The 144,179-nt window shown below is 39.5% G+C and overlaps 2 protein-coding genes across 6 annotated transcripts; one reads left to right on the top strand and one right to left on the bottom strand.

Moving 5' to 3' along the window:
- Positions 1-40,600: 40,600 nt before the first annotated feature.
- dusp1 (dual specificity phosphatase 1) lies at positions 40,601-42,951 on the bottom strand. Its single transcript, XM_052014792.1, has 4 exons — positions 42,482-42,951; positions 42,004-42,149; positions 41,624-41,843; positions 40,601-41,305 (listed from the first exon to the last, which is right to left on the bottom strand). The coding sequence occupies exons 1-4, from the start codon at positions 42,849-42,851 to the stop codon at positions 40,941-40,943; spliced, it is 1,101 nt and encodes a 366-aa protein (XP_051870752.1). The 5' UTR covers positions 42,852-42,951; the 3' UTR covers positions 40,601-40,940.
- A 528-nt stretch (positions 42,952-43,479) lies between these two features.
- Positions 43,480-120,319, top strand: ergic1 (endoplasmic reticulum-golgi intermediate compartment 1). Of its 5 annotated transcripts, XM_052013847.1 has the most exons (11): positions 54,794-54,912; positions 56,038-56,161; positions 78,985-79,046; positions 86,738-86,810; positions 88,539-88,633; positions 92,698-92,822; positions 97,428-97,532; positions 100,035-100,095; positions 103,159-103,259; positions 103,957-104,079; positions 111,079-120,319. In XM_052013847.1, exons 2-11 carry the CDS (start codon positions 56,082-56,084, stop codon positions 111,184-111,186), a joined length of 933 nt encoding a protein of 310 aa, XP_051869807.1. In that variant the 5' UTR covers positions 54,794-54,912; positions 56,038-56,081; the 3' UTR covers positions 111,187-120,319. The 5 variants fall into 5 exon arrangements, with proteins under 5 accessions (XP_051869806.1, XP_051869811.1, XP_051869808.1 ...); XM_052013846.1 differs by lacking the exons at positions 54,794-54,912; positions 56,038-56,161 and adding an exon at positions 43,480-44,037; XM_052013851.1 differs by lacking the exons at positions 54,794-54,912; positions 56,038-56,161 and adding an exon at positions 51,086-51,192.
- Positions 120,320-144,179: the final 23,860 nt, after the last annotated feature.

Raw genomic sequence — 144,179 nt, 5'->3', positions numbered from 1 at the left:
ATACCAATACATTTATAAGTGTGTGCTGAATTCATGTTCTCAAGGAACCTGCTCCTTTTTATTCTGATTCTGCTGTGAAATGATTTTTAACCTTGCACCCTGTTCATGAAAGCAACACAATTCACACTTCTACACTTGTGCTCATTAAGTGCACATAATTTTGGGAGTTGTATGTGAACTGTTAAGTAATCTGCTCCCTGTCCCACTAGGACTTGTGCTCTTAAAACAGTAGTTCTCGACTGGAGCCATTTCTGGGGTGAATTGCCATGAAGTGGTCCAAGGTGGATATGGGATCAGGCATCCTGCTTCCATGATAGTGCATTGGAGATCGTGAAGGACAACTGGAGAGAAAAATCAGAGTGTTTGGGAGATCCCCCTCCTCATTCTTCTGAATCCCAAGGAACTGTTCTCACCTGAAATCAAAAATCTGGCCCATTGTTGCATCTCATTTATCTCTCAAGAAAGGTGCAGATAAAATCCATCCTTTTAAATCACACAAGTTGCCTGCTCCTTTCTATTAGGGCTGTTCTTCTCATGTCCCACAATGTTTCTTTGTTGTATATCTGTGGTCCAATGCACCAGTAGCAAAGTCAAATTTACAAACTAGTACCATTTGCCCAGCGTCCTTTATGCACATTGACCCTACATGTATGTAAGCATGTATTGCAGCAAAAATGAGTACATTATGCAGGCAGTCAATCGATTTAACTCCATAATTCAATTCAATACCACAAAAAGAGAATGAGCTATATGCTTAAAAGTCAAGGCCATAGAATTTGCAAACCTTTACTTCCACTGGCCCAATAACGAAGATGTTGCTTATTATTACTACGCCACGGTAGCGTAGCAGTTAGCGCGATGCTATTACAGCACCAGCGATCAGGGTTCGATTCCCGTCACTGTCTGTAAGGAGTTTGGACGTTCTCCCGTGTCTGCGTGGGTTTCCTCCGGGTGCTCCGGTTTTCTCCCACATTCCAAAGACGTACAGGTAGGTTAATTTGGGTTTAAAATGGGCGGCACGGACTCGTTGGGCCGGAAGGGCCTGTTATCACGCTGTAAATAAAATTTTTTTAAAAATGTTTTAAAATTATTCATTACCTGCAGTTACAGCCATTAGATTTTACGAAAAATTCTTTACCAATTTTTAAAAATTATCTTTATAGGTATCCCCTGAAGCTGCATTGTTGACTTCATTGTGATGATCTCAGTCTTAAATGAATGCTAGAAACATTTGTTCAATTGGCGTTGACTGCATACCAGGCTGTATTAACAGACAGTAGGGTTGAGGATAAGGGTATCATTCTTCTAACATGCAGCTATCAACTTAATTCAAAGTATCGATAAGGTAGGACAGGAAAGTCCTTAAAATGGGAGGTATTACCCACATGTTAAAGTCATAGAACATGATAATTGGTTCAAGTAACCTATTCTTTTTAAAAAAAGAGTTCTACTTGGAATTTAAAGCTAAGTCATTCATTCTCATGATAGAAAGTTTGCATTCAAGCTGCAAACAGTGGTGAAGATCACTGTGGAACTTCTAAAAATTAAGATTTAATTTCCAGCATGCAGAAAAACTTTAAAGAATAAAAAATGAGGGAGGTGTCCCCTTCCTGTCTTTCTTCCCCCTCCTCAAGTTTGACAGCTCAGGTTTTCTTCAGCAGCCATTTCATTCACTATGAGTACATGTCTGGCAGTGTCCACAGTTGGCAGTGGTTAGATGGCCAGGCAGGGAAAACAGAGAGCCCTGGTCCCAACCCATGTTGGGATTGGCAAAAGTCAATCAGCTGAGATCCCTGTGATGATAATACGTTGTGGGGAAGAAGAATGGAAAGTTTCAAACTATGCTGGCAAAGAGGACAGGAGTCAGTGAGTGGGTTTTATTTCAGGTTTTGAAATGATTGTCCCTGTTCCATTTTTATAGTCCATTTCAAAATCCAGAGTTCTAAGTTGCGTGCTGGACAGTGATGTATTTTCAGACAAATGTTGCTTGGGAAAAAGAAGACCCTGCTGGAGAAATCATCTGGTTTTAACCAGGATCTTGGGATTTGCTGCTGAAGGTGATTTAAATTCCGAGGGACGTCCTGCTAACTTAGATATTTCAGCCCCATTGTAATGGTTATATTGTATAATGAGTAAACTATCATGCTGAGAAAAATAATGAGCATTTATTGTCATGACAGTATTTATATTGCTTCAGTGGCAGCCTTCTGCTCTCTGGGACAATGGCTTATGCCTTGCTGGTCAACTCAAGCCCTTTTCTGGTGTGGCAGTCTCTGCTGTATTTGTTGCTAATGAAAGCAGTCTGTTGATGAGGAGTAAAGTCTGGGTTTTTAAGCCTGTTGAGTTTTTTTGTTTCTTGTACAGTCATTGAGAGAAACAACACAGAAACAGGCCCTTCAGCCGACCTTGTCCACTCCAACCATCAACCACCCATTTATACTAATCCTACATTAATCCCAGTTTTTTTATTCTCCCCACATTCTCATCTATTCTCCCTAGATTCTGCTACTTACTTGAGCACTAAGGCAAGTTAAGGTCAATCAACCTGCATGTCTTTGGGATGTGAGAGCAAACTGGAGCACCTGGAGGAAACCTAAACAGTCACAGGGAGAATATGCAAGCTCCACACAGACAGGACTCAAAGTCAGAATTGAACCCAGGTGTCTGGCACTATGAGGCAGAGTTGTGCCACTGTACAGCCCACATGCTATTGTTTCTTCTCCCCTCTTCCAAAGCCATCCTGAATAGCAAGCCACTAGGGTTCCCGACCATTTCTACCTATATCTTTGCTATTCATATCGAAGCTGATGTTCTTCATACCCTGCTTGAGATAGCAGATTATAGGAGTTTTACAGTATTGAGAGTGCAATTTTGCAAGAGGCGTTTTGAATTATATTCCATTCCAGATCTTCCTTTCCAGGCAGGTAGTGTGGCTGATGTTGATGCAGGATGGTTTTTCTTTTTTGTGTAGAAAAACATCAAGGGTTGCATCCTGCTTTTGGAGTACACAGAGGGTTCTGTGTCACAGGCAATGCTGTGGCAATTGTGTGTTGAGGAGTCACGGCTAGTCATGACCAGAGCCAGCTTGTGCCGATGTCCAGGCCTTGGATATCTCCAGGACACCTCATGGCATGATTTGCTCTGAAAGTATATTAGTTACACAAAGCTTATGATGGTGACATAGCTCAAGTAGTTTCTGACTACTTTCATTCATTTCCAGTGCTGTGATGTCCGAGGCAATGGACAACCTGATATGGCCTATCCCTATTCTTACATTGAAGATACCCAGTAGATAAAGATGTTCTGTCTTAGGAAGTTCACCGATGATAGCAATGAGCTCCATGTAGAACTGATCTTTGGTCTCAGTAGCGGAGCGCAATATTGAAACATGGACATCCATGAAGTTAACGATGGGCCTATTTGAGGATACTATCAAGAGTATTATGTTTCTTTCAGCAAACTATGCTTTGCTTGCTTATTTTCTCTGAACTCTCCCCTACCAGATGGATATGCAATATTTTTCTTCTCCTGATAGTTTCTTTTCAGCAAATCTCCTTAGTGGACTATCTTGATGTTTAGCCTATCAATTTCCATATCAATCACAGCCATCTCATGGGTGTTGTTGACCAGTTGCAGTCATTCCTATGCCAGAGTCTTTTTAATATTATTACTACATTGGTATTTCTGCACCAAAAGAGACCATTCAGCCCATCAGCTCCCTGCTGGCTCTGAGTAGACCAGTCCCACCTGTCTCATTTCCCCATTATTTCCCTCTAACCCTGCAACTTTACACTGGCACATGCCCAGCAGCTCCCTTTGATTCTTTTCCTACTTATATACTAAGGATAATTATCAATCTGTTAATTGAGCTTCCAGCAAGTCTTTGGGCTATGGGAGGAAACCAGAGCACCCAGTGGAAACTGAAAGAACATGCAAAGTCCTGACATTCCAATGTTCCAATCAAAGACTGCCATCTTCTTTCTTTTTGCTTCTGTGCCTGGTGTAATGGATTTGGTCCATGTGTTGATCAAAAATTTTAAGCTCAGAGCATCCACTAAAAGTGGAACATGGCTTACTTTTCTCATCGCTGCTACCCAGGGGTATCTGAAAGAGGGAAGTGCATCTGTATACTGGCATGAAAAAACCAGCAGTGAGTTGCACACTAACTCCTTTCACCCACTGAATAGATACATCACATTACCTTCTGATACACTGAAACTGAGTGCTCCAGTGTTTAGACCACTTGTTCAAGATGTGTTTAAACCACAATAGAGGAATAAATTACGTTGTACTAAAACTAATAATGTAAAAACCAAAATGTTACCTTCATTAATGATTCATTCAGAGGAGTAGATGTCTCCTGTAAGGCCAACATTTATTGCCTGGCACTAATAGCTCCCCGAACTCAGTTGGTTGCTGAGTCATTTCAAAAGGAAATTAAGAATCAACTGCATTGATGGATCTGGAGTAAAGTATAGGCCAGACTGAATAGCAATGGAAGGCTTCCAATCCTGAAGGACAATTGTGAACCGGATGGGTTTTTACAAAGTGATGGTAGGTACATCACTAATGATACTATCTTATATTTGACTCCTTCTCATGGCAATTGAAGTCATGTCTCCAGATCTCTGGTTGCTAATACCCACTACTTTACCCCTCTGCATTTTTAAAGGACTCCAAACCATTATGGTCTTATAATAGGCTACACTTCACAATCCAAGTTGTTAAATTATGTAACAGTGTAACAGCCCAAAATTATTAAAGTGATGTCATTTCCTTGTATGTATATGGTTTGAATTACAGTTAAATAGCCAAACAGTGCAGCATAATGATTCCCCGGTGTGCTATTTTTGGGAATGTTCAGTCATGCATTTAAAGTCAGTGGGGGGGGTACTTGCCTTTGGTTGCTAGCATTAAACATGTGCAAGAATATCAGCTGCCAGTAGTGCTCATTGCCACACTGACGTCAACAGACCTGACCGTTGGGAAGCAAGGATAACCAGTAGCCGATACTCTAACACACATTTAGCACCACAAGCAGTAATGAATTTCTCTCCTTTATTGTATTTCCTGATATAGCTAGCAACACATTTTCGACCAGAACATAAAAGATATCGATATCCCGGTACCGAAGAAAAGCAAGGTAACATGCCTCAATGACTACCGACCAGTGGCTCTGACATCCACCATCATGAAGTGCTTTGAGAGGTTGGTCATGGCATGCATCAGCTCCAGCCTCCCAGACAACCTGGACCCATTGCAATTCGCCTATCATCGAAACAGGTCTACAGCGGATGCCATCTCCCTGGCCCTACACTCAGCTCTGGAGCATCTGGACAGTAAAGACACCTACGTTAGACTATTTTATATTGACAATAATCCCAAGAATGCTTGTCACTAAACTCCAAGACCTAGGACTCAACACCTCCTTCTGTAACTGGATCCTTGACTTTCTAACAAACAGACCGCAATCAGTGAGGATAGGCAGCAATACCTCCGTCACGGTTATTCTCAACACTGGTGCCCCACAAGGCTGTGTGCTCAGCCGTCTACTCTACTCCCTATACACTCATGACTGTGTGGCCAGATTCTGCTCTAACTCGATCTACAAGTTTGCAGATGATACCACCGTTGTAGGCCGTATCTCAAACAGCGATGAGTCAGAGTACAGGAAGGAAATAGAGAACTTAGTGGAATGGTGTCATGACAACAACCTTTCCCTCAATGTCAACAAAACAAAAGAGCTGGTCACTGACTTCAGGAGAGGGGGAAGTGTACATGCACCTGTCTACATCAATGGTGCTGAGGTCGAGAGGGTTGAGAGCTTCAAGTTCCTGGGAATGAACATCACCAACAGCCTGTCCTGGTCAAATCACGTAGATGCCACGGCCAAGAAAGCTCACCAGTGCCTCTACTTCCTCAGGAGGCTAAAGAAATTTGGTTTGTCCCCTTTGATGCTCACCAACTTTTACCGATGTACCATAGAAAGCATCCTATCTGGATGTATCACTGCTTGGTACGGCAACTGCTCTGCCCAGGACCGCAAGAAACTGCAGAGAGTTGTGCACACAGCCCAGCGCATCATGGACACCAGCCTCCCCTCCTTGGACTCTGTCTTTACCTCTCGTTGTCTTGGTGAAGCAGCCAGCATAATCAAAGACCCCACCCACCCGGGACATTCTCTCTTCTCTCCTCTTCCATCGGGTAGAAGATACAGGAGCCTGAGGGCACGTACCACCAGACTTAAGGCCAGCTTCTACCCCACTATGATAAGACTATTGAACGGTTCCTTTATACAATGAATGGACTATGACCTCACGATCTACCTTGTTGTGACCTTGCACCTCATTGCACTGCACTTTCCCTGTAGCTGTGACACTTTACTCTGTACTGTAATTGTTTTTACCTGTACTACATCTATGCACTCTGTACTAACTCAATATAACTGCACTGTGTAATGAACTGACCTGTACGATCGGTATACAAAACAAGTTTTTCACTGTACCTCGGTACAAGTGACAATAATAAACCAATACCAATACCAGGAGTGCCAGTTGGATAAATGGAGCATTTAACCAGATTGAAGATGAGGAGAATTGTGGGAGAAATGATGGGCCTTAAAAAAGGAGACAGAAGTCAGAGAAGCTTTTATGTGGAATTTCCAGGGAATATGCTCAATGCAGTTGCAGTTCTTGGTGGGCTGGATAGACGATGGGGATAGAAGCCAAATCTGAGAGAATGAAGGCAGCAAGAAAGAGGTATTTAACCTGTGCTAAAATAGATGCAAAGTGTCTGCAGTGCCAATCCAAAGTCATGGTTAGGATGCCTATTCCCTTACTCAGAATTGGACTTTATTTGAATTCAGCAGATAACAGAGGGACAATATATTGCAGCCTGATGTTTTGAAAGGCTGATAATTGGCTACTTTTATGTGGAGACAGCTAGCAGATAGAAGGGCTGGTGGGGATACAGGGAGCCGATCCCAGTAGTGAAAAGTATGGGTCAACATCTCCTGCAAGCCTCTTAAAAATGTTTTTTTTTAATTTACCTTAAGTAGCCTGCAATAGTCCATTTTAAAAAAATAGTTAAGCTTCTGAGAACTCAGCAGAATAAATGGAGGCAAATCCTCTGCCTATTTTTGCAATCAAATTGCAATTGAAACCTGCAACTGGCTGGAAATCCACTTTGCATTTTCACGAAACCTGTTGTCTGTTTTAGATTCAATAGAGTTCCAATAATTTTAACACCATATATCACATTAGTTGACCAGACTATTCTAACGGATTTGGACTTAAGTCCTATTACAGTGTAAGCAGACCAACATAATTTAGCCAATTTGTGTCTGCTTTTGCCTATCCTTTATACTGGATAATTTCCACGTACTTAATCAAAACATACATATACCTATGTTCTTAGTGTTAGGAATTAAAAAACTTCCACTGCTTGCTAAAGCCCAAACAGGTGGCATTATTAAGGTGCTATAAATAGTCAAGAATTAGCCAAAATAAAGGGGAGAATAAGAAATACAGGGACCGGGCTCTCAGCCTGCGTTAGCCACAATTAAGAAGGAACAGAAATTAGCTTGGCTGCTGTTCAAATAAACATGACTGTGTTGATGTTTGGTCGACAGAACCAAGGTCAGTCTGGTTCTTTGGAATGTGAAAACAGGAAATGAGGAGATGGTATCTTTGCAGATTAAGGCTTTTCACACGGATCATTTAACATTGATGATACTATCCCTCTCCAGGGTAGAGGCATGGGGCTGGAAATGTTTCAACAGTGTTTTCACACAGTGAAGAGGTGTTGCATGGGGTGCAAACCCTGGAATACCCACAATGCCAAAAGCATTATGTGCATTAGAACCGGCAGCTTATGGATCTTGCACTGATATTCATGTACAATATTTGTAATTGGGCTTCCCTCCACATCTCCTACCATGGCAAGAGGGGAGAGATTGGTGTGGGCCGGGGAAAAGCTGTGTGTGGTGCAGGTAGGAGAGGTGATGCCGAGCCCATGATTAGAAAAAGAGGAACAGAAAAATAGAGGCATGATCAATGGGGGGGGGGGGCAGTGGGGGAGATCGCAGGATGGGGAGGTAAAAAGATCAGAATGGGCCGCAGAAATGTTGTGCTAGATTAGATGATTGGGACCAGGGAGGGAGGAAATTAGAGAGGGTCAGGGAGGAGTTTGTGGAAAGGACAAGCAGAAAAGTTGGATTAATGAAGAGAAGATTGAGTGAGGGGCTGGGGGGGGGGGGGGGGAAGAGGGCTCATTGGTGGTTAGTATGGGAGATTTCCAAGGGAGCAAGGAGGACCTCTGAAGTCCAGTTGTGCAGCACCTCTTTAATTTATGAAGATACCAGCTGAAGAATTTCCAACCACATTCCCCTGCACTGGTGAGGCATAGTATCTTCTTGAGCTTAAGGCAACATCACAGTATATCCAACTAAAGAAAATATTACTTCATTTGCATCTTAGATCACAGTCTTACAAAATGCAGACCTGTATGGCTTAATTTACTACAGGCAACAGGACTGCCAAAAAAGAGGGGTGTGAGGATAACCACTGAAGAGCTTAAGAGAAAACAGGAACTTACCATAAGGAAAATCAACCCCTCCTGGAAGAATCCTAATTGCTGGACTGCCTGGCAATGGCCCAAACAGAAACAGGTCCTTCGTTTTGCTGCAGCAGGTCTTAGCTCTCCGATTAAGACCTTGGTCTGCCATTGATGTCTGTGCAATTTGTAATTGATGCTTGTTTGGTGAAACATCATAAAAGTAGCATTGATCATGTGCTGTACAGCGATTGATGCAACTTCATTTACTCACCAGCCTCTGTGCTTGTGCATGTCATATTGGTGAGGACGGCATGACAATGTACAAACGCACCCCACACTTGCGCAAAATATCAGATCATGTTTAGTAAATGGGCTTCTAATAAAATTCTATTGGTTTATGCATAAAATTGATGCATTACACAAAAGAATTTCAAGACTAAGGTTCTTTGTGTGACTATAGCTTCTCCAAAAGAATCTGGAAATGGCAGCCTGTAGTTGATTTTCCAAGGCAATATTTTGGAAAACATTCTGTACATGCAAGAGATTAGCAAAGCACTGAATTACCAGGCCCGAAACTAGATCTTTTCTTGTGTGAATGTCACTGTATGTTTGAACTGTGGGGTGGATGTAATTTAATTAATGATTCACATGAAGGTTCACCAACCCCTAACACACAATATAAAAACACATTTTAGTTTCTGCTGCTCAGAAGGTAGAAGGCAGATTAAGTCAACTTTGAGATAGGTGAGACGTAACCTCCAGTGACTGTTGAACCTTCTGTTAAGTAGAACAGCAATGTGTGCATGATCTGCCTGTGACCTTGTTGTTGTAACCACTCATGAAATATAATACTGTTAAAAGATTATTGGCTTGCCTTCGATTCAATACAGTTCACTGTTAACCAGAAAGGAATTGTAAGTTGAAACCAGAATTTAAAATCTTGCAAAGGATAAAGGAAAACTTGATCTTATAAAGCTATGTTACATCATTGCATGGGCATTTTAAAACTTGAATAAAAACACACTTAGTACCCTGGCTTATGATTTGGAAAACTTATCAAAGTCTCAGATTTTTCTGTTAAAGTCCAACATTAAACAAACAAAAACAGTGGTGACAATATCTCAAAATTCTAGTGCCTCCTAAACCATGCACTAGTTATCATTGAAGCACTGTGATAAAAACTATATTAGTCCTGGACCTGCCACTGCAATGTTCAGCTGAAGAAATATTGTGATTTCTGGCGACAGAAATGTGCTGCTCAGGGTGAGGGCAGGAAGGGAGAATTTCTGACAGCTGTTAACCCAAGTGAGGCTTGGTGCCTCAGATCAGGAGAGGTGATCATCTCGGTGCCCAGTGGAGGGGGTGGTGGCGAGTATGGTTGGAGCAATGTCAGATAAGTAGCTGGGGGCAACAGTGAGTTTGAAGCCTCCATCAAGATCTCAGCAGGCTGGAGGACCAGAGGATTAAGAGGGGGGGTTGGAGCCTTAGGTGTTTGGAGGTTTAGGAGATAGCGAAGGAGAGTGATGGGTGAAAGGGTTCAGGGCAGCAAGGAATCGGGCATCTAGGGATTATTGAGTGGACTGGGGATTTGGGGCATCAGGGAATCAGAAGGTTGGGAAGGGAGGTTGTTGGGTGGACAGCAGTATCACTTGAGCAGGTCGAGAACAGAATGTGTATGTGGGACTTGCTTTGGTGGGGTCGCAGTCTAAGAATATGAAGACCCACTTGACCCTGATTGACCAGCACCTCTGGGATAACACGTTCAATTTTCCACCACAATGCTCCAATAGGACTGCTGCAATTTGAAATGTGCTGGATGCAGCAATGTGATGCACATTGGGAAGGGCTCAGCTGAATTTCTGGAGTAGCACAAAATGACCTGGGAATGGTTATCATATTTCACTCACTGGTAAGTCCATTTGCAATTGAGTAGTACTGAAATAAACTGTGTTGTATGATGTAATTCCTTAGCACATTTCATTTGAACAAAACTGAAATTCCTGAATAGAACTAAAATAGATTCTGAAATATATCCTATTGTGATTAATTACCTGTACATTACACATGACAGCTGTGGATGTTCCTCTACAATTCAGCAGTTCAACTGCTTCTCAGTTGCAATACATTCTAATATTCAGTTCTTTTTCAATTAAATTTAATCTAATTTGTTCAGCAGAACTTACATTGTGTGAACTATCAAATTACAATACATTATCTTCCCATTATGTGGAGAGATCTTCAGGCACAAAGAAATCACACTGAAATTAATGTAAAATTGTCTTGAGCATGATGAGGACTTAAATATATTATTGTAGATGTGCATTTCTAATGACCATAAATTGAATATTAGCATACAAGCCTTACTCTGATATATATGCTGTATAAGAACAATTTTTAATCAACCAGTAAGGCAGCTGATTTACTTTGGGAATGGATAGCCTTTCAACTGTAAACAAAAATCACAACAGAATAACACTGACTTTCTTTCAGAAGCCATATTATTTAAATTATTAAAAATGATATCATTTGAGACATAATTAGTCTGCGAATGTAGCATATGAATATTATTTCTGAATTTGGATTTCATGTCTGATAATGCAAATGTCATCTGTGTTCAATAAATTGCATAATCCACTGTAATTCAGAAACATTACCAACTCATTGAAAACCAGCAAGCAAGTTGAAAACACAATGTTTATAGTGAAAATCCATTGGCATTACTTATGCCGTGGATAATCTGGATTTTACGATTCAATTTATTTTTTAAAGATTGAGCAGTATGGTTAATGTCACTAGTTCAGTAAATGAGTTGTAGGTAAGATAGAATAATGGAAAAATTCACAGCAAATGATCTATTTTACAGTAGAGGCTATTTACCCAGCAGAACTTATTTAAATAGTTTACAGCAGCAAATCATCCTCAGAACAAATTTGAAAAGAGCATCTAATAACTCAACAAACAGAACTCAGTCCTGAACCTTCATTATTAGCCCATAATAAAAAGAGGGTGATTTCTCCCATAGAATGCAGTGAGTGGAGGATAGCTACATAATAAAAATTGATTATTTCTTCCCAAGATTGCAGTGGTTGCATAAAAATGATGTGCATTAAATCAACTCCAATCACATCGTTGATCATTCATATGTATGTCATTGACAATGTCAGTATCTATTGACCAGCCTTAATTGCCCCTGAACAGAGAAGCAGTGCATAAGAGTTAACCACATTGATAGAAAGGGAGTGCATGCAGGCCAGACTGGGTAAAGAGGGCAGTTTTCCTTCTCTGGAGGCCATTCATGAACCAGATGGGTTTTTCTGTGATGACCCAGTAGTTTCATGCTTACTGTTCCCAGATTAGCTTTTATTTTAAATTCCAGATTTAATTACTTGATTTTAAATTCCCTAATTGCTGTGATGATATTCGATCTTGTTCTTGGGTCCAAAATTCTGGCTTCTTATCCAATACCTGACCCATAACACTACCTTCAATGCAGTTTCTAAGAGTGAATGATGTAAGAATTACCCATCATCTCTACTCTGGCCTGAAATACAGATGTCCTATGTGCATCGCAAAGTTCACAATGGTCCTCAAGTGGGGTAGAAGACTTTAAAATTATCTTTTAGGAAAAAGGACGGAATATTCAGGCTTTGTTCATGAAAAGAAAACATCTTTCAGAGCATCAGAACCATATGAAGCATTTCCCTGAAAAACTGCTGCAGAAAGTAGGAATGGATGTATTACATTTCACTTAAGAGGCCGAGTATCTATAGGAACTTGGCTTCCTGGTTGCACCTCCCTCATGCTTCTCCAGTAATTTTCATAAGGAATGAAAGTCCAAGGGATACATTATTTTTAAGGCTTTCATTTCATTTTGCAAAAGAATACACCGAAAGAAAGACTTCCATTTAAAGATTGAAGTCTCCAAAAAAAAAGCAAAACATTTCGACAAAAGCTAACCCAATTTAAGTTATGAGCCTTTATGTCATAACATTGGAATGGAGCAAATCACTTATTAGTTGTTAGCATCAGTCTTGCTCAGCTGCTGCTGTAATTCCTCTTTTGATGGGGCATAGACAAATGATTCTGGGGCTTCTGCCATTATCCTAACTTAAATTTAATTTTTGTATAGATGCAATGTACCAGGCATATCTTAATCTTCAGTTAGTTCCAATGGAATTTAGGACAGATCTTAAAAGTTGGCATATTCTAAAATCCAAAAACAGATATTCTCTGTTATTCTCAAACAAATGTTGAGAATTATGTCTTCAAAGAACTGAAAGAAACAAGACATCTATTACTATAAAAAATGTTAATCATTCTTAGTTCTGAGGGATTAGACCCCTCCCCCTTCATCCTCCTTTGATCTCAACTTTTCAAGTGCTCTCCTTCCCAGCCTTCCCTGCTCTAATGGCACAAAACATCACTCACCCACCCTGCCATTGCTGTAGTCTGTGTGTTTACCTTTTATCCTCGTCCTGCTGACCTCTGATGGTATCCTGCAAGCCAGAATACCCATTCTAATGACGTCATCCAACTTTTTATTTCCTTCTTCCTAGCCTATGTCACAGCTCACACTCTCTGGTCTTGTGTGTGGCACTAACCCCCATACATTTTACAACTGGTGTGGAGCTTTGGACTGCTCCAAATCGCCACTTCTCTCTCCAACCTGAAAAGCTTATTGAAGATCTATTTTCCCCAATAACTCCCTGCAACTCCTGCTCGGAGTCTATTCTCCAGCTATCTGAAGCATCTTGGGATGCAAGTCAGTCTTGTTTTACCTGGTAATATAAAGCAAACAAGTTTTGTGATGTTTTTGTTCACCCAATGGAAACTGGACAGATTCTTGTTGGAAGAAACATTGGTCATTATAGGCATTAACTTTTAGAGAAGGTTATGAAAAAATGCAGTTATTATTTTGGAAACTAAATTCAGGAAATGAGGATTCGGCCTTGGTAAAGCAGTAACACATAAAGCATAACAATCTTAGTAGATCCCAACAGTCTTTCTAATTCTATTAATACATGTATTCTTAATTTGTTTTGTTTAATGTTTACAGCATTGTACACAATTTATAAAGTCAGTATTATCTCCTTATTAAAATGTTGTGAGACCTGCTTATCATCATGTCTATCCTGCCAGATAGATGTACATAAATGTGCCCTATCGTATTAAGCTATCTGAAGGATAAAAACATAATGAAAAAAAGAGCAACTTACTGGAGCTTGAGAACCATTACACAGAGAGGAGAGAAACATTACAAAGTTCAATAGAGGTATCTGCCAAGAGCAGAAGTTTGTAAACTGAAAGAGCTAATTAAGTTTTAATTTATTGACCTCTGATTCATATTTAAGTAAAATGCTATCTGTAGGTGGATTGTTGGCAACATACAAATTAACCAGGAAAACTGCCAGAAAATTGGAATTCAGAAGCTGATAAGGATTTATAAAACACCCAATAATGAATAATTGGTCAGATGAACCTATTAACAAACACTGCGCAGCATCAGGGAGGGGGAGAGTTATGTAGATACTGTACATAAGGAGACGGTCACCCCCCTTAGAGCAGGTACTACTGGAGTCCAGGAAGTAGATAGAATGGTGACTGTCAGGGGAGGGAAAAGGAAAAGGAAAACGAACAGGCAGATAGAGCAGAGGACCCCGGAGGCTGTTCCCCTCAGTAACAGGTTTTCCGCTTTGGAGGTTGTTGAGGGAGATGACCTGCTGGGCCCTAGCAGCAGTAGCCAGGTCTATGGCACTGGGACCGGTCCTGCTGCTTAGAAGGGAAGGGAGGAGAAGAAAAAGGCAGTAGTGATAGGGGACTCGATAGTCAGGGAAACAGACAGGAGGTTCTGTGGCAGTGAGCATGAATCCCGGATGGTATGTTGCCTCCCAGGTGCCAGGGTCCGGGATGTCACTGATTGGGTCCACAGGATTCTAGAGTGGGAGGGAGAACAGCCAGAAGTCATGGTTCATGTTGGTACCAACGACATAGGTGGGAAGAGGGAAGAGTGAGTTTAGCGAGCTAGACAGAAGGCTGAAGAACAGGACCCCAAGGGTAGCGATCTCAGGATTGCTGCCAGTGCCACGTGATAGTGAAGGGAGGAATAGGAGGAGATGGCAAATAAATGCGTGGCTGAGACATTGGTGCAGGAGGGAGGGTTTTAGATTTTTGGATCATTGGGATCTCTTCTAGAGAAGGTGGGACCTGTACAGAGAGGACGGGTTACACCAGAACCTGAGGGGGGCCAATATCCTTGCGGCCAGGTTTGCTTGGGTGGCTCAGGAGGGTTTAAACTAGATTGCGAGGGGGAAGGGAACCGGAGGAGTAGGTCAGAGGAAGAAGGGGATGGGGAAAAGTCAGATCTGACAGGTAGAGAGGCTTTGAGGAAGGAGAAGCAGAGTACAGGCTATAAAAGTAGTAAGGTGGATGGGCTAAAGTGCATTTACTTAAATGCAAGAAGCATCAGGAATAAGGGAGATGAACTGAGAGCTTGGATTAGTACATGAGACTATGATATTGTGGCTATTACAGAGACATGGCTGACATCAGGGCAGGAATGGATATTGAATATTCCTGGTTTTCAGTGTTTTAAAAGGGATGGGGGGGGGTGGAGAAGAGGAGGAGAGGTGGCGATACTGGTCAGGGACACTGTTACAGCTGCAGAAAGGGTAGATAATGTAGAAAGATCCTCTCTAGAGTCAATATGGGTGGAAGTTAGGAACAAGAAAGGGGCAGTTACCCTCCTGGGAGTACTCTATAGGCCCCCTGGTAGCAGTAGGGATACGGAGGAGCAGATTGGGAGGCAGGTTTTGGAAAGATGCGAAAATAACAGAGTTATTATAATGGGAGACTTCAACTTTCCAAGTATTGATTGGCACCTACTTAGTGCCAAGGGTTTAGATGGGGCACGGTTTGTTAGGTGTGTCCAGGACAGATTCCTGACACAGTATGTTGACAGGCTGACTAGATGGAATGCCATATTAGATCTAGTTTTAGGTAATGAACCGGGACAGGTGACAGATCTATCGGTGGGTGAGCATTTGGGGGACAGTGACCATTGCTCCATAACCTTTAGAATAGTCATAGACAGGGATAGGAGCAAAGAGGACGGGAAGATATTTAATTGGGGAAAGGCGAATTATGAGGCTATAAGGCGAGAACTTGACAGTGTAAATTGGGATGACATTTTTGAAGGGAAATGTACTATGGAGATGTGGTCAATGTTCAGGGATCTTTTGCAGGATGTTAGGGATAAATTTGTCCCAGTGAGGCAGAGAAGGAATGGCAGGGTGAGGGAACCATGGGTGACGAGAGAGGTGGAACAACTAATTAGGAAGAAGGCGGCAGCATACATAAGGTGTAAGCAGCAAGGATCAGACAGGGCTCGTGAGGAATATAGAGTAGCAAGGAAGGAACTTAAGAAAGGGCTGAGGAAAGTGAGAAGAGGACATGAAAAGGCTTTGGCAAGTAGGGTTAAGGAGAATCCCAAGACATTTCTCTCGTACGTGAAGAGCAGAAGGATGGCTAGGGTAAAGGTAGGTCTGATTAAAGACAAAGGTGGGAAGATGTGCCTGGAAGCTGTGGAAGTGGGTGAGGTTCTCAATGAATACTTCTCTTCAGTATTCACCAAGGAGAGGGGTCTTGATGATGCTGAGGACAGTGTTGGTGAGGGTAATGTTCTAGAATATGTAGATATCAAGAGAGAGGATGTGTTGGAGTTGTTAGGAAATATTAGGACAGATAAGTCCCTGGGGCCTGATGGAATATTCCCCAGGCTGCTTCGTGAGGTGAGGGAGGAGATTGCTGAACCGTTGGTTAGGATCTTTGAGTTCTCGTTGTCCTCGGGGATGGTACTGGAGGATTGGAGGGTGGCGAATGTTGTCCCCTTATTCAAGAAAGGTAGTAGGGATAGTCCAGGGAATTACAGGCCGGTGAGCCTTATGTCTGTAGTGGATAAGCTGTTAGAAAGGATTCTAAGAGATAGGATCTATGAGCATTTAGAGAATCATGGACTGATTAGGGACAGCCAGTATGGCTTTGTGAAGGGAAGATCTTGCCTCACAAGCCTGATAGGGTTCTTTGAGGAGGTGACCAAGAAGATTGATGAGGGTAGTGCAGTGGATGTGGTCTACATGGATTTTAGTAAGGCGTTTGACAAGGTTCCGCATGGTAGGCTTCTTCAGAAGGTCAGAGGCCAAGGGATCCAGGGAGGCTTGGCCGTGTGGATTCAGAATTGGCTTGCCTGTAGAAAGCAGAGGGTTGTGGTGGAGGGAGTGCATTCAGATTGGAGGGCTGTGACTAATGGTGTCCCACAGGGATCAGTTCTGGGACCTCTACTTTTTGTGATATTTATTAACGACTTAGATGAGGAGGTGGAAGGCTGGGTTAGCAAGTTTACACATGACACAAAGATTGGGGGTGTTGTGGATAGTGTGGAGGGCTGTCGAAGCTTACAGAGGGATATTGATAGGATGCAGAGCTGGGCTGACAAGTGGCAGATGGAGTTCAATCCGGAGAAGTGTGAGGTCGTATACTTTGGAAGGACAAACTCCAAGGTGGAGTAGAAGGTAAATGGCAGGATTCTGGGCAGTGTGGAGGAGCAGAGGGATCTGGGGGTTCATATCCACAGATCACTGAAAGTCGCCTCACAGGTAGATAGGGTAGTTAAGAAAGCTTATGGGATGTTAGCTTTCATAAGTTGGGGAATGGAGTTTAAGAGCCGCAAAGTGATGATGCAGCTTTACAAAACTCTGGTTAGGCCACACTTAGAGTACTGTGTCCAGTTCTGGTTGCCTCATTATAGGAAGGATGTGGAGGCATTGGAAAGGGTGCAGAGGAGATTTACCAGGATGCTGCCTGGATTAGAGAGTATGGATTATGAGGAGAGACTAAAGGAGCTAGGGCTGTTCTCATTGGAGAGAAGGAGGATGAGGGGAGACATGATGGAGGTATACAAGATATTGAGAGGAATAGATAGAGTGGACAGCCAGCGCCTCTTTCCCAGGGCACCAATGCTCAAAACAAGAGGACATGGCTTTAAGGTAATGGGTGGGAAGTTCAAGGGAGATGTCAGAGGGAAGTTTTTCACCCAGAGAGTGGTTTGTGCATGGAATGCACTGCTTGGGGTGGTGGTGGAGACTGATACATTGGACAAGTTCAAGAGATTGTTAGATAAGCATATGGAGGAATTTAAGATAGAGGGATATGTGCGAGGAAGGGGTTAGATAGTCTTAAGTGTGGTTTGAAGGGCGGCACAACATGGTGGGCTGAAGGGCCTGTATTGTGCTGTATTGTTCTATGGTTCTGTGGTTCTATAAAGGAAGAGGTGAATGGATGTCCTAGAGTCAAAACAAACAAAATACTGCTGTTATTAAAGTCTGATGCTAAAAGAACATTTCAGTTATCTATTCTATTCGATTTCCATGAGCTATCCATTATTTGCTAAATAATATTTCATCCATTTGATGATTTAGATGAAAACCAACTTTTGAACTACTTGAAATTCATGGAAAGCTTGCTTGCGCCATCTGCTGCTGGCTTTGAAAAGGTATTATTTTGATACCGGAAAAATATCTAAAGGAATTTTATGCTTTATTGGCCTCAAGATATTTGGTCTCTGACATTCTCACCATTTACTTTTATCTTATGAGTGTTCCAGTCAAGTGCACTCTTGGCAGTCAGCCTTTTACTTTTGACATCCTAACCTGGTTTCCTGGAGATACTCAAGGACAATACATGTGCGAGGTTACATCTCAGTCTCCATTTAACGTCTTCATGCAACACTGTTGAAGGCATCACCAATCGAGATATGTGCCAGAGAAACAAAGGACTGCAGATGCTGGATTTTAAATCAAGGTTCCAAGATGGAAAATGAGGTGCTGTTCCTCCAGCTTGTGCTTGGAATTCTCCTGGCAGCGGAGGAGGCTGAGGACTGACATATCTGTGATGGTGTGGGAGAGGGAGTTGAAGTGACTGGCAACAGGGAGATGCAGATCGCAGTTATGGACAGAGCACGGGTGTTCTGCAAAATGATCACCTAGTTTGCATTTGGTTTCACCAATGTAGAGGAGGCCACACTTGGAGAAATGAATGCAGTAGATATGTGCCACACTGGTAAACTAACACAAGATAATGCAGCACTGACAAAGCTCACAGTACAAGAACAAATAATTTTCAAACAGCAAAAGAATGTGGATGTTGGAAATCTACAATAAGAACAGAAAATTCTGGAATACTCACCAGGTCAGACAGCATCTGTGGAGAGAGGAACAGAGTGATGTTCAGGTTAATTATCTTTCATCAAATAACTTTACTGAATCGCAATCATAACTGACACTTCAAAATATGATCATCTAAGCATCGTATTCTGCTGAATTTCCTGAGGATTGTTTGCTCTTCCAGCTTCAGTTGGTTTATCATGGATCTTTCTTATGTCCAAAGGAATGGTAAGACTTTATGTCAATGTATCCATAATATTTAACTATTTTCATAATTCCTCTTGCAATGAATCAGCCAACATTCATTTATTAGGGGACCTGGATAACATCCAGACTTTGGCTGCAAGTAATGGGTAACATTCATAACACAAGACAATCTCAGCAAAAGATTCTAACTGCCTTTCTCTACTGAGTCCTTGACTGCTCAACAGAGATTTGCCATCATCTTGAAGGAGAAGAGGAGAGATTTTTATTCAGCTGGTGACAGATTGATGGAACAATGTGATCTGTTCCAGATCCCAAAGCCAATTAATTAGATAGGGTATTGAAATGACACAAACCAAGAAACTGAGGAGTTAACTTGTTTTACTAAATAAGTCGTGGCGGCAAAAAAATTGTCCTGCTTGTTGTTCACATCAACTTTTCTAGTAAAATTATTAACAGCAGGGGACCTCTTCTGTAGTCTCTCCATGTCTGTGTTAATTATTTATGTAGTTCCACAAAGAATATACAGAATTAAATAAACTGAACTTCACAAAAATTCACATCACTTCCCATATTCCATAGTGAAGCAATCTCCTTTCCTTGAATATTGAGGGTTTACTTCACCTTGCTGGTCACACTTTCAATCAGAGTATCCAGTCTGCATCCTTTAAGAGGAACATTTTTATGCATTTTGATTTCCTTAGCTTGTTAATTTTTCTCAATTGGAGTCAAGTCACGAATACTTCATGAAAAATCAATTAAATATTTCTTGTAACTATAAATAAATATCCAATTCATTAATATTATTCATTTTGAAAAGTACACTAAATTATTCATTTTTTAAATCCTTCATATCAGAAAACAAAGCAGCATTGTAAAAAGTTATGATGCATTTCAATAAGACATACTTTGCCTCATGTGTTTGAATCATGATATACAATTTCTGACAACCATTTTTTAAAGAAATATTCAAAAATCTAACAAGATTTACATAAAAGTAAAACAAGCTTCTAGCAGCTGGATTTTTGCCAATTTTATGATATATTGGCTATTGTATATCTGATGTGGTAAGGAATTTTATATGAAAACCAAATGTCAGTCATGCCAATGACTTAAAATGTTAACACCAAGGGAGTATCACTCCAATGTTGCTTTAAACAGGTCACAGATTATGTTTCTGAAGCAAGTAACTTTGCCAAGTTCTCATGGATGCCCAGAAAACCTAGTGTGAAGCTTGTTTAGGCTCAGGAATGGTGCCATTCAGGTTCTTCATGGAAGAAGTTATGGGAAATATGTTGGAAATAGAAGAGGTCAAGAGTGAATAAGGTACTGAAAGAAATTTGCATTAGTAGAAAAAGTTAATGCAGAAATCAATGGAATTGAAAACCAATAAATCCCCAGGATCTGATGACCTGCAACCTCAGGTCTTGAAAGAGATGGCTATGGAGATAGTGGACATGCTTATTGTCATCTTCCAAAATACTGTGGAATCTAGAAAGGAAGGTTCAATGACCTTGGAGAGGAAAGGGAGACTAGATAAATTCTCCTAGGAGGGTGAGAGAAAACAGGGAACTATAGACCAGTTAGCCTGGCATCGGTAGTAGGAAAACCACTGGAATCTACTGTGAAGGAAATGGCAGCAGGGCACTTTGAAAGTAATAACAGGATTGCACAGCATTGCCATGTATTTATAAAATGAAAATAATATTTGACAAGTCTGAGTTTTTTGAGGTTATAACTTGCAGAATAAATAAAAGGGAGGTGGTGGGCGTGGTGTAATTGAACTTTAAGAGACCTTCTGTAAGGTGCCACAGAAAAGGTTATTAAACAAAATTAAAGCATTTGGAATTGGGGATAGTATACTGGTGTGGATGGAGGATTGACCAATGGATAAAAAACAGAGCAGGAATGAATGGGTCATTTTCAAGTTGGGAGGCTGTGACCACTGGGGGAGATCACAATGATCAATGCTGGGCCCCAGCTGTTTACAATCTATATCAATTATTAAGATGTGGGGACCAAGTGTAATAAACATATTTACTGATGATACACATCTAGGTAGCATTGTGGACGGCCAGGGGGATAGAAACAGATTAAGTGAACAGGCAGTTGGAATATAATGTGGGAAAAATGTAGGATCATCTACTTTGGATTTTTTTTTAAATGGCGAGAGATAGAAAGGTGATAATGTTCAAAGAGACATTGTATATGAATATCTGAATGATAATATCCAGCACACCAAGCAACTTGGAAGGCAAATTATATATTTTGAGCATATGGAGATAGTGGACATTGAAAATAGCACCAAGGTAAAAGATCAGCCACGAGCTTACTGACTGATAAAGCGGACACGAGAGGCTGAATGGCCTACTCCTGCTTATATTTAATTAACTATCCATCAGAATTTATTGAGATAACTAAACAAGGAGATTAGTGGCTTGAAACAGTACAGACTGAGAAAAGTCCATTTTTCCATCTGTTTACTTTCAATTGGATGGCTAAGTTAAGAGGTGTGCCTAAATCGATGATTAGATTGGGCATCTTCCTATCCTTATAATCAACTACAAAAGCAGGTAATGCAGTGCAGGCGCTGCAAGTATTTTTCAAGGTGGATCCTTTGTTAGCCTTGGTTTTATACTTTGATCAGATCAAGAAGATGACCAAGAAGGTGGAGGCCCCCACTGTGAGCTGCCAAGACTGATCTGCCCCATTGCTTGTTATCTACCTTGCTCCATCTGTTTCATCACCCTCTCCTCAAGAAAACAGACCTCTGACGTGCTCGAATTGCAAACAGCTTCCCCATATCCAGTCTCTCTTTCCTCCAAGATCATTGAATTGTATCCTCCAAAATTCATTCTTATCACTTCCAATCAGGTTTCAACTCCAGCAGAAGTGCCAAATGTTCTTATCAAAGTTACAATTGATGTCCTATGTGATTGGTGCAAGGATAACCTTGTTCTTTTGTTGCTCACTTTGGAAGGAAGAATGATAAAATAAATTGTTATTTAAATGGAGAAAGACAGCAGCAAGCTGCAACACAAGGGGATTGAGGGGGTCCTTGTTCAAGAAATACAGAAAGCTAGCATACTGGTGCAGCAGGTAATCACAGACATTAATGGAACGCTGGCTTCTATTTCAAGGGCATTGAAGGATAAAAGAAGTCTTCCTACAACTGTACAAGGCACTAATGACACTATATTTAGAGTACCTTGTACAGTGTTGGTCCTCTTATTTAAGGAAAGATATTTTATCATTGGAGGCAGTTCATGGAATTTTCACTTGGATGGGTATGGAGGGATTCTTATGAGGAAGAATTGAACATGTTGGGTCTGTATTCATGGAATTTAGAAGACCAAGAGGTGAACTTGCTGAACCATATGAGATTCTTATGGAGTTTGACCCCTCATGAGAGAGGCCAAAGTCCAGGAACAAGGGAATGTCCATTTAAACCCAAGATGAAGAAGAATTTCTTCTTTCAAAGGGTTGTGAATCATTGAAATTTCTATTCCCAGAAAGCAGTGAAAATTGAATCCCTGAACATATTCAAAGCTAAGATAGATTTTTAATCAGTAAGGGAATCAAGAATTGTGGACGTAAAGCAGGAAAATGGACTTGAGGAAAGTTGGATCAGCGATGATCTCACTGAATGGCAGATCAGGCTTTAGGGGCTGAGTTGTCTACTCCTGTTCTTATTTCTTATAATGGTCAAAGTGTGTATGATCTAACATGATCATTGAGGTTTGATCTAGCTTACTTTAACAATATTTTGAATAACAAGCAGACTACTGATTGCTTCAACAGTCATTGCATTGAAAGAGCCACTGAAATGAAAATGCCCTTTTGCCTCATCTCAGTATTGCAGCATCTCCTCAAGTAATTACAAAACCAAAGATCCTTATCACATGCCTGGTCCAAGTACAGTGCCAGTTCTACAGCCCAGTTGTGCCTGATTGAATTTCCAGAGTGATGCAAAACAACCAAGAAATGATTATTAACATCTTTCATTCCAGAAAAATTACTCTTCAATTGCATAACACTAAAAAAATACATAGAATATGGTGTGATATCTTTGGGCGTGTCATAATACATATTTTCATTTAAGGAATACATCAGGAAATTAGAGGGCCATGTAACAATACATACAATACAGTAACCATGGGGAACTTTAATCTACATGTAGACCGGGCAAGTCAAATTATTGGTAATAAGGTGGAGGAAAAGTTCATGGAATGCATACAAGATGGTTCATTAGATCAATATGTTGAGGAAACACCTGGAGGAAGTTATTTTGGATCTTGCTTTCTGCAATGAGAAAGGATTAATTGATAACCTTGTTGTTAAAGGGTCTTTAGAGAAGAAAGACCATAATAATGTAGAATTCTACATTGATTCTGAAAGTGGTCTAAAACTAGAGTCTAAAATGAAGACAAAGGAAACTATGAAGATATGAGGGGAGAGATGATTCTGGTTGATTGAAAGGTATGACAGCAGGCAGGCAATGGCTAATGCTTAAAGAAATAATGCATAATTTGCAGAAAAATAAATGTTCCTTTGAGGATGAAGACCTAACAAGAAAACTGGTCCTTCTGATTGATTAAAATCCAGCAGATGTAGAATCATAAAAAAATCATAAAATCATTAGGATCGTGGATATCCGTTGGCACAATTCACTGTGACACCTAAAGGGGAGATGATTTTAGAATTGTCTAATAGCTGCAACAGCGCTAAAGGGATTGCTTCTAATAACTCATCATAGTTCAAGCTAACACTCTTTGCACTCCGCTCCCTCCCCGTTACCCCCCTACCTGCACCCACCCTCACCACCATCCTTCTTAGTCATTCCATCCACTTCATACCAGATTTTTTTTCTCCAATCCCACTTCATTACTCCCCCAGCACCTTTCGTCCTTTCTACAAAGCCCATGTCAGTATCATTTCCAGCCATTAAGCATCATTGTATGCTACGGACAAAAGTTCCCAATGATTATTCTAAACAGCAGGGAATTTGTACCCAAAGCTTGCAGGAACACCTAAATCTCTAACATAGCTGCAGGCAGTTGCACTAATTTTCCTCTCAAAGCAGCTAAAAAGTAGTGACTTTCAGCACAACGTATGAAAAGAATTATATGGTAGACAGCTCTCACTTTTATTCTACTATGAATTAAATTTAATGAATATATAATTGGGATGAACTGGCCATTTCCTTTGCAGCATTCATAATGGCCAGCAGATGGTGTTCTCCACAACAAAATACTGCAGCATAGCCAACCCAGTCAAACTGCTGGGAACAAATTTCCTGTTACAGGAGGGTTCAGTCAAAGTTTTTCTGTGCTGGATTCTAATTGTAATAAACCAGGGACAGAATGGCACCCAGAAAGGGTATAGAATGCAACAGGATGTTCAGTAAAAAGAAAGGACTGAAATAAAACTGCACTTTGGAACCATTCAGATATTCAAAATCTCCTGGATGCGCATAAAGCTACTCCTAGAGATAGATGATTCAAAATAGGTAGCAAGGACAATCACACCAGCACTGCTATAGTTGCAACCATCTAAAGATGCACTGACATTGTCATTTGTAGTGTTGGTTTTCAGTGATTACAGGGGAATTTAGGAATCCCTTGACAAAAGACCCAAGTTGTTTGTCTTCTGTTATCCTGGTATATGAATGATAATAAGTGGTGAGGAACTTGTTGACTAACCATAACAATAACCTAACTCAAATAGTCTACAACAGATAAACAAGAGGTGAGGAAATTCCCAGGGGTAGAGAGTTTGGGGAACCATAGGTCAACAATCACCTGCTTTTCTCAAGCATGCTGCAGCATTGTGGCTGCACTGAATTCTGCAATAACTAGCACTTTCAAAGAGACTCTTGACTCTTCTGCCAAGATTTTAATAATGACCAGAAGATCAAGGAGCTTATTAATTACAAATATAAAGAGCATTCTGGATTGGAAGCTCCACCTTCCTCAAAGAAAAAGAAACAGCTCTATTGGCACCCAAGGCAGAGGCACAGCAGAAAACCCATGGCAAAGAATAGGTGGTGGATGAAAAGATTGCAGAAAGTCCAGCAATTCACTGACAACCATCACATGCATGTGTTCTTCGGCAAGGTCCAACAGGCAAGGTCCCACTTCACTGAAAGCCAAGAATAGAGATGAATTTACCAAGGACAGTAAGGTAGTTAATGCCTACTAGAAAGAACACTTCAAAGACCTCCTCAACCGCAACCCTGTCCTTGGTGTGAGCACCATGACTCTATCCCTGTACAATCCAGCCTTGGAGACATTCCTGACTTACAACACATGGAAAAGACCACATCCAACTAAAAGTGAGTGAAGCCTTGCGAGCAGATGGTATCCCTGCTGAAGTTCTAAAACTCAGCAGAGAAGAGCTTCTGTTATGAATACATTATCTCATCAGCTACATCCAGGAAAAGAATATACCAGGGAGCTTTAGAAATGATGTAATAATGACCAACTTCAAGAATGAAGACAAATCCAACTGTGGTAATGATAGAGGAGTCTCCTACTGTTTGCCGCAGGAAAAATCATTCTCCTCAACCATCTCCTGTCAGTGGCCAATGACCCTCTTAGAGTGGACTCTGTTCACCTAGAGCCAAATGGATGTGATCGACACAACATGACAACTTCAAGTGCATGGACCAGCTCTAACTCTTAGACATGGTCTTTACTGAGCTCACTAATGTCTGGCTCCATCAACTGGGATGGACTGTGGAGCATCCTCCTCAAATTCAGCTGCTCAAAGAAACTTATCTCCTTTGACAGGCAAAAAGGAAATGGAGGTGGAGTGGCGTTGTTAGTAAGTGAGGAAATCAGACCAATAGTGAGAAAGGATATTAGTTCAGAAAAATCAAGATTTCTGGGTAAAGCTTGGAAGCACCAAGAGATAGAAAACATGGGTGGGAGTTGTCTCTAGAGCTCCAAGCAGCCATGGAATCAAACAGGAAATTAGAGATACGTGTAACAAAGGTACTACAGTAATCATGGGTGAATATAACAGACTGGTCAAAACAAATTAGCAATAATAGTGTGGAGGATGAATTTCTAGAGTGTGGATGGAATGTTTTTTTAGACCAATATTTTGAGGAGCCAAATAGACACAGGTTATCCTAGATTAGGTACACTTCAATGAAGAGGGATTAGTTAATAATCTTATGTAGGGTAAAAGTGACCTAACCATGTCTATAACTTAAAGACAGTTTCAGATCCAAAGTTGCCAGACAACATAGCAAACTTGAGGATTGGTAGCGGTTTAGAATTCAGCAAAAAAGGTCAAAGAAATTGATTAAAAGCACAAAAACAGAGTAAGTGAATATACATCTTTCGTGAGAGAGTCTGCAGGTTCCACATAGGCCTTATCAGCCACCTCAAAGCCCATGAAACTGGATTTGAAGCAAGTCATCTTCAAGCCTGACAGACTGCCTGAGAAGAAGAGTTCCTCCACATTATGTCTGAAATTACTCAAATATCATATTTTAAAATGTTACTTCATGAAGGAATTTTTACTTCATACCAATATGGCAATGAGTCAGTGCCTAAATCCTGAGTCAGTGCCTCACCTTACACTACAACAAACTAAAGGAGGATTGCCTCAAAGAGGATGTCTTACTTTGCCTCACTTAATAATTACTTTGAATTTTGACACTGGATTTACAACTGTTTACCTGAAACTAGTAGGTTTCGATGCTTAAGTAGACGTTGCAAGGGATTTGTCAGCATTACACGACTAAAGTATGTCTTATTCAAACTTTATGGTTTCTCAATTTTACAAAAGACATTAATCGATATGATTTGGAGCCTTTTGACGAAGAGATACATTTAGATGAATTTTTTCACCTGTGAGCCTCTGAAAATCCTCAGAAATCTGCCCTCAAGAACACAATTCAAATGTAAGGATCATATAAAAAAGCCCATTTCATGATTCTGATACTTTGTCATTTCTCACCACTTAAATATGCTCACAGAGTGAACATAATACGTCATTTTTAAATTCCTCAAATGTCACCCTGCAATTTTTTTTTGGAAATTAATTACGTGTCTAAGCAGATGTGGAGTTTAGCAATTATGGAACAGCCACTTGCTATTTAAGCCATCCAAGCTATTTGTAAAATCCTAGACCTGCCACAACTATTGCAACATATAATGGCTACATTACTGCAACTTCTCACAAATTGCATAATTACAAAGACCCACATGTATTTTAATGTTCTTGTCACCATGGGCATAGTTCCCTCACAAGAAAATTCTAGCAATCTCATCTTAGCAATACATTGTTCTTATATCCAAGTACCCATCTAGGAGTCTCTTAAATGTCCCTATTGTATCAGCCTCTACCACCAACCCCAGCAGTGCGTTCCAGGCACCCACCACTCTCTGGGCAACAAACTTACCTCTGACATCTCCCCTAAACTTTCCTCCTCTGACCTTAAACTGATGTCCTCTGGTATTGGCCATTGCTGTCCTGGGGAAAAGGTGCTGGCTGTCCACTCTATCTATGCCCCTTATAATCTTACACACCTCTATCAAGTTACTTCTCATCCTGCATCACTTCAAAGAGAAAATCCCTAGCTTGTTCAACCTTTCCTCAGAAGACATGTTATCTAATCCAGGCAGCATCCTGGTAAATCTCCTCTGTATCCTCACTAAATCTTCCACATCCTTCTTATAATGAGGCGACCAGAACTGAACACAATACTCTAAGTGTGGTCTAATCAGAGTTTTATAGAGCTGCAACATTACCTTGCAGCTCTTGAACTCAATCCCCCTGACTAACGAAGGCCAGCACACCATACACCTTCTTAACCACCATATCAATTTGAGCAGAAACTTTGAGGGATCGATGGACTTGGACCCCAAGACCCCTCTGTTCCTCCACACTGCTAAGAATCCTGCCATTAACCTTGTACTCTGCCTTCAAGTTCATTCTTCCAAAGTGTACCACTTCACACTTTTCTGGATTGAACTGTCATTTCTCCACCCAACTCCGCATGCCATCTATATCCCGTTGTAACCTTCTACACCATCCACAACACCTCCAACCTTCGTGTCATCTGCAAACCTATTTACTAACCCATCCCTCTACTTCCTCATCCAAGTCATTTATAAAAATGTCTAGGGTCATGTATGTAACCCTAGACATATGTTGGTGTACTATTTGATTGCATGGACTGTAAAAACTAAGCTTGACTCATTCAACATCCAATATCCACACGTGTTTCCAAAAGAAGTTATTAGAAGTTGTTAGACAATAACCTCCCTTCTCTGGAGGGCCATAGCTCCCCTCTCTGTTTTTTTTGAAGGCAATTATGGTTGCCCATCAGCACTTTGTTGAGTTCTGTCAACTCAGCATGTGGCAAGGCATGCAGCCAGGATTTAGCGAAAATAGAACAGGAAGCACTGGCAATACTCAGCAGTTCAGACGCAAGAGAGAAACAAAGTTAATGTTTTAAGTCAATGGTCTTCCATCAAAACTGGGAAAAGTAGAGATAAAATAAAAGTCTTAAGATGCAGAGAAAAGGGAGGGGTGGAAAGAACTCCAAGAAATGCTTGTGATAGGATGGAGGGCTGGAGAGATCAAATGACAGAATGGTGACAAAGCAAGGTGAAAGGGAGGTGAAGGGAATAGCAGAATGTCGATCTGTAGGAACTGTAAACAGGTAAAGATAAAAAATTATCTGAGGTTACCTGAAATAAATTGTGACTGTGAATACTGAAAATATTCGATGCAAAGGGTGGCATTGTTGATTATCTGAAAGTGTTGAGAGTGGAGGGCTTTAAATTGCCAAGTCAGAAGATGAGGTGTTATTCCTTCATCTAACGTCAAGTTTCATGGAGCAGGGTAGGAAGCTGAAGACAGGTAAATCATTGTGAGAGCAGGATGGAAAATTAAAGTGATAGTGACAGCAAGAATCCACCTCTGGTGTCCGAGTAGTATAGGTGAGGTAGGTAGTAGGAAACATTTCCCCATGGCAGAGGTGTCTAAAACCAGGGGGCATAGGTTTAGGGTAATAGGTAAGAAGTTTAGAAGGAATCTGAGGAAGAACTTTTCCTTCCAGAGCACAGTTTGAAATGCTGGTGGAGGCAGGGATTCCTACAACATTTAAGAATTATCTGGACAAGCACTTGAATTGCCAAGGTATAGAAGGCTGTGTACCAAGTACCTGTAAATGGGATTAGTACTGATGTGTACTCAAAGGTCAGATGGACAAGATGAGATGAAGAGCCTGTTTCTGTGCTGTATAACTCTATGATTAGAATCCCTCATGTATCCAACCTATGCCTGTCCTTTTTACATGCGTGGAATGGTCCTATTCAGGTCCTTTCTCTCACTTCTTTTCTAATATATTGATGGCTGGTTAAGTGCCATCTCCTTGCACTAAACCACAAAAGCTGCTTCATCAACTCTGCTGCCGATTACTGCTGTCACTTACATAGAACAGTACAACACATAACAGGCCATTCGGCCTACAATGTTGTGCCAACATAACTATTCCCTCCTACCTACAGAATGCCCATATCTGTCTATTTTCCTCTCATTCATGTGCTCATCCAAGCCCCCAGTGAATTTGCCTCCACCACCTTATCAGGCAATGCATTCCAGGCATCCACCACTCTCTCAGTAGAAAATGTACCCCTCACGTCTGTTCTGAACCTACCCCTTCTCACCTTAAATGCATGCCCTGGACCATTTGGACCAGGTCGTCTGGACCATTTCCAACTCTTCCCTCCCTCAAGTTCTCTGTCTCTATTTTAGGGGATAGTAACCAGCATCTGCTACCAGACAAGGACTTCCCCACTACTACGACTGCATCTCCTCCCACCCTGCTTTCTGTAAGGATTCCATTCTCCCAATTTCTGAAACCCTTTTGTATCTGATCTGATGATGCCTCCTTCCACAACAGTGTTTCTGATATGTCTTCTTTTTCCCTCTTCACCATGGTCAACGGTGCCCTCAGCTCTGTTCATTCCATTGGTGAACTTTTAGTTCAAAGGGAGGTGTCAGAAAGTATCAGAGATATGGTGTTCGGCCTCTGCAGGGTAAGAGGCAGCACACTAAACAGCAAAACCCACCCTCGCATGCAAGTTTAATGATAACATGGTACTAGTCCTTAGTGAGCAGAGTGCTACAAGTTCAAAGGCTGTAATAGCTCCAGAACTTATCTGATTTGTGATGTCAGCTTCTCAACCAAACTACTGGGGAACTTTTTTTTATTAAATTAAACCAAGTCATCTCCTGGCTATCATTCAGTTTATGACAACAGAGAACAGTTAATGGTTCTGTCAACACTCACTCATTATCAGAAACCATATCACTCTTGGAGATTAGCAGCAGCTCTTCTGTGCGTGTGAAGTACCTTTATCAATTGCATTCCTCTCGTGTGTGATCATACCAGTGGCCAAATTTATGTAGTGCAATATTACAAAGAGGAATGTAATGAAAGTATCAACTTTGTCAAAGGGAAAGACAGTGGTAAAATGCCAAGAAAAAGAATTAATAAAAACACAAAATGCTGGAAAGGCAGTGTCAGTGGAGATGGAAACAGAATTAATGTTTCAGGTCAATGAACTTTCATCAGAATGAGGAAATGTTGGTGTCATTGAGCTATACAGCATGGAAACAGGCCCTTCAGCCCAACTTGTCCATGCCAATCAAGTTGCCTAACTGAACTAGTCCCATTTTCCTATGTTTGGCCCATACCCCTGTGAACTATTCCTATCCATGTAACTGTCCAAATCCCCTTTAAATGTCATAATTGTACCCACCTCTATCACTTTCTCTGGCAGCTCATTCCATATACTCATACCTTCTGTGTGTAAAAAACTGCCCCTTGGGTCCCTTTTAACCCTTTCCCCTCTCACTTTAAACCAATACCCTTTAGTTTTGGACACCCCTACCCCGGGGACAAGATGTTGGATATTCACCTTATCTATGCCCCTCATGATTTTATAAACCTCTGTAAGGTCACCCCTCAGCCTCCTACGCTCCAGGGATAACGTCCTTGCCTATCTAGCCTCTCTTTATAATCCAAGCCCTCCAGTCCTGGTAATATCCTCATAAATCTTTGGAAAATGAGCGTATTTTAGATTACGCAAAGGAGGAAGGATGGAGGGAATAAATGGAATGTCTCTGATGAACAGGTGGTGTTGATTCTAGCTGAGAGGGTACTGAAAGCTTGTTGAGTGTAGCTGGTCTGTTGAGGGTGTAAATGGGAGGTGATGAATGAGAAGAGAAGAGAGTGAAAAAGGACAAAGAAAACCTGCAAATATGAGATACAAAATACAATAGTTGCTGGAAACCTGACACGAAAGAGAATGCTAGAAATGCCCAACATATCAGGCAGCATCTGTGGAGAGAGAAAACCTGAACAAACAGTACAGGTTTTAGACATTATATCAGAATTGACACAAACTGGAAAGGCTGGTTATCTGAGTTTTAATGTTAAGTCCCGAGGCTATAGCACACACAGATAGAAGATAACATTATGTTCCTAGAGATCACACTGGGTTTTGTTGGAATAATGCAAGAGGCCAAAGACACGGCAGTGGGAATGAGACTGAGAGGGAGAATTATAGTGACAGGCAACTGGAAGCTTTGGATCATCCTTATGGAACAAATAGAAGTGATCTGCAAAGCAGTAAACCAATCCTTATCGTAACATCCACTAACTTCTGGACTGCAATCACTCATAGTGGAGAAGTATATGGAATGACATTGAAAACCTCGCATGCATGCCTTGGAAATGTACAGAAGCCCATCATAAATGGCAGAAGAAACAGACCAGTGCACAAACCATCCACCTTTCAAGCATCTCCTGCCACATTTGTGGAAGAGTTTGCAGTTATCGCATTGGCTCCATCAGTCACCTCTGAATCCACCGACTGAGAGTGGAAGAAATGCCCAAGGAAATAAACAATCACAATATTCTATTGAATTTCCACTATACAGTTTTCAATACCTTCACATTATACTTTTAATGGGGTGCCAAAGAATGTACAAAGTATTCCAAGTTTGTTCCAAGATCCTGTACAGGTTCAACATTACCTTCTTGTATTCCGTCTCTTTATGCAGACATAGTCCTTTCTAAATGCAACAACATAGTTAATGGCATCCACATCTGTAATTGATTCCAGAGTTTGTCCACTGCATTTACTATAATTCACTATATTTACTTCCAACATATATTAAATCAGACTGAATTTGTGACCTATCTTTCTGTCCTACTAGTAGAACCCATGTTCTCCTTCAATTTTTCCACTATGCTCATCAAAACCCACTACATCCTCCATTTAATGGGAATATACAACATCCAAAGGCTTGATACGAAAGCAAAATATTGCAGATGAAATTTTAAATAAAAGTGGAAAATGCTGAGAAAACTCACCAAGTCAGAGAGCATCTATGGAGAGACAAACAGAATGGTCTTCAACTCAATGGTCTTCAACTCAATGATCTTCAACAGAAATAAAACCCTTCAGTTTCTATTTCAAGGTCAAAATCAGAATGACCTTCAGCCAAGATATTTCTTCTCAAAATTCTGCATACCTTGCTATTCAATAATACGCCTAACCCTTGATGTTGCCATTTTCAGTGTATTTTGTAGATCTTTTCCAATTTGGACTTTCCAACTTCTCCTTCACTAAGACCTTCCCTTCTACCTGTTCACTCTCCTCCTTTTACAATGATACACAACCCTCTTCCATCCTTGAAGTTTCAACCACTAACCTATCATCATTACCTGCAACTCATCTCAACCTTGCACTTGCTATGCACTAACCAGTACCAACCTTTTTCTTAGTCAACACCATCAAAATGCCCTCTGTGATTACTCCTGCAAGTTATATTTGGTATATGATTATATATATTTGTACCTCCTCACCATTTACCACCAAATCTCCAACCTTTTTTTCTCTCTCCACTATGCATTAGACTTCACACTCACATAAATCATTGCAACACAACAGCATTCACCTTGAAAGCAAATATTCCACTGTAAACATTAAGGGGGAGGTTTCATTATTTCAAATTATTCCAAACTGTTATTGCTATGGTCATAAATGTCACAAGGCAGCATCCTAGTAAACCTCCTCTGCACCCTCTCTAAAGCCTTGACCTCCTTCCTGTAGTGAGGTGACCAGAACTGCACGCAATGTTCTAAATGCGGCCTAACCAGAGTTCTATAGAGATGCATCATAACTTCTTGAATCCTACACTCAATACCTTGATTAATGAAACCAAGCATTCCATAAGCCTTCTTAACCTACCTGGGTAGCCATTTTCAGTGAGCCATGGACTTGCATCCAAGGTCTCTCTGCTCTTCAACACTTGTTAAGGGTCTTGCTCTTAAGAGTGTACTGCCTCTTGACATTAGTCCTACCAAGGTGCAACACCTCACATTTATCCAGGTTAAACTCCATCTGCCATTTCTCTGTCCACATCTGCAACTCATCTATATTACACTGTATCCATCATCAGTCTTCTAAACTATTCACAACCCCACCAATCTTGGTATCATCTGCAAACTTACGTACTAACACACCCATCGACATACTCATCCAGGTCATTTACTGTATGTACATCACAAACAGCAGAGGTCCCAGTACGGATCCCTGAGGAACACCACTACTCACAGGCATTCAGCCCAAATAAGTCCCTTCAACCACCACTCTCTGTCTTCTACAGGCAAGCTAGTTCTGGATCCACACAGCCAATTCTCCACTGACGCCATGCATCCGAACCTTCTTGATTAACCTATTATGTGGGACCTTGTCAAATGCCTAACTGAAGTCCATATAGATGACATCCACAGCTCTACCTTCATCAATCTCTCTTGTCACCTTGTCGAAAGACTCAACCAGGTTAGTAAGTCACGACTTGCCCCACACAAAGCCATGCTGGCTTTCCCTAATCGAGCCATTGGATTCCAGGTACTCGTATATCCTATCTCTAAGAATTTTGTTCAGCAATTTCCCTACAACTGATGCGACCCAATGCCACCTTGGGGGAATGATGCTGGCTGTCCACTCTGTCTGTGCCCCTCATAATCTTATACACCTCTATCAAGTCTCCTTTCATCTTCCGTCGCTCCAAAGAGAAAAGCCTTAACTCATTCAACCTCTCCTCATAAGACACACTCTCCAACCCAGGTAGCATCCTTGAAAATCTCCTCTGTACCCTCTCCAAAGCTTCCATATCCTTCCTATAATGTGGTGACCAGAACTGAACACAATATTCCAAGTGTGGTCTAACCAGAATCTTATGGAGATGCAACATTACTTCTTCGCTCTTGAACTCAATCCCCCAGCTAATGAAGGTCAGCATACCGTACACCTTCTTAACTGCCCTATCCACTTGTGTGGCAACTTTGAAGGATCTATGGACTTGGACCCAAAGATCTCTCTGTTCCTCCACATTGCTAAGAATCCTGCCATTAATCATGTACTCAAGTTTGTTCTTCCAAAGTGTATCACTTCACACTTCTCTGGATTAAACTCCATCCGCCACTTCTCCAAATCATTTATAAAAAGCACAAAGAGCAGGGGTCCCAGAACAGTTCCCTGCGGAACACCACTAGTCATTGACCTCTAGATCGAATACTCCCTTTCTACAACCACCCTCTGCCTTCTGTGGGCAAGCCAATTTTGAATATACACAACCAATTTTCCATGGATCCCATACCTCATAACTTTCTGAATGAGCCTACCATGGGGAACCTTGTCAAACGCCTTGCTAAAATCCATAAATACCACATCCACCACACTACCTTCATCAACTTGTCATGTCACTTCCTCAAAAAACTCTATTTGCAGACTTGCATTTCACAAAGCCATGTTGACTATTCCTAATAAGACTATACTTCTCCAAATGCTCATAAATCCTGTCCCTAAGAATCCTCTCCAATAGCTTGCCCACTGTATGACTCACTGGTCTATAATTCCCAGGATTATCCCTTTTACCTTTCTTGAACAATGGAACAACATTTGCCATCCGCCAATCCTCTGGTACTACTCATGTGGCCAGGGAGGACTCAAAGATCATTGTTAACACTCCAGCAATCTCTTCCCTTGCTTCCCATAGTAACCTGGGGTATATCCTGTCCAACCCGGGGACTTATCTATTCTAATGCTTTTTAATATCTCCAACATTGCTTCTTTCTTAAACTTGGCATGCTCCTACACATTTGCCTGTTGTACTCTAAAGTCACATTCGTCTAAGTCCCTCTCCCTGGTGAACACCGAAGCAAAATATTCATTTAGTACTTCCCCTACCTCCTTTGCCTCCAGGCACATTTCCCCCCTTATCCCTGAGCAGTGCTACCCTCACCCTAGTCATCCTCTTGTTCCTCACATATGTGTAGAACGCCTTAGGGTTTTCCTTAATCCTACTTGCCAAGGCCTTCTCATGTCCCCTTCTAGCTCTCCTAAGTCCCTTCTTAAGCTCCTTCCTGGCTACATTACAACTCTCACGAGCCCTATCTGATTTTTGCTTCCTAAACTTTAAATATGCTTCCTTCTTCCTCTTGACTAAACCTTCCACCTCTCTTGTTAACTATGGTTCCTTCACCCTACCATCTTTTCCTTGTCTCAGTGGGACAAACCTTTCAAGAACCCCATGTAAGTGGTCGCTAAACAACCTCCAGATTTCTGCGGTGCATTTACCAGAAAACATCTGTTCCCAGTTTACGTTCCCAAGTTCTTGCCTAACACCATCATAATTTTCCCTCCCCCAATTAAATATTTTCCCATAACGGCTGCTCCTAACTTTGTCCATGGTATGTTAAAGGTCAAAGAATCATGGTCACTATCCCCGAAATGCTCACCCACCGAGAGGTCTTTCACCTGACCAGGTTCATTGCTAATACCAGATCCAGCATGGCCTCTTCTCTAATCAGCCTGTCTACATACTGTGTCATGAATCCTTCCTGTAAACACCTAACGAATTCTGCCCCCATCTAAACTTTTTGCACTAAGGAGGCGCCAACCAATATGAGGGAAGTTAAAGTCAGCTGTGACACCACCCCTGTTATTTTTGGACCTTTCCAAAATCTGCCTACTTATCTGCTCTTCAGTGTCCAGGTGGCAATATGGGGGCCTATAGAATACTCCCAATAGAGTGATTGCTCCCTTCCTGTTTCTGACTTCCACTCACACTGACTCAATAGACAATCCTTCTATGATGTCCTCCCTTCCTACAGCTGTGATACTATCCCTGGTTAGCGATGACACTCCCCACCCCTTCTACTCCCTTGCCTATTCCTTTTGAAACATCAAAAACTGGAACATCAAGCAGCCACTCCTGCCCTTGAGACAGCCAGGTCTCTGTAATGGCCACAACATTGTGATTCCATGTACTGATCCCCGCTCTACGTTCATCACCCTTATTCTTAAACACTTCTCGCATTAAGATAAACACAACCCATCTAACTGATTGCAATTATGTCCGTCCCCTGCCTATTCTTCCTCGCCTTCTCTGTACACATCGCATCCACATCTACATCGACTGATCCATCTTCTAATCTGACTCCTTTTCGAAAGATAAATTTGGAACTTCACCGAACTTCCTCTCCTTGAATGTTCCTCCTTCTTTGTGTTTTTCCGAAGTGTGACACAAAATTTTCAGCATAAGAATTTAAATGTGACTGTTAGGAAACGTATGGCAAATCTTTTTTGTAATGTTAATGGAAATAGACGTGCACATGTTACACACTGCACTGCATACATTTCGGGTGCATAGATTACAGTGGCACTTCGTTTTCTGAAGCTTTAACCAAGCACCTATCAACTGACCCATGATACTTTCATTTCATATTTTGAAAGCAGGTATATTTGTACAGAATATGCTTAAATGGTGGTCAGAGGTCAAGCTAGAAAAAGCTTTTGGAACCCGTTACAATAGTTTCCATACAGCTGGGGACCGACTAAATAACAGAATTGTTCATCCGGCGCCGTTCCGATTTCTAAGAACAGATTTATTTGGAACCATGATGTCCTGATTTGCAGTTAAACTTCATGTAATACATTGTTTTGTTTTAAATCCTGTGGTCCTTAACAGATCGTAAACACTAGCGCATCTTCCGTGTTCCTGGTATTTGATGTAATGATTAAAATTTACAATTACTTAATTGTCGAAAATAATGCGCTTTGAACAGATAGCTGACCCAATTTCAAGTATCTTAAATATATACTATGGTAACCCATAATACGCTTGAAAGCGAATAGAAGTGCTGTTTTGACAAAATAAGTCCAAATGGAATTAATATTTCTAATGGCGTTTAAACCAGATGCAAGTGATCTCTGCGGCAATACTTCGTACGACAGAAATATCGACCAGCTTTAAGGGGGAAAGAAGTACGAAAAAAATGCAGTTCCAGCATTTGTTTTAAACAGTATGTGCAAAGCGAGCTGGTTACGTTATCTGCCACACAAATGCTGGCGGAAGTCATAATGATCTATCTTCAGAAATGGACTGAGATATTCGGATACCAAGAACAGGATGTAAAATCCAACAGCTTGCAAAGCTATTTTCAGTTAGTAAAATTAAATGCAATTCGATCCATAAATGTTTCTAATTATAGTATTACAGTATATCCGGCGTGACCTCCAATGGGACATCTGGGATGTAAAACGTGCAGCACGCATCCTAAGGAATGAAGGGAACGCGACGTCCTTGGGTCTCGCTGTTCTTTAAGCTTCAACGTCAGTGCGCCCTTATACGCCCCAGACACTCGATTGCCGACTTGTAATGGAAAGTAACTGAGTGACAGCGCCACTGGCCATACACGTCCTTCAGCCTGAATGCAGTGATTTTCCATAATAGAACAACATAAACTGCAAGGGCGCCCAATAAAAATAGGACTTGGCTGGCGCCTTGGAGGGAGTTATTTCCTAAGGTGACCCTCAAGAGAATCATTCAGGATCACTTATTGCACCAATTATCTGAAAAGCGAAAGGATGCTGTCCAGCTGATGAACAGTTCCTAACAGATCCCGTTCATCGTGTGCTCTTTTTAATCCATTAGCAGCCTACATGCTTGTAGTGCCTGACTGGCGATGTATTTCATTGTTGTCAGATTTGACATTTGTTGAATGGCATTACACATGATTCTACTTCTGTTTCAAATGAATATCAAATATGATGTGATTAAATGTTATCCAATGATCTAATCGGAGATTAGATTAAAGTACATTGCGAATGTAATCAACCGGGGTATAAATCCATGCGTTTCTTGCTTGTCTACAGATATTTGATCACATTTTATTGTTAGACCCTTGGTGTTAAAGTGACTGCAGATGCTGGAATCTGGAGCAAGAAACAAACTGCAGGAGGAACTCAGCGGGCCGAGCAACATCTGTGGTGGGAAATGAATCGATGAAGGGCCTCCACCGACCAATCGACTGTCCATTTCCCACTGCAGATACTGCCTGGCCCGCTGAGTTCCTCCAGCAGCGTTTTTTTTCGGTCTTCGTGTTAAAAGTGCATAGTTACTTGTCACCTCACTTGAGCAAATGAATACTAATGTTGTTGCAAACTATTCCTTTCGAGCATTTGTGAAATTAACTATCCCACAAATATTTGATTGCAAAAATTTAGCAGAAATGGATGGTACCAAAGGGCCATTTGGTTAGTACAGGAAAGTAGCCCTGAAGTAAAGGATAAACCATATTAAATGACAGAGCAGATGCGAGGGAGCGAATACCTCTGGTTCTATTTCTTAGGGGTTTGTTTATCTTTATTATAGCAAGAAAACAATATTAACAGGAGAATTTTGATTGGAGACATACACATGGATGCGCAGTGTAAATAATCCTTAGAACCAAGGAATTTTAGACGTATACATTAGTGTTCAAGGAAATGGAAATACTGTTTTACGCGCTGCTTCCCGGAGGATATGTTAGTATAAAGCAGGATTTGGGTGCTAGACTTGGAGACCATTCACATAAACAGAGCTTGATCAGAGTCTGGGCTGGTGGCCAAGATCAAGATGTGACGCACGGCTTCCTTGTGTGACTGAGGAAACTCCCCGTGGTTTCCATGGAGACGCAATCACTCGTACACTTCTGAGGAACAGCTCCTTCATGTAACTTAGCAACGCTATTGAACTACGATTAAACTAACGCCAAGCAAATAACTTGGTTAATCTCTACTTTTGACCTAAGCGTCCCGTAACTTTAAACATTTTAGAGAGGTTCTAGGTGGAAATTTCGTCTCAATTTATTAACTTCACTTTAGTTTCAAAACTTTAGAGTCTATGTATAAACACACTGTACATGTAATATATATAATTAGAAAGAGAGTTCCATGTGCTCCCAAACTATTTCAGCTGAATGGAATTGAAACTGCAACAAAACCAAAGCAGTTTACCGCCTTTTATAGTTTCCAGTTGCAGTTTTTTGAACGCCATAGCATTAGAAATATTTCCAATAAATTTCATAATTATGTCTAAATGTCATCAGGAAGGTCTCGGCCCGAAACGTCGACTGTTAATTTCCCTCCATGGATGCTGCCCGACCTGCTGGGTTCCTCCAGCACTTTTTGTGTATTGTTCCAGATTCCAGCATCTGCAGAATTTTTTGTGTCTGGGTGATTTTGTAGTCGCTTTGCAGAAAACTTAGAATGTTAAAGCTAAATTGAAATTCTTAAAATGCCAAGATGGGACTTGAGCCGACGTGCCCTGGTTTAGCGGTATACACCTCTGGATTACTACTCGAATAACCACTACAGTATTTTACCATACCCACAGGTGGGTGGGATTTTCAGGAATAGTGGCTAACAATACAATAATATGGTCTTCCATACAGTTGCATTTTCAGTTATAGTAAATGCTCAGAACAGTTAGTTCGAGATAGGATAAACTCAAAATCAATGATTTTGGACTATAATTATGTGCATTTTTTAAAAAGGTTCTTAGAAAACAACTTGAGAAATTCCAGGATACAGGATTTTCAAAAATAGACTAAATGACCAGATGTGATAGAAACAGCTCAGTTTTTCGATAATCCCAACGAAATGATAGGTGACTTTGAAATTATAAGTGAGTGTAGTCAGCAGCAAGTTATTCGCAGTGGAATTTGAGCACTTGACTCTAAAGCACATTCATCTTGAGATCATTTCTAACATAATTTGTGCATCTTTTATCCAAACCGAGTTCCAGTTCCTTTGGAATGTTACTAAAGGGATTAGAGGGACTAATCAGAAACACAAGACTCCCGACCCACTTTAGTAGTTATATTCAGTGCCCATTTCTAAATTAATTTCTTTGGAAAAACAGGGTTAATAATGCATTAGCCTCAATAAATCTACACACTGAAGTTAATACATTATTTTCTGAAATGGATTTGTATTTACCCAATTGACCAACTCCAAGTGACCCATAGTGACATATACATACCACCAATCTATACCACCTGACCCCAAGCCAAGTTTGCACAGTATTGAAGGGAAATAATGTTTGAAATGGTAGCTAAAGGCTGTGCAAGGTGGAGTGTTGGAATACAATCTGGGATAAACACTCCGGTGGTTTGTAGTGTTAAATTACGTGCGTTGTATTAATGAACAGAGCAAGGTAGTAATATAGCACCGCCTCATGTTCAACACCAAAAGTTATGTAAAAAAAGTGTTTTATTGAACTCGTACAAAATATCTATACAACAAACAAAATGGCCAGTGTAAATAAATATTTGTATAAATTATCAAACTGAAGTCAGTACAAACTTCAATTTTAAAAAGGGTATAAAAAGTGCTAAAATGCCGATTGTATTTTCGCCAGACATTTTCAGAATTGGACACAGTGCAATGGTCTGGTTGAGATATTTCAGTTTCTTTTTAACTTCTGGTCTGGAGACCATAGCAGATGAATCTCTGTCCATTGAGGAAAGGCGTGGACACGACCTCTTAGCTTATTGTGCTTTGTTTAGTCCGGAAAAAAAGTCTTTTCCGCACGTCAATATGTAGGGGAGGTGGTGATAGGACTCTGGAGATAACCCAAGGAATTAGCTGGTGAACGCACAGGCATGGTGACGGGAAAATTAAAGACAAATCGAGTTGAAGTACTGGAGGGGTTATGCGAGGGACTGGCAGCCTCCGTCGAACACGAAGGGGTGAATACTTGAGATTCAAACTGCAAAAGTTGTCCCATAAAACTGAAGTTGGGGGAGATGACGCTCCTGCGTTGTTTAACGAACTCGAAAGCTTCGTCCAGTTTCACCCGGTTGGCCCTCATGAGATAAGCCAGGCAAATGGTAGCGGATCGAGAGATTCCAGCTTGACAATGAACAAACACCCTGCCACCAGTATTCTTCACAGAGTCTAGAGAGAAAGGAAAAAAAACGCTTGATTAAGTACCAAAAACCGGATATATATATACACACACACAAACTTGAACTGTAAAGATTTTATTTAAAAAGTTCTATCCATTTGTACAACTAGTAAGTGAACATAAACAAAAATGTGTTAAGGTAGAGAAGCAATCATAAAACTAATGTTAACAATTGAAGTCAAATTCACTTCCGTGTATTCAAATACTACATACCTTAACACATTATGACTTTATGCTGAAAGAATCTAATAAAGTTTCCATTTGTTGAATAAACTGCTTATTATAGGAATAAAAGCATAAGCCCTTACCAATGAATTCAATGGCCTCCAGGAACCAGGAGCTGATGTCTGCTTTGTGACTGTCCTCCACCGGAATACTTTTATATTGATAATGTTCCTCAAAGTGGTTTGGGCAGTTAGCAGAGACATTAATCAGGGCCGTAATTCCAAGGGCGTCCAGCATGTCCTTCCTTGACGCATGATAGGCACTTCCGAGGTAGAGGAAAGGGAGGATTTCTACAGGTCCACCCTGCGGGAAAAAAAAACTTGTCAGTTTCCCAAACTTCCCATCATTTAATTTTGTGAAAATTGGCTGGTTAATAAGTAATCGTTCTTATCTATATTAAGTCATTTAGCTTAAGTGGGGGATAATAAATGTTGCCCAATAGTGAGGTTTAGCAATGACTAACCTGATCGTAGAGTGGAGTGTCGCAGGAACTGCAGCTTGGTTCCGCACTGTTGGGGCGGCTGTTGGCGCTCAGAGGTAGAGACAATGGAGGGGGTGAAGGTTTAGTGCAAAATTCTGGATATTCCGAGGAAAATGTATCATAGCCTCCTGAAATTAAACAAACACCAAACTAGTTAATTCGCTGTAACCTTAAAACAGTTTCAAATTTACTGAAGCTATTTAGAAGCACACACGAGCCACCAAAATATAACCCGTCGTATGTTTAATTTTATACATTTTTAATTCGTTTTAAGTTATTAATTCTTTACACGGAACTATTTGATCGCCGGACAGGTACACGTTCTGGTTCTGTTACACGGGCCATAAGGTTTAGTGATATATCCAACGTTAAAAAGTGATCCAAGTTGAAAAGTGGTATGGACGTATTTTTTTGTGTTATTACTGAAACAAAACGAAGTTTGTGCGCTTAGTTTACTTACCTCGGAGAAAGGCAATGCTCGCTCCATAGGATTCTCTGCACAACGTATTGACTGCTAGGTGTACCGTGCTGTCTTTCTTGAGCATGTTAAACTCCGAAGTCTTTTCATCAAAAATGACAACGAATGAATAGTGGCCGGAGATTAAACTATTACGATACTCTTCGTTAGGTACAATGTGTTCAAGCCCCATCGCTCCTTTGGCCCTTCGCTTAACTATGGTACTAAAACGGACGTTGAGAGAATTCAATATATGCGATGCGTTAAAGGCGAAGAAAGATCGACAGTCCAGCAGCAAACATTTAGAGGCATCTTCTTTCAGAAGCTGTCCAAGAGTTTCATTATTAACACTTGAGATTTCCATCATGACCATAATTGCTGCTTTAACACAGCTGATTCTCAAGAAGCCTCGCTTCTGCTGGTGGCAAAGCTGCTTCTTGAACTGTCTTCACGCTTTGGTTCCGAACTGAAGCTTTGCTCTGGCCCCAGCTGCCTTTTTATGGAGGATTTTGTGAATGAAATTGACGCGTTGTCTGTCACGTGACACAATGTCGTGACGCACTCGGCGCCTGGTGGATTTGACACGCCTTGTCCTTGACGTGTGCCAAGGAGCACGTCACGCCTGTTTCAATGTTTAATTGGAACCAAACAATGTGATGTAACTTCAAACCAGCTGACCCGAGACCCGCAGTGCCTGCATTGCAACTAACAAAGTACAGCGAACTTAATGCATTCCCATAGTATGTACAATAATTAGCAATTAATTATTTACAAAGTTGTAGAAATTTAAACCTATCCATTTAGTTCAAGCGTCCTTAAACCTCTGTAACGATTAACTGCAGTTATCCTATTTGCGTAATCATCTGGGGAAGTAAATATTCGTTTATTGATTAGTTTACTAATTGATTTTGGTGTAGGTTATGCACTATTTTAACCTTTAATCCGGAGTGAGATTCAAATTGAGGGATTTAAGGTATTGGATACGTACCATCCCGTCAACGCTAATTTACTCAGAGCACTGAAGGAATGAGGTAATGCAGTACTCGCAGTACCAGTATGGATTTACCTGCCAATTCCCCAGATTTCCAAGGAAATAATTTATGCACTCGTATTCAAATAAATCCAACTTTTGTTTTTAAAATTCTGGAAACCACAGCGTATATAGTTTTCAATCTCCACAAAACTGACTGGGCTATCTTCATTTATGATCTACAAATTTGATATAGATTAGAGTTACATTTCGTGCGTAACCTAAAGTACAACGCGTTCTGAATGGATAGTTCGATCACGTAATGAAAGTTCTTTTGAATGGAGAACAACCCAAAAACATTGTCGCGGAGAATCATCGCTAAAAAAGAAACATATAAAACAAGAAACATGAAATGAGTTATATTTTAAATGTGTCCATTACTCTTCATAATAAATTATGCAACTGCGCCGCGAGTTGCACCATGCGGGCTTGTTATCAAGAAAGCAATTGATTTGTGTGCTCAGAACCAAGTTACGAAGCACTGCTACAAAAAGGATGTCGCCAATAACGTTAACAATTCTAAACGAACGTGAGTATCTTGGAGCTTTACTAACGATAATGCCAGATTAAAATTAATTAATGCGCATTAAGAAGTAAAATACTTTGTTCTTAAAGCTTCAATACATAACTAATTTTATGTTTTACGCATTTTAACTGTCAAAATCGCACCAATTTTAGCATCCATGGTCTTTGCAAAAGAGTTTAATCCAGAGTTTGTGTCTGATATGACTTCTGACAATTACTTTACCTGATGCAATCTTATATTATGGCATGGATGTTTGTGTGTGTGTGTGTGTGTGGGGCGGGGGAGTAAAGGAATTTGCAAATTCCAAATATGTAAATAATAGCAAAAAGGCGAGAATGTTTGAGTATTCAATTTGGTTAAAATCTGAATTGCATTCTCTGAGTTATGGCTCACATACCACAAGGGTGTAAAAGCAATAAAGTTCCAGTAGCAGGGGATTTTAACCTTTTCAATATTGACCGGGATTGCCTTAATGCAAGGAGCTTGAATGGGGAGCAATAAGTAAAATGCATTCAAGAAGGTTCCTGAAGCAATATGTAGGGAGTCCTACAAGGGAAGGGAATGTACTTGATCTTATCTTAGGGAATGAGGACAGGCAAGTGATTGAAGTGTCAATGTAGAAACCCTTTGGGAACAGTTTGCTGAGCTTCAAAGTAGTCATGGAAATAGGTAAAGTGTGTCCTCGAACGAGGACCTTAAACTTGGGGAAGGCAGATTTCAGTAGTGTAACAGAAGACCTGGGAGAGGTAGATTGGGAGCAGCTGCTCGGGGAAAACAACATCTGATAAGTGGGAGGCGTTTCAATGCAAGATAGTAAGCGTTCAGAGTCAGCATGTTCCTGTAAGAGGCAAAGGTGGTAAGTTTGGGGAACCCTGATTAATGAAGATTTGAACAGGGAAAAGAAGAAAGCACATGTCAGATACAGGGAATTGGTATCAAGGAGACATAGGAGAAAACTTAAAAAAAAAGAAACGAGGACAAAAAGGGGTCATGAAATGTCCTTCATAAGTATGGTAAAGGAGAATCCTAAAATGTTTTATATACATATTAGGAATAAAAGGGTAGCCAAGGAAGGAATGGGTCCTCTCAGGGACCAGAGGGGTAATCAATGTGTGGAACCAGAGGATATGAGTGAAATTCCAAATGAATATTTCTCATCAGTATTCACCAGAGAGAAGGATGTGCAGGCTGGAGAGTTAAGGGTGGGGTATGCTGATATTCTGGAGCATGTTTGTATCAGGAAGGAGGAAGTGCTAGAAATATTGGAGCGCATTAGGGTGGATAAATCCCCAGCGCCAGATGGGATCTCTCCCATGATGTTAAGGGGAGCAAGGGAAGAGATTGCTGTGGATTTGACAGAGATTTTCATACCTTTGTTAGCCACAAGTGAGGTACCAGAAAACTGAAGGACAGTTAATGTTATCCCCTTGTTCAAAAAGGGCAGTAGGAATAAGCCTGGAAACTATAAGCTGGTGAGCCTTACGTCAGTGGTAGAGAAATTGTTTGAGAATATTCTGAGGGACAGAATTTATGTTCACTTGGAAAGGCAGGGGCTGACTAGGAGGAATCAGCATGGTTTTATTTAAAGGAGGTGATGTCTCACAAATCTGATTTGAGTTTTTTAAGGAGATAACTCAGAAAATGGATGAGGGCAGCTGTAGTTTACATGAACTTTTGTAAGGCTTTTGACAAAGTTTTGCATGGTAGGCTGGCCCAGAAGAGTCTGGCACAAGGGATCCGAGGCATATTGACAAACTGGATCCAAACTTGACTTAGTGACAGGAGGCTGGATGGGTGATCTTCTGACTGGAAATCGGTGCTGGGACCTTTATTTGTAAAATATATAAATGGCTTGGATGAGAATGTAGGGAGCATGATTAGTAAGTTTGGGGATGACTCACAAACTGGTGAAGTCATAGATAGTGAAGAAGGTTGTCTGAGGATACAGTGAGACATTAGGTCAGCTGGAAATTTGGGCAGAACTGAGGCAGATGGGATTTAATCCATTCAAGTGTGAAGTAATGCATTTTGGAAAGTCAAATTCTAGTAGGATATATAGAATAAATGGCAGGGACCTTAGGAGTGTTGAGGGACAATGGGGCCAAGGTCCATAGCTCCCTGAAAGTGGCAACACAGGTGGATAGGGTAGTGAAAAAGGTATTTGGTATACTTGCCTTCATAGACCGTGAAGTTGAGCATAAGATTGGTTAGGCTTCACTTCGAGTATTGTGTACAGAGCTGGTTGTCTCACTACTGAAAGGACATGGTAGCAATAGAGACCGTGCAGGAGAAATTCACCAGGATCTTGCCTGGACTGGAGGACTGTGGTTATAAGGAGAGATTGGAGAGGTTGGGGTTATTCTCAGCGGAACATTACAGGATCAGGCATGACTTTATAGAGGCTTATAAAATTATGAGAGGCATAGAAAGACAGATGGTCAGAGCCCTTTTCCCAGGGCAGGCAAGTCTAGAACTAGAGGACACAGGTTTAAGGTAAGAGGGGAGAAATTTAAATGTGATCTGAGGGATAAGTTTTTCAGACAGATGGGTTAAATACAGGTCCACCCCAGCTGATGAACACTCGATTTATGTACAGCCTTTACATACAAACAAATGATTTTCACACAGAGGGTGGTGAAATGTGGAATTAGCTGCCAGGGAAGATGGTGGAGACAGATACAATTGCAATATTTACAAGGTGTTTGGACAGATACTTGGATAGGAAAGGTATAGAGGGATCTGGGCTACATGAGTATCGTGGTTAGTATGGATGAGGTGGGCCGAAAGTATCTGTTTCTGTGCTGTATGACTCTATGCCACTGATATTAGTTTATTATTGAACCCATGGGAGTTTTTAAAGGATATCCGAGAGAAGAAGCAGAACAGGCTGTGGTATTGCATGTCCAATAATTGAACTGAAGTACTATTTGTTACTATTTTCATAAGTGAATCTAAGTCTTTTAACTGTACCCTTAGGAAAGAATAGTTTGTAAAGTGTAACCAATCCAAATGAAGAAAAAGTTGAAGTAGTGCCCTTTTTTTAGAGGATCACAACAATAGGTATGTAAACTATACAAAGGAAAAAGATAAATGAATCATTCTTTTCTATATTATCTATACACTCCCTTCCTAGGAGGCCTCAGTTGCAGCAGAGTCTCCTTATTGAGGGTTACCCAAGCATAAAAACTTGGTGGGGGAGGGAGGGTGGGGGTAATTCAAAGAAACCTGCTGCTTGTTAATTGGCTCATGATGAATTTGACAGGCTGAAACCTAATAATATGCACTTCTCTCATATTGTTTTCCTTACTGTCTTTCCTATCACATAAGAGAAACCATTTAGTATTTCAAGCCCTTAAGGCTTGAACCCTTTCAGTTCTTATGCTTTTTACTGGTAAAATATTGTGGCCTGTGTTTTTTTTTGTACAGCAACAATCCATGTTGTCCATAAAACTGGTGTATTTACTTTATTTTTATGTGCCAAGCCACTTATATTATTATTCTTGTGATGTAGAAGGAGGCCATTCAGCCCGTTGAGTCTATGCCAACTCTTGGAATAGTCCCATCAATTTCATACCTCCCTGCCCATTTATTTCTTTGTAACCGGTTTTCTGTCACATATCCATCAAATTTCCCCTGATTATCCTGAAACAATCTACATTTAACAGGACATTTTTAATAGCTGAATAACTTACCAGCATATCTTTGGGATGTGGGAGGTATCCTGAGCAGCCCAAGGGAAGATCAAATGGAGAAGAACATGTAAACTCCACAGACAACAGTGCAGATCAGGATCAAACCTAGGTAACTGGAGCTGTGAGGCAGCAACACCAACAGCTACACTGTCGTGTATGGACTCATTTGCTAGAACTGGATATTTTTTGTTCAGCGAAGGAAGAAAATCAGAACTCTGCCTTGTGAACCATCACTCATCAGTGTCGGAAAGATTAAAACTGTAAAGTGGAGAACATGTGCTTTAGTTACATGACTACTCTTTAAAAACAGAGATTGGATATTTCTGATATCTTAACCTTGTCAAATATTTTGCCGTATTTTTGCTTATTGTGAATATTGCTGAGAATACTGACATTTATTGGCCATTCCCCCCTGAACTGAGTTGAAGACTCAACTATATTTTATGCAATAAAAGTGGTGAAACATGGTATGAAGTCCAGAATATTTTTATTTTATATGTAAAACATATTTTCAAGCATAGATGTAACAAAACATAATTGAATACAGGAAATCAAAATGGAAATTAAAGAGCTATGCAGAAATATCAAAAGTGCACTCGAACATTGGTTGTATATACCTCTACAATTCTGAATAGCTGATTGCTGTTGTAAATGCTGGTGCCAGGCCAATAACATTCATAGTTTATAATATAATTATGAATTATAAATGTTATTAACATGAACAATGCTGGAGAGGTACCACCAATGGCGTCTCCACAAAATTGTACAAATCCACTGGATGGTAAGCAAATGACAGTGTCCATTCCCACGCCCACATCACCAGTACTAATGCTCTGATTATAAACATTTTGCTCTGTTTGGCGGGCTGCAGATATGCCCAATAGCAGATTCCTGAAAGAGATACTCAACTCTGGCAAATGATCCCCAAGTGGATAGAAGAAGTGATTCAGGGATGTTCTCTAAGCTTCCTTGAAAAAGTGTAATGTCCCCACTGATTTGTGGAAATCCCTAACCCATAACATCTCAAAGTAGAGAACGAGTACTGGTAACTTTGAGACCGTTGATGAGGAACAGGTAAAAGCCCATCATAGTTGGTGGAAGGAGTGCACCATAACCTGTAATACCCACACACCTGCTGTCAGACATCTGCTGCTCCACCTATGGTAGAGTCTGTGGGTCCCACTTTGGCCTCATCTGCCAGCTCAGAACCAAAAGAGCTGGAGTGCAACCAATCATCCATATTTCCAAGTGATTGCCTGAGGAAGAGAAGAAGTGCACCTGATGCTCAAGCATTCTTTTTGATCCTGAATATGAATACTTGCTTTCTGCAGAGAATTAAAAACTCCATCAAACTACGGCAAAAGCAGGTTGAATTATGGCAACTTCAGAACATCTTGGAGCCCTGTTAGTAGAATGTTGATTCCATGTACATCAGAATTTTCAATACAGTGCTCTTGCACTGAATAAGGTAAGTGTGGGCAACATGTGTCTGTGCCTTAAGTCTGCAGAGCAGACACATTATGATGCCAATTGTCATGTTTTGCTGATTTCTTGACAGTGTTGCCATATTATACTTTGATGATCCAACTAATGTCTGGTGCTTGGCACACATAGGACCGAAATGTTCAACAGAAGCAAGAACCATCCCCCTCACACATACTGCAAATCCAGATATATGGATGACCTGTGCAGGATCAAAGGCACATTAATTAATCACACATTACAGTCATTTTTCAGTCTTATGTACGTTGCCCCCATTTTAACAGCTGAAAATAAAACACACAACTCAAATTCTGACACTGGAATTAACATCCTGTGTTAGTATGTGCAAAAGTACAAGTCATATTGCACAGGTAGGCTTGAAAATCCATGTTAAGTCTCCATTCACTTGTAATACATCATGAATGCCATTAATAACAGCCAATTGTTTCAAGGAACTCAGCAGGCCAGGCAGCATCCATGGAGAAAAGTAGGCAGTGAAGGGTTCTGCCCGGCCAGGCCTGCTGAGTTCCTCTAGCATCATTGCGTTTTTCATCTAGATTCCAGCATCTGCTGTCCTTTGTTTCTCTTCTCCGACTGTTTCAACGTAGCTTTCATTTCATACAAATTTTTGAACAAATAATGAAGTGTTATTTCAAGAGAGATGAACTAAATTTCTAGATTACTTGTACCTAGTTTTTATTGCATAGATGTTTGAGCAACTCTTAATATACCAAAGAGAGTTTTCAATATTAGACAAGGCATTGAGTTTCAATTGCTAACATTTTTTTAAAACCTAGGCAAGAATGCACACTAATTACTTCCACTACACTGATTCGTCTATAAATACCTTTGCGAAATGTCTAAAGGCATTAGAAATTCTGAACATTTTAATGCAAATTTGGAACTTAATTGAAACCTCTAGCTAAGTGGAAAGAGATAATTCTATATTAATTCTTTTGTAATTAGCAGTTTTATTATATCCTCTTACTTAAGCATACTTGCCAAGGTGCTGCCAACTTATAGGATGGGTCATTAAGATTACTCTTCTCTACTAATTAGAAAAAAATCAGTTCATTGAACTTTTGTTGGGCATATACTGAATACATTCAATTTGGTTCACCTGTTTTAAGCATGAGTGAAATGAAACATCAATGACAGGCAATGTATAAACAGTGCTGGGAGGTAAATGTTTACCAAACTATGGTCACTTTCCTGAATACATGTAGGTAGTTTAAAAAAAAAGATAAAAAATTTGAACTAATTCACATTATTTTAAGTTTGTTTTATTGGACACCCTGTGTGTCAGTAATTTACATAAGAAAAGTGGCAAATAGTATGGAATGTTATGAAATCTTCATATAATAGTATAAGAACATAGGCATTTGGAGCAGGAAAAGGCAACCTGGTCCCTTGAAGTCTGCTCCACCATTTATCAAGATAATGGATAGTCTTCTGCCTTGATTCCATTTCTCTAAACTATTCCCATATCTCTCAATTCTCTTAATATTGAGAAATCTATCAATCTCTATTTTGAAGGAACCCAGTAACTAAACCTCCCTAGCCATCTGGGTAGAGAATTCCATTGATTCGCCATCCTCTGAGACAAGAAATTTGTCCCAATCTTAATGGCCAACTCCTTATTCTGAGACTGTGACCACTGGTTCTATGCTGCTCACCTATGGGAATCTTTTTCCCAACTTCCACCTTGTTGAGTCCTGTTTGAATTTTTGTGTATTTCAATGAGGTCCCTAGAGAATGAAGACCTGGTTTACTCAGTCCTGATGCAGGATCCTGACTTGAAACATTGACTAACCCTTTGCTTCCACAGATGCTGCTTGACCTGCTGTGTTTCTCTAGCAGTTTATTTTTTTCTGCAGCTTCCAGCGTCAGCATTCTCATGTCTCCTGGTTTACTCAATCTCTCATGTGGCAAACCCACTATCTCAGGAATCAGTCCAGTAAATGTTCACAGAACGTTCTCTATGGTAAGTAAATTATTTTTCAGGTAAGACCAAAACTGTGTATTTTACTATATACACCATACAAACTAGGTGCTTTATTTAGTTTAACAGGTAGCATTAGGAAACCCAATATCATTGTATTTCTAATCACCTGGCATATTTGTCTGAAGATGATGTTGAGATATTCCTCTTGGATATAGGTAAAGAAAAATCACCTAAAATTAAATTGCATATCAATCCTGTATATAGGAAAACAAAGTGGAATGTATTTGAAGGAAGTATTTTTATCTTTTAGATATTTATTTATTCATCACATGTACATCAAAACACACAGTGAAATACATCTTTTTGCGTTGCTAAGAATGTGCTGGGGGCAGCCCGCTAGTGTTGCCACTCTTCCGGCACCAACATAGTATGCCCACAGCTCCTAACCTGTACATCTTTGGAACGTGGGAGGAAACTGGAGCATCCGGAGGAAACCCACGCAGACACGGGGAGAACGTACAAACTCCTTACAGGCAGCAGCGGGAATTGAACCTGGGTTGCTGGCGCTGTAGTAGTGTTATGTAACCTCTATACTACCATGCTATTCGAATAACAATATTCTTAAAAATCACTTTGATTTAATTATTCATCGTTTTTCAATTAATTGGTAGTAATTAATTATAACCACTGGTGTTAGGGATACAAGATGTATTGTTGGTAGAGATTGTAGGACACTTGTTTGGGAAGGATTTATTGGGAGAGAACCCAGTAGAAAGAGGGGGATAAGGTCTTACAAAATATGGGGTATGGGTTATGATGGGGCTGAGGTTCATGTCTCACTTCAAGAGCTATAGATTTTTATCCCTAAGCTGGAAAATTGGAACATGGTGTTAAGCTATTATGGGATGGTAAACAAATGCGGAGACAATAAAATAAGATTAGTGCAAATGGGTGCTTGATGGTCAATGCAGACATGGTGAGTCAAAGATCCTGCTTCTGTGCTGTATGACTCAATTCTATGACTCTAATAACTATATATGAATTTTGGAAAAAAAATATTTTCCAGCTTAGTGGGAGGAGGTAGGAGAGTGGAAGGGAGCTAAATCTGGTCAAGAAACTGATATTCTACCCATCAGTCCTGTACCTGCTCTTTATAAGCACTATACCATTAGTTACACTAACTGCTCTTTCTCCATTAGCTGACAAAATGTTCCACTTTAAGTATTTACTCAATTACCTTTTTAAAGTTATTACTGAAACTGCGTTTCAGGCAGAGCATTCCACTCCAACTTGCTGTATTCTTTTTTTCATCACCGCACCTATGATTATAATGTCAATTGCTTTGTGGCCTTTATTTACCAAATATTTTGCTACCATTCTTCCCGTTGATGGCTATATTTGGATTTTGAGTCATTATAAAACTTTTCTGGTGTCACATTCTGTACTCTATCCTTATCGGGAGATCACAGTCAGTGTGCATCAGTAATAACATCTCCTCCTTGCTGACAGTCAACACAGGTGCACCTCAAGGATGTGTGCTTAGCCCATGCTCGACACTCTCCACACTTATGACTGTGTGGCTAAGCACAGCTCAAACGTTATTTATAAATTCGCCAATGATACCACTGTTGTTGGTAGAATCTCAGGTGGTGATGAGGAGGTGTACAGGAGCGAGATGGATTGGCTGGTTGAGTGGTGTCGTAACAACAGCCTCGCACTCAATGTCAGCAAGACCAAGAAATTGATTGTGAACTTCAGGGGAAGTCAGGAGAACACACACCAGTCCTCATTGAGGGGTCAGCGGTGGAAAGGGTGAGCAGCCTCAAGTCCTGGACATCAGCATTTCAGAGGACCTATTCTAGGCCCAATGCATTGATGCAATCATGACGAAGGCATGCCAGCGGCTCTACTTTGTTACGAGTTTGAGGAGATTTGGTATATCACCAAAGACTCTTGCAAATTTCTCTAGATATACGATGGAGCATTCGGACTGGTTGCATCACATCCTGGTATGGAGGCTCCAATGCACAGGATCGCAAGAGGCTGTAGAGGGTTGTAGACTCAGTCAGCTCCATCATTGGCACAACAGGAAATGACATTCATGCTGTCAGGTTGGAGACTGCCAAGGTGGAATATGAGGTGCTGTTCCTCTAATCTGCATCCACCCTCAACTTGGCTGCAGGGAAGCCATGGAGGAGTGCTGTGCTTTTGGAGATGCTGTCTTTTTGAATGAAATATTAAATCTGGGCTTGACTTGATTTCTCTATTGAATGAATATGATAGGTGCCATTAGACTATTTTGAAGAGCAGGATGGTTATACCCAGTGTTTTGCTCAACATTTATCCCCTAATTAACATTATAACAGTAGGTTTTCTGCTTGTGAGTGATTGAAGTGTACAAATTGCCTGTTCCATTTCTCATATTTTAACAGTGATTACACTTCTTCAACATTAACCGTAGGTTGTATTGGAACATCCCAAAATATACTAGAAGAGTACTATATAAATTTGAGTGTTTCACCCAGTGGTCACAACACCAAACACAGTGGGACATCAATCTACACCCCACTTATTCTTGAAAAAGCAGCACACACCAATAATCCTTGCTTCCTTCTCCTTAGCCCATTTTGTCCTATCAGGGTCAATGACTGTTCAATGCCAGGGCTTCAATTTTGTTAACAGGTCTGTTACAATTTCCTTTATCAAACATGCTTTTAAATTGAACATTCACATCAACCACACTGCCCTTTACCTTGGTTTAAAAAAAACCTCAATTTCTCAAGTAAAATTTGCTATTAATTAATTAATAATGACCTTCAAAATCACTAAAAAAAAATTTGACACTTCATCTTTTTACCTATATTGAGAACATAAATTAAGCACATTCTACAAGAGGAAAATTCCACCTATTTCTCACCAGTAAGCAGTCGAATTCCGCCAAACCTAACTGAGATTTCGCATTATATTATTTTGAAATTATGCTTTTACATTCTGTATGCTCAAATTCATGTGATTAATATACTCTGTGTTAAAAAGAACGGGATGTCGATGTAGACACAAGAAATTCTGCAGATTCTGGTACCTGGAGTAACACACACAAAATGCTGGAGGAACTCTGATGCTGCCTGACCTGCTGAGTTCCTCCAGCATTTCGGGATGTCAATGTGTAATCTCTGGTTCGGTTGATAGAAATTTTGTCTCTGAGTTAGAAAGCTGTCGGTTCAATTCATGTTCCAGAGACTTTAGGACAAATATCCAAGCTGCAGCATAGTTCAAAGGTCTTCAGCATCTGAATTGCCTGCACGAATTGTTAGTTTTGGTTGATTAGGTGGAAGCAGAAGTGCCCCGTGTAAAATCACAGAGTCTGTTCAGCACCGCAATCCCTGATCGAGCGATTCACTGGATCTCTGCTCTATCTTTCATCTTTAAGCACGCCCACAGAAATCTCAGTTTTCTCATAACGCCGGGCAATCAAAAGCATTTCTTCTCTGGGAGAAAGTGCGGTCACTTTCTCCTGTAGACGAAAACTCCCATCAAATGCAACAACTCAATTGTATTTTCAGACCGGAATAGGACCAGCGACCTGGTTCTCAGCAGCCAATAGCAAAATACAAAGCGTCCAAGAGTGACGGTGCATCCGGGCGATAGCCGGCGGGTTCCAGAGAAAGTTGTTCACTTTACCACTCGTAATCCCCAGGAATTGCATTTATTGAATCGATTTGCAGTTTAAGGCTCCGTGATGGCATTCGACGTTAGGAGGTGAGTTGGGGTGCGTGCATCTCTATTTATTTCTTGTAGAGGCGAGGTTGGCGGAGCATGCAAAGAAATGTTGCACGTTCCGAGAATTAGGGGGCAAGTTGCTCGCCTGTGTCTCCTGCACGATTCCACTGCTGCAGCACGGCGCAGACCCCGGCGGGGGAAGCCAGCGGCTGTAATTAGCTCTGCTCTCCTCTCTGCTTGCGACCCTGATCCAGGTTTCACCGGGGATTATTCGAGCCAAGCAATGCACCCTTCAGGATTAGCTGTGAGCTCTGATTAATGGCCTTGCAGCGGATCTGTTGCCATTGTCAGATGTGGAGCAGGTTCCCCAAGATATGCGAGCACTCAAGCAAAACGTATTCCTGTCCCGTTAACAGCCTGTGTTTAAAAAAATAACAATAAAGTACACAAAATCGTGCAGTTTCAGTGTTATGTGAAATGAAGTGTGTCTCCCTTTTGGTGGGGTTGATTGCATTTAATTTTTCTTATGCATTAGAACAGCTTTAATATATAACACGTGGCACACATTGATTTGTTCCAAACCGGGTCCGGCACTACCCGGAAGCATTTTCTCCTGTGCTGTAATCCACAGTTTCAGAGAGGAAACGTGTTGGAAATCGCTGGGTAGTGTAGGAATTTTTTTTAAACGGGCAAGGATTCAGCTTTAAGCTTTTAATATTCGTTTGGTTAAAATCTATTACATTATATTATATTCTATGATATTTTACTTTGGATTGTTTTTTTCTGGGTGAGATAGGGTTAGAATTGACCCTGATCCAGCACCACTCTCACCCACAGAATCTTTAAGCCCTGTTCCTACAGACTTGTATGGAAATCTCAAAACTCATGAATTATCATTGCATTCACATTGTAAGTGTATAATGTTTCAGTGAGCAGAAGTACTTAAATTGTGGGATTTTTTAAAAAATGATGGCTGAGTTGCGGACAAGAAGGCTAAAATTGTGACAAAGTAATATTGACCTATTCATTACTGTAACTTGCAAAATTCACTTGGCATATTTGTTTTGGGAGAGTGGGAAGAACGGCTTAAATTATGTAAACTTATTAAAAACACTTCATGGCTGCTAACAATGGTGTTGTCTTGTGCCTTCCATTGAGAACCAGCTGCTGTCTTCCTCCAGCTGCCAGGTATCATTTGTCAAAACGGAATGAGGAGTAATGGAGGTGCACTTGACCCAATGTCAACTCCAAGAGCAGGTCCCACCAGCCCACTGGTTGTCCCTTACGGGTAGGATGGACTGATTCCCTGAACCTCTGGAAGCAATATGCCTTGTCCACTGTTTTTTCTTTGCTCACCTGGCCCTGTGCTTGTCAATACCTCCACATGATCCTTCCTTGTGCCACCATTGTTGTCTCTCGCTCCTTTGTAGACTGGGCATCCAGAGCAGTCGATGTGGGGGAGAGAGAGTGTCAGTGTATAAAGGATTGAGCAGAGCCACCTTTGGCACTGATAGTCTGGGCCAAAGATTTGCAGCAGAGGCTAAATATTCCAAAACTTACAGTTTGTTAAACAATATGGATGATCTATACCCTAACAATAGTGTTTTTTAAAAATGTTTTGGATTTAAATTTGCTGTTTCCTGTGATTATCCCGTTGGATGTCTCTGATATCAAGCACACTGAAGTAGTTCAGTTTTTCACATCAGGGTGAATTTAAGAGCTTGTGGGTTTTGAACTGCAATTGTCAGGTATTGTGTTTTATTGTGGGTTGAAAGAAAATTGGAGGATAAGCAGAATTTAGGGGTGTAAGTACAGAACTGAGTGAATGATCAAGTTATAAGGACAAAACCAAGATACATTGTTATCAATAAAACACTTAATACTTTTTGAATACCACAGATGATGGGCGAAAGAATAATGTTTTTACTATCAGATGTCATACAAAATATCAGAAAACATGGTAACTTAAACATTGGGCTAAGGATTGGAAGAAAATTCCTTCTGCTTGGAGTTCAAAATGAATTTGCCACATAATTAATTTGCTTGTGGATTGTGTGTTTGTAAACATCAGTTTTCAATCTTCAGTGCTCTTGCATCAGATAGTTCTTGGATAAGCAACTTGTGTTGGGAAATATATGCAGTAATGAGTTTCAGCAGTTCTTGTATGAAAAAAAGTGTCATAATGACATGTTAAATGTTTCTTTATTTTCCTGTTGAATATGGAACTGCATGACATTTTTTAATGTAGTTCCATATTCAATGGGAAAGGGAATAGCAATCTTATACTATTTTTGTAGAGGAAAAAGGATGCATTGATACCTAGTACTGGATTAGATTATTAATTTTGAACTGTTTGTAGAAGTTTTCAAGTTATTATTACAATGGGCACTTGTTTTAGTGTGTAATATTTTTCTGATAGGTCAACTACGGCACAACATTTTATGTACGTGATATTTTTGATAGGATTTGATTTATTACTTATGTGTAATGTCTTATATTTTACATTTGAACAGTTATGGAGAGCTTTCAGGACCTGATGTGGTTGAATGGCATAACATTTATTTGAGCTCTTTGTAGTTTACTTTAGCATGCTTCCAATGTTCTTGTATGTATTTGCCTGACGAAGTAGGCTTCCAACAGGTTTAAGAACTAGTGTAGTTTTTCATATTTTTGTCTGATTTCTGAGAATGCAATTGGGTTCTTGGAGAAGAATTGGTTTCCTTGATTCAGCACTGTTGTTCAGTCGGTATTAAATATACTAAAATGGACTGAGTGGCATTTAATGCTGGTTATTTTTGTAATGCCGGGGCTCCCAGGAGACTGCTTGTTTAGTAAATGATATTTAGCACTTCTCGAGGTCCTTTCCATGGCACCTTTTTAGTAAAATAGTAACAAAACTAACATTTTATGTTGCCATGGAATATGTTTTATAAATTGATCTGTACTGCATCAGTCATTTTGAGATTTTAAGATTTGAATATCATTATCATGCATTCATTTTTAAAACCTATTGTGTATTATGTCAGACTCTGTTGCTTTGCATGAATTTGCTGGTGTGGACTGATTGGCCTGTTTTTGTACTATTTATACCATGCAGTTAAATGTGCTGCTGGGTTATGTAAATAAGCGGCAACAATTGTGTGATTGTTTAACCAATAGGAAGGACTTTTAAAAAGAGTGCCCAAACTTTTTTTAAGATGTCATGTTTGACATGGTGCCACTTTGTTTTAAAAAAAGTTCAAAGCCAAAAACCACCTTTGCCATCTTTGGACAAAATTCCATTGTGAGCAACTGCATTACAATACTCTATTGCTTTTTGAAATTCTTGCAGCAGCAGCTACTCCTCTTGTTGAGTAAGGCTATAGCCACAATACTGTATACATCTTAAACTGGCATAATATTGTATCCCAAGAGCAATGTGGGATAGTGTTGAAGAAGTTTTTCGGTGGGGGGAGTTGACATTTTTTGCACAACCTCATGATACAACTGGTACATACTAGAGACCACTGAAGAATGCTTAATCCCTTATCGGCTGGCAATTATAAAGCGTTCTTTGTCCACCTTTAAACATTACAAAATTGTAGCTAGTGTGAACTAGAGAAAATAAAACTGCACTTATTAGCAGTCTGCAACAAGAAACAAAGCTACTGCAAATGTTTTACAGCCTATGAAGAATTTAGATTGAACTGGAGTTATGGTTGCTACCAAGTATGCAACACACCTGCTTACCAAAAGTATAATTTTATTTTTAAAGAAAATACCTTGGATTATTTAAGCAACTGCTTCCCAACTGATCTCCAACATTAGTAATCCAGCAGAGTGAAAGGCAGATCAAAGGGAATTTGTAATGTGCTGGTTCTTTTGCACAGCAGGGTACAGCTTCATTAAATGGGTGTTTTGGTAGTTCATTGGACTTTGGCTGCCTGCTGTTAAAATTGGTTTCTTTGTTCTCTTTGCCAGAGGGAGTGTTTTATTTGCAAGAAACCTCTTGTAAATTGAATTTAATGCAAAGATGGCTGATTTTTGCATTGCTTGTTACAGATAAATTGCTCCTAAAAGGCCAGGATTTTTTTCTCGATTATTAGAAACAGATTATAGGAAAAGTTGCATTATTTCAGCCCTCCATTGCAGTGTGCCTCCATAATATAGTTGCTTCCCTCAATAAGATTTAAAAGAAATGAGTGTCCATTAAGGTGGATCAATGATGCACATGCAAAATAGTAGAACTTCCAGATTGCTATATTTTCACAGCTGTCAACTTTGCTATACCGTCTTGATCAAATAGTTACTCTTCATCTATGAGCTCAGACTGAATTGTTTTACCCCACTCTCTCCACATTTTCTCATTTCTACTCCATTGTTTTCGGATCCTTTCTTCGTTAATCATTCATTCTCCTTGTTCTGTCTCCTGCATGCTTGTCTCTGTCCATTTTATCTCTGTCTAGATCTTCTCTCCTTTTCTCTTGCACACTCTTGAAGAACTGGAAAGTAAAATATAAAATGCTGGAAGGACACAGTAGGTCAGGCTGCATTTGTGGAGGGAGAAAGCAGTTAACGTCATACTAAGTCATTACCATCTGCTGATCTGTGTACTCATCAAGAGTGTAAGTCAATATAGTGCATTCCTCCAGAGCTCTCTTCTGTGATGTTTGATGAGACCTATTTTCCCTAAGATATTGCATTTGATGCCTTGTATGGGCAAGTAGTGAAATATCAATATTTGATGTGCAGAGGAGTTGGGTTGGGAACACCCAGGATCAGGAATGAGAGTAGGTTTGTGGCTGGAACTGGGTCGGGAGTGATTGTGTGACAAACTGAAAGTTCCAAGTGGAAACTTGCATGAAAATTGTTATATGCATGGAGGGGTTGACCACTGCATGCCCTTGTAGCCTTGCTGTCATTGCCATTGGTCTGAGTGGTATTTATGTATTTTATTAACTGCGAGAAGTCCATGCCCCTATCCTTCAATAGCAAGGACTTAATGTACCTTGTTCCGTGAGAATATGCAGTGGGAGAGAGGGAGGGAGAGAAAAGAGAGATTTCTGTTTTTATTGCCTGATTAAATGTTTTGTAATTGTTCTAACTTGCTTTGGGAAATAGAAGTGCAAAAGGAAAATGTATATCAAGCTCATTGCCACAAAGGACAATTGGGTAATATAGACATTTGGTCTTGAATTATTCCTGTGTCATATCTGATGACCAAATCTCTTGTGCAATTTTTCTTACTTCATGCTGATGGTGCAACTGATTTTGTGAGAAAATGTATTGGTGATGTTATTGAAGATTCTTCCCAAACCGCATTCTACTGAAAAAGATACAACCTTAAAAGCGTTATAAACATTTTTGATGTGGGAAAAGTATATTGCCTATTTATATGGTAATTAGTTGCTAAAATTTGATAAGTTCAATTATTCAGGTCTTGTTATTTTGATTTGTCCAAACAAGATATATGCCATGGCTCTGAAGAATAAATACTGTGATACCACAGGAACAGTAAAAGGCCTTTTAGCTCCTACCTAGACTGCTCCAACTTTAATATAACTTCATTGGCCCCCACTATTGTCAGAAGCCCCTTTGGAGCTTAAGCAATCAATCTTGGGTTTAAAATTAACAACCAGCCATTCTTTCCAAGTAGAAATAACTAAGTGCATATCTGAAAAGCCAGGCTTTAATGTGCTAGTAACCTCCTGAACAGCCCAATCTTTTTTTTAATTTCTTGAGATCTCAGCATCAGTAGCAAGGCCAACATTTTTTGCCCATGAGAAGGTGCTGGTGAACTGCTGCCTCCTGCAGTTGCAGTCCTTCTGGTTAAGATTCTCCCACAAGACTGTTGGGGGAGGGAGTTCCAAGGTTTAGACCCAGTAATCATGAAGGATCAGCAATCTATTTCCAAGTGACGATGGTTTGCAACTTGGGGCATCTGCAGGTGGTGGTGTTCTCATGTACCTGAAGCGCTAAACCCCTTGTAAGCGGTATCAGAGTAGCTTAGGTGAATAAATGCAATACATTTTGTAGGTAACACTGCACCACTGTAGAAGGAATAAAAGTTTGATTGTGGTTGGGGTAGCAATCAAGTGGGCTGTTTCCTCCTAATGGAGTCAAGCATCTTGATTGCTTTTGGAGCTGTGCTCTTCCAGGCAAGTGGAGAGCACTCCATCACAATCTTGCACCTTGTAGATGGTGGAAAAGCCTTGATGTCAGAGGATGAATCATTCATCACAGAATACCTAGGCTCTGACATGCTATTGTAGTCACAGGATTTATCTGGCTGTCTAGTTGATTTTCTGGTTAATCATGACCCCTTGATGTTGATGTAATTGCCTGGTTGTGGTGTGAATGTTATTTGCCAGCCATCCCTGAATGGTATCCAGGTTTTGCTGCCTGTAAGCATGGAATACTTAATTTGTTGAGGAGATTTGAAAAGAATTGAACGTTGGGCAATCATCAATAAACAGGGAAGGTTGTTGATGAAGCAACTGAAGATAGTTGTGCCTAGGACACTGCCCTGAGGATATCCTGCAGTGCAGTCCTGGTGCTAAGGTGATGGACCACTAACAATCACAATCATTTTCCTTCGTGCAAGGTGGGACTCCAACCATTGGTGCATTTTGCCCTTGAGGTGCATTGAACAGTTTTACCAGGCCTACTTGATACCACCTTGTGGTCAAATCTACCTTGATATCAAGAGCAGTCACTCACTTCACCTCTGAAGATCTACTTGTTCGATTTATATGCTTTCAATGACTTAAATTGGCTCTTTAATTCTTCATAACCAGCTGTGGCAGAACTGTAAGGCTTCAATCTGATTGACTGGTTGAGATATCACTTAACTCTGCATGCATGTAGTACTGACTGGTAGCTTCACCAGATTGGCACCTCTTTTCTCTGTGTGTGTTTGGTGCTGTTCCCATCATATCTTTCTGCATTCACATTGAACCAGGGTTAATCCTGTGGTTTAATGTTCGTGGTAGTACAAGAGATATGCTGGGCCATGAGGTTACACAGACTGCGGTGGTGTACATTTCTGCTACGGATTGTCCAGGCCACCTCATAGATGCCCAACTTTGAGCTAACAGATCTGTTCTGAATCAGTCCCATTTAATACGGTTTTAGTCCCACACAGTACAGGTGCTGGAATCTGGAGCAAAAAACAAACTGCTGGAGTAACTCAGTGGCTCGGGCAGCATCTGTGGAGGGAAATAGATAGCTGAAGGGCCCAGATGAAGAATCTCGACCTGAAACGTTGACAGTCCATTTCCCTTCACAGATGCTGCCTGACTGGCTGAGCTCCTCCAGCAGTTAGTTTTTATGCAGTCAAGATTTGACAGGGCTGGTCAAAAAAAGTTAAAGCTCATGAGATGCAAGGAGAGTGCCAAATTGGACCCAAATTTGTGACAGAAAGAAAAGAGCACTGTTCGAAGGGTCATTGGATGGTTGTTACCAGTGAGGTTCCACAGGGTTCATTTCTTGGCTGCTTGCATTTGTGATGATTTTAATTTACCCTAAGGCGCACGATGGAAAAGGCGTACCAATGATATAAAAATTAGTTACGTTGTTGACAATGAGGAGGAATGCTTTAGATTGCATGAAGGTGGATTGATTAGTTGGGCAGAAAAGTGGTAAATGGTATTCATTGTGGAAAGATGTGAAGTAATGCATTGAGGGGCAGTGAAACAAGGCACAAGAATACACGTTAGCTGGGGAGATACAGAAAGGTGTGGTGAAATGGAATGACTTGGAATGTCTGCACACAGACCTTAAAGATGGCAAGACAGTTTGAAAAAAGTAATTTAAAAAGACATATCAGATGCTTTCCTTTATTAGTTAAATATGAGCAGGGAGGTTATACTAGAACTGTACACAACACTTGCTAGGTCACAGCATGAGTATGTGCACTGTTAGGATCATCACATTGCAGGAAAAATGTGACAACACTGGAGAGGGTGCAGAAGAGATTTATGAGCATGAAAAACACGATGATGCTGGAGGAACTCAGCGGGTCAGGCAGCATCTGTGGAGAAAAGCAGGCGGTCAACATTTCAGGTCAGGACCCTTCTTCAGGACTGAAGATTGGAAAAGGGGAAGTCCAATATATAGGAGGGAAAAGCAGAGCAGTGATAGGTGGACAAAAGAGGGGAGGCAGGGTGGGCACAAGGTGGTGATAGGTAGATGCAAGTAAGAGATAGTGATAGGCAGGTGTGGGGGAGGAGGGGAGAGCAGATCCACTGGGGGATGGGTCAAAGGTAAGGAGAGAAAGGAAAAAAAGAGTCTAGGAGAGAGAAGAAGCATGGTGGTAGAGGGGGGTGGTTGTGGGGAAGGGGTGTGGGGATTACTTAAAGTGGGAGAATTCAGTGTTCATGCCATTAGGCTGCAAGGTTCCAAGACGGAAAATAAGGTACTGTTCCTCCAGTTTGTGAGCATGTTGGCAGTATTGGAAAAATATTACCAAAAGGAAAGATTGGATAATTGAGGCTTACTTTTTTTTGGAACAGAGGTAGCTGAGGGGAGGTATATAAAATTGATGGGCATTGATGTAATAAATAAGAGTGATCGATTTTCCTTGGGAGAGGGGTCTAAAACCAGGAAGTGCAGATTTGATGTTATTGGCAACCGGATTAGATTTGGGGATGAAAAACGGGATTAAAAAAGGAATGGGTGGTAAAGGTAGAAATCCTCATTACATGAGCAGTTACAGAGCTGTAACCTGCAGGAATACTAGTTCTGGAAGGTGGAGTTTGGCCAGGTAGTTTTTATTAATCAGTATGGGGTGTCATCAGATGAATAGCCTTCCTTGTCATTAACTTTCAGCAAAAGAAATGCATGGAGAATTTCAGCATTTGGGCCCATGAGTGGTGCAATTCAACTGCCCTCCACCAAGTGAACAACATGAGCAATTATAATGTAATCCTTGAGCCCACAATTGGAGTTGGGTAGATATTTGATTGTTATTGGACTACCAAGATTAGAAACGCGGTGGAATGCAGCCCTGGAGGGATTTTGAAACAAGGATATGAATTTTAAAGTTCAGATTTTGCATTGTTATTAACAGGCGTGGGGGCAACAAAGTATTAATGAGCATTTCATCAGTAAGTGAGGCAAGAGGCAGAGAGGGGTAGGTAATATTACAGAGTCGGAAATAACCAGTCATGGTGATTATGGACTGTAGTCGGAAATTCTTCATGCTAGTAATATTGGCACAATCTAAGTAGCTTATTCCAAACTAGTGCCAAGGTTTGGGAACGTTTAAGTGTAGGTTCAGCCTTGTAATTGCTTTGTGATCTTAATGCTGGTTTAAAGTTTGATTCTCCTCAACTTTGATTGTGGCTACAATGCACCCCAAGCTTTCAGGTTAAATTTCTAAGCCTTTTGCTAGTTCTGGAAGGCTCTTTAAATGACACTCATTTTCTTGGGTGTACAGGCATTAGTGGATGCAATTTGACAATTTGTTTTGCATGTTTCAAAGTTGCCGAAATTATATCAGTTGAGCGGCTCAGTTTCGGTTTTTTCTGCTTCTATATTAGGTTTGGGAGTAGGTGCAGTAAGATCCTCTTTCATTGCTGAATTTGTTTATAATTATGCAAATTATTTTCAGTTGAAACATGAAATGTGCCCTAACCAGTGCAGTTTCAAGGGCAATAAAAACAGAAAACATTGGAAATACTCGGCAAATCAGGACACATCTGTTGGAAGAGAAACTGAGTTTATGTTTCAAGTGGAAGACCATGCGTCAGAACTCCTTGGAATCCATTAACCAAAGGATGAAAGGGTCATTCCTCTTCTTCCAGGATGTAGCTGGATATTTGCCTATAGTTTGGTAGAATACATGTTGTATTTTATTGCCAAAAGATAAAGGAGTCATGAAAGTTTCTTGGAAAACATTGTAAGATATCTTTATTAGTCATATGTACATCAAAACACACAGTGAAATGAATTGTTCATGTTAATGTGCATGTAATCTAGGAAAATATATGATGCTGTAGAGGCACAAATTAATGAAAGGGATGGTAAGCCCGAAGAAGGATAGCGGGAGGGGTGGCCTAAATCCTGAAATAACTCTGGAAGAAGTGGGTGGGAAAGATGAGAGGCAGAATGATGAATATGGAGTCCTTTGGACTGAATAGGTAATTAAAGAACTGGTTACTTGTAGGAAATGTAGCTTCACCTTTTGAGGCAGCATTCTTGGGCAAATGTATCAGTTGATTAAAAAGCTTCTGGGTTACACTTTAAATGAAAGCACTTATGTTAACACAAGTTCTTCAGCATTAGAACATTCTGTCATTTTATTCTACCTGCCTGATAACTTAATTGGGGCTGGAATGTGCTTAAGTTACAAGTCATATCTGGAACTTAAAAGTTGCTGTGATACAATTGCATGGCAAGAAATCGAAACTTGCCTGACTGCATTTATATCTCATTTATGCTACGTTGTCGTGGACTTTGTCAGAGGTGTCATAATAACTGTAAGAGAGGGAGTGGTTCAGATAGTGTTCCATTCTGCATTGAAACAGGCTTCTAATTTATTGTGAAACTACAGCTGGTATTGTCTTACTTTGAGTGTCCCCAGTAATGTTAGAGACATTTTAAAGATGAGCTTCCCAGTGCTGTTTGCTCAACCATGTAGTGGACAATCTTCTGATGTGGTGAAAAGCCTGGGTCGGGGAGTCAATTCATGGAGGATCAGTCAAATGTGGGCCACTGAATAAAAGCCAAATGAAATGTACTCCATATGGCATGAAGGATGTGCATGTTGTTCACGTGGTGGGAGGGCAGCAAACTGCAGATGGCAGGCTCGAAGGCAAAAGATTTTGCTGACTTGTGCTTGGTTTAGGTCAAAAATGTGAGGAAAGGGCTAAATTGGTAGATAATGTTTTTTTTAGCTACTTCTTAAGGAAGTTGGACTCTCTTTACCTTGAAGTAGCACTATAATTCCATTGAATCATTGGGGAAGTTACAAGATGGCAGTAAATCTGTAAATTGTCATTAGTCTTTTGCAATAGATAACTCACCAAATTGGGCTTCTATCTTGCATTCTGTAAAACTGGCTGTAAATTATGAAAAAGATGTTTTTCTGCCATTAAAATTCTGCTTCTCATTTTCCACTTTCTGCCTGTCCAGTTGGAAATATTTCAAAATCAGTGTTTTTCTCAGCCCTGCTATTCAGATAGGCTTCCAAAATGCTTGTCATTGGCATTGCAGCAATGAGAAGAATAGGGGCCAAATGATGATGTATAATTAGTTGAATAGGCCAACAGGCTAGGGTTAACTACAAACAAAATAAAGATATGGCAGAGGCATCCTTCCTCCACCCACCTTCCATCCATCTGCTGTCATTGGGTAAAAGGTTCCAGATTGGCTATACCACATCATCTGAATTCCAAGGTGAACTCTGACATGTTAATCCTATAACTGAAGGAATATTCCATTCTGATATCACAGTTACAAATTGACACAGGAAGATGTATCCACTTTCATGATGGGTGGATTAGAAATAAATTTCGTGGATACTGGGGTAGAGCCCTGGCACTTTGTTTTGGGATGGAGGTGCAGTGAAGTGGTACAAGAAAATCAAGAATCCCTGAGTGTGCAGATAAAAGGTGCTGCTCAACCTGATCCTAATTGCATTGAGTGGAACATCAGTCTTTTTTTCTTTTTTCTTTCCAGGAAGTGAAAAGATCTGTTTTGGAATTAAAACTTTGGATGTTGAGCTTGCCTTATCTTGTTTCCTGTGTTTTAAGTGTGACCCATTTGGGGGAAAATCTCAGTCTACATTGCCATGCACATAATGTCTGCATCTTCCTGGGCCAGGCCTGCCACCCACACACATTCACTGAGACCAGATGTAGGGGGGGGGGCTGATCTCACTAGCCTCTGTGCCCTGATGTCAGCTAGTAAAATGCTGAGAGCCTGCTTCAAAATGCCTTGGCAACATTTGACAATGCAGAGCTGGTGATGAAACATATCATTGATTTTAACACCTTTTTACATATCTCTATCATTGAGAAGCATTTAAAAATTCTTATAGTTGATGAAATTAATTGTTAGATTATAGGTATGTTTTAATGTACTTTCAGTTTAATGAAAAAAATCATCAAACTAAAAATAACACCTTTCCTATTACCTAAGCTGAGATTTCCCCTTTGAAATATTTGGGATCTCTGATGCAAAGCCATGTCTAATTGGAGAAGTAATTTCCCCAGCAAACTACTGGGAACTCCCAGCAAGACTGTGGTTTGCTGCTGAACTGCAAGTGGAATCCATCAGTGGAGTGCAGTGATTAGATGTGGCAGCATCTGTCACTGCACGATAAATTCTGGTCCTCTTGCAGCAGTTCTGCATTAGCCCAGCACTTGTGTTTTTGTGGGAATCTGTTGGTGACTGCCGGGCACAGCTAAGAAGATCCAAATGGTGCTGTAAGCAAGGAAGTTTTCAATGGGCTTGACCTGAAGCAAAAAGTTGTGATAGCATTGGAGGCAGTCCAAAGGAGGTTCACCAAGCTAATTCCTGGATGAGAGGATTGTCTTTTCAAGAGATGCTAGACAGTTTGGGTCTGTATTCCTTGGAGTTTAGAAGAATGGGGGGTAATCTTATTCAAACACATAAGAGGACTTGACGGTGGATGTTGTGTTGTTTCCATGAGTGGGAGAGTCACAAACAAGGGGACATAGCTACGAATTAGTCATTTAAAACTGAGGGTTGTAGAAGGAGTGTGGCGACTCGTTGCAAGCTCCTCTCTGCAGATCCACTCATCACTTCAAAATTTCTTTTCTCAGAGGATTGTGAATTTCTGAAATTCTCTGCCCCCAAGGGTGGTGGAGATATACTTAAGGCGATAGATTAATATTTGTAGGATTGTGGATTTGAGGGTTATGGGGAACTGGTGCAGAAAAAGAGCTGAGGCCAGCATAGATCAGCAGTGATTTCATTGAATGGCAGGTCAGGTTTGAGGGGTCTGGTGGTCTACTCCTATCTTCTTGTGTGAAATGTGATCCATTTTCCTACGTTTCTCTTGCCTGCTGCATACTATATTACATGCATGTTGCTGCTATTTCTTCCTGTCAAGTTTAACTTCATTGAATCATTTTTAACCCGTTTAGAAATGACACACTTATTATTGTGACTTTATTATGTATTTAAAAAGCACCAGGTCCTGTGGATTTTTAGCAAAATAAAGAATTGTATTATGTCTAAACTTCAACTTCCACAGCACATGTTTGATATACAGCTTTTAAGTATGTAGGAAAGAGAATTTAAAAAAAAAATTGGATTGGGTCAGAACAGGGAGCATATTAAAACAGAAACCTAGACAGATGATTCAAAGTACAATGAAATGAGAAATATAATCTCATGGACAAGAAGAATAAATTAACTGCAGTGAAAGAAGAAACTACGTAACAAAGAATGTTTTAGTCTGAGAACTGAGGAGCTTGGGCTTAGTTTGTAGCTTAATTCAGTTATGCTATTTTAACATACTAAGAGCATTTAAAATATGTTGAGCTAATTCTTTTGCTCCTTGCTGTTGGTTAAAGGATTATAAAATAGAAAGAAGAAGAAATTGATATGGAGAAGTGTCTGCATATTTGCAATAGTTAATGATGGAAGCCATGATTCTAACCAATGGGTCCACAACAGAATCAATCTCAATGAAGAGCAGTGTCAAAAAAGGCCATGCCAGAGTCCTGACATTTTATCAATCTCTCGCCACAAATCTTCACCGCAAGAGTGGAGGTACTCTTCAGAAATAATGGGAACTATATGACCTATGGCAACTTCATTCCAAACAAATGAACACTCCAACATTTGCGGTTGAGCTGCTTTATGCAAATGATCCATTGTTGACTAGATTAGTGAAGCGTATGGGAGTGTGGCCCTTGCACTCAATATTCGTAAGCCAAAGATCCTCTGTTAACCTGTCCCCACTGTTCAAACATCTTTTATCATTAAAAGTTCACATTGAGACTCAGGAAAATGTAGACCACCTCTTGTTTCTTGGGTGGCATCTCTTGGCAAAAGTAGACATTGATGATCATATTCACTATAACATTCAATGTGCAGGGGCAGTCTTTAGATAATTGTGCAAAAGATAAGATGTTTTGGGGCAAGACTTGTCATTTAGTGGACTGCAATGATCCCTGCCATCTCATCATCTTCTGCAACCAGAACTGTTTAGAGCAGATTTCACAATGCACTGGAAAGCTGCTACCAACGTCATCTTGGCAAAATCCTCTAAATTTGCAGGGTGAACAAGTGATTCAACATCAATGCCCTCTCCCGGTCAACATCCCCAGAATTGGGTCTCTAATTAGACTTGCAGCATTTGCAATTTTATTTTGTTTCCAGTCAGTCTATTGGGCAGGTCATTTTGCTTGTAGGCCTGATAGACACTCTTTTCTAAGCTCTTTCATGGGAAAGGATTATTGGACAGAGAGACGGAACAATTCAAGGACGTGTTTAAAAGTTTCCTTGTAAAAAAAAATGCAGTATTTCCTTCTCCCTCACCCCTCTTGATTCTTGGGAATCCCTGGCCTATAATGACTGAAATTAGAAAAGAAACATCTGAGCTGATAGTGAAAATGTTGAGCACCCAAGCCCAGCACAATGGCAGAAGGAGTGTACTGTCCCACAAACTACCCGCCTGCCTTCCCATCGAGCTCCTTTGGCCTCATCTATGGAAGAGTGTGCAGTTTCCAATGTGGCCTCATCTATAACCTCAGGACCCACAAAACCAGAGTGGAATTGAGCCGCTCTCGATCCTGAGGGACTGTCCAAGAAGAAAGAGTTAATGATGGCAGATGTTAATGTTCCTGGTGACATTCTGCAGCATTCCTTTGTCTTTATAGAATGGCTGAAGTAACATCTAAACTGGACAGAATGATGGGTGGAATTTATGTGCCCTTTTTTTTGGTACTGGTGTGTGATTTTTGAGTGTAGCTTTTTTTGGCAGCTAAAAGTTGCTTTTGTGGTAATATAGCCATGATGGCTATTTGAGAGTGTTTTCCTTCTGTTTGTGCATCACCATGCAACAGATGAAAACTCCAGCAGCTGGTGAAATAGCAGAAGAGGCCATGGCTTTTCCTAGGCCAGCTGTCTGTTGACTGATTAAAATTAGTCTTGCTGGCCAAAAGTCAGCGAATTACACTTAAATGGTTGTGGAGCTGCATGTAATTAATAGCAGTCTTTCACTTTGGCTGATTTTTTTTTAAATGGATAAAGGCCAGGATTGCATCACATTTAGTGATGATTTTGGACTCATTAGAGTCTGTCTTTTTAGCATGAGCATAATCGTGGATTATTCTTTGTAGGATATTTAGATTTCCAGGAGCTATGTATGGTCTTTGAAATTCTATTAATTTATATTTTAGGCCAGTGAATTTACATTGCTCCTAAATACCACAGCAAATGAAAAGTAACCCTTAATTCTCTTTTTTTTGCACCAATAGTCTCATTAATACTCAGTAATTTACCATCAAAATGGAAGGTTTTCACCGTTGGTCATGGCACTTGCATTGAAATGACAGCTGGCGAAGTAAATCTTCCCGGTAAAGGCTCTGGGGCAGTGAATTAGAAAATTGCTTTGGAAAAAACAGATCTGTTTCAGGTGCAAAGACCAAATTAATGTGGTGTGGCACTCTAAAACACAGCAGCAGTCAATCTGAAGCTGCAAGCTAATGTTTTAAAATGGAACTGTTTAATCTTTCTGCTGTTATGGGGATGGGTGGGGTATAGGGAGGATAATGGCTGAAGAACTAATCAAATGATCTGCAGCAGTGAAGATATTGGGCCACATTGCAAAAATGGTTGGGAGCTTCAGTGGTACCATGTTCAATGTACTTTAGTTCTTACAAATATTTTAATTTTAAGTTTGGAGATTTGTGCACCTCCAAACTTCAAAAGTAAGTCTGGAGGTGCACAAATGTAAAAGAATTCAGTTATTGCAAGTAAGGTGCTGTATGTACTGTCACTGAAACTTGATCCGATTTTCTATCTGACAGGGTTGTGGAAGGTTGTGTTAGGTGCCTCAAAGTCAGTTGCACCTGGTCTAATGCACCTCTTAAGTATATTACAAGGCTGCGAGATTATCCTTTTGAGATTTAAAATATAAGCCCAAGTGACCTGCTAAAGGCCTACGTCATCAAGTGTTCCTAACTTGTGAGAACATTTAATCACAATGGGAAAGTACTGGAAACGTGCCAGAAATCATAATGCATTCACCTAGACAGTATGTTCCTCAGCTCATTTTATACAGAGTGTTGCATTGTATATTGTAGTAACTAACTGATCATTTCATAAGGTGCAGTTACGTTGTCTGAGCACCAACCTTAATCATTAATGTAACCTTTGCAATAGTGACTCCAGCCTCTCCTGCAGCTACATTTCTAACACCACTAAGCTCTTCTGTTATCTCTTATTAGACAAAAGGAAGAAATACTTTTGGCAAAGTGTCTTTTTATATTATGTCAATATTTGCTAGCTGAGAAGTTGTTGAATTGGAGGTGTATACAGGTGTAGCATTCAATATTCAGTTGATTTGCTTTTTACAATATTCAAGTAGGGTTTTGTGCAATATTACTACTTGGTGGTCTAAAACTTTTGCTTTGGCTGTTTGAGCACACTAATCTGTATTTCATTGTTGTTATGGTGCAAAATGTGTGGGTTGGTGGAGACAATTTCATCTGCAAAGTATATCAAAAGACTCTAGGGTAAAAGGAGTAGAAGGATGTTGGGCATGATGAATTTGAGCTACCGTTCAGGGGCATATCAGCAGCATTCAACTTCCTGACATAGATGAAATGATTTTAATGAGATCATGCGTCAAAGAGAAATAAAAATTTATAGTATACGTTGAGATTACATGAATGAAACATAGAACAACAGAGCAGGTCTGTGCCGCCCGTGATGCCAATCTAAACTAATCCCAATATGCCTGCACATGGTATATATTGTGCTATTCCCTGCTTGTTCATGTGCCTGTCTAAGTGCCTCTTAGTCACTATCATTATTTGTTTCTACCACTTCCCCTGGCAGCAAATTCCAAGTAACTTTACTCTCTGTTTAAAAAAAAAACTTGCCTCGCACATCTCCTTTAAATTTTCCCCTTATTGACTAAACCTATGCCCTCTTCTATTTGACCTTTCCACTGTGGGAAAAAGACTTTGACTATCTAGTTTATATGTCCCTCATAATTTTACATACATCTCTCAGCTTGCCTCTCAGTCTTCGGTGCTCCAGAGAAAACAATCCAAGTTTGTCCAACCTCTCCTTTTATAGCTAATGCACTCCAATCCAGGTAACATCCTGGTAAACATCTTCTGCACCCCCTCCAAAGCCTCCACATCCTTCCTATAGCATGGCAACCAGAACTGCACACTATACTCCAAATGTGACTTAACTAAAGTTTTATGCAGCTGTAACAGGACTTTATGACTTTTATATTCAGTACCCTGACTGATGAAGGCAAGCGTACCATATGCCTTCTTTACCACCCTATCCACTTGTGTTGCCACTTTCAGAGAGTTTTGGACCTGCACCCGAAGATCCCACTGTGCATCAATACTTCTAAGGGGCCTGCCATTTACAGTATACTCCTGCATTTGACCTCCCAAAATGCAACCCCTCACCCTTGTCTGGATTAATTGCCATCTGCTATTTCTCCACCCATATTTTCAACTGATCTATATCCTACTGTATCATTTGACAATCTTCTTCACTATCCACAACTCTACCAATTTGTTTGCAAACTTCCTAATCAGACCACCTACATTTATACACCAGAGGTCCCAGCATGGATCCTTGTGGAATACCACTGGTCAAAGACTTCCATTCAGAGAAACAACCCTCCACCACTACCTTCTGTCTTCCATGACTAAGCCAATTTTAAATTCAGCTTATCAACTCACTGTGCATCCCACGTGACTTAATCTCCTGAAGTAGCCTACCATGAGGGACCTGGTCAAATGCTTTACTAAAGTCCATGTTGACACCATCCACTGCTCTATTATCGTTACTCCTCTTTGTCACCTTTTTTAAAAAAAAAACTCCCATTAAATTTGTGAGATAGGACCTTCCTTGCGCAAAGCCATAGAGAGTTTCTCTAATAAGTCCGTGCTTTTCCAAATGTGAGTATCCTGTTGCTAAGAATCTTCTTCTTCAATAATCTCTGTCAAAGCCCCAGAAATCTTTTCCATCACCTCCTTCAGTATCCTGGGATAGATTCCATCAGGCCCTGGGGTCTTATCCACCTTGATGTTTCTCAATACACAAAACACCTCCTCCTCCTTAACATTGATATGCCCTGGAATATCAACATGCCCATCCCTAATCTCATCATCACCCAATTCCTTTTCCTAGGTGAATACTGGTGCAAAGTACTCATGAAGGATCTCGACCACTTCCACGGCTCCTTGCATAAATTCCCTCCATTGTCCTTCTGTGGAATTGCCTCTTCCCCAGCTACTCTCTTGCTCTTAATATATGTATAAAATGCTTTGGGATTCCCCTTAATTCTACTTGTCAAGGACATTTCATGGCTCCTTTTTAGCCCTCATTCCTTGTTTACATTTGAGGATATGAAATTAGAAATGAAAATTTAAAAAAAAATGCTGGCCATGTAAGAAGGAACCCAGAGCGAGTATACCTCTCTCTTTTGAATAAAGATAACAAAAATGGTGAGACCATACCTGGCAGTACTGCATACAATGTCCTGTATGGTTCTAGTAAGACTTACTTTTGAACACAATTCCAATTGTAATAAAGGCCAACATTCCACTTGTTTTCCAGATTACTTGCACGCTAACTTTGTGTTTCATGTGTGAGGGTACCCAGACTTGGTGCCCTAAAATCTCTCTCCATTTAACCACATTGTGCTTTTCTGTTCCTTCCACTAAATTGATAATCTCACATTTTCTTGCATCGTACTTCCACTTGCCAAATTTTTGACCCTTCCTTTAATTGTCTATTACTTTGAAGGCTCTGTGCATCTTCCTTATGATTAGACAGTCAACGTTTGTTGACCACCTGCTTTTCTCCACAGATGCTGCCTGGCCTGCTGAGTTCCTCTGGAATCATAGTGTTTTCCATCTAGATTCCAGCATCTGCAGTCTTTTGTTTCTCTTCTTTATAATTAGCTTTTCTACCTATCTCTTATATGGTTGGCAAATCTATTGCAATACATTTAATCCCTTCATCTGAGACATTAATATGTATAGCCATTCCTTGATGTCTTCCTGGAAAGTGAAATTCTATAAATCAAAGGCTGGTGAAATGTATCATGGAAGACACATGCACAATGAATGGCATAATATTTATTATAGTGAAAAATAGCTTTGCATATCAAAGGTATGTGGCCCAAAGAGTCAATGGCATTAAAGCAAAAATTTATAATTTGAGAAATGGGATGACTTCCATGTGCACAGTGTGTTCCTGTACAGCCCTATCTTCATGTCCCTGCAGTACTTTTTCAATTGATCTTAAATGTTGACGTGGCTCCTGCCTTAATCATTATTTCTGGTAGTGTATTCCATTCTCACTTTTTTCAACGTTGATTTCTCTTGCTAATTGTTTCTCACTTGATCCTGTATTCCCTTGACCCCTGTCAACTACTGGAAATGGTCTGCATCTATTAACTTTTGTCTTATCCCTTCCTGATTTAGCACACCACTGTCAATCATTAAATAACCATATGTCATCCACCCAATCCAAATTGCCCTAATTTCTTTGGTTTGTCTTTATCATTATTTCCTCAACAGGCAACACCTGAGTGAATCTGCACTATCCCCTCTGTTGTTTCAGCATCCTTCTATTAAAGGGAGCTTAAAATTGCACACAACTCCAGAGCTGGATAGTTCAATGAAATGGATGGGTGAGAATACAGATCTCAGGTGACAATCGAATCAGGTGTTATCTTACTAAATGATCAGAGTAGGTTTGAGAGGCTGAGTGGCCTACTCCTGCTCCCAACTCATATGTTTTGTGTGTACAATTCTTCAGCTCTACTTTTAAGCTCTTGCTGAGATTCAATATCATTTTTCCCCCACAAAACCCAGTTATTTAATGTCCATCTGAGGTTTGTCTCTATCACTATGTGGCTCTTTGCTAGACTGTTTGTCAGAATTCAAGTCTTAGTTCAGCTGCAGTTTCTACTCAAACAAAAGAGTTTTTAATACTAAAGAGATCATCTTTTGTGGCTGCAGCTAACTCATGTCCTACTCAACATTTCCTTTGCATCTACTTCTTTTTGAAAATATCATAAGAAATTTTAAGTCTGTAATTTGTGTTTACGTAGGCTGTGTTTTATTGTTTATGAGCACACCTGGAGACGAATTGGCCTTGATCCTTAACATGTTCAATTTTTTTCAACTATCCTTGAAAATGGATAGAAAATAATGACATACTGAATTCTCTGACCTTGCTGTTTCTTGCTCGAGAGTCAGAGGTTCAATCATCATTGTCAAACTCAAGTCTGTAATGTGAGCTGGTCCTCAAAAACAGCACTAACGGAAAGGAAACACTGTCTACAATGAGGCATCAGGCAATAAAGTAAGGTTCCACCTACTGAGTGCAAGACATTGCTTGAAGAACAGGCAATCTGGACTGGTGTTTTATCAGCTAACAGTCAAGATGCTAAACTAACGAGTCTATCATTTCTCTGCTTTTTTTGGGGGATCATTTTGTTCATAAAGTAATTCCTCTGTAATCACAGCCTTTAATTGTGATTTATTGTACATGAAGTGGTTCAGTGGATGTAATCAAATGTAAAGGAAAGAGATATTTGGGACAAAAGTCAATGGGAAAGGTTCCATTTCTTCAATAATTCATGTTTTATTAGATTTTCACCAGCAAGCTTGTATTTCAGGCCAAGTATATATGTCAAAGGAAATAAATGTTAGCAGCAGCAAGCTTTTTCAAAATTTTATAAATGTCAAATAACTTTCTATGGAATTCTATTTTAATTAATTTAATGATTTGTTTGGAATTGATGGTGTGTGAAAACTAAAATCCTCGTGTGTAATTTTAACACCTTGCTATCTGTGATACTAAAGTTATTTTGCAGTATTAATATTCATTGAGCTTGTGTGTTACTCTCCTTGCATCTGCAAACTATGAAACCAGCTAAATTTTTTTTTTATTTTTTACAGCATGGTACCAGGCCCTTCAGGCCCATTGAGTCCGCGCCGCCCATTTTAAACCCAAATTAACCTACCCGTATGTCTTTAGAATGTGGGAGGAAACCGGAGCACCCGGAGGAAACCTACACAGACACGGGAGAACGTACAAACTCCTTACAGACAGCGACGGGAATCGAACCCTGATCGCTGGCTCTGTAATAGTGTCGCGCTAACCGCTACACTACCATGCCGTACTAATTGTAGTACTAAACTAAATTTCTAATTATTTTTATTGTTTGCTGTACTTGTTTCCAGCCCCAAAATAAATTAGGCATGCTGGATTTATTAATCTTCTTTATGAGTTCTGTGACATACAAAGAGTTAAATAGGATGAAGGAATATCATTTTGTCTGCAATGATATCATTGTGCCTGCTTCAGTATTTTACTTCCTTGTTCATGTTGTCTTTTAATGACAATTGAAAGAACAGATTGACAGTAGACATAATGTTCATCATCTAATGGAAATGATGCCAAAACAGGGTGGCTCAATGGTTGAGTGTTTAGAGCTGATTCTTTTAGGAGTTTCCTGTCAGGACCTCTTACCACGACACAATCACCCAGTCTTTTAAACCAAAGCAGAACTTGAAGTCTCAAGTGCCCATCGTTGATATTATGATTGCCATAATCAAAATCAGCAATAGTAATGTCAATCATGATACTGGTTATACTAATGAAATTTTGAGTATCGTGTGTTAAGCAGAGGTATAGTTTGGAATGATATTGGGGAAGCTACCCTTTAACATAGCTTGAGAAGTTGAGCAAGAAAAGTGTGTGCTTGTAAATTTGACGAAGTTGTATCATGTGTTGTGTAGGTGGGGAAAATAAAGACAATGGTTTGTCTGAATAGAAAACTGATTGTCACAAAGTAACTGGTTAGTGTTCACTGTGAGTTTCATGTCATTCTTTTGATGATCACCTGCCACTAGTTGTAAAGAGACAAGATATAATAAATGGAGTTATAACCTCATTCATAAACCTCACAGTGGCATCTTTATATTTTTTAAAAAGTACTTTGGGTTTGGAAAATGAATATAAGTTTGTGAATATTGTCCTAATAGTGTAGATATTTATCATGAACGAAATATTAATGAAGTTCAGTTGGTTCTCTGCCATCTCACTACTGTGTCTCTGCTACAGAGTAGCTTAGAGAGGCTGAATGTTCTCTTGCGTTATTATTTCAAAACGGAGGGAACTTATTTCCTTTCTTGGTATTACAATGCCTTTGTAAATTGCTTCTGCTTCCTGTGAATGTCCCCTGAGTATACCACTGTATCCACATCTTGTTTCCGAAGGCACAATAGCTGTAAAAGGTTTGATGGCCTATGGTTATTTACATCACATTTCCGTGATATGTGATACACTGTACCTCTGGAATGTTGATTGTTGTTTCTACTGAGTATGGGGCAAGACATGTTTTCCTTCCACAGGTTAATTTTATCAGCTGTTTTGTTTTAGTTAACAATTTTATCTTGATTTGATCCCCTGGCATTTACCAACTCTCTTGGCCTCTTATTTGTACTGTTGCCTTCAGTACAGTCCTTTCCTTTTATGCCTAAGGACTCCAAGCTCCTACTAAATTAATATGTGCTTGGCTGTGTCATTCAATGTGAGCTCTGGCTTGTTCGAGTAGTGCTAAACCTCGCTACCATCTTCCACTCCCCAAAATCCATGAGGACAATGAGGATGAATCACAGTTTTGTTCCCCTGTCATGACTTGTCTCATTCCCCCATCCTGTATGTATTTGCCTCTGGAAACCAAATGCAAAAATCCATGTTATTCCTCTGTCTGATACCATCGACGTAATGCCTGTCAGGTGTTCTTATGGATGGAAACATTTTCTTTAACTGAAAATGGTAAAACTTAGATAATCTGGTACGCTTTGGACTATTTATTGTTATTTCTATTAATACCTCAACTCTCTTAACTCATTTTGTAGATGTTACATGGTATGCTAAATTTTCCAGTGAACCAGGTGATTACTGGGAGTGCAGGAGCTGGTCCCTGGTGAGGTGGAAAAGGAGAATAGCAAATGTCACCCAGTGAGCCAGCTGTTGAACCATTGGGATTTCTGAATAGTTGAATAGTGAATTATTAGAGTTTTACTGTCTGGAAGAACAGAAGCATAACTTTCATCTTCCGTCGTGAACCTGGCTCCTTACTGAATGCATGCTGGCTAGGGCCATGCAAGGTTTCTGCATTTTGTTCAACCCTGAGTTGACTTTCAGAAAATTCTATCCATCACCAAGGCTCTTTGACTTAGTCTATTTAAACTTTCCTACATCTGTCCTTTCCTGACTGCTGCTAAAAGATTTATCCTTGCTCATGTCACCTCGTGGATTGGTTTCTCCATTGGCACAATTGCTGGCTTTTTACTCATCTTAAAATTCAAGATAAACAAGCGTCTGATGCACACCAAGTCCCAGATATGCATCACCCTCCTTGTTGATGCTAGTTCATGTTTTGAGTGTGAGATCACTTAATCCTGAAATCAAATGCTGACGTTCCAACCTTATCCCATGATCTTCAGTTCTTGAACTTTGCTGTTCATTCCTCCACAGTCAGCAGGGGCTTTTGATGACACAACCCCACTTCTGAGGGAGATCTTCCCCATACTGATTTTACAGAAGAGTTTCTTGAGATGTATTTACTTGTCAGAGCTGTGGCTGATTTCTATCTCGACCCTTTTATGTATTTCTGTCCACTCTGCAAAATGCCATTCACTTTGAGCATTAAAGGCATCTTGCTGTTGACTGGCTATGAGCATGGTCAGCATTTTATATTCCCAAGCAAATGTAAGAACTAAAGAGAGTAATTTTTTTTTTGTCCACAAGAAATTTCTAAATAATTTTTTCATTTAGTACTGGTAAATTGTAAGGTTGTTGGAAAAATTATGATGATGCAAAGGTTGCATTAAATCTATCTTACAATATTTTCATGTTTTTCCCTAGACTTGATATCTACAGGAAAGTTCCAAAAGACCTTACACAGCCTACATATACAGGAGCTTTCAGTAAGTATTGTTGTATTACATCCTGCTTGTTTTTAATGACTTAATCACATGCCAGTTTTTCCGAGTATTCATATTTTTAAAAAACAGACTTCAAAGGAAAGTCCCATCCTTAGCAGGGAGGGTCCAAGGTACAATGCAACTGTTCTGCTGACACAGAAATATATCTCCTGTTCTTATTTGACCCCTGGCATGAAGAATTAGGATGTTAAAGGTAAGCTTTATCAGATGTTGTTCAGCAGTGTCTATAATGTAGCAATCTTACGTTGGCAACACAGTGAAAAATCGAATCACATCTGCTGCTTCAACAACAATATGGTGCAATGCTGTGCATTGACAACTACAGATCTGTCTTTTTCACAACTCTGTGTCCGCAGCAAAATAACTGCTGTGTACACAGTACTTAATCTTCAGTGATCTGAAGCTTGCAGTCTTCTTGTCAAGATATTTGACAGATGTCATGAGCCACAAGGCTAGCGCAGATCCTTTTCATGGTGGCATTTCATATCAGAGGTTATACAGGCTGTCCAATGTGGGTGCACATTCTTTGAGTTGGAACTTCTCTTAAAGACTGGCCATATCACTGAACCTTAAACTAGTAATTAAATTTATTTCCAGAAATTATTGTAACACGGAAGCCAAAGATAGCAAAACTTTTTGCTGAAGTATAAAGATCCAAAATATTAGTATGGTAGCTTGTTAGTTGGTTTATTATATCTCCTATGGACAAGTTGGTTTCTTTACTTGCCCATTATTGCCACTTACTACCCATTGTCGATGCTCTTTTTATCATTTAACCGACCCTGCCGACTGGACTCAACTTCATCCTTTCTTATTTTCCTCACTCTGTGCTGCTCCCCAAGCCAGTGTATCCTCGGCTCTGCACTTCAGTCTATTCCCAAAATAACATCTTATAATTTTGATAAAAGGGTACAAACACGAAGCCATTTTCTCACTCCATAGATGGTGTGTGTCCTGCTGTTTGTCAATGTTTTTTACATTCCAGTCTTATTTGAGTCTCCTACATCTTGTCACATTTCTTCTTCTGCCTTCTATCCCAAGCTAGCTAATTAATTTTACGTGGGGAATCATCTTGCTGTGTACTCTCAGATCATGACTCTCTTCTGATTATTATACTTGCTTCCTCAAGTAGATGTAAAAGATCCTATTGCCTGTTTTGAAGTCCAGTCTGATATTTATCCCTCAGTCAAATCCCTCAACAGACTTATCTGGTCATTACTGCATTGCTCTTTGTAGCAATTTCCTTTGTGAAAATTATCTGCCTTTCTTCCTACGCTAAAGTAATTACTACTCTTTAAAAATACTCCCTGGTGTTGTGTGTGTTTGGTGACTTGGCGCTGAGCGAAATGCAATACTTTCTTATTCATGGGATGTGGGCATTGCTGCCAAGGCCACCATTGTAATGCCCTTCTGTAGAAATCTATCATCCTTGCTTTCTTTGCTCTTGTCATTTTTCAGTGATGTTAAATATACAGTGTCACTCTCTCGAGAGCTTTAATGTTAGTTCTTTAACGAGGTGCCTGTAACTTGCACACAGTACACCAGCCACAGTCTAATCCATTGTTTTGTGCACTACTACTTTAGTTTATGCCCTCATTTGTAAAACCCCAATGGATAAATAACATTTTTTTGTTTAACACCAATAATTTTATTTTATGGTTTACAATTTGTCTTAAACGTCTGTCAACCTATAGTATTGTTGCACAAACGCAATGTTTTGTTATTGAAGTTGGATGGCGTAAGCACGTTTTCCTGATTAATATTTCAGAAAAGTCACAAGACCTGTAACTGGATTGTGGTGATGCATCAGGATTACTCACTTTTGCAATTTTGTATTGATGAGTCAGAATTGTTGGCTAGTTGCTGTGAAGTGTACGTCTGTGAGTGCTCTAACGTGTTTCCTCCTTTCTAGTGTATGTCATAACCCTTGTCTGTCTTGCAGTATAATGACCGCTTTATACTGTTGTATAGATGCTTCTAAAATCTCTAAAATTGTTGTTACTCAATAAAATGGGATAGATTTATAACTTGAAAATTAATTACCTAAGAGAAGAATTGGAATCGGTGGAGGTATTATTAGAAAATCTTGCCTTTTAAAAACTAATCAATGTAACTCAGAGCTAACAATTTTGGTACAGTTTTCAAATTGCCATTAGGTACAGTGAAATGTTTCTTAATATAAGCACTCTCTGATAAAGAGATCAGTAACATCCTTCACAGAATAAAGGTCTAAGTGAAGAATGTAGTGTCAAAGAAGAGAATAGAATTACAAACACATTGATTAAAAAGCTACCTGATCTATATCGTTCTCCAAAAGCAAATTTTCAGAACAGTTCTGTAATGCATGTTATAAATTTAATGAATCACTTTGATAGTCAATTTGATAATGACAGATAAGGTAATGACCCTCCCTCAGACCTCCTCTCCTCCCACTCTTCCTTTCTGTAACCCCTACCTGCTCTACCTTTCTCTACCTCTCTCTTGCTAATGTGGAGAAGGAAATGGAGTTAATGTTTCAGATTTCTTCTGAACACCTGATTACTAATGGCAACTCTCCCTCAGCTGATGAGTCACTACTTTCTTATGTTGAGCAGGTCTTAGAGGCGCCGAGGGATGTAGGCACTGAAATCCCCCAATCAAGATTCTTTTTAAGTACTAACTGGGCCGGTTGAGTTCTCAACTGGTATAGGGCTTGTGGTATGTGGTGTGTGAACAGATAAATGGGAATAACCTACTTGAGCTTGTCTTACCTCTTTTTCAGCACCAGTGGGAGTGATCGTGATGTACTTTCTGTGGTGGCTATTCCTATCTATATGAGGATACCCTCAAAAGTTTCATGTAACTACACAGTATCTTTCTAGATTACCAAAAAATATGAGTTCAAGTACCATTGTAACTATTGGAGACTTTGAATTTAGGTTTAATAAATTAGTGTGGGATAAAATTCAATAAAACTTGCTAATCTAATCTCAAACCAAAATATATTGTTGTGTCGTAACCACAGCTGGTCAGTATCTTGGAACTGGATGCCTCACTCCACAATGGAGTGCTGTCATCACCACCCTATTGCAGTGGTTTGAGGGAGCAACCCACCATCACCTTCCCAAAAGCAACATGATTGGGCAGTAAATGAAAATTGAGAAACTGCAGATGCTGAAAATCTGAAACAAAAACAGAAATTGCTGGAAGCACTGAGCCTGACCTGTTAAATATTCCGGCACTTCTGTTGATTGGGCAGCAAATGATTATTTTGCTAGCGATTTTCCCCATGTCTTTAGAATTTTAAAAAAAGACTCCATTTTCTTTTATTAAGAAATTGCATATTGATGGCATAAGTTAATTAAATTTGGAATTATTATAAATTTAAAAATAAAGCATTCTTTATTTGTTCTATATTGTGGTTAATGTGTTGAAATAAACCTGTGTCCAGTTTCCTCAATTATGACTGCCAAGAGAAGAAAAAATCATTTGTTTTTCCATTTCCACAAATATGTTAACATTTTGCAACCTTTGTGTTACGGTTTGTTCCTTTAACCTTTTCTCTTTGTATAATTTGACACTGAGGTAGATTTTAAGGAAGCCGTGGGGAAAGTTGGGAAATTTTCATTGCAGCGAGTGTGATGATATTAAAAATGACAAAGGGACTATACACAATAACAGAAATGTTTGAGGTAGTTGAGTATGGAGATCTGTACATAAAATAAGAGTTGTTAGGCAGTGAAATTAACTAAGGCAGATATTTAAGAATATTTCAGCCAGATGTTTGTAGGAATGGTGAATAAAAGGACTTGTGAACTGAGTGGGCTCATGAAACTAAGATTGCTTTGTCAAAAATTAACATCACCCACAGAGGGATTGAATAGAGTGCCAATTATAATGATTCCTGTGCAATCTGATTGAAGTAGTTTATATTCTTGTGATCAGTTCACTTCTTATTATAGCATGAATTTCTTATTGAATTGGGCCTTCCACTTAGTTATTATATTGGTTTATAAAGCGCAAACACATTTAAACTAACACAATTTATTTTTTAAAACCATGTTGAGATTTGAGGATTGAAAGGAGGGTGGGAACTGGCATTTTTTTGTGCAGACATTTTTCCTGTTGTGCTCTTGAAATTCCACTCCAGTGACCTCATGGATGAAGGCTTCTGCCCAAAGCTCACCGTTCTGCTTCATGTCACTGAAGGGGAATTTCAGGAAGCCACACCAGGGGGAGTTCCCAGGCAGTGTTCAGTTTGCAACTGCAAGGCGCAAAACATCTGAATGAGGGGTGGCAGAAATGTCCAGAGATTTCCATTAATTTCACTTGGGTTTATTTGATGATTGAATGAAGTACTGTTTAGTTCCATCATGAGTTAGTAAATTAAATTGTGTCATAGGTTTTTAAAGTTTTCATAATATGCAAGTTCACATTCACATGTGAACCCTGCTTTTAGATAATTACATACATTTGCAGTTTATAGCTCATAATATTCAGCTGCAGGCTGATTTCTGATCTTTACACATTTCTATGGAGAGGCTGGAGCCTTCCTTTGTGTATAGAGGTTAAAGAAAAAAAATGGAGTATAGAGGTTCAAGATCATGAAATATTTTGAAAGAGTAAATAAACTCCTAATGACAAAGTCTGGTAGACAGATGCAAAACAAGTAAAGGCAAGAGCAGGAAAAGTTTTTTTTTGGAAGCAGTTATCATTTGGAAAGTAGTGATTTGGAAGGGTAATAGAAGCAAGTTAGGTAGTAATTTTCAAAAGAGAATTGGATGAGTATTCGTAGGGTAAAGGGCAAAGATATGGAAGTAATTGAATAGCTCTTTCAGGAGAGCTCATGCAGGTGCAATACATTCTCCTCTTTCTCCATATCATTATATAACATGAGACTAGCTGTCTCTTGCTATGAGACCATACCAACAGCCCCGCTAGTATACTGAAGTCCTGTGCTGCAGAATTAGCTGTGCCTCTAGCCATGCCATTCTAGTGCAGTTACCACACTGGAATCTACCTAACAATTTGGGAAAACGCCCAGGTATGTCCCATTTACAAATCAGAACAGATTTAGTTTGGCTAATTTCCACCCAATGAGTGTACTCTCATTGTCTGCAATGTGAAGGAAACCGTTGTCTTCAGTGCTATCAAATGGCACTTACTTGCCAATGATATACAGATGCCCAGTTTGGGTTTCACCAGGAGAGCTCTCCTCCAGACCTCAATCGCAGTCTTGGTCCAGATATGGACCACAGAGCTGAATTGCTGAATTCAGAGTGAATGCCTTGACACGAGTGCAGCATTTGACTGAGGGTGGCATCAAGGTGCCTTGACAAAACTGATGTCCCATTCAAGAAAGTAAGGTGATGGAAAACAGGAAATTGTAGGCCATTTAGCCTAAATGCTCAAATCCTATTATTAAGAATGTAGTAGCAGAACATTTGGAAAATCATAATACAATCAAGCATTGTCAACATAGTTTAATGAAAGGGAAATAGATTTTGACAAACTTATTATAAATTCTTGATGATGTAACTAACAGGGTGGATAAAGGGGAACTAGTAGATGAAGTCCATTTGGACGGTGAGCATGATGTAAAAGGTTACTGTAAAAGATAAGAGTGAGGGCATTGGGATAATATATAAGCTTGGACGGGGAATTGGCCAACTAACCTAAAACGGATTTGGAATAAGTTTTCAGGTTGATGTCATGGGGATTTGTGCAGGGACCTCTACTATTTGTAATCTATATTGGTGACTTCAATGAAAGGATTGAGTATATTGCAACCAAATTTGCTGATGCTACAGAAGTTAATGGGAAAGCAAATTATAAGAGGATATGAAGTCTGCAGAAGGGTACAGATGGGCTAAATAAGTAGGCAACATTTTGATAAATATATAAATATAATGATAAATATGAAGTTATCCACTCTGATAGGAAGAATAGGGAATCAGAGTATTGCTTAAATAGAGAGACTACAGAATGCTACTGTACAGAGGGTTTTGGATGACCTTGTACATGAAATACAGGAAGAGGGTACAGGAGGTAATTAGGAAAGCAAATAGAATGTTGAAATTAAAACAGAAAATGCTGGAAACACTTAGCAAGGCAAACAGCATCTATGGGATGAAAAGCGGAATTAATGTTTGAGGTTGGGTACACTTCATCCATTTGGTCTTATTTGAAGAGGGTTAAACATGCATTGGAGGCAGTTCAGAGAATGTTCGTCAGGTTATTCCTTGGAAGAAGAGGTTGCCTTATGATGAAAGGTTGAGGAGATTGGGTCTATATTCTCTGAAGTTTAGAAGAAAGAGGTGATCTTATTGAAACATGCAAGATTCTGAGGGGCGTCTGACAGGGTGGATGCGAGAGGCTGTTTCTTCTTTTGGGGGGAAGTGGGATACAGAACTGGGGAATTGGAATTGGTTTATTTTTGTCACTTGCACTGTGGTACAGTGAAAATCTTGAGGGCACTTAGTTCAGAGTACAAGATCATTTATTTCAGCTGGAGATGAGGAAGGATTTCTTCCTAGTTATGAAACTTGTAATTCTCTCCTGCAGCTCTCTGTGGAGGCTGATTCATGAAATATTCTCAGAGCTGAGATAGATTTTTGGCAGGTGAGAGTTTGGGAAATGGAAGGGAAAATGAAGTTGAGGTCAGGATCAGATTGATCATAGAGCAGGCTCGAGGGGCTGAATGACCAATCATTTATGTTAACGTTCTTGTGAGGAAATGCTTTAGATTGGGACCCTTGACTGAATGCCCAGGTCTGGTGCTGTAGACTGTACATCATGTTGCCTGATAAATGTCTTCTGGTTCATTAAAAATTTTGCACTGCAGATGGAACTTTCTGGTATTTGAGTTATTGAATTTGTGTAGTTGTTTAAAACTAAAATGTTAATTTTACTTGGGTGGGCTATTGGATTTAAAATTTGAGGGCAAGAACACTTGATGTTCTGTTATTGCTGAATCTGACCAGTGTAGGAAATATGATATTGGTTTAGGTGGTTAAGAAAAGGGAAAGGTTCTGTGTACGGGTAGTATCTTTTGTAATTTCAGGACCTATTAAAGTGGTTTACGCTTGTGAATGTTGTAACATGGGTAAAGAGGAGAGATTGAGGTGATGATGGTGGGAAGCATGAGTTGCTCAGTATGTCTGTCAACCTGAAAAAGAAGTCCACTATCCCCCAAGTGACTTCAGTTTCTCTGATAATGCATCACAATTTATATTAATTTGCTGTGTTATTTTGGCTTTTGGGCTTTACAGCTAATTTAAAGTATGTCGTGGCAAATTCTGTTTTGCAGTAGCTCAACATAATGGTTCATTACCCTGATGAATAATTGCACAATCACAAGTGTAATGACATAGATCTTTGCCTCTAATCAAAATTGTGATGCTGTTGCTTGTTAATGAGTGTCTTTAATTCTCTTATTTTAACAGGGTAACTGGAAATAACTAATGTACTGCTGTCTTTTTTTATTATCTTTTACAGTTTGTTGATTTTTATTTCAAATATTTTGTTTGTTGTTCTACCTAATTCCTGTGTTCATTCCAACCAATTGGGTCCTTTCAGACTCAAAGCCACTGACTCAACTGCAACTCTATATTCTTTACAGTGATAATGTGTCCTGCAGTTTGGAAGAAATAAGCACTGGAGCTTGTTTTTAAATGCATTCATTTGTTTTACAGTTTCCATTTGCTGCTGCATGTTCATGCTGTTCCTTTTCTTGTCAGAACTGACTGGGTTCATTGCCACTGAGATGTAAGTAAACAGCATGCCTCTTGACCACTGATCTTGCTGTAGCTATGCGTAAATGAAGAGGAAAGTTAAATGGAATAGGCTCTGTTAAAATTACAACTGCTGATTTTTCTTGGTCCTTCAGCTCCCAGCAGGTGTAGAGTGTTGAATTCTTCTGGTGTTCCTTAATAAAATTTACCTTCCCCTCTTAACCTTCAGATCATCTGGAGCAACAGGTCTCAGAGCATCATGTATGCTGTTGCAAAGAATAGATGTGTTTTAAAAGTGGAGAGGAGTGGCCCATTTCAGTCCCTTGAGCATGGTCTGGTTTTGTTCATGCTACAGCTAGTCTGCAGCTTATCTTCATCTGGTTTGTTCATTCCATAAATCCTTAGTACCTTCACAAAAATCTACTTACATTTTCATTTGGCTTCCCACTACCTTCTCAATGGTAGTGAGGGGTGGGCAATAAATGCTGGTTTTGCCAGTGTCACATCGATCCTGAAAATTGGGGAAAAAAAAGTAAACCCCAGTGATCTAGAATTTCACCACATGGTGTGATGTGTTTTCTGACACCACCTCTAAATGACTTGGCTCCAATTTTAAGATTTCTATCTTTTCCCTCCCTTGTGCAATTTCTGTCACTGCACAAAATATAAGAGATAACAGTCTTTGTCGAAAATCTTTTGCAGAAAGATCTATTTGTTTTAAAATACAACCCTCTCATACAATAACTTTTGTGGTAATTATGTAGTTGAAGAACCAAGCCCCAAGTATGTATCAACCTTAGTACCTTAGCATTAAGCTAAACTTCATAATAAGCAGGCATATGTATTTGCCATGCCATTTTGCATTCTGGGAACTTTTAATGCTTCAGCTTAGCAGCAATCTCTTTCTCTGTGTGCACAGTGTGATTTTGTTTGCACTTTGTAACATCAGATGTGTCCAAGCACAAAGAACTCTTGATAAAAATCAACTACTGAGGATTAAAACTGAGCAACTGCTGACAGAGCTGCAGCAGTAAAGCAGGTTCTTGTGGTATTTAAAATGACATTTCCTCCTGATTTTTAATTCCAACTCTTGCTGTTGGTTTAAAAATCAAAGACCAATTAAATGAGATTAGTGAATGGAAACTGAAATAAGCCATTGTGGAGCAAAAGCTGATGGGAATATGCTCAGTAATGTAAACACTGAAGAAGAAAAGAATGGAGAATTAACAGGCTTAAACCAAGCACGGTGTGCACTTCTTGCTATACCTGATATCTTGAATATAAATATATGTTTGATCAATGATGAGACTTAACTTCCTTGACTTGAAATATCACCCATGCTTTTATTTCCTCATAATTGGATTCCAAGGCAAAACTGTACTCTTATTACAGAATCTCATTTCAAATTTTGATGCTAAGACTTAAGAGGATTCTTGCAAAGCTTTTTAATTAACGCGCAAGAAAATAATGTTATCACAGAATACCTATATGAAGACTGGACTGACCTGGTTGTGTTGGAATAACCCGATCATATAATGATGGACTTTCATACGCTCAGGTTGAAAGTCAGAGCTGAAATAGATTTGTATTAATTTGCTACTCCGCAGTGAGATGGCATCCAGATGAGTAAGCTAGTCTGTGACGCGCTAGGATTAGCTGAGGAAAAGCTGTGTTTCTATCTTTGGCGATGTCTATTAGAACGCTTAATTTTTTCACATCATTAAATGTCCTTGGAAAATGAGCAGTTACTATTTTGTTGCAGAGTGAATGAATTGTACGTCGATGATCCTGACAAAGATAGCGGAGGAAAAATTGAAGTAAATCTAAATATCAGCTTACCTAACCTTTCATGTGATGGTGAGTTAATGTAACCATATGAAAAATAATGGGAAGGAATAAAAAAAGGCAATTTCACCCGTCTAGCTCATCCTTGTTTTTAAAGCCCTTGATGTTTCATTTTTCTCCCTCACAGTTGTTTTCAAATGTGCATCATTGCTGCTTGTTGGATGAGGAAACTCATCCTAATGTTTTTCTGAGTGTTTAAATTAAAACTGCTTTTACAGCTGTGGATTACAAACAGTTATTTTATTAAACTACAGTATAACTACTATAATCCGGCACCCTCTAGACTTTAATGGTGCCGGACTAGGTTTTTTTGGACAATTGGATATCTCTCCTATTACCACCCTGTTTTTAATATGTTACACAGCGGTACCATAATAAACTTTCTAATGAAGCCAATGATTATGAAAGGAGCTTGGGAAATGGGGCTGTGGTGAATGTATAGGGAGTATTGGAACAGGGCCCTGGTGAATTTAAAGAGAGAGTGTGGGATTGGGGCCATGATGAGTTTAAAGCAAGTGTGGGAAATGGGACCCCAGTGAGTTTAAAGGGAGCATGGGAAGAGAATGAGTTTAATAGGAATTTGGGAAACATGGCCTAGGTGAATTTATAGGGAAGGTGTGAAACAGGGTTCTGCTGAGTTTAAAGGCAGCATAGAAAATGAGGCCCATTGAACTTATAAGGAGTGTGGGAGATGGGGCCTCAGTGCATTTAATGGGAGCATAGGAAATGGGGAGTATAGCAAATGTGAGAAATGGGGCCCCAATGGGTTTAAAGGGAGCATGGAAAACACAACCCAGTGAGCCAGGTGTTAATCCATTGGAATTTCTGATCAAATTTTTACTGTACACTAAACATGAAATCATTCCCTTTTTTAAGTTGCATCTTCGTTTAGCTTCCTAAACTGATGAACCTAGATGATTGGTTTAGGAAACTGATTAGCCAAATAAAACATTTTTACATTTAGCCCATGAATTTCCTTTCTATAACTTAAACATTAAAAGTTTATTCATGAGTTCACCTTCTGCCGCTCTGCTTAGCTATAGGAATGACAGTTGCTGGTTTATCCACTGATGGCCTCATCCCTTGTGAACAAATTTTAAAAAAAATACAGCCCAATCAAGTTGTTCCTGTATTTCTTCTCTGTCAAAATTATCTTGTAATGCCACCTCATTTGCAAATGTGAGAAAGGAACTTGGGTTCAGAAGCAATTGTGGTTTTTTGATGGTTTGGTACAATATTTTACACTTTTCTGTTTTCAGGATGGTTTGAAGGGGGGGGTGGATGAAAGAATATGGCTCAGTGACTGTAATAAAAGGAATGTAAATACAGTTAAGAAACAAGTATATCAGTCATCATTGTTAGCTGGGGAGTTCCATTATCACTGTGGCATAAAGCAAATGTCAATTGTATTTAATATATTCCATTGTTTGCTTAAAGTCTCTGTGGCCATTTCAAGATGCAATTATTGAAAGTCATGAAGGCAATTTCATGATACTGGCAGTCCACCAAAGATATAAAATAATTCAAAATTTGGAAGTAGATTGGTATTGGTATTAAGGGTTACAAACATTCATACAACATTGGGAAGTAATCATCGGTGTTCAGGTTGCCTTCAGAAATTTTTGAAACCAGTTCACCAAAAAGAAATTTCCTTGTCTATAGTTCATTGCAGTCCATTAGAAGGAAGAATTGCGTAATTCAAAATTTAGGATGTACTAACCTTGTATGACTAATTCCTTTTGTAGGTCATTGGGAAGAAATTTGTGTTTTGATTTTCATAGATAAGTTTGCAAAACACAGCTTAACCTGCTGCTTTCAAGCTAGTGACCTCATCATTGACCAGTATTTAGTATTTGAAATTTCAAAGCTTTGGAGGTGGTCAACAGACAATTGGCACATCACTGTTACGTGGTTGTTCATCTCATAGCAAATGATTTTTTTTTATCTTACCTCAGACAGCAAATCATCAAGTCATACAGCATGGAAACTGGCCATTTAACGGACTGAGTCTGCACTGACCATCCAGCGGCCATGCACACTAATCCTAATCCCATTGTATTTTCCCCTCATTCCAATCAATTTGTCCAGATTCTACCACTCACTCGCATGCTAGGGGCAATTTACAGTGGCCAATTAACTTAGTAGCCCACACAATTTTGGGATGTTGGATGGAACCAGAGCTTCTTATGAAACCCTCATGCTCTCAGAGGGAATGCACAAACTCAACACAGTCAGCAGCCAAGGTCAGGACTGAACCAGGTCATTGGACCTCTGTGGTAGCTGTGCCACTGTGTCGCCCCTCTGTTCCATGAGTCATGTTGTCCGTGTTTATTGGGTGGAATAGTGCTGGCTTTGACCACTGGTTCTGAAGAGAACTGCTAGCCCTCAGCCACTTCCATCTTGCATACGTCCTGCATGTTCAAGGCCCTAGTGTAGGTGCAGGATGAGCCAAGCACTAATGCAACTATCACTTCACACAACTGTTGGACACCATACCTGGGTCTTCCTGACTTGTTGATTAGGAGGATGAAGACAAGTTGATGTTCAATGTGTTTTTATATTAAATTGTTTTTTTCCTAAATGCTTTATTGGAGAATGTAAGATATCTTTATTAGTAGTCACATGTACATCGAAACACACAGTGAAATATTTAGAAATATTTTCTTTCCCACCCCCTCCCTAGCTTAGATAGGGCACAAGGCACTATTCCCAGATTTGACAGAAGACAAGGTTCTGTCCCCAGCCTTGCTTTCTGCCAGAGAGTACCATGGCTGTATGTTTGCTACTATCTATTTGTTAATGGGGCCTCGCTGTCCATCTGAGGGTGGAGTTGGCCTGTTCGGCTCTGTATCAAGCCCAGGTTTATATAGAACAGCAAAGCTGTAGGTGGCAGTCTGAATCCGGCTTGTTTTGGTGCCATTGTGCTGTGGGCTTGATGGTCTTTAATCCAGCCCGCCAGCTGCTGTCACCTCCACCACTTGGTTTTCCAGGCCCCTTGCAGCTCCATTTGATCTGAGCCTGGCTGTTGAGGCTGCGAGTGGTGACTAGTCCTCGGGCACAGATCTTGTGTCCCATCTATGGTTCTGATGGCAGTTTGCTGCTGTTAAAGGACTGAGCTATTTACAAAGACTCTGAGAGTGGAACCACAGAGTCATGAGTGATTGACGTAACTGTGGGAACGTACTAGGGGCGGTTGTGGGTGGCAGGCTAGATCATCCCTGATCTGACTCACCGGAATCACTTGGATTCAGGCTGCCACCCCAGATGTTGTCCTCCACAGGCTAGGAGGCATTTATAAATCTCTGATCTTTTGTCAAATTTAGAAAAATAAAAATAATTAAAAACTTACTTAGTAAAAGTTGAAATATATTTTAAAAAACGCAGCCTTTCTCCTAATCTCCAAGTCAGAAATCCCCTGACTCTGTTTCACCCTGGGTCTGGCTGGCAAAGGATTGCAGAGGTGGATTTCTCAGCCAGCACCTCTGGCTTTGTCATTGGACTCCTGGTGGACCAAGTACAGGATGTGTACACTCTGGTGAGGAGCTAAAGGCTGGCAGTCTCTCTTTATGCCAGCCATCCCTTGTATGAGGTTCAGAGGTTTGATGTGATGTGCATCCCATCTCTTATCGCTACACATTTGTGTTCTTCCCCTGAACTTGTTATTGGAGCTGGAAGTCAGATAAATGAGCATCTGACCTGAAGCTCCCTTCTATCTTGCGCACAAGAGTGGAAGTCAATTGAGCTGACCAACGAGGAGTATGTCACTGGCAGTTCCTATGATACCTTTTGTTCAGTAATTCGCAACTAAAACACTTGCGTTGTATAAACGGATAGGGAATTAACAATTTATTCCGAGCTGTCTCTTTGACTAATAGCAATTATTTTTCATCATGTACAATTTAATTCTTGGGTTTACAGAGCCATATTTCACAAATACTCCACATTGAATTGTTCCTTTAGTTATCAGAAGCTGACTTTAACCTCACTGTTTACTTGAAATTCTAAAGTTGTTTTGGAAGTATTGACATGTTCTTTTAAATCCTGTAGTAGTTTATTAATTTCAAAATCTTTCTCAGTTGTTGGACTGGACATCCAGGATGAAATGGGAAGACATGAAGTTGGTCATATTGATAACTCCATGAAATTGCCTCTAAATAATGGCCAAGGCTGCAGGTTTGAAGGACAATTTAGCATTAATAAGGTAAGTTCAAAGGAGCTCAGGGTCTTCAAAATATTTTGCAGAAGTCCATTCAAAAATGAAAGGTGAAATACAAAGTTAGTATGCAGGTAGAGCAAGTAGTTAGGCAGGCAAGTAGTATGTTCACCCTTAGTGCAAAAGTATGGAGTACAAAATTAGGTAAATCTTGCTACAACTGTGCAATGTCTCATGGAGATCACACCTGGAGTATGTGTACAGCTTTGGAAACCTTCTTCCTTGAGGAGTGAAGTACTTCAGTTGGATTGGGTTGATTCCTGGGATGAAGAGGTAATGTTATGATGAAAGTTTGTGCAAACTGGGTCCATTTTAGAAGAATGAGATGTGATCTTTTTGAAAAACAAGATTCTGAGGGAGCTTCACCAGGTAAATGCTGAGAGGATGTTTCCCTTTGTGGGGAACACCTGGAACTGAGGGACAACAAAATAACAGCCCATTTGAGATGGAGATGTGAAGGGATTTCCTTACCCAGCTGGTCGTGAATTTTTGGAATTCTCTATCACAGAGAGCTGTGGTGGAGGCAAAGCTGAGGTCAACAGATTTTTGATCCAGAGGGAAATCTAGTACTATAGTAAAGAGGCAAGAAAGTGGAGCTTAGCCTGAAATCAGATTATTATTGAATGGCAGAGTTGGCTCCAAGAGTGATGTGGCTTATTCCTATTCCTGTTTTTTGTGTACTTGTATGTTAAGAATTTTTATGATTATGACCTTATGATACAGCAAACCAAAACATTAGTTAAGCTTGTGACGTATCCTTTTGTGTACTAGAATTTGGTTCAGTGAAGTCTGTTGTGGTCACAGCACATGGGTAGACATTTCTCTTGCCTCCAGTTTTGCATCCAGATTCCAGCACAATGGGCCGATCCCATGTGAAAAGTATGAGAGCTTTAATCCATAATCCACTGGTTCAGGAATCTGTTGTCTTGAATCTGGTCCTGTGTACAAGATTGGCCATGCCCTGATATCACATCTATGCAGTTGTACTACTGCAATGTTTTTTTTTCAAACGTCACTTTTTCTTAGGCTTACTGGCACATAATGGAATCATAGAGAGATGCAGCATGGAAAGGGGCACTTTGGCTCACTGAGTCTGTGCCAACCATCAGCCACCCATTTACACTAATCTTGCATTTCATTTCATTTTTATACTCACATTCTCATCTACTCCCCCAGATTCTACCACTTAGCCTACAGGGGCAATTTACAGTTGCCAATTAACCCAGAAACCCCCATGTCTTTGGGATGTGGGTTTAAAAGATTCTTTTTAAAAAAAGTTCAGTGTACTAAAGAACTGACTAGTGTACATCAGTTAGATGAATAAATAGTTCATTTTAGTTTAAGTTGTTTTCATTGATCTCTAAGTTGTTACCCATAGAACACACTTCTTTAAATATGCTTGTTTTAGTTGATATATCCATCTTCAGTTGTATTAATAAAATTACCAGCTTACCGCACTTGAACATACCACGAATACTTTTTAATGGAATGATAAGCATATTTATGTTCTTTAACAGTTTAAGTTGTGGAAGATTTTCATTGTACATTCATGTTGGAGCATTTCAAATGTATTTTGATAATAATGTTGTGATGGGGCCCAAAGCAGGAACCCTCTCTAGCCCAAAGCATGAAGAGTCGATAAGTTTTAAAGAAAATTCTCTAAGACACATCCCAGTTGAAAGGAATAGTATGAGAATGGTTCAACTTGATGTTGAACTATTGGCATTAAGGGACGAACCAAAGCTTAAATGTAGGCAACACACAAAAAGCTGGAGGAACTCAGTGGGTCAGGCAGCGTCCATGGAAGGAAATAGACAGTCAATGTTTTTGATCAAGACACTTCATCAGGACTGGAAAGAAAGGGGTGGAGCAGGAGGTAATATAAGGTGGAGCAAGGGGGGTGATACCTTCCAGCTTCTTGCATCATTCCCACTCTCTCTGCCTCACCTGCCTATCACCCCACTCACCTGGATCTACCTGTCACCCGCCAGCTCTTGCTCCACCCTTTTCCCCTACCTTTTTATACTGGCTATCTTCCCTCTTTCTTTCCAGTGTACAGAGAACATAGAACATTACAGCACAGTACAGGCCCTTTAGCCCACAATGTTGTGTCGACATTTTATCCTGCTCTAAGATCTATCTAACCCTTCCCTCCCACATAGCCCTCCACATCTCTATCATTCATGTGTCTATCGACCTGTGTGGCAACCTTGAGGGAGCTATGGACGTGGACCCCAAGATCCCTCTGTTCTTCCACACTGCTAAGAGTGCTGCCATTAACTTTGTATTCTGCCTTCAAATTCGATCTCCTGAAATGTATTACTTCGCACTTATCCGGGTTGGACTCTATCTGCCACTTCTCAGCCCAGGTCTACATTCAATCAATATCCTGTTGTAATCTACAGCAACCTTCTACACTATCCACAACACCACCAACCTTTGTGTCAACAGCAAACTTACTAACCCACCTTTCCAAATCCTCATCCAAGTCAGTTATAAAATCACAAAGAGTGGGGGTCCCAGAATAGATCCCTGCAGAACACCACTGGTCACCAGCCTCCAGGCAGAATACGCTCCATCTACCACCACCCTCTGTCTTCTATGAGTGAGCCAATTCTGAATCCACACCGCCAAGTTTCTCTGGATCCCATGCCTTTTGACTTTCTGAATGAGCCTTCTATGTGGAACCTTATCAAACGCCTTAGTAAAATCCATGTACACCACATCCACTGCTCTACCTTTATCAATGTGCTTTGTCACATCCTCAAAGAATTCAATCAGGCTCGTGAGGCACAACCAGCATCTGCAGCCTCTATAAACATAGGCATAGAGATTACACCGGGTAAATTATTTTTGAATTGGTTGTTGGCTATGAAAGCAAGGCCAAAGAAGTTACTGAAAGACTTTAACATAATTGGATTTGTATGTTATGCTGCATTTGTAGAAATTAGTCGGAGGAAGAGCTAAGTCGACCAGCTTGTTCTTGTAGTCAGGAAAAAAAAACAAAATGCATAAAGGCTACATAAGTACAAAAGTTATCCACACGTGAAAGCAAAGTATGTTGTTAATGGAATGAGTAGCCTCCTCTGTGCTGTAAATTAATATGTTTCACCCATCCCTTCAGTTTATTGGATAATTTAACTGATTTATAAAATTTGTTTCTTTTTTGTTATAAAGTAGAAAATAATACTTATATAACCAAAATAAAAACAGTATTTTATTCTACAACAAAAGATCTGGACTAATTGTATCATTTCTTCAGAAGTATGACTTGTCATATAAAATATTGAGGTGAGGTATTTTTGCTCAATATGGTTACCAGTTTGACTCATCAATTATACTGTGACTCATTAATATCAGGGTTCCTGTACTTTGTTTTTAAAGGTCTCCCTTACAAATGCCATTCCAACTACTGGTGCTGCACAACATGTCTTTATTTCTTTAATCATTTCATTGTGACTTGTGTTTCATTTTGTAAAGGAAGTTGAGTCATGTGGCTATGAATCCTTTCTGTTGTCTTGACCTAGTCAAAGCATTATGTAAAGGCATTTAATTTTCAAATCACACTTAAATGGATTCTAAAATTGCAAATTATTAGGGAGAGGTAACTTCTGACCAACATTGTTTTGTAAAGTGCTTGAATAGGCAATGTTAGCCAGTATATGCAGATCTGGGATTGGGACAAAAGATAATGAAAAAATACAGTGCTTTGGTCAAACTATTACAAAGGCTCTACCTAAATCATTGGATGAACTTCAAAACAAATATTGCAGCCAAGTTGTGGTTAAGACAAACATAATTGTAGAAAATAATATTGACATTTTACTATATAGGATAATTTGCAGAATTTAGTAGGCCCATTCATTTCTGTGAGGGGGATTAATCTGTTTAAACAACGTAAGACTTACAATTATTGAAAACATTTTATGCCTTTTATTTATGGTGTTAACTTGTGGATTCTGCTGAGAACCAGCTGCTGAGTTCTGCCAGCTGTCAGCCATCACTCTTCAGTGAGGTTTGGAGTTCAGGGAGTAAATGGGCTGATGTCACTGGGTACTGATTGGGTGGGGGGAGTGTCATGTATTGCTCCCCCACCAAATGTAGGATGTTCCTTAATCATTGTTTCATCAGACATGATGCCTCTGGACCAATGACTTCAGGAGAGAAAGATGAGAAATATTAAAGTCTGGACTGGATTGCAAACATTGGCACAAATAAGTCAGACTGATTAATTCTCTCCATATGCTGAAACAAAGAATAACATCTAGCTGTCTCACTATAGAGGTCCTGATGTGTGAATATGATTCAGTTTGCTCCCATCTGGAGCCTAGAACACCATGACTGCCTCTTTGAGATGTTTCAGATGCCAGATTGGAATAAGTCATTGCCCCAAAGCCTTGAGATTTTGTGGGCAGTGGTCAGTGCTATTCCTTTGCCACTGACTAACTGTGAAATTCTAGTTAGTTACCTTATTTGAAATTTAATGTAACATTTTTCCTTCTATTAAGCACTCCCTATTTCACCAAAAATTGTTAAATTATGTGGAATTCTGGCATTATTATTTGTTTACATCGATATAAACTTATTTACTAGGTACCAGGCAATTTCCACGTATCCACGCACAGTGCTACAGCACAACCAGATAATCCAGATATGACTCATATAATTAACAAATTGACATTCGGAGAGATAATAGAGGTAAGTGCACTTCTTATATAACATGACTTATATGACATACCGTGAGGTCGTACAGAATCAGAAAATTTGTATCACAAGATGCCATTTGGCCCATCGTGCCCATGCCAGCTAGAAATCTCATGTTCCATTATGAAGTCAGTAGCCTTCCACATACACATTGAAGAAATTTTAAATGCCATGTGGTTTTCTTCCTCTGTTTTTTCCTGTAGTGTGAACCAGATTTCTGCCATCTTCTGGATGATGAAGAATTCATTTCTAAACTAACCTATCAGTTATTTTAAGTCTATGCCTCCTGGTTTTTGGTCCCTTTTGCTAAGAGAAATTGATCCTTCCTATTTACCTCGATTCCTCATAACTTTACACATCAATTAAGTCTCCTCTCAGCATCTTTTTCCAAAGAAAGAATCCCCAGCCAATCCAATCTTTCTTCATAAACAAAATAATGTAGTTCTGGTAACGTACTTGTAAATCTCCTGCACCCTCTTCAGTGCAATTACAGCATTCCTATAATGTAGTGAACAAAATTGTACATATTACTCGGTCCAACTAGTTTTGTATATTGTTCCAGCATTATCTCCCTAGTTTTATGTTTTGTGCCATCCCAATAGCAGGAAGGCATCCCTTATGCCTTTAAACCACTTTTTATTGGTCTATACTTTAAAGATCTGTGGACATACGTTTCAAGACCCTCTGTTCCTCCATACTTCTGTATTCTCCCTTTTATTGTGTATTCCCTTTCCTTGTTGCACCTTCTCAAACGCAAAGCCTTAAACTCTTCTCTATTGTATTTCGTTTACCAGATTCCTGCCTGACATTGATATCTTCCAACAGTCTAAAGTTTTCTTCCTTGCTTTTCACTGTGCAGCCAATTGTTCTGTCATCTGCAGACTTGTTCATTATGTCCCCTACATTCAAGTTTAAATAATTGGTATATATTGCAAATAGCAGAGGGCCAAGAATAGAGCCCAATGGGATTCCCTTCCTGTCACAAAAACACCTGTAAACCAATACTCTTTGCATCCTGCCATTGAGCAGATACTGGGTCTAATTTGCCATTAGTCTAGGATTTTTTTTTTACTTTTTTGACCAATATGCCATGAAGGACCTTGTCGAAAGCCTTGCTGAAATCCACGTGCAACATGTGCATTACCTTCATCCTTGTTCCCTGCTCAAAGCATTCAAATCAAGTTAATTGGACATAACGTTTCATTAACAAACTTGTGCTGGAGATTTAGTTTAATTCAGCATTGTGTTCAGAGCAGACATAGTGGGCCAAAGGGCCTGTTCCTGTGCTATACTGTTCTATGTTAAATGGCTTTTGTCAACCTGAGGGATTAGTCTTCGCCTCAGAATTGACTCCAATAATTTGCCCATCAGTGAATTTCACTAACTGGCCTGTAATTACTTGATTTATCCCTTGCATTTTTGGGAACGTTAGTAATCCTCCAGTCCTCTGGTACAAGTCCTGAAGCAAGGGAGGACTGGAAAATGATCAGACACTCTTCAATTTCATCCTTTGTTCTTTTAAAAGCCTGAGATATATACTTCATTTGAGCCTGGTGATTTATCTGCTTTCAAATATGCTAAGTCCCTAAATACTTGTTTATTCTATCCCATCTAATATTTGGCCTCTTTTTCCTTGTCTACAACATCTGCATCGTTTCTCTTTTTAATGAAAACAGGAGCAAAAAAAAATTCATTAAGAACCTTGCCCATATCTTCTGTCTCCATATATAGACCATCTTTTTGATTCATTAAATACTGCATTTTACCTTGATTGTGAGGTTGGAAGAGGATCATCTCGCCTTTCGTGATATGCAGAAAAGTCTCGAAGAAGCCTGAGTTGTGAGGGATGGATTGAAAAACTTGGGCATCTGTCTTGTAATGGGTGAAGGGAAGGAAAATTATGGAAGTCCTGGCTATACCAACTGGAACAGAAAATGTTAATTTGGGAACACCATTTGAAAATAACATAAACCTGTGGTACCAGAGTTAGAGAGAAAATGTATTGGGGAATGTGACTGGGAAGCACTTCTTTATTCCAAGAGGTATTGAGACTTGGAATAATCTTTCAGCACCCAAAAACCCAGTGCCTCTGAATCGAGAATAGTATATTGTGTTGATATGCTGATATGTTTCTTGAGGAAGAATAAGCCAAATGACCATGCTCACCTACAATTAAATTTTAAAATTTCACATAAATATTTTAAAATTAGATATTTTAATATGGTTTACTCCATAAATTGTGCCTGACCTGAGTATTTTCACTGTTTTCTGTTTAAATTTGACATTACCTATGTTATTGAAACATGGATGTGACCGTTACATATTGAAGAATCATAATAAGGGAGAAAAATGATACCAGGTCTGGTTTGTAGATTGGGAGGGATTAGCAACCATCTAATAGTAACATTTATATTCTGTTAAATATGATAAATTATCTTCTAAAGTTAATACATGTATGTATTAAAGTTCCCCTTGTTTTACTTTTATTTCCTTTAGGTTAAAAATGTTCAAGGTGCTTTTAATGCTCTAGGTGGAGCAAGTAAACTTGCTTCAAATCGTAAGTAGCCTGTATAAGTGCTTGAATCTTGCCTCTGCTTTAAATTGCATTAAAAGTAGCAAGGAACTTGTATTTAGAAATAATTGGGCTGTTACCTAGTTTCAAAATAATTTTCAACATCTATTATAAGGTTTAGTTAATCACAAAAACAATTATTTGCAGTTCCTTGTTGCACTAATTAATATAACATTTTCATGATTCATATGTGGAGGAAGTTGCTGCAAATTAGATTAATTATTTATCCATCCTGGACTAAAATGTACTTGGTTTTACTCATAAAAATAAATGAAGGTGTTCACATTCTCAGACAATTTCAAAGTTCTGCGGGTGCAGGAAGGTCGATCATTCATTAGATATAAAATCAAGTCATTAACAGAACAGAGATAGCATTTGTGTAATGTTTTAAATCAAGTGGTTAGAGTTGTTGTAATTTTCACATAATGTTATCAAAGATGTGGTACTTAACAAGAAAGGATATGGTAACATGGAAATTAAGTTACTGGACTAGCATCCAGGGACTTGGAATATTGCTCTGGAGGCACAGGTTCAATTCCACCTTGATGGCTTAGGAATTTATTTAAATAAATTTGAAATATAAAAAAAATCCTAGTATCAATAAAGGTAACCATGAAGTAATTAGATAGTAGTGTTTTTTTCCTTTCCAAAAACTTGTTCTGAAAGGTTCTTGATCCCCAAGTAATGTTGACGTCTTAACCGTCATTGAGATAATTTAAGGATATAATAGGACTTTTTATTTTCTCCTTTCACAATTCCTTCTTTTTCCTTTCTCTCCTCTTCTCCTGCCCCAAGACCCCATGACTTGCATGTACCCATTGCCCACTGCATGAAAGAATTGTGCATGAGCCACAGACTCCTGTGTGACCCGAACAGCAAAGGACACATAAGATGACAACAGGAAGAAACAGAATACCAGATTTTTCCCTGGTGTGAGCTGTTCGGCTTCCTGAAGGTAGCACGTCCTACCCAAACCCTGTGCCACTTTAACCCAGCAATAGGTTTGTATAAATTAGGTTTTCTGATTTAATAACATTGAATTCAGCAATTTCAGATAAGCCACCATTCCAGCCTTGTATTTCACATTTCCACCCTTTTCCTCTCTTGCAATTTCACATTTCCTTTGTTTCCAATGTATCTTTTGTTATTCACTGCCTTTCCTGCCTTCCTACAGCCAGCAGCTCCGCGAGTGGCATTCAGTCTCTTCTGGTCTCCACACTGTCACGTACTTTCCTGTGCACTCCATCACCCCCGTTCCCTCCTCCTCTGCAACTTACTACTTGCTTTATTTCTAATTTTTCCCAGTTCTGATCAATGGTCATTCGCCTGAAATATTAATTCTGTTTCTCTTTCCATGGATGCTGCCTGTCTTTGAATCCATAAGTACAGGATGATGTGTGAGTCATCACAGTAAAAATTCTTACTTACAAGCTGCCTCTCACCACTGCTAGCTTCTGTTTGTAGGCTGACAACACTCACCATTTCTCACCACCATCTCCCTTAACCCCTTCCACTATCTCTAAGTTGCCAGACTGCTTACTTAACAGTTAACGCTTAATGACTAGAAATTTCCTCCAACTAAATGTTGTGAAGATTGAAGCTATTGGCTTTGGTCCCTGCTATAAACTCCATTCCCTAGTCACTGTCTGTCTCCTTAGCAACTGATCTGGAGTGTTTACAGCATTGATATTGTGACCCAGAGTTGAATAAGGGGCTAATCCACCTCTGTTATGTTACATTGCCTAATGCCATCCCTGCCCTTCTCATCTGCATAAACCCTTGCTCATCCTTTGTCATTTCAAGTATTGACTACTCACATGCACTCTTGGATGACCTCCCTTTTTTTTAATCCTCCATAAACACGAGGCTGTTCAAAGATCTGGTACATTGTTTATGGAGTCAGAACCTGTAGAAACCATCATTTGTGTGTTCAGTCACCAACAATGGCTGTGTTATGAAGTGGGTCATTTTTAATCTTTTCAAGCTTGTTTTCATGTTGCCTCTTTTCTCCCTCCGTATCACTGTAATCACATGTGGTCCTACAGACCGTTTTGGTATCTGCACTTTTCTAATTCTGGCCTCTTGGCCACTCTTGATTATTTTTTTTAATTACTTCATTATTGGTGGCCAGGCCTTCATTGGCCAAGGTTCAGTGTTCTGGAATTTTATTACTAACCTTTGAACCTTTACCTGCCTTTATCCTTCAAGGCAGACCTTAAACTATACCTCACTGCCGTAGTACCATCTGATGTGGATCATTGTCATGTTTTGTTTCACAATGCATCTGTAAATTGCCTTGTGATTTTTAACTGTGTTGAAAGTTGTTATATCAGTGTGAATTATTATTGTTCCCACTGGCTGGTTAATGTGTCACTGGGAATATAGTCTGTTTGAGATCAAAAGTCACCAAGTGTACTTGCTGCCATGCACTGTCCCCAGTCAATGCATTACCACATGCAGCTTTTGAATGGTATTGTGCTACCTAGCAGTTGGATACTGAAGTTTAAATCCTGTTTTTATTAAATTTACCATGCCGAATGCTGTCCTAATTGTGTCAGCGGTGATTCTGATAACATGTTTATTACTAATAATTTTAGAATTGGAAGCTGAATTGCCTTATTTGAAACAACATGACTCATTAGGATATTACTCATGCGTAACTTGAAATGATGCTAACTATTTGGGTGGGGCAGCTCTATAGAGGTGAAATAGTGCTTACAATTATGTACTTGGCTAATTTACAATCTTTCCCATAAGTCCTTGTTGTACCGTCAGCTTGGTAATGATGGTATTTTACTTGAAGACGTGTTCCTTGATTTCTGGATAATTACGTTATTTTTTAATGTTTAATTTTTAAAAAATATAGTGGTAGAGCACAGGGTTCACAATTTAATTCATGCCAAGAAGCAGCTGTTGAGTTAGTTGATCATTTTGAACCATGTTTAACCAAGAGATAATGTAGGGAGAGAAAATACTATAATACTGAGATAATTCCAAATGGGGGAAAGAAAATCTTCCAGTGATATATCTGTGTCTCTTTTCAAACAGCTCTTGCATCACATGACTATGTATTGAAGATAGTCCCGACTGTTTATGAAGATTTAAAGGAAAAGCAGCGTTTTTCCTATCAGTATACTGTGGCACAAAAGGTATAGTGGCAGCATTTTTGTTCTAAAACTTTATGACAGATCATGCTCCCATTCAACATTAATCATCATGAATGCAGAATAAATAATGTCTACAATAAAAGGGCAAATAATAAACTGCCTTGCCTTTAAATTGTTCAGTACTCCAGGTTCTTTTTCCTGAAATTACTAAAATCCATTCTCTATGTAACTCGTCTATCTGTAATGCAAAGTGAGATTTATTTACTTGTGGGTTGAATCACTCTGCTTTGGGATTGACAGACAATGAGGTTTACATTCCAGTGAGCAATACCAAGGGAGCACTGTGTTGCCAGATGTGACATCCTTTGAGACATTAAGGCAATAAATTTTAACTTGGGTTTAAAGGTTTGTGTTAATATTAAAGATTCTGCTGCAGTAGTGAATCCTCTTGACCAACATTCCTCCCTAAACCAAGGCTACCAAACGTGGAGCAACTTGCATGTTAATTACATTTGCCTCAGAGCTAGAAAAATGATTTAAAGCCATTTACTGTACATGAAGCAGCTTTTGAGATCTTGGAGAGAAATGAAGTATAATTGTGTGAATGCAAGCTTATTCCTCCTCCTGTGCAGCAGGGATTGAAATAAGTAGGAGAACATGTTTCATGAAAGTATGATTGGAATCAGTTTCAATAACCTTTTTCAAAATTCAGTTAACGTTCAACATTTTTGTATTTCAGGAATATGTCGCATACAGCCACACAGGGCGCATTATCCCTGCTATCTGGTTCCGATATGACCTCAGCCCAATCACTGTAAAATATGTTGAACGGAAACAACCATTATACAGGTTTATTACAACAGTAAGTAAACACTTGTTAATCATGGTGATATGAATTTATTCCATTGAGCCTATTCTGCACAGTACACTGCACAGTTTTCCAATGACCTTACCAATCGGGAATAATCAAATAATTGCAATTTTCCACATAAAGCAACATATTTGTAATTCTTTTTCAAATCATAAGTTCTAGCCAGTTGTTATGTGAAATGGTTATTAATAACCTTTTGTGGTTTTTGAGGTGCAACTTTTAGGGATTTTGAGACCGGGGATTTCCTATGACTTGGCGTTCATGATATGGCTGGTCTCCTGACTCGGTAGATTGCCCGAGAGATTCCCTTTAAAATGAAAATAAACTGAATTACTATTAAAAAGCACCCTGAAACAGTGTCGTTAGGTCAAAAACCTTAAAAATTCAGGAACTTGACATCATTTAACGAAAGTTGAGGCCTAGTGCAGTAGTATTTTCATCTGCTTTTTATCCTGGGCCTTGGTTTTAAAATCAAGACAGAATGGCTGGGGGAGAAAGGCTTCACCTCTCCAGTAAGCAGGGTTGATATCCAATGAATTTGGTCAAGGGCTCTGTAAATTTGCTTGGGGACTCCTTGGTAATTGGGGTAATAAATTAAAAGTAGTGAGATTAGTATGGTGAAAGGGAAAGCTTTATTTCAGATCTAACCAAGCTACAGCTGACCATGCACTGCTTTAATAATGCTGACGGCTGCCCAAAATGTATGTTCCATTATGTAGCATCAGCATTCCTCACCCTGAGTACAATCACCTCTTAATCTCAGTAAACACCAAGGATGTCCTCCATTGTGGGACACCACAAATGTGCTAAATGTCGATAGACTCAGAACTCTCATCCATTAGGCATCCATTAGGTGGACCATCAGAGGCAGAAATTTACAGTACCGCAATCTGTAACTTCATGGCCTAGCATATCCCTTGCTCTTCCATTACTATCAAGCCAGGGGGTCAACCCTGGTTCAATGAGGGGTGCAGAAGGGCAATGCAAGAGCAGCACTGGACACATCTGATGATCTTGAGGTTATGGCCTAGTGAAGCTTTAAAGCAGTACTACATCCATGTGGAATATCAAAACTAGCATGAAAGGGGCCAAGTGATCTCTCGTGCTTTGCGGTTTTAGCACGTGAACATTGGTGGACGATTAAACAGTTAACAGGAGAAGGAGGTTCCATGAAAATCCTCACCTTCGACGATGACTGGGCTGAGTGCGTGATTGCTAAAGAAAATACGGAAGCATTCACAACCATATTCAGTCAGAAGTGTTCAGTAGATGATCCAGTTTTGCTTCCCCCTGATATCCCACCACCACAGAAGCCGGTCTTCGGCCAGTTTGATTCATTCCATGTGATGTCAGGAAATGACAGAGAGAACAGGATACAGCAAGGGCTGTGAGACCAGACAACAACCCAGCTGTAGTACCAAAGACCTGGCTCCAGAACTAGTTATGAACAGCATAGAACAGTACAGCACTGGACAGGCTATTCGGCGCATGATGTTGTGCCGATCTTGATGCCAGTTTATACGAAATGTCCTCCTCCTGTGTATCATCCATTCCCTTCATATTCATGTGTCTATCTAAAAGCCTCTTAAACTCTACGAAACTGCCTGCTTCCACTACTACCCCTGCTAACCTATTCCAAGCACCTACCACTCTGTGTAAATAAAAACTTCCCCCTTGCGTCACCTTTAAACTTCTCCCCTCTATAACCTTAAAAGAATGTCCTCTGTTGTTTGACATTTCTACCCTGGGGAAAAGATTCTGACTGTCTACCTTATCTGTGCCTCTCATTTTAAAAAAAACCTCTATCAGGTCTCCCTCAGCCTCTGATGCTCTAGGGAGATCAACCCAAGTTTGTCCAACCTTTCCTTATAGCTCGTACCCTCTAATTCAAGCAGTATCCTGGTAAACTTCTTTGGCACCCTTACCGCATTCTGCACATCCTTCCTATAATGGGGCTACCAGAACTGCACGCAATACTCCAAGTATGGTCCGACTAAAGTTTTTATATTAGCTGCAGCATGACTTCCTTACTCTTATACCCAACGCCTCTACCAATGAAGCCAAGCATGCCATATGCCTTCTTTATCACCTTGTCCATTTGTGTAATCACTTTCAGTGAACAATGGACCTAGAGCCCAAGGTTTCTCTGTACCTCAATGCTATTTAGGGGCCTACCATTAACTGTATACTTTCTCTTTTCAGTTGACCTCCCAAAGTGCAACACCTCACACTTGCCTAGACTAAACTCCACCTGCAACTTCTGTGTCCATATCTGTAACTGATCTATATCTCCCTGTATTCTTTGATAGTCCTTTACACTGTCCACAACTCCACCAATCTTTGAGTCATCCGCAAACTTCCCAAACTTGCTTATGCTTCAGGCGAAACTGTCAACACACAGTTCTAATATCAACATCTACCTGACGGTGTAGAAAATTGCCCAGGTGTGTTCTGTTCACAAAAAAAGGGCAGATCTGATCCAATCCACTCATTGCTGCTTAATCAACTTGCTCTCAATCATCAGCAAAGTGATGGAGGTGTCATCAACAGTGCTATCAATGGGATTCTCTCCACTTCCATGGATGAGAACAATTTCACCAGCTCTCAGGCAGCTTGTCACCATCCAGGGCAAAGCAACCCGCTTGATTGTCACCCCATCCTTCACCTTGAATATTCATTCGCTTCTCCACTCGTGCACAATGGTTGTAGTGTGTTCCACCTACAAAATGCATTATAGTTACTTGCCTAAACTTTGCTGATATCACCTTCAAACCTGTGGCCTCTACCACCTGGCTACTGCAGTACTACCCTTCATCACCAGAAGGACTGCAGCATTTCAAGAAGGTGACTCACCACCAATTTCTCAAAGGAAATTATAGTTGGGCAATAAATGTGGGCCTTGCCAGTGCTGCCTGGATCCCAAAATGAATAAAAATAAACTTTACATCACCCACACAAATTGGTCCTACAGCTCTTAAGTCACGTGTTAAGCTCTCTGCATTCTTTGAGTTGATGTTCTCTGTTTCCTGCTCTTTCACCTTTTCATGTTCTTGGTATCTAATCACCGCCCCTCCCCTGCACTACCCAGCAGATTTTTTTTCCCCCTCAGGATGTCCTCTCTCATTCTCCAACCTCTGCAGTAACTGTGCTTTGAGATGGTGATTCCAGCTCTTCTTGCTCAACCTTCTTGGAAATCAGTGTTCTTTCTAAACCTGTTCCTCCATGTGAACCACTCCTTCAATTTTGTTGTTTCCTGTGTCTTCTTCCCTCTTGTGATTTGATCACTAAAGTAGTAAATGACAGCTGTGAACATTGCAAACAATTCTCTTTCATCGTCCTAAATGATCTATGTTGACTGACTCTTAGCATTTAGCAAGGTGAAATTATTCTTCTGATAAGATATCTTTATTAGTCACATGTACATCGAAACACACAGTGAAATACATCTTTTTGCGTAGTGTTCTGGGGGCAGCCCGCAAGTGTCGCCACGCTTCTGGCGCCAACATAGCATGCCCGCAACTTCCTAACCTGTACATCTTTGGAATGTGGGAGGAAACCAGAGCACCCGGAGGAAACCCATGCAGACACAGGGAGAACGTACAAACTCCTTACAGACAGTGGCCAGATTTGAATCCGGGTCTCTGGTGCTGTAAAGCGTTACGCTAACCACTACACTACCGTGCCTGCCCTTACACTACTGTGCCTGCCCTTATTTGATCAGACAGAATTTCCAACAATGGATGCTTAATTTTTTTTTGAATTTTTATATTATTTTGATAAACTCAGTTTAAATAATTTTCACTGCAATCCCTTGAACCTCCTGCTGCTATTCAATGAAACAGTAGCCCTTGGAGCACTACTTGGAGCTGGAGTGCCATTTGAAAATCTACATTTTAATCAGCTCTCTCTTTTATTCCAGTATCAATTGAAAATCCTATCAAGCTAATCATTTAGCTATGCAACTTCAGATGAAGCTTCCATAATGTCTTATTTGTTTCATGAATGTTCATGCTTTTGCAGCTAATGGTTTTGCTTATGCCATTCATCTTTCTGATCAAGCACAATTGTAATTTTATGAATGAGCAAAAGATTAGCATTGACGAATGTTGAAACTGATCAATGTTTATAAGGGGTGTTAAGAGATTGAGATTCAGAGCATTTAATGACCCAAAATTTATGGTTGACAATGAACACTTGTTTTTTCTGCTTACCTCCTTGGAGAGCTACCCACAATGTTTTAGTGGTGTCTGTAGTGTGAATTTCATGTTAACGTGTGAGTTGCTGTCAGACTATCATTGATGGAGATCTCTGGCATCCAACAACAGTGATATCATTGACCAACCTGAGCAATGGATCACATTGAAGAATACTTTGTTAGCACACCCAGAAGGAAAAGAAACACCAGTATTTAGGAAACTTTTGAAACTTTTATAGAGTGCAAAATAAAGATATACTGTAAAGAAAAAGCTGAAATGTTCTAAATAATTAATTTAAAATTCACAAAAATTTGAAATATTTATCTGATAAAATGGTCTGGCATCACATTCTTCGGTTGAAGGGAATATTATGCAGTAAACTTAATAAACCATTGAAAACTCACTTCCAGTGCCGTGAAACTCTGCTCCCTATTTTGAAGCAAAGAATCACCGACAACTATATCTTGATTATTGCATTTAACTGCATGGAAATACTGCATGAGTTGCTGTCTGTTTCAGTGCAGTGACTGCAAATTTTGAAGTTTTACTGTCATTACTGTTCCAAAAACTGAGCCATTAAAAATAATTGAATCTAAGAGAGTGGTCATTATTTCTAACAAATCTTGTAAAGCTCTATAAAATACAATTTTTTTTTTGATTTTTATGTTGCTTTTAGTCTGAATTTAAGGCTTGTGAAATAGAATGATAATCTTCCATTGATTGAAGATTTCAAGTGTGATACTTCGGACTTTAAACCTGGAATCAAAGAACATAATTCGTATAGGCCAAATTTAGAGATTGATGGTGTTAATCCTGAGGATTTTGCATCATTGTTGCTATGGCATTACGTGAATCATCATGGTTCACTGAAAGTTACCCAGGACTGTTTCTAGGGAGATTATCTGGTGGATGGCAGATGGTACATTGTTTATGGAGCAAACATTTGGGATAAAGATGCAGCTTTCACACCTACGCAGCAAGTACATATTCATCAAATTGTATGGGTCACAATTTTAGTTTAATAAAATTGTCAAAATGTGAACTTGTAATTATCCATAAAGCATTTGTAAAATTAAGTATGTTAGTCTAAATCTGATGACCTTACTTAACCTAACTTTGTTAAAATGCAATAAAGGTTAATAGAGGTATGAAAACCTACCAGATCCCCTTGAGTAGTATTAGCATCAACTATTTATATCCTGATATATAATGTACTTTATCCATTTTCATTAATGTAGCTCTTAAAAAGCTTTGGGACTGAACCTAATTTAGTATATTTTATATGAAAAACAGTTTTGAGATCCAGTAGTTTCCAGTCCATTTGAAAGTTAGAAATTATAAGTACGCATCACTTTAGAGCAGCAAAATGTTGACCATAAGGTATCCATTAAGCATGCTCCTCTGCAAAAGAAAAGCAGACAGGAGGATAACGTGATAGACCATTACAAACTGCATTGAATATGAAAATTGTTATGTTGCGCTCTAAAATGCACCCTATTTAAATACCTCAAACCAGATTTGCTTTCTCCATATGGGCACAAATATCTATAATGTGGATTTATTTTTCTGTCCATACCAACTTTCTAATTCAAAGATGCTTGATTGTTTTTTTATGCCTCTTGAATACTGGATTGATGAAGCAGGGAGTCTGGCTCAGCAGTTAGTGTGAACAAACTCTAAGTGAAACTGAATAAATGCTTCCTGTTTGAAATTTTTGGAACTATTCAAATTAGAATCTACTGCACTGTAATATTTCTTTCTAATCGTATAAAGCTGCTAGGAATTTTTTTTTTGCCTTCCAAGATTTCAAAATTAAGTGTATAGGCTAGGCCAATGAATTTTGTCATGTTTGTGATGTAATTGCTGAATTACTTGCTCACGTACTACTGATTCCGAAAGATGCTTTAATTTTATTGCACTCACTACTCCAATATTATCTATTTTTTTACTGTAATGAAGCTACAATTGAACATTGATTTTTACTAAAATAGTTTAAAGTTGTCTTGCTTGCCCTTTTCTCCTTCCCAACTACTACTAATTTCACTTTAAGGTAAGCGACTGAGGAAATGTTTTTGGTGTTGCTATTAATTGCAGTTTTGCAGTTGGCTTTGAGGAAATTCTTCTAAGTTTTTAGTTGGTCTACCTCAGTGGAGGTGAATGAAGTGTAGAGGCTGACACACCTGATGTTATAATGTCCAGTTTTCAATGTTGCAACTCCAAGTCTTGCTGTTGTGGGTCAAGATATTAAGCAGTAATCTCTGATCACATAGTAGAAATGGATGGTGCTGAACTATAGATTATATTGAATGCTAGCCTGAAATTTGTAATGACAGCACTTGTACAATTTAATATTTTGGAAATTGGGAGACAATGTTATTGGGAGAAATAATATTGAGGGAAAACCTGGAATTCTTATTCTGTGTTAAACTGTAAGATTAAAATGATGCAAAGTATACTAAGTGGTTTAATTAGGGTATTTGGCTCTTTTTTTTTGAATTGGGTGTCTGAATAATTATAATCCTCTTCATTTTAGAAAATTAGTTTTGATGTGGGAAGGAGAGGGGGAATGGGGCTTTTGGGATCGCTCTGCTAAGAGCTGGCATGGGCTTGATGTGCTGAATGGCCATCCTCTTTGCCATAATTAAGTAAAAAATGTTACTTTTCATGTCTTATTTTGGAACAAATTCTTCCAGGGCAATTATTTTCCAAAAAATTCTGCATGCAGATGTTATGCATGTAAGTTATGATGTTTCAATTGCACAATGTGATTCATTATATACTTCTTAATCCTTAGATCTGTGCAATCATTGGAGGAACATTTACAGTTGCTGGGATCATAGACTCCTGCATTTTTACAGCATCTGAAGCTTGGAAGAAGATTCAGCTGGGCAAAATGCACTAGCAGTAACATATACCATTACTGAGCCATTAACATATACCATTACAGTTTGCCAGTAGCTGGTTTAAAATAAATTTGCATCACTTTTTATTTATGTCAGTCCATCAGTCAAGGTTATTCAAAGTTAGTTAGATCTCGGGCAATTTTTTTTACATGTGCTCATCACAAACAGAAAAATGTCCGAAATGAGGTTTGCATATCTAAATTGAAAATGTTCTTGAATGAAGAAAAAATCATTCTGCACTTCTCGCTTTACTAGTAGTAAATTATATTTGGAAGGAAACCGGTGACGTGGTTGAAGAAAGTCTAAAGCTGAGAACTATTTGAGAAATACAGAATTTGCTTATTCTGGCTTCAGTCGAGAACATAACACTGGACAATGAAGAACCACCTGTTTTTTACATTTTTACGCTTCTTTGATTAAAGTTGGGTATAATTAGAATTTTTTCTATTTTCTTTTAACAAAGTTCAACATACTACTTAATCATCAGTTGACTCGGTCTTTAGATTTCTGATGATCCCAATCCAAGAGAAAGTAAGATTGTCATGGAAGTGATGGGTTATAAATTTCTGAACGATTCGATTTCTAATAAAATGTGTGAAAATGCTGTATTTGTATTGTGTGGTATCCTAAGGTAGCTTGTGTGCCATGTCTTGCTTTGTGCATAATTGACAAACGTGCAAAGATTAAATGGTGTATTGCAAATGTTCAAAAGGGCATATTGCACACAAAATGTGAAAGCTTTAAGGATGTTGTAAAATTATGATGGGTGTTATAAAATTATGATCTGTGTTCATATTAAATGCCATTTTGTATTGTTACTTACCAGTAACTCAACACGTTAAATCTGATAGCTTACTGGATGCAACATTTTATGCTGGAATTTTAAGTCAAAATCTGGAACTTAGTTGAAGATGTGCTGGAGGAAGGCTCTGGAGAGAAATTTATGCTTGGTTTCCAGTGCTAATTAGTGCAAGTGTATTAGCTGTTGACTGTTCTTGCCTCACATTTTTAGTTCCATCAAAGTTAGTGGAACTTATTGTGCAGTACATACAATAGGCTGCCAGTGTATTTCCATACGTTCAGAACAAGAAACCAAAGATGAATTTCCTCCTGTTGCCTTACTTCTGTAAGCTGAAATTATTTGAAATGAACTATTTAAAAGGAATAGAAGATGTTTTCCTTGTATGGTTGTTGAAAATATAGTGACACTGAAAATTCCACCAAGCAGCTATTTCAGTTGCTAACTAAAAGTTAGTAGGCATGTTAATAGAAGATCAGCTATTGGGTGAGAAAAATAGCTTTGAAGATATTTTTTTAAAAATGCTGATGAAAAAGTGTGAGTGGTAACATTTTGATGTTTTTTTACTGATGCATACATGCCAAATATCTTGAATAATCGTATGATTTTCTCTAAAGATAATTTAAACTAAATGTTTCTCAAAAAAATCTTCAGAATTTTGAAAAATCATTTCTTTATGGCAATGTATCTACTATTAATTGCTCTTGAGTGGCCACCGAAGTTCAGGGTGAAGATACTGTAGTAATACTATTGGGTTATGTGTGTTCTAAGATATTAACTCAACGGTACTGAAAGAACTGCAAACATATTTCCAGGTTGGGTTGGTGTATGAGGGGAATTTTGTAAGTGGTGGTGTTCACATGCAACTGCTGTTCTTGTCATCAGAAGTCACAACATTTGAAGATGCTTTTGCAGAAGCCTTAGCAAGTTGCTCTGGTGTCATCTTACAGCCACATGGAAGGAATAAATATTTAGTATGGTGAATCATGTCCCAATCAAGCCAGCTGCTTTGTTGTGGTTAGTGTCAAGCTTATAGATTGTGCTGAGCTGCAATTTTTTTAAAAATTTTATTTACAGCGTGGTTACAGGCTCTTCTGGCCCAACAAGTCTGCGCTGCCCATTTTAAACCCAAATTAACCTACCTGTACGTTCTTGCAATGTGGGAGGAAACCGGAGCACCCGAAGGAAACCCACGCAGACACGGGAGAATGTAAAAACTCCTTACAGACAGCGACGGGAATCGAACCCCGATCGCTGGTGCTGTAATAGTGTCGCGCTAACCGCTATGCTACCATGCCGCCCCAGTCTTCCAATCTTCCAGGCAAGTGAAGAATACTCCATCACACTCCTAACTTGTGCCTTGTATATGACTTTTAGGAAAAGCTTCAGTGAGGTTATCACAAAATAGCCAGCCTCTAACCAGGTTCACAGCTACGGTATTTATATGAATGGTCCAGTTAAGTTTCTGGCAAATGGTAGTCCCCAGATCCTGGATGGTGTAGGATTTGATGACAATGCAAGAAAATTTGGTTAGTCTGTCCTGTTTTAGGTGGTGATTGTAATGAATTGGTGTGTGATGGATATTAAATTATAGCTATCAGTTAGGTTTTGCTGTATGTGGGCACAGACTGTTTAATTATCAGAGATGCTATGAATGCAACGACGCTTTTCAATCATCAGGCACTTCCCTCACTTCTGACCTGTTGTTGGGGTCACAGCATTTGCTATGTCTGTTTCCTAATATCACATTCTTAATTTGCTGTATTTGTTTCTTAATAATTGAATAGTTTTGGCTGAAGACTGGCTTCTGTAATGGTGGGGTTCTCCATAAAGAAGCTAAGTTGCATCATTTACTTGGCATTTCTGCCTGTAAACACGTAAGCCTTTTACACTCACATATGGGAGTCTGGCTTCATTGATGATGAGTACATTCATGAAACATCTTACTCTCGTTTGTTTCACTGGCAACTTGTATTTTGGTAATATGATTTAATAAATCTTATCTGAAAATTGATACGAGGTAAAGGCCACAGATGAAGTAGCTCAAGATTGGTGGGTCTGTAAGCAGTTCTGTAACATTGTCTGGAGGCTGAGATGATTAACCTCCTAGTAACCACCACAACCTTCTTTTGTATGAGATGTGACTCCAAACAGTTGACTGTTTACTTATCTCCCACTAATTCCAATCAACTTCAACTTAAGGGATCATTGATGCATTTGGTTAGGTGCTGCCTTGGAATCAAAGACTTTCACCTTGCCTCTAGAATCCTGCTCCATTCCCGATATGGACAAAAATGTAATACTGAGTTCTGGAACTTACTTGTCTTGATGGAACCCAACCTGAGCATTGTCAAGCAAGTTAACCAAGAGTAAATGGCACTTGGAAGCTGATGGCGACAGTCCTATCAGCAGGTAATGATTGAGAATAGATTCATGGAGTTGTATTGGTGAGGTTATATCTGTCTGACCTTTTGGGGTTATGCCCTACCTGTTACAGGTTGGTAATATGGTTAATTCTGATCACTAGTCTTCAGTAATTACAGCTGAAATGTTTATTTGGGTCACAGTGTTTGATCATTTGGTGCAGTCAATTGTTTCTGAATATCATGTGGATCGACTCGCTTTGGTTGAGGTTGGCTCTCTGTATTTGTGGTATCTATTTAGAGGTGAATTTGGCGCATTGCCTACAAACATTTATGTCATACACTCACATGCTGAGGTCTGGCACCATTGAAGATGAATGTTTTCTTGGAGGCTCGTGCTTCCGTGAATTGTTTAATTGATCACCAGCTTCTACAAAATATGATTTAATCTTTTGAAAATTGAAATGGATTAATGTAGGAAGAAATATTTTTCAGAATTTTACAGGCTTCTGTTGTAATTCCTACAGTGTAGGTGTAATATAATCCTGTTTCATTACTAGCTTGTGCAATTTTTTGGCAATTCTTGTTTGAAGGCCAAATTTGGTCTCTTGAGGCAAAAACTTTTTTTAAATATAAAGCAACATGCACCACAAAAGTTTGGAAGCTACTCAGTCTGAATAGTTCCTTTCAGTTGCTTGTATTTGAACATTTGTGTAAGTTAGAATAAGAGCTACGTGGTTGCATTTTGAAAGAATGTGCAGTTCCACTTTTTAGAACAAATTCCTTTTGTATTGTTGTGGTAATATCGGCTGGTTAGCTAGACTCTTTTCTGCACTGCTGCAATAATTATGCCATCTGGTAGTTTAGTGAAGCCAAGGGCTGCAGCAGTGCCAAATGACATTTTTAGCAATGAACTTAAATTGTACTAACTACAAAATAACATTTTTAGATTTGATAATGTTCCACACATCTGTCACCATTTACCAACAATGGAAAATACAGCTGTATGTCACTGGTCTTAACTGCATTGAATAAGTATTTCTTTTCTTTCATTTAAGATGTGTCATTCTTGCAACACTGAAACAAAATGGTCCACCTTGCTAAGTTCTGCAGAAGTTCCACCTTTTAAAACAAATAATACTGGAAAAATTACATTTTCTACCTGTCTTTACTGATCAAAGTATTTTAATGACGGCATTTTTCTTATCATTAGATGGGTTAAGCAGGGGAAGAGCAATGTAAATGGATGAAGGCACAAATATTGAAGAAAGTTGCTCTCTTCCCAGATGATATTCAGACATCCATTTACTTCATGGGTGTTTCCCTTGTTGTTAGAGCTGCATTGATTGAACACAGATGAAAATTAATGTGCAGTTCTTCTTTATTACCCCCCCCCCCACCCTTTTTACATTAGCATTTACATTTTGGACGTTTGTGTACTTATTAAACAAAAGAAAGTCAAAAATTCTGTTGCATTATTTGTTGGCTAAATTGGGAGTTTGATCCTTTGCCTCCCGAAAGTGTTTAAAAAGAACAGCACTTATATCTGATTCAAGAAATCGCCATGGTAACCTTGGCATTCATGTTTTTCTATAAATATTAGCAGTAGATTTTGCCTGCAGCTTCATTAAGTGTGAATTCAGTGGATTGCGTGGAACCATCGGTACTATTTGGCTGCTGAGTAAATTGCCAACTAAATGTAAATGTATTCATTTCATCAGTAAGGGGAAAAATTGTGGCTTATTTTAAATGAGGAGTGAAGGAAGCTCTAGAAGATTTAGAGAATGTGTGGACACAGATTAGTAGCGTTGACAATCAAAGCAGTTTGTTCTATCATATTAATTGTATGATTTGGAGGATAATGCACACAAGATCAATAATTTTTTAACAAGATCTTATTTCTGAATTTTTTAAATTTAATTTGTTCCATAACTTGATTTAGGATTACTACCCACGCATAGATTTTGCGAATGTTTCCCTGGTTGGGTGTCTGAAGTTAGGGTACATGGTTTCAAGCCATTTCAGACTAAGATGAGGAGAATTTTCTTCGCGCAGAAGGCTGTAATGTTTGGAATTTTCTGCCCCAGGGGGCTGTATGGTCAAGGCTGAGATACATTTTTGGACCATAGGAGAATTGAGGATGACTTGGGATCATGTAGGAAAGTGGTGTTGAGGACAAACAAGGGATTAGCTGTGAAAAAACAGTGGTGAAGCAGGCTCTTAAGGGGACATATGGCCCACTCCTATGCCTTACGTTCATGAATGCTGAAGATAATTGTGAGACCAAACAATGGCCAGTGTTAAGTAACATTGTCCTGTAATCTGCCTGTGGGTGGCTAGGTATTTTTTTTATTTCCGGTGTGCAGAATTTGTGATAATGAGATGGCTGCACAAATAGAACTGATTCTAATCTTTTGGTAATAACCGAATTCAAGAAAAAAAATCTCTCAACGGACCAGGATGCCTGTTTAGATTTTGTTTTCGATTATTTCTGTCAGCTTTCTGGGATTAGGCAAAGTTTGGTTTTAAAGTTGTATTAAATCTGAGGGAGTGACTTGCCATGTGCTTGATTCTCTTCAATGTTTGGTTGGATTACTTCGAGGATGATACTTAGTCTAACATTTTGTCTGTATGTTGGTGATTGATTATTTGATTAGCACACAGAGAAAACTGAGGAAGAGATATTCATTTTAGGTTATATTTGCATCAAGTGAAAGATGCTTCCCAAGTGCACTGGTTCCCTCAACCAAGTCATTTTTAATATCAATGCTATTCTGTAAATTTGTAATGTTTCTGCAAGTGAAAAAATGTATGACAGGGTTAAATATACCAATAACATTTCATAGGATCTCTGAAATTTTACTGGTATATTTAATCCTGCCACATTTAACCCTTCAAAATGTACATCAGCTGGAAGGAGGCCATCGGTGGAGAGATGTGGGACGGAAACAGTCCTTTGGCCCAATGAGTCTCTGCCTGCCAATTGTTCACAATCTAATTGGTGTGCGTGGAAGCACTTCATGTAATAGTATTGAGGATGATACCTGAATTCCTTTTTAGGAAGGTATTGCTTTCTATTTTTATTACACTGATTCATCAGCCTTCTATCAACATTCTGCTTCCTGATTATTTCTCTCTATCACAGTGATCTGAATTGTTGGGGGAATGTATTTTGAATTTACATTCCTAATTTTCATAAATCCATATAAAAGAGGCCACACCTATGTGTGGAGATTATATTGTTATGGGAAGTATCCACTTTCAAGGATCAGACTCTTCCCATGCTTTTCCTCTGCCACTTGCCATGAGGTACACGATATGTAAAGGCTGCATAATCCAATTTTGTAAATGTTTAAATAATTCATGTGAATGAAATACAGTAAATAAAACTTGAACTATTTAACTACATTAACAAAAATTGTATGGCTTAGTTATCTTTAGTTTTGTTTAAAGTTCCTTTTCTCCTCTCTCTGCTTTTTTTTCCCCCTGTATTATTCATCATTATTTCTGGGTAAGGAAGTAGACTGTTGGCTGACTCAGCACATGGTTAACAAAAATCAAACACCATAGCAGCTGGGAGTGGGAATTTAATTTTGATTTTCTTCCAGACTTCAGTGGAAAATTGCCTAATCCCAACCTCATTTTGTGGCTTCCACCCACAGAAAGGCTGTGGCAGTTGGTTGAATCAGTGTGTTGTGTTTCATGTAGAGATGGCAAGCCTTAGTGAAGTCTGACAGCCACGCTGGATAATATTTCAGAATAATCAGTGAAAGGGCAGAAGGTTTGACGTAGCAGGGAGGGATTTCTGGAATTTAGTGCAAAGAAACTTCCTGAATTTTATGTATCATCCTTTCTATTAGCAGTTTAATTAGTAGTTTTATAATTGTTCTGGTAGGGATAGGGGATAGAAGGATGTATATAAATAAAATATCTTTTAATGACAAAGGCACTCCTATTGAAACATTTAATGAAAATATTTTAATCTTTTACTTATTCAAGGCATTTATTGTCCATCCCAAATTACCCTTGAGAAGATGGCAAAGAGCTTCCTTGAAATACTGCAGTCCTTCAGCTAAAAGCTATTCCACATTGTGGTTGGGTAGGGGTTGCAAAAATCTGGATGCAGTGATGATGGCAGAGTTCAAAAAACACTGACATATTTCCAAATTGGAATGGTGTGTGACTTGGAAGGGAAATTGCAGTTGTTGGTGTTTCTTTGCACCTGCTGCCCTTCCCTTTCAAGGCGTTTATGGGTTTGGAAGATGCTATCAAAGTAGCCTTGGTGAATAACTGCAGTTTACAGATCTGTGGCCCACCAGCTATCTCTTGTAGCCTGGCCAGAAGCCTCTACCATGGGCTTCATGGTTACTGTATTAATGCTAACTCAAATCTTTCACAGACCAAAACCTAACAGTGCAATACAACAAATCCCTCCACTGGTTAGCATTCAGAAAGTCAAGTTCTGCTTTATAGCAACTGTTGGCTGAGTAGCAGTGCACAAACCTGCACTCCACGCATTCTTGGGAGTAGTTCCACGTCCATTCTGAATTATAACTCCATTGATCTAGTACTTATGCCTTTTTCCAAAGTGTCAGAATCAAAGTGCCTTTCAGATCCCTCTCTGGATGTCCTGAACTGCTCTAAGGCCACTAAAATACCTTGCTTGCCATGTTTCTTGTATTACAATTTACACACACACTAATGGATTACCTGTGGGATAAATTTTGGCCAGGGCTGTGGCACTACTTAACTCAAAGGATCCCTTGACATAATCTCAATTCCATTAGAAAGCAGAGATTTCATCCAACAGTACTGCACTGACTCATTATTTCACAAAGTCTTGGCCTGGATTTTAGTGCTCAGATTTAGGATGGGGGCTTGAATCTGCATCCTACTGATTCGGAGGTAAGAGTGTTAACAGCTGAGTCACAGCTCACATACTATGTTACCTATTGTGATGAATATCACCCTTAATATTAAACACTGTCACACAGCCTCCCCAGTTGTCAACTTCCACTCTGTTTTTCTACCTATCTTGTATTGACTCTACTATTGACAATGCAATGTAAATTAGAACTTGGTAACTGAACTCTTGTCAGTCAGAGCAGTCGTCAACCATTTTGCTGCCTCACCATTACACTGCTGACTATCTGACACATTGGGATCTCTTAATTCATGCATGAATTTGATGCATAAAAACCATGAAAAGAAGGCAGGAAGTAGATAATGGCAACATTCTCTGGTTGTGCTGTCTACCAAACCCCCAGGCTTGTTGAGGGATGTAAAACTCACTGTGAGCAAATTATGCTGTCAAGCACAAATATTCCATCATGACTTTCTGCATTTTAGATAAAGGAACTTTTAATTGATTTTTGGTAACTGTTAATAAACTTGTGTTTCACAAGTCACTCTAATTTTGACATTTTTCATTGGAAATATGTGTACTGCTAGTGTTTTTAATCCAATCTAAGTTGAGCTATTTGCTGTAAATACATAGACTTGAGTCTAACTTCAATATGCCTATTGTTGTTTTTGGATTTTCTACTTATTTCAGAATGCTCCTGTTTTTATAGTTTATTTTTAAGGGTTTCTCTATTTCTGTGACATAGCTGGACATATTAAAGGACGGGGAGTTTTGTGCATATATAAACTATGCAGTAATAGTCTTTTACCTACTGATAATGAAAATTTATTTACATTTCACCACATACTGATATAGATGGACTTTCAAAGGTGCACACTGACGTTTAGAGATATTCACACAGATATTGGAACGTGTAGATCTATGGTTTTTGAATTGGCTTATAGTTTGTCAACTACATCAGTTTAACTGTAGATTACTTAAGGTTCCTGAAAAAGTCAAAACATATACATGAATAATTTCAGCCATCTCAAAATAACTTCAGTAGGTGAAGGGGTTTAAATAAAAGGATGTATTCATTTAATGACCATATTTTACTCTGAAGATGGACATTGTATTCTTGGTACAATTAGGGTGTAAATGATTGTATGAATAAAGTTGCAACGTACTTGGCTCTGCCAAATTTGTATTAATTGACTTGTCAGGATCATACAATATCTGCTGTACACAATGTCACAGGAGAATGATGGCTGTGACATAACCTGGTCATTCCAAGTGTCAAAGAAACCATGCTCAATATCTACAGTTTAATTTCTTACCAAGCTCAGTTTGAGGTATTTGGGCTGGGACTTAGGCCAGTTTGTGCCTGATAAACCTATAGCCAATCAAGCTCCCAATGAAGTAGAAAGGAAATATGTACATATTTGAGCCACAAGTGCACTGCCTGCCCTATTTGATAAAGGTAGTTTTGTCAACACCAGGAACACACACACTGATAATATTAAAACCCAGATTCTGCACATCTTGCGAGACATTTTATGTTTTAAAGTTTTTTTTCCTTTCATTTGCTGTATGCTCAAGTTGCACACTTAATGTGGCCCAGACAAGCAGGAAGTCCTTCCACTGGTGTTATTTAAAGGGACCATGTTGTGCTTGTCTTTTTTTTTCAGGAAGCTAATTGGCCTCTTGCATTATTTTTCACTTATTTTCATAAAATACTTTTCTGGTCTTGCATTTTTGTTTGCTCCAGGGAAGTTTGGTTCTCAAAATAGACAACAGCATGGTGCTGTCTTCTGAGCTGGGGGGATGGAGGGAAGCAGCAAGGAAGACTCTGTCGAGGACCTTAGAGGATACCACAACATGTAGCCACAGGAGTGATTCAAATAGCATTTCCACATGAGCTATGCATAAGCAACGTCTTGTGCTTTGGCTAAATCACTGAGCTGTGTCAACTACTGAGCTACAAATATAGCTTCACACCAGGGTGTGAACAGCACCAGAGGGGGAGACGAGGCAGCATCCAGCAAAATCCTTCCTTTCCAGGGCTCTGGGACCAGCCCAAAATCAACCCAGCTCTGTCTGACTACTTTTTTTATGCCCATCATCCTCTTCACTTTGTATGTCTGCAGCTTGCCCTCATTTCACTGGAAAACTAAACCAGCATGAAATTGAGAACAAATTAATGAAATGTCTTTTTTCATCTGTCAGTGTTAATTAAAAAGAAAAGTTCAGTCCCTGTGTTGTGTACCCATGCTACTATGCTGAAGCTCTGATGAAATGCTCTTCTGTGGTTACATCTTGCATAGTGGGAAACTGATGAGCTATCAATAGAGACATTTAATATGACCTTTGAGGATAACATCAAGCAGCTCTGGGTCTATAGGACTCGGTTGCAGTCAGTACCACTTCCATGTAGACTGCTGCGCTCTGGCCCAGTTAGCTGTATAACACGCTCGGGCACTGGCCGAGTGTCTGGATGAGTAATGGATCCCAATGAGCCGAGGGAACTGGCATGGTGCCTTATTTTTAACAGAGTTTCTGCAAGAGAACAAGAACACCTGTAAACAATGAACCCCTAGGCCATGATGACTTTCCATTGCCAACAATGTGAACTACTGTAATAACTAAATGAAATTTTGTGGCCATACTGTACTGCTGTGGAGATGAATTAAAAGGTTTTTATCATCATATGTCACACAGTGGAGTGATGGATCTGACAACATTGGGCTAAATTATCTCTATCTTCTGTATATAATGCCTTGAAATGACTGAAAAAGCCCAGCTCCCAGTTCTTTATCATATGCTCTCTGGAAGGCTGCCCAGTGTATCCAGCTTTTTCCAATGAATTCACATAAACTTTATTTGAGATCTTGAGCTCTCAGTCTGCAACTGAATCCTCTTATTCAACTGTAAGAGTGACCTCAACTTCACAGTGATACCATTATCCTATACGGGAGCTGAATTGGGCCATTCAGCCCACTGAGCCTATTCTGTCATTCAGTTGCAGCTGTTTTTTTTATATATATAAACCCCATTCTCCTGCTTTCTCCCTGTAACCCTTAATCCCCTTACCAATCAAAAACCTATCAATCTCTGCCTTAAATACATGTAATAGCTTGGCCTCCACAATCCTCTGTGTCAACAAATTCCACAGATTCACCACCCTCTGGCTTGAGAAATTCCTCCTTATCTTAGTTCTAAAGAGACATCCCTTTATTCTTATGCTGTGCACTTGCATCCTAGACTCTCCTACTAACGGAAACATCCTCTCCATATCCACTTGATCCAAGCCTTGCAGCTGGTGGCTGTCCATCCATTTCCCTTAGCCCAACATGAGGCCATTTGTCAATTCCCCCATAGTCTGCTTGGTGCAGTAACTGCGCTAGCCAGGGAGCAAAGTTGACTGGTGTTGCTTCTTTGCATGGTTCATTTTTCTTGAGAAATTGCAGCTATTCCCTTTTGTGTAATATTGGGCAATTTTGTCCCACTCTCGTTGATGAATGGATGTTTTATTTCCCTTGGAGGAAAAGGATCCTCCTCGCCCTCCTCTATCTACACCAGAGTTTCAAAGGAAGCATCAGAGAAATGATTCCTGTGCTCTGCCTCCCTAAGTTATTTCTTAACAGTTCTTCGCTGCTGCAGATTTAGCATCCAAGAATGTGTAGGTTGGGGTTTGGCAGGAAGTAAATGTAGAAGAAATTGGAATCAAACTATCTTCTTTCAAGTTTAACTCGGGGGGAATTTGGCTGCTTGTGAGTAACCTGCTGGCATGATCATTTGTGCAAATGGATCAGCAATTTATCATTTTGTTTGGGAATACTCCAGTTAAATGACCTGGGGAAATTTTAGTATGTCCGAGGTGCTTCTTAAATGCAAGTTGATTTGTTCATGATGAAAGGACGTGGAAATGTAGGGGGTTTCCAATTAATTTTAATATTCCTTCCAATGCAATGTTTACAGACACAAAGTCGAGGGTAACTCATCAGTTTTGAGTGCAATCTTATGTGTCTTTAGAATTCATGATCTGATCTCAGTGAAGGTTCATTCTTACAGATGCTTTGTTAGCTTTCTCTGGCAGATTGATGGATTTCTATGCTGACAAAAATTCTACAATAAGGTGTTTTGCAGGCTTTCAAATGGACGTCAGGATAGATCAGGCCACAGGTGCCTTTGATACTGCATTCTATGATTAGAGGAAGGATCATGTTAAAAGTGACATCTGTAGTGGAATCTGTGGGCATGCAAAGGTGGTAAAATCAAAAGTCACAGTTCAGAGAGGGTATGCTTCAGTTTCCCGAGGAATGGATGTGATGCTTCTATACTGTAGAACTCAACAATCCAAGCTATTTTTTTTCCAGGAAAGCTAAGGCAGGACTTGGAAGCACTCTTTGCCCATGAGAAACCCCACCATTTGGCACAGGAGTGCGGCAATGCGAGCCGCATGACCTCCAGCTGCATCAAGCAATCATATCCAAGATGAACCAGTAGCCTAGGTATGTTCTTCAGTGCTTGCCAGTGAGCATTTCCATTATCACTGTGGTAGATGGTGTCCAGCACAACAGATGAGTTTATAGGTTAGCGCTGGCCACTTTGAATGAGGAGAGATGTGAAGACAGCTGGCTCTGTAATGGCTGCAGTCTGGATATTGTTGCCAAAGATGCCCTCAAGGTTCCCTGTTAATTTTCCAGACAGAACAACTAAATAAAGGGAACACATACAGTGTAGTAGCCTCTCCTTCATGTTTCAAATTAGTCTACCTAAAGTTTCAATTCACCTTTTGCACTTTGGCATCATAGGCTGTCACTATCAACCTTCTTCTCAAATGGGTGAAAGGATGAGTCGTCATTCAGGCACAATAATCACCAAGTGAATAGTTACTTTTATGACACAGGTCAATTGGCTACTGGGTGCATGCTGGATCCCCTTGTTTCCTCTCTCCTCTTTGCCCAATAGCCTCACGACTTATTTACTCTCATGAGCATCAACTCTCCTTTGATTTTTTTTTGTTACTACCTACATGAAAGGGAAATTTAGAGTGGCCATCTAACCTACCAGCATGCTTTTGGGATGTGAGATGAAACAGGAACAACTCAGAAGCCAGAGAGTCACAGAAAAATACAGCATGGAAGCAGGACCCTTTGGACCACAGAGTCCAGGGTAACCATCAAACAGCCATATTTACAATCATCCAGAGTTAACATTTCCAACTTAAATGACCCTTCAAAGCCAGAGAAGTGAGAGAAGAAGTGTATTTTAATTTGCAGAGAGGGCAAGGGGTGGAGAGATGAAAAGGAAATGTCTGTTGTAAACTGGAGACACAGGTGATACAATGTTTCAGGAGGTATAGAACCATACAATACAGCACAATACAGGCCCTTCGGCCCACCATGTTGTGCCGACCTTCAAACCACACCTAAGACTATCTAACTCCTTCCTCCCACATATCCCTCTATCTTAAATTCCTCCATATGCTTATCTAACAATCTCTTGAACTTGTCCAATGTATCAGCCTCCACCACCACCCCAGGCAGCGCATTCCATGCACCAACCACCCTCTGGGTGAAAAACCTCCCTCTGATATCTCCCTTGAACTTCCCATCCAATACCTTAAAGCCATGTCTTCTTGTTTTCAGCATTGGTGCCCTGGAAAAGAGGCACTGGCTGTCCACTCTATCTATTCCTCTTAATATCTTGTACACCTTTATCATGTCTCCCCTCATCATCCTTCTCTCTAATGAGTAAGGCCCTAGCTCTTTTAGTCTCTCCTCATAATCCATACTCTCTAATCCAGGCAGCATCCCGGTAAATCTCCTCTGCACCCTTTCCAATGCCACCACATCCTTCCTATAATGAGGCGACCAGAACTGGACACAGTACTCTAAGTGTGGCCTAACCAGAGTTTTGTAAAGCTGCATCATTACTTCGTGGCTCTTAAACTCGATCCCACGATTTATGAAAGCTAACATCCCATAAGCTTTCTTAACTACCCTATCCACCTGTGTGGCAACTTTTAGTGATCTGTGGATATGAACCCCCAGATTCCTCTGCTCCTCTATGCTGCCCAGAATCCTGCCATTTACCTTGTACTCTGCCTTGGAGTTTGTCCTTCCAAAGTGTACTACCTCACACTTCTCTGGATTGAACTCCATCTACCACTTGTCAGCCCAGCTCTGCAGCCTATCAATATCCCTCTGTAAGCTTTGACAGCCCTCCACACTATCCACAACACCACTGATCTTTGTGTCATCTGCAAACTTGCTAACCCAGCCTTCCACCCCCTCATCTAAGTCATTAATAAATATCACAAAAAGTAGAGGTCCCAGAACCGATCCCTGTGGGACACCACTAGTCACAGCCCTCCAATCCGAATGCAATCCCTCCACCACAACCCTCTGCTTTCTCCAGGCAAGCCAATTCTGAATCCACACTACCAAGCCTCCCTGGATCCCTTGGCCTCTGACCTTCTGAAGAAGCCTACTATGCGGAACCTTATCAAATGCCTTACTAAAATCCATGTACACCACATCCACTGCACTACCTTCATCAATCTTCCTGGTCACCTCCTCAAAGAACCCTATCAGGTTAGTGAGGCAAGATCTTCCCCTCACAAAGCCATTCTGGCTGTCTCTAATCAGTCCATGATTCTCTAAATGCTCATAGATCCTATCTCTTAGAATTCTTTCTAACAGCTTACCCACCACAGATGTAAGGCTCACTGGTCTGTAATTCCCTGGACTATCCCTACTACCTTTTTTGAATAAGGGGACAACATTCACCACCCTCCAATCCTCCAGCACCATCCCCATGGACAACGAGGACTCAAAGATCCTAACCAATGGTTCAGCAATCTCCTCCCTCACCTCACAAATTAGCCTGGGGAATATAACGTCAGGACCCGGGGACTTATCTGTCCTAATATTTTCTAACAACTCCAACCCATCCTTTCTCGTGATACCTACATACTCTAGAACATTAATCTTACCAACACTGTCCTCAGCATCATCAAGACCCCTCTCCTTGGTGAATACTGAAGAGAAGTATTCATTGAGAACCCCACCCACTTCCACAGCTTATATTTTTAATAGATGGATGAGGACAATTGGAGAGAGAAGAAAAAACAAAAGGACATGTTGGAAGGGTGGGAGATAGAATACCACAGCTGTTGGAAACCTGGAACACAGGAATGCTGGAAATACCTAATGGTAAGGTCTTTTAAGAGACTTTTGGATAGGTACATGGAGCTTAGAAAAATAGAGGGCTATGGGTAAGCCTAATAATTTCTAAGGTAGGGACATGTTCGGCACAACTCTGTGGGCTGAAGGGCCTGTATTGTGCTGTAGGTTTTCTATGTTTCTATGTATCAGGCAGGGTCTGAAAAACTGGGTTAAGGCAAATGACATTTACATCAGAACTGGCTAGTTCCATAAAAACAGGAAAAGTTGGTTATTTGACATTTAGCATTGAATCCCATGGGCTGCAATGTGTCCAGACAAAATATGAGATGCTGTACCTCAAGTTTATGTTGGGCTTTATTGGAGCAGTATGGGAGGCAAGAGATAGAGGTCAGAGTGGGAGTAGGATGGAGGATTAATCTGATAGGTAACTGGAAGCTCAGGGTTGCCCTTGAAGATTGAACAGAGATGGCAGAGATGTTCTGCAAAGCATTCGCCCACTCGCTGGTTGGTTTTTCTGAAGAACAGCTGACCACATAGTGAGCATTGAATGTTATACACTAAATTGGAAGAAGTGCAAGTGAATTGCAGCTTCATCTGGAAGGACAGTCTGCATTCCTGGATGCTGTGAAGGGATGAGTTTAAAAAGGCAGGTGTTGCATCTTGCAGTTGGAAGGGAAAGTGCTGTAAGAATAGGAGTGATTAGCGGAGATAGAAGGTGGACCAGGAAATTGAGAAGGGACTGGCCCCTTTGGAATGTTAAAAGTGAGTGAAGGAGAAGATGTGTCCAGTGGCGAAACCTTGTTGAAAGCTGTGAAAATTACAGAGGGTAATCTGTTGAATGTGGAGATTGGAGGGGTGGAAGAAAGGACAAGGGGTCCCCATTCTCGTCCTGGCTGGAAGAAGAGGGTATTTCCAGCAATTCCTGTTTTTATTTCTGATTCTCAGCATGTGCAGTTTCTCTTTGACTTTCTTGCAGAGTGTTTGCCAAGAAACTACAGGAAATGCATTGTGTTGAGTTGTTCCATGATTTGGAATGCCATAATGGGAAATGTCTGGATATTTGTGCTTCTTGAGTTACCTCATGGGTCAGCCTTGACTCGGTGATGATATGTTTGTCTGGCACTAATGACGGGTACTAATTTCACATCACTTTGAAATCAGAATGTTTCTGACCTGCATCAAATTACCAAAGAGCATTTTAGATATGTAAAAACCAAATGAGACTGCTTTCTTCTTGAACCCTCTCCTCCCTCTCAAGTCTCTTCTCACGCACATTGATCCTCCGCTGTTTATTCCCGCTCCACTGTACTCTTTCCCCTTCTGATTTCCTGATCTGTGTCCTCACTGATTGCCTGATCTGTGTCCTTACTGATTGCCTGTTTATCCCTTTAACGTCTTTTTCTTAGGCGATCTATTTCCTGACCTTGCTCCCTTTCTGATCTCCCATTCCCCTTATTACCTCGCTTCTGATTTCCAGACTAACCACAATTTAGGAATGAAACTGTGGCAACAACTGTCATAGTCTACAGCTTGGTATGTGTGCAGCTTTGGTGTGGGGTAGGGATGACATGTACTGGTGTCAGGGGGAAGAGGTGAACAATATACTCACATGCACAACAGAATATGCTTTTCATGCCAAATCATGTCAAGCCGAGTTTATTGTCATGTGAACAAATACGGCCAGGCACAGTATAATAAAAAACTTGTTTGCAGCGGTATCACAAGCACGTAGGTACAGACAACACACAAAATATAGATTATCCATAAAATTATACCATACAGTGAAAAATGAAAAAAAAAGATTTTTAAAATCGAAGACAAATCCATGGTAGAGTAAAAAGGTGGTCCGTAGTTTTCCATTGCTGAGTTTTACTCATTTCGTATTGTTCAAGATGAACTATCTGGGTTTTGCTGTCTGCATATACTTTCTCTATGTTACAACACTGATTACTCTATGAAATACTTTATTTGCTTTAAATATTTGGAGGCACCATAAAGTTATGAAGGAGCTGTATAAAAGCAGTTTGTTTTTTAAATGATTCAGGGCTCACGGTTAGAAGCAGAGATCTTGATTGGAATGTTATTATTTTGTGTCATGAAATCCAGCTTGGGTACATAACTGGGGGTTAACTCCACTCTTAGGCATTTCTATTCATCTCAGTAGATGGCACAATGTAAAGGGATGGCCTTTGAAGGCAGGAAGTTTTTGTTTAACTGATGTCTCACATTATGGTTCCTGCATGAAGAACAGTGATTTGGCTGAAACACAAGATAGTTGCTTGACCTGCTAGTAACAATCCTAGCCAAGTCAATGTCTCAGAATATTAAAACAAGAAACTGGAAGGGATTAAGTGCAATTGCACTTCCTCAGAAGATAAATCAAATTCTTTCCACTCAAAAGTTCAAATTGATAATTATGGAGTAAAATGTCTGCTATTTGGCCTTCACAGCAAAACCCAAAATGTGCTTTTTTGTTTACATCATTTACAATTGCTATCCTCAATACACAGCCTAAATCTCCCTCGGTTTTTTTTAATAATTCATTAAATTTATAGAACATTTTAAAAAAATGTATATATTGTATCAGTCCATTCAGTTACAGCTTTTTCACAAAAGCATTTTTCTGCAAGAAAACACTACTGTATTTTGAGCATGGAAATTTGAAGGTGAAGTAGTTGCAAATTTCGCATTTGTTGTACATTGGCTAGAAATATTTAAAATCACTTGCTTTTTTAAAATTTTCTCCAATTCTCTCCTCGCTCTTTTTATACGAGTCGCCTTCAAAGCTTTCTACCATTTGCTAGGTGCCTTTTTTTTTGGTTTGGTTAAGCTTCTGTGGAGCACCACGGGGTTATTTTCCAATATTAAAGGAGATGCAAATGCAAGTTATTGTTCCATTCGCTATTAATGACACTAAATATTGTGGAATCAGTTTCCTTTCCCATCTTGAGATAATCAGATATTTAATCAGCATGATAGTTAATACTATTAATTAGATGCAATAATTAAGAACACAGATTCATTTGATAAAAACTTTATCTTAAAATTGGCTACTGATAAAAACAATATGATGTTCTGTGGATTAAACTATTGACTGATTTCAGGATGAGTTGGAAGTTTGTTTATATATTGAAACATTTCTAAAAAGAAATATTTCATTGCCATTCAGCTCAAGAAATGTACAGAAATTGTTTCACCCTAAGTAGAGCGTACCCTCAATGTGATCCTTATGCTAATATTTAAGTAGTGCCTTCAACGATCGATCTTGTTCAGAATTTTTCATATGTTTCACCTTATGGCTAAACAACCTTGCCTTTCTTTCCACAGATTAATTGGCTAAAAAAGTATTAACCTGCAGTGTAGCTGTTTCCCAGATGAAGTAGAAATTGATATTTTCAGCTCACCAGTTATACAAATCATGGTGTAAGCCAGATAAAGTTAGTTTGAGAATGTGCTACTCAATTTTCCAGAAAAGTGGTTGCAAAATAGTTTAGAAGGAATGAGGGTTTTGATCTAAATGAATGCATTTCTTTTCATAATTAAATCTTCCAGTAAGACTATACTCAAAACTCAATGTGAGCATTATTTCTACAGTTACCTTCCTAATCCAATGTTAATCTTTTGAAGCTTTTCATTAATTTGAATCCAAGCCTTTCTTTTGTTGAGCTTGAGTAATACACTTGAATATTCTATACTCATTCTAAAATAAGTTATGAAATTATGTCCGGGTTACACTTGCATGACAATTTTGTGTGTGATGTTTAATGAGTTGCTGACACTTGTCTGAAAGCATTTACTGTCAGGAGAAACAAATGTGTATCATGCATGAATCATAAAGCATTTTTTTTCTTGTTGCATCAAGACTAGATCTGGTGGAAAAAAAAATTAATGTATAAATAAAATGCATTTTATGGAAGGCCTCCTTGGAATATTTTGGAGATGAATACAGGACTTAAGTGAATTATAGGGGAATATTCCATTTGTTAACCACTCTGGATGATAATAATATGTAATTGAAGAGTCAATGCCACAGCTGTGCAAATGAAAGAAAAATTTCTAAGTGGAACATAATGTACAGCTGAACAGCAAGTTTTGCGAAAAATAATGAAGAAATCTCCACCTTATCTGACTTGCATCTCCTTAACAAATTTAAGAATGTACAAATATTAATTTGTTCTCAACGGCAGTGGATTGATTTTTTTTATATATACAGTGGAGTAGGTTCTTGACTGTAGTTCCTAACTTTTACAGATGAGAGGCATGTAAAGTATGAAGGTTAGGCAGAAGTGGGGGAGGCACTCATCTCTCATACTTGTGTCCTAGATTCAAATCCATCTCAGGGGATGGCACTTAAGTCCTGCATTTGTGGCGAACATTCCAGATGAAATGAGTTGAAGGTAAGAATATGAGAAATATGAACATCAGAAATAGTTGCAAAATGCCCTCAACCCACTCATTATTCAATTAGACATAGCTGTTCAGATCTCAGAGTCAGTTCCACTTTCTTGTCTGTTATAGACCAAAAATCTATCTCAGCCTTGAACATTTTCCGTGATTGAACCTCATCAGCTCTCTGTGGTAGAAAAATCTAAAGATTTTTTAGATTTTAGGGCGGCACGGTAGCATAGCGGCTAGCACAACGCTATTACAGCGCCAGCGATGGGGGTTCGATTCCCGTCGCTGTCTGTAAGGAGTTTGTACATTCTCCTGTGTCTGCGTGGGTTTCCTCCCACATTGCAAAGACGTACGGGTAGGTTAATTTGGGTTTAAAATGGGCGGCGCGGACTTGTTGGGCCGGAAGGGCCTGTTACCACGTTGTAAATAAAATCTAAAAAAAATTCATTGTCCTCTTTTTAAATAAAAAAAAAATTCTCTGCAGCTCTGTCTAATGGACAACCCATTATTCTGAAATTATACCTCCTGGCAGTGGATCCTGGTTTGAAGTCGATTGTCTATTTAAAGGAATGTTCTACAGCACCAACATTTCCCAAAGAGATGTTCTCCTATAAAGCCAGTTGAAATAGATAATTAAATAGTGCATTGAGATATTTTGTTGTTGTTAAGGCTAGCACGCACTGCCCGATTTTGATCCAGCAATGATAAGGGAGTAATGATAACTTGTGATAATGTGTTACTTGGGATGTTCACTTACCTGTCGCTTTCCTCCTTCTAGGCATGGAGCTTGAGTATTTGGGAAATGCTGTTGTAGAAGCCTTGACAGGTTGTTGCAATGCATTCTTTAAATAGACACTGCATGCATGGTGATGGTGATGAAAGTGTATGTTTAAGCTGATTGATGTGGCATCAATGAAGGACACTTGCTTGTTCTGATCAAATTTCTTGAGTGTTATTGGAGATGCACTCATCCAGATGATTGGAAAACATTCCATCACATATTATCCAGCTGTATTTTACATACATCCAAACTTTCTTCTGCACCTAATCTTTCCATTCAGAATTATGAAAATGTTTAATCCCCTAATGCCTGAATTTCCAGTAGGTGGATTACTCTTCCAAGGCAACAGAACATCCTTGAGGGAAAAGAAAACTTAATTCAAAATAATACATAATGAATTTACTCATAGATGCAGAGAATAGCTTGAAGTCACAATTGTAACTATTTCAGAGGTCTGTAAATTGGTCATTCTGTGATAGCATAAAATATTCTGCTTCAACACAGGTTTTCTTACTTTGATTTTTAGGGTGCGGACATTGTTGGAATCCCTATTTGCCCTTAAGAAGATAGTAGTAACGACATTCTTGAATGACTGCAGTTGGTAAAGAGTTCTAGGATTTAGACCAAATGATAATGAAGAAATGACAATATGATGTCAGGGTGATGTGCTACTTGGGAGTGGAAGCTGCAGATGGTGATGTTGCAAGGTGTATGCTATCAACATTGTTCATGGTGTTATTTAATAACATTATTCAAATTTGGCATGGAAACAAATATATTGTGTTCATTTAATTTCCCATATGAAAGGATGTACTCTACTCTTCCGCAAAATCAAAACAACAATCTGGACTTGTTTGGAAAGTCATGGGCATACATACCCATTGTGAAATATTACGGTTTAGGATACTGAGATTTAAATGTATCAAACTATTTACTTTATAGATCTTATTTAAAATGTATTTATCTTAATTTGATTGCTTAACTCTGAACATTTGTGGGAGAAGGACTAGACCAATTTTTGGCAATTCACTATTGTAATTGAGTGTGAGAGGCTGAGAGGGATTCAAACCCGAATGATTGGTGCAGCTGGACATTCCTTTTTGATCCCTTGCACTGAATGAGCAAAATTTTGAGCCAATGCACCAGATTTTGCAGTTGATTGATTTGATGGTGAAATGGACTTTGATCAATGCCAATACTATGAGAAATTGGCAACTCTAGGATTTTCAGCCTTGTGCGCCTTAATGTGCAAACCTTGCATGCTGGTATTGATCCAATGTGCTTTTACAGGATCCGCTGATCAAACCCTCCTCCACCTATATAGCTGAAGCCATTTGAGATGCTGCAAATTTAAGTTATTTGTGAACTGGCTATCGATGAACTCTAAACTGATGAACATGAGGCTTACACAAGATCTTAATGATGTACTAAGTCATTGATTACTGTTTAGCAAACCACCTGGTTCAAAAATACTAACATTTTCTGTGTAGGTTGTAATTTCCTCGAGTGTTTCAAAATACAAAGATTACTCATTTTTTAAAAAATAATTACTTATTTCAAGGGGACAGATACATTAGGGTCATTTAAGAGACTCTTAAATAGACACATGAGTGATAGAGAAATGGACGGCTATGTGGGAGGTAAGGGTTAGATAGATCTTAGAGCAGGATAAAATGTTGGCACAACATTGTGGGCCGAAGGGCCTGTACTGTGCTGTAGTGTTCTATGTTCAACTTGTTTTGCACATATCTGTCTATGGCACTCTATCCAATGCCTTAAAGATATTAATTAAAAATTGATTTCTGGTTTCCCCATTGTGGGAGCTTTTCAATGCAATTAGCTGCTCAGCCAGCTTGATGCCATCACAGGTGCTGGATGTCGGGCATCCCACTAAACTGATGGCTGATACCAGCAGGCACAGGAGAAAAGGAAATTCTTGCCACAAGGATAACTGTTTCCTTGTGGAGAGCTTCATTTTGAGGACAGAGCCATGTATGCCACTTTGACACTAACCAAAAATTCTGAACCCTGGAAGCCAAACTTTGTAAGCTAAGTACCAGCAGTCATTACTATATCAGCAAATTTGCACAGCTGATGTGGGGTGATTTTTATTATCTATTTGCTTAATTAATTCATAACATCCTTTCCATGAGCCAACGAGAGGAAAATTCAAGTTTTGTGTCCAGGTACCGATTCTTGCTGCATCGTATCTATTTTATTTCTGCAGTGATCTACGAACCGTTAGGGATGGAGTTAAATCTGCATAATCACATTTCAAGTAGGACAGGCAAACATCTCAGTTTGCCAGTCTCTGTTTCGTGGATGAGATGCTTTATGTATTTTCTCAATTAATAAATGAGATTTATTATGTTAATGTTGTGTATGTAAACACTTACTGCAGTTCTGTGTTGTCACTTAATCTCTTCATTAAAAGTTTCTTATGATCTTTTCTCAACAGTGAGATACTGCAAGTCAAAATCTGTAACACTGCAATTCCGAAACAAAAATGCTCCATTGGATCATTGTGAAAATAGGAAATCTGTTTGTTTAAATTGAGTCCTAGTTTGTGAAGTGATTATAAATCTTACGGTGTCGAGAGAAGAGATTTACTTGCATGTCTATTTAACTACAATTGAAATGTTACATTTGGCACCCAAATATTTTGGAGTTATTCATCTTTACATCTCCAGACAAGTTCAGTGATTTAAAGTTTAATCATTTTTCGGAACATGGCATGCATTGGCTGATTTTGCTGAAGATATATTTGGTTGGTGAAAGATAACAAAAACAGTGACCTAAAGGTTCTGGCTATGTTGCTATTGCTCTAGAAAAATTGGAAGCACTAGGAGTCAGCATTCCACCCGTGTTTATTGAGTGAGGTCATGTTTCCTTGGTTGTTAAGCTGATACATAATGTACCAGCACAACATGTATGGTCTTGAATGCTCTTACTAAACTCCTTGGGAACAGTTGACTGATTCCAGCTTCTTGAAGTAATTTTGAAATGGCACAGGTACAGCTCCAAGCTGATTAGAATCATATGCTCAAGGATGCAGGAATTTTTAACGCAATGATTCACATTTCTCTATAGAAGGAAAAACTTCTGGAAATGTGGGATAAGGACTTATGACGCATATCATAAAATGTACGAATCAGTTCACATCAGTTTGGAATCATAATGTTCTCATCTGGCATTACCAAGTTAACAATGTACTGCATAGTTTTGTGGTAAAGAAGTGAGACATTATTCTTTTTAGCAGATATTTTGCTTCATTCCGTTTTTGTTTCTTTGGATTTAACCTCTTGTTGGGTTTCCCTCTAATGATTCATGCTGAACTTGCTACAGTAAAACTGTGTCGGAGGGGAAATTTTACCCAGAATACAGAATTTTCTAAAACTTTTTCAGTGCTAACCGTTTAGTTTCAGGAGGATTTGGTTGTGTAACCAGCACTTCAAGGATGCTGTTTTCCAATCTCCTGTGAACACTTGGGAATTTTCCCCATGACTTTGTGAGGAAAGAATAAACCAGAAATTTCAAATTGTCGTTCCCACTTTTGTTAATGACATAGTTGCAAATTCTCAAAAAATAAATTTCACATAATCTAAACAAACGTTTATTTGTATGCATGTAGATGTATTTTTTTAACTAACTGATAGAACTGATCAAAGCTCTGCAGTTCTTCCACATTCATTTGTGAACCACCATGGAAACTCAATGAGTGGAAGAAGGTCCATGAAGGTTGCTGTCCTACAGAAGAGTGTTTTCAACCATGTAACCATGATCAGCTGAAAGATCCACCTCTTCCTTCTCTTGAGTCCCCAGTTCAACAGAAGCCAGTTTAATTCACATCATGTGATACTAGAAAGAACAGCATTTCGGATACAGAAGAGGTCATGGGAACAGACCAAGTCTTGGCTCTACCAATTAATCCAGAACTAGCCTCTGTCCAAACTGTTCCAGTTTTGCTATAGCAATGTTAGCTACTGACAAAAGTGAAAGATTAGATAGGCATAGTCTGTCCACAGAGAACATAAACAATTAGACACATTAATGCCCTATTGAATCAACAGTAAAACCAAAGTAGGGGTTGTCAATTATGCCACCAAGATGCACTTGCTCATCTTTAACCTCTACACTGATGCTCAAATTTAATTCCTTTATTGGTGCTCAGTTTGTATTCTGCCAAGATGACTTGCTGTCACATCCCATTACAACAATGGACCGATCATGGACAAAAGAACTGAATTCCAGGAGTATGGTGAGGATGATGTCCTTCATATCTGGCAGCATTTGATCCAGTCAGGCATGAAGAAGTCCTGGTAAAATTGAAGTCAATGAGAATGAAATGCAAAACCTTCCAATGGCTGGAGTCATACCTTGCACAAAGGAAAATGGTTGTGGCCATTGAAATTCAATCATCTTGAATTCATCCTGGTTGCCGTAAAACAACTTCAACAATTCCTCAGGGCAGTGTTTAGATGCAGTCCTCTTTAGCTTCTTTCATTGTAAGATCAGATATTTGATTTTTCAATATTCGTTTCCACTCACAACCCTGTGCATGATGAAGTAGTCTTGTGCCCATATGCAGCAATATCTGGACAACATTCGGTGATGGGATGATAAGTAACATTTGTGCTATACAAATGCCAGGCTGACCACCTCCAAAAAATAAAGAGTCCATCCATTACCCTTGACATTGAATGGCATTGTCCTGGTCAAATCATGTAGATGCCACGGCCAAGAAAGCTCACCAGTGTCTTTACTTTCTCAAGAGGCTAAAGAAATTCAGTATGTCCCCTTTGACCCTCACCAACTTTTATCGATGCATCATAGAAAGCATCCTATCTGGATGCATCATGGCTTGGTATGGCAACTGCTCTGCCCAAGACCGCAAGAAACTGAAGAGAGTTGTGGACACAGCCCAGCACGTCACGGAAACCAGCCTCCCTTCCTTAGACTCTGTCTTTACCTCTCGCTACCTTGGTAAAGCAGCCAGAATAATCAAAGACCCCACCCACCCAGGTCATTCTCTCTTCTCCCCTCTCCCATCAGGCAGAAGATACAGGAGCCTGGGGGAACATACCATCAGGCTCAAGGACAGCTTCTATCCCACTGTGATAAGATTATTGAACGGTTCCCTTATACAATGAGATGGACTCTGACCTCACAATCTACCTTGTTGTGACCTTGCACCTTATTGTCTACCTGCACTGCACTTCCTCTGTAGCTGTGACAATTTGTTCTGTACTGTTATTGTTTTTACCTGTACTACCTCAATGCACTCTGTACTAACTCATTGTAACTGCACTGTGTAATGAATTGACCTGAAAAGATCGGTATGCAAGACAAGGTTTTCACTGTACCTCTGTACAAGTGGCAATAATAAACCAATACCAATACCATTGCCATTATTGAACTGCCTCCTCGCTATCAACAAGCTAGGGGTCACTGTGGACCAGAAATCTCGATGGCCTAGCTTTGTAGATGCTGTGGCAACAACAACAGGTTAGAAGCTTTGTATTGTGTCAAGAGTGAATCACATTTTATATCCTTTTGATCAGTTACACAATATGGGCATTGCTGGCAAGTCCCATGTTTATTATTCCTCCTCAACGGACCTTGAATTAGGTGCCTGTTAAGGATCAGCAAAATTATTGTGTGACAGGAGGCACATGTAGGTCAGACTGGTTAGAGACGGCATGTTCCCTTCACTCAGGGACATTTGTGGATCTGAGGGGTTTTTAAAGTTGGGCACACTTATGATTGCCACTGTGATACTAGCTTTATTATTCCAGATGTGCTTAATTAATTAGCAATTCAAATCCTCATTTTCCATGTTAGTTGTACAGTATATCTATGCTACAATGGCCTTGAGGGAGGTTTAAAGGGGATCTGAAGGATACATTTTTCACACAGAAGTTGGTATAATGACCTGCCAGAGGAGGTGGGGGAGGCAGGAACAGTAACAACATCCAATAAGTATCTGGACAGGTACTTGAAAGAGCAAGGCATAGAGGGATATGGAATTAATGCAGGCAAGTGGGATTGGTATGGATAGGCATGATAGTCAACATAGTTGCGGTGGGCAGAAGGGCCTGTTTCTATGCTGTACAACAGTGTGACTCTAAAACCTTTTAACCCCCAAATCACACCTCCGGGCACGTGCCTGGCTAGGAGCAGCTCCGATGGCACTGAAGCACTCGTCCTGAAGAGATGTGGGTTTGTTGGTTAATTTTCTGCTGCAAATTATTTCTAGTGTGTATGTAGATAGTAGGTGGAATGTGAGGAGAATAAATTGGGGATTAGTTCAGGACTCCTGTATACAGTTATTTGATGGTCAATGGGGAATCCAGTGGGCCAAATGGGCTGTGTGTATGCTGTATGATTCTGAGTCTAAGCTCCAGGCCATCCAGGCAATGTAGCCTGCTTGACTGGAACTCCATGCACAACTTCAAATGGTGTATGTGTCTGGACTGTGTATTATCAACAATATGCACTACATCATCTTACCAATGTTTTTTCAGCAGCAGCACCTGAGCAAAATATCTATAGCACCTTGAAAAGGCAAAGGCAGCAGGTGCATGAGAACAGATCACTTAGAAATATCTGCTACTTTTCCTTATAATTGAGTAAAAATCACCTCCCTAAAACTTCACTGCAAGAAAACCTTCACCATCACTGGTTAGAGAATGGAGTTCACCATCACCTTCTCCCAGATGATAATGGGTGACCAATAAATGCTCACCAGGTCAGTTTTACCCATACCCTTACCCTTTGCTGAAGTTGAGTTACACCCAAATACTCTTTTAATCTCACGATTAGGACAAACAAGCTTGGATCAAGGAATTTTTAAACCTGAAATATTGTATTTCTTCTGAGTCTTTTGAAGTTTCAAACCACTTAACTATCGTCCATGCATCTCAAGAGCAGTAAAATTAGGAATTTGTATCATAGAAGATTTTCAGTATTTTTCATGATTTTGTTTAAAAGTGTATTGCAAAAGCTCAAAGACTATTCACTGAATGTAAAATATATAAACAAGTAAAAATTGCAAGTAAAAGACAGGTAAAATTGTTTTTTTTCCTGGCAGTGGCTGAAGATTCTGGTAACATTGTTGAGAAGAGGCCTGGGAAAAATGCAATTAGACTGTGGGGACAGTAGCTAGTTTAGAGGGTGGATGCACTGGGTTTAATGGGCTGATGTGGAGAGCCAAGAGACGTGGGCATATTATTGGAGAAGTACATCAGTCGCTTTGCCAAAATATCCTGCTACCTTTTAAGCAATGAGATTTGCTTGTGTTCAGATGTGCGCAAATGTGGCGAATCCTGATTCCTCTCATGAATAGGTCTTGAGCTCTGACTGATAGTTTAAAAAAAAGCATTTCATAATCGAGACACAATATGAATGCTTTCAATATTGACCAACAGAAAAGTGTTTATATTCTGACATCATTGCAATTTAAACTTCCATTGTAACCTCCAGTTCTACTTATGACAGCTTTGTATTTTAGATTACCATTCTTTGTGAGTTCTTTTTGAAACATGCTTTTTATCTTGCAGAAGCAAAATGGCAGGCTAATCACCAGAAATCGATAGATTCAATTCATCCAGTATTTTTTCATTCATTGACCCTGTCTAAACCATATGTGTTCCAATGTAAAAGGATAGTTTTTGAATAACTTTTTTCTAATAATGTCATTCTATTTTCTAATTTCAGCAAAACAAAACCTGGGCATATCAGTTTGACAGTAAATATCCTACATTTTTAAAGGACATTGATCTGGTTCAACATAGTATTAACATTACGTTCCATCTTACTTAAAGCAATCCTTAGAAATTATTGATTTTATTTTGGAAGCACATTTAATTGGTATTTAGTAAACCACTCAGTTATGTGTAGAAGACATGCAATGGTTCAAGGTGCAGGCACAGCTTTCTTAGAGTAAATAATAATGAGCAAAAATTAATTTTTAAAAAATGGCACATTAGAAGTGTGATTGTTATACAAATGCAAAGTGCAGTCCCTTAAGATCATAATTTACTTTTCTCACGTATCATGTACTCAGAATAAAATGTACTTCTGAAAGAAGTACGTTTGTTTTTGCTGGAGGCATTGTTGAGACTGTTTTGTGTAGCAATAATATCTGGAAATGGCAGGCTATTCATCACATGCATGCCACAATTCATACCTTTATGTCATAAAGGAAGATAAGAGCCTTCAGATTTTCGATGACGCATGTTCTTAGTTTTCGGTCTGTAGCACTTTTTTTTATTAGTGGTGACATTTGATACCAAATGTGAAATCAAAAGGAATGAGTTTTGAGAGTCCTTTTATATTTATTTAACTGTAATAAAATGTTCACTGTGGAAAACCTATTTTCTGCTAATGCATCTTCTTTAGATACTGCATGAGTAACTGTTGAACTTAATACCATTGTACTCAACTTACAGCGACAAATTACAATAAAGAAGGAATATAACAAATATCACATGTACTAACACACAAAAAGCTTGAGGAACTCAGTGGGTCAGGCAGCATCAAATGCAGACCTGCTGGGTTGCTCCAGATTCCAGCATCTGCAGTCTCCTGTATCTCCATCACATGTACTCCACTAGAATAGTGACACAACTTGCAATCATGGCTTAGTCTCTGGTAGACACTGGTGTTGAGGATAAAGCATCAGTACAATAAAAGTTAAGTGAAAGCAATGGATGGTGTTGAGCAACCACACTCAGATGCACTGCCGGTATAGTCATCATAGGTTGCCAATTTCCATATAGTGAACTCCTGATATCAAAGTCAAAGTTGAGTTTATTGTTATATGCACAAGTACATGTATGCACTTACTTGCAGCAGCATCACAGGCACACAGCATCATATAAGCAGCATTCACAAGAAAAACATAAACTAAACTTAAATTATACACAATTTTTACAAGAAAGAACACAATTTAAAAAAAACAAATTCCATTTTTAGTGCAAAGTGATCAAAATGGCCATATTGTTGCTAAACTGTAATGATTAGGATTTTGCTGGTTGGTTCAAGAACTGAATGGTTGAAGGGAAGTAGTTGTTCTTGAAACTGGTGGTGTGGGACTTCAGGCTTCTGTACCTCCTGCCCAATGGTAGCTGTGGAAAAAATGGCATGGCCTGGATGGTGGGGATCTTTGATAATAGATGTTGCCTTCTTGAGGCAGCACCTCCTGTAGATACTACCAATGGTGGGGAGGGATGTGCCATGATGTATTGGGCAGAGTCCTCTACTCTCTGCAGCTTCTCGCTTTCCTGTGCATTCGAATTGCCGTACCAGACCCTGATGCAACCAGTCAAGATACTCTCAACAGTACATCAGTAGAAGTTTATAGAAGTCCAATGTACTGTGGGGTGTCATAAAGGTAGAAAGGCATCCATTTAGAGTTCTGTTGGTTATGGAACTTCAAGCCACTAACCCCAATCTGTATGCAAGTAATAACAACTAAATCATTTAAAATATTACCATTATTTGAGTGTAGTTTATTCTTATTATTTCTTGAACAACAATGGAAGCAAATCTTCTAAAGGACAAAGAAAACAACATATTGTGTTTACATCTCACCTTTTCTGTCCCTTTCAGTAAGTTCTGAACCATTTTACAACCAACATAGTCCTTATCAAGAATGGTAATAGTTGTAATGTAAGCAATGTGACAGCAATTTGTGTGCAGTAGACTCCCCAGAAAATAGCAACATGTTAATCATATAATCTGTTTTAGAAATGAATGAAGGTATAAGTATTGAACAACTCCTCTGCTCTTCAACATGCTGGGAAGGGATCTTTTGCATCCAGTTAAGAAAATAGACAGGGCCTTGGTTTACTGTCTCATCTGAAAGACACCACTCTGAATACTGCAGCAATCCCATGGTATCAGCCTACATTCTACTGTTTATGCGTTGGAATGGAGCTTCAATCCCGAACCTGCTGTCTCGAAGAAAAAAAAGGCTATGTGATGAATCACAGCTGAGATCATCAGTGTACGTGATCAAAAATGTTATCAAAAGTAAGATTTTAAATCTTCCCATTGAACACTGATTTGTTCAAATGCTCAATGAAACCTTGTGTTTCGGTCATAGTAGTTGATATTTACTGGAGTTTGGCATGCATGTAGATTGTCTGATGTGCTATGGTACAGTGTGATGTTAGCTTGCCTTAACTTTTTTCAACTCTGAGGCCAGCAAACATTATCGGCTCAGCATCATTCAGTCAGAGAACAAATTATCATGTAAAAGACTTACTTGTGTTAAAGGAAATGCCTTGGCCCCTTTAGTCTTACTCAGTAATCTTGTTCATTTATTGTCCCCTGACAGTGATGATTCTGCATCCTGTTTTAGTATTGTTTTAAAATGAGGTCACTTGTGTTAAGACTACATGTGAGGGTAAACAGGAGTACTCAATGGAATGCAATGGTTTTTTGGCATCCTGTAGCTTGAGTAATTTTTGGTCCACTATTCCCTCGGGTGGATTAAGTGGAATGCATTTTCTCAAAATGGTTCAAGGAGGAATGATCCAGCTTTAAGAATTTCAGAGTGGGGCTCCTGTTGATAGTGATATTAGTTAAGGAGGCTCCAGGCTTTTTAATGCTTTTCTTAAAAGAACATTGACAGTGAAAACTGCTGGACAACTGTGAGAAAAGATTACTGAGACTCTTTTGAAAATAGACTTAAGTATCACAAAAACAATCTTGATTGATGCACTTTTATAATATGGATGGTAAACGTAAACTAAAAATATCCCTAAGCTTCCTGTTTTCTGATTTTTGTGCTTTACTGTTTTACAGTGACGATGAATTAACCTCTCTGTAGATTTTTATGTGTTCAACTTTAAATCGCCTTCTATAATACAGCACCAAAGGGCATCCTTCACTTGGTTTGTTTCTTACCGATTCTGTCATAGCCAGAATGGTTTGTCTCCCAACCATGCACCATTACCTTTAATGCTCCCCAAGGATCTATCCTCATCCTTTTCCCAATCTGCCAGCTGCCTCTAGTGATAACAGAAGACACAGAGTCTGTTTTCACATTAACGTTGATGATATCCATTCCCACCCACAGCTCCTTTTCCACTGCTCATTGAAATCGCTACCATTACATCCAGTTATATATTTGAAAGACTAAAGATACTGTCTTTGTATGCTTTCGTAATTTCTATAACCTCACTACTGATTACATCCTACAAACCAGGTATTGTCTCAGACTACAAAATGTGGATTACAAATCTTAGATTCCTATTTGGCTCTTCCAAAACTTTTAAACTTGTATCCTCTCTATCACAATGATCTTCTCGATCATAATGATCTTGCCTCAATTCATTTGCCAGTGGAACCTACATCCACGCCTCTGTCACCTCCGGATTCATCTATGGTTATCTGGTAAACCTCTGATCTGCATAGAATAGTAAATAATTTCATCTTCTCATTCCTTGACCGAAATCAATGGATGATATGCGGAGCAATTAAAAAATATCTGTGGTACCTCACTTGCAAAATTAATCTAGTAGGCTGTAAACACGCAAAGTAAGTTTATTTCTGTGAACATTGTACTGTTCAAAAACATGTGTCTGATGCTTATAAAATTCATTTCAATTGTAACATTTCAAATAATTTGCCTTAAGCTTCCCCATAGTATCACGTCTGGGAACTAAATCTTGAATGCAAGGCAAAAACTGAGTTTAGTATTTGTGCTATGGCAGAGATGGCATTCTGGTCAGTTGGATATTAAAAATATGTCAGTGAAGAAATGTAATCGCTACAATTTGCCTAGATCACACTTTTTTCGATATTTGCAGATTAGAAATTTTTTAAAAGCTACTATACCCTCTTTTCCGACACCTTACAAAACTGAAATTACGGAAAAAATTTTCGGTTTTAATCCTTGTCAGAAGGGCTTGATAGCAATAATCTATGATCTAATTGTAAAAATTCGTTCTGAACCACTGGACAAAATTAAGAATGAATGGGAAAGTGAACTCCAGACATCTTTACCTACAGAGACTTGGAAGAAAATTCTTCATTTAGTTAACACATCTTCAATGTGTGCCAGACACTCTTTGATACCGTTTAAGGTAGTTCACAGGACCCATATGTCAAAAGATAAGCTAGCTCGTTTTTATCAACATATAAATCCTATATGTGACAGACGTAAATCGAATGTGGCTTCTTTGACACATATGTTTTGGTCCTGTCCTCTTTTGGAAAAATATTGGAAAGATATTTTTAACATTGTTTCAAATGTATTGAAGATTGATTTACAACCTCATCCTATCACTGCAATTTTTGGATTACCAAGGATAGAGTCTGGCCATCTATCTGCCTCCGCTAACCGTATGATTGCCTTTGTTACCTTAATGGCCAAACGATCCATTTTGCTTAAATGGAAGGATCCAATACCCCCTACTACTTTTCAATGGTTCTCTCAAACTATATCATGTTTAAACTTGGAAAAAATTAGGAGTGGTACTGTTGATCCTTCGTTTAAATTTGAGGAAGTTTGGAGTCCATTTATTCAATATTTTCACATGATATAGATCCCCTTGTAATAACCTTTCAACTTAGAGGAATGGAGTTGATGACATAATATTGCTCTGT

The sequence above is a fragment of the Pristis pectinata genome, chromosome 4 (genome assembly GCF_009764475.1).
Source record: "Pristis pectinata isolate sPriPec2 chromosome 4, sPriPec2.1.pri, whole genome shotgun sequence".
In the NCBI taxonomy this organism is placed as follows: Eukaryota; Metazoa; Chordata; class Chondrichthyes; order Rhinopristiformes; family Pristidae; genus Pristis; species Pristis pectinata.
This window is presented reverse-complemented; position numbering and strand designations above follow the sequence as displayed.

Bases quoted from the DNA above. Each gene is read 5' to 3' on its own strand.
- dusp1 (XM_052014792.1), bottom strand. From the start codon at position 42,851: ATGGTCATGATGGAAATCTCAAGTGTTAATAATGAAACTCTTGGACAG. The intron at 41,844-42,003 runs GTTAGTCATTGC...TTTTTCCCGCAG, and splicing joins ACACTCCACTCTACGATCAG to GGTGGACCTGTAGAAATCCT. The intron at 41,306-41,623 runs GTAAGGGCTTAT...CTTTCTCTCTAG, and splicing joins GGAGGCCATTGAATTCATTG to ACTCTGTGAAGAATACTGGT.
- ergic1 (XM_052013846.1), top strand. From the start codon at position 43,877: ATGTGTCCATTACTCTTCATAATAAATTATGCAACTGCGCCGCGAGTT. The intron at 88,634-92,697 runs GTGAGTTAATGT...AATCTTTCTCAG, and splicing joins ACCTAACCTTTCATGTGATG to TTGTTGGACTGGACATCCAG. The intron at 103,260-103,956 runs GTATAGTGGCAG...TTTGTATTTCAG, and splicing joins AGTATACTGTGGCACAAAAG to GAATATGTCGCATACAGCCA.